Raw genomic sequence first — 120,723 nt, 5'->3', positions numbered from 1 at the left:
GGAGTCTGAAAGGAGAGAAAACAGAGATAGGGGTCAGAGGGAAGGTGGGGGAAGGTAAAATGCTTTAGGGTTGGCTCTGACAGGTGCGACCAGGCCCAAGTGAATGTCAGTGTGACCATGGGGGGTCCTTACAAGCATGTCACAACCAACCAGGGCACTAGATTAGGGGTTTGTGGGGTGCAGGGATTGTTTGTGTCTCTCACAGTGAACCTGTTATTGCCACTGATCAGAGCTGGGATTGACTGGGAAGAAGGGACAAACACAGGTGGCTGTAACAGTTTAAAACGACAGCCGCGATAAAGTGTGAATGTGTATCTGTGTATGGAAGACAAGCAGATGTGTTGATATCGAAATGGCTTTTCATATGAGATTCGGTAAGAGAGAAAGTTTGTGGCATTTGCAGCAAGTTTGTGTCATGTTGGTAGTGTAAAGAAATAACATCTTAATTTAAAAATAATATTATGAACAAACGAGTAGTAGGAAAATGCAATGAACCCTTCACGCATCTGACAATATTGTAACATTTTCTTTGGTAAATACTTTTTTCACAAGAAGTACATATAGGTATAGTACAAGTGTTTTCTGGTAGGCCTACTAACTGACCAGGAAGACTATTTCTTGACCAACAGGATTTGTGGTATATTATTTTGAGCTAGCCAACCCTTTCTAACAGATGTTATGTCAAAGATAAACGTGCTCATGTGAGCGAAGGTAGGGTCACCAGGGTCACACACACACTTTGCCTTTGTGTAGAAGGAACATGCTTCCTCTGTGGAGGGCCTCTTCAGGTTTTTACCACAGAGGGGAAAAAGAAGAGAAGCGAAACCATCTAAATCCTTTAGCTGACAGCGAAACTCAACTTCAGCTGTGTTACAAATCTCCCTTCCATCCCCTCGTTCATCCACCAGCTAAAACTGCTCTGTCAAGCCTACAAAAATGGCTGATAGGGTCACAAGTGCCTAGGGAAATCCTCTTATACAAGCCTAAAGTTTTATTTGATTAATCTCTGAATTAATTTAAATAAATTGTACATTAACCTTCACAATAGCAGTGCAAAGAGAGCCCAAAGGCTTGGAGTTGGCTTCACAGGAAGGGTGGAGGGTATGCTATGTGAGGAGTTGGAGAGCATTGGACATGAGCCAACACCTGTCTCTCTCTAGTCTACTGGGTAGGGGTTCAGACGGGTCAGAAGCAGGAAAACGTATTGTGACTGACACCGTTTTTAAGATCATAAGCATTTGTAGCTTTGTAGCCTAGAGAGGAACTTGATGCACACCTCAAAGACCTCCAAGGCGCTGATCCTCAATTAACATGGGAACCGCACTGGTCCCAAATACATTTGAATTGAGTAGAAAGTACAGCCTGCACAAGTGAACATGCATGCACTCACACACGCAGTACTCACGTAGTTGACTTCACTCAGATGTTAGATGTGTTTAACAGCGCCATCTACCGTCTTGCATTCTCCCTCGCTGAATTCAAAAAACTAGGTTATTCCCCTCATGGTGAAATATAATCACAGTCATTTAGAGTATTGTGATACCCATAGTTATAGATAGATAATAGATTACATATATAGTACAGGTGACAGAAAATATAATAATTTTTACCAAATATATTTATTATCTATCTTTAAAAAAAAATGCTATTCTATAACCTTTTATATCACACATTTGTCAGATGAAATGGGAAAGACGATTGTAAATGTATCATTGGCTGGCTATTGTATTTCTGGAGAATCTCTATGCTGGTGTGGGGGTGTTAATGACTGAGTGTTTGCTCCATGGGTATAAATAGAATGAGATAATTATTTGTGTTTGTGGGGGTTTTATGAGTTTGAAAAGTGTAGCTCTTTCAATTCAACAGCCTATAAGGCAGGTCTACTGCAGCAGTGCTGTTACCATGACACCTGTAGCTTACTCTGTTCTCTCCTCTCCACTAAGTGCGTCCTGAGTATTATTTCCATGTGGTTTCCATGTGGTTTCCAACTGTAGCTTCCTCTGTAGTCTATAGAGCAAGCCCCCTTCTCTGTGTTATCAACCTCTCTCTGGGAGCGCTGTTAGAGTTGAGTAAACAGACCCAGTGTTAAACAGCCTGTAAGACCCTCTGATCAGCTAATAAAAAGCTCGAATGGGGTGGGGGTTGAGAAATAACTGGCCTTTAATATATGTGCTATAGCTCTTTGTCTTGGTCTTTGTCACACACACACACACACACACACACACACACACACACACACACGCGCACACACACACACACACACACACACATTTGTCAGACCATGCTCAAAGGATTTCAATATTTAATTAGGTACTAAAACATGAAAAGAAATATGCAAGCATATTCATATTTGTCTATATCTCTTTCTGTCTCATTCTCCCTTTTCTCTATCTCTCCCTCCCATACCCCTCTTCCCATGATTAACCAGGCCTATCGGACTCTATGGTGTGTCGTTTCGTGTTCCTTAGTTACCAGTTGCCATGATTTTCCTGGGCCATTTGTGTTTCCATGGTGATTGTGCCCATTCTGTCGTCTCCCGGCTGCCTCTTGGTTTTGCTGTCCCGATGGCCCCCAGCCACCCAGCCCCCGACCCCCCCCGACCCACCCCTCTATGCTTCCCTGCCTCACAGACCCAGAAGGCTGTCAGTGTGTGTTCATGTCGCAACTCAGCGCTCCCCACCATCCCAGATCAGTAATCTAACTTCTGGTGGTCCATGATACCATGCCTGAATAATCATAGAGGAACAGTGCTAAACATGTGTTGAAGCACCCAGGCTCTCTCTCTGTCTCTCTCTATTTCAACAACAGCTTCTACATATGCATGGATACATCCATATTAGCAGTATGAAATTACATCATCTTGCTATATAAAAGTGTTTCTTTGTTCCAAATGTCTTTGTTCCTTAGTTCCACATTTTTTATCAAAATACATTTAGATAAAAAAAAAAATATATATATATATATATATATATATATATATATATATATATATATATATATATATATATATATATATATATATATATATAATAGAAATGTAAAACCATTATTTGATGAACAGAGATGTTTTGTTTTGATACATGGAACTGTGGATGGAATACACAGGACAGGTAACACAACCTCACACGCCAAGCTGAAAGCTGGAGTTCTAAGGAATGTTCTCCAGGTGGCAGCAGTCAACCGATCGTTTCTGAGAGTATTACATGGAGAGCGGGTCAGTGCGGTGGAGGGTTAACTTGGCATCCTGACTGAGACTGATTCAGTATCACTCCCACTCATTACGCCTGCCTCTTATTCTCTCATTCAGTCTCACACTCTCTCTGTCTCTGTCCATCTCAGTGATGCTCTCTCATCTCTCCTCTCTCTCTCTCTCTCTCTCTCTCTCTCTCTCTTTCTCTCTCTCCCTCTCTCTCTCTCTCTCTCTCTCTCTCCCTCTTTCTCTCTCACTACCTCAGACACCGTAAACTAGAGCTTTTGCACTGCCAAGTACTTGCCCAAAGTTGGTGTTTGTGTTAGTGCTGGTCTGGAGTAAAAGCCTACACAGAGAGAGAGAGAGAGAGAGTTTGTGTGTGTGTGTGTGTGTGTGTGTGTGTGTGTGTGTGTGTGTGTGTGTGTGTGTGTGTGTGTGTGTGTGTGTGTGTGTGTGTGTGTGTGTGTGTGTGTGTCTGTGTGTCTGTGTGTGTGTGTGTGTGTGTGCTGTGTATGCATACCCATGTCAGTGCTCAGTGATGGTGTGCCTATGTGTTTCAGCAAAGAGTCAGCAAACAAGAAAAACTGTGAAACGGAAAACAGCCTAACATTCCTACTCAAATCATGTCCCCAGCAGATGCCGGGACTTATGTAGCCTTGAGCCGGACCTTTCAGTTGGCTAGCTAATCCACTCACCCATCACTAATGCAAGCCAGTCCTGCCAGAGAGATATCTATCAAATACCACATGATGAAACTAAAATAAATAGCCTTGTCTGTTTGGGGCTGGGTAATTCACACACACAAACACATTTTTGCTTGGCCTGGGAACTATCGATTCAGCTGAAGCTGGTCATTATTCAGTGGGAGGATGAGGAAGTGAGAGCAGAGGGGTGGGACTATTGTCCAGAATTCCATTGTGAGTCAGAGAGGGAGGATGGAGAGATGAGGATGGGGCATCCCACTCACCCTCCACTCTGCTCTGCACAGCTGGAGCCTCTGCTGTGCTGCTGTCATGGCAACAGCAGCAGTCACCACCAGCAGCAGTCCCAGCATGGTCCTACACAGAGGCCAGGAGAACTCACACACATATGGGTACAGAGAACACACAGGGGAACATTATAGGACACTAGACAGGCATGCTAAAATGTAGACCTACACAGAGCACAGTGACACAAAAAAAATATGCCAGAGAGCCTAAAGGGCATTTTAACTCAGATCTGAGTATATTGAACGCCTTGGATTTTCTTTGTGTCAATGTGGGTGGAATAGCACACAGAAAGACAGAGTTGATTGGGGGGGGGGGGGGGGGGCAGATGCACATGTGATATAATATTTAAAGGCCTACAATTGAGTATTATGTCCAGACCTGGCCTGATGTCAGTTTCTTTTTGCTAGTGGAAATGCTGTTTTTTCATGACCACCAAACGCACAGGGTGTAATATGTCTTATTCATATTTGAGGAAAATCCACATTGGAGCACGGGCGTCGTTTGTGTAGGCCATCGGACATTTTCTCTCTACGATTAGGCTACTGCTTTGTAATCTACCATTCCCTTTCAGAAAACGCATTTAAATTATCCTAAAATGCTTGGTTTTCGAGGTTGTCTTTATAGCCTATTGCTTCTTTGAGAATATATATTTCAACGGAACGTCCGAAGCGGTTCAGGCTGGTGCACGCGCAGGTCCCATTCAAACAGGTGGGAAGCAGAGAAACAATCCTGGTTGCGCAAGGTTGCGGTGCGCGTGATTGATGATCAGATTGCCTACGTGGCTCTATTCCGATTAGGCCTAAATGTTTGAGAATTGTCACGGTTTTCACTTGATTCTGCATCAGCTCTGACCAACAATTGTGTCGAATGTCTAAAAGTAAGTCAATAGACAACCACAGTTCAACGTATTTTTCCATCTATGCCTCCCCTGTGTTCTTTGTTGTTTGGTGAGCAGCACTGTGTTTTTCCTCTCCATATCTCAGCCTCCAGTCAAGAGACCGTTTGCGCACAGGTGGGAGATACCCGCTCTATAGGACAGCCCCCCTCCCTCAGTTCCTCAGTGGATGATGTGAGCAAGTGACATTTTGCCGTTGCGGTTCGGGACAGCAGGTGAATAGTCTCTGCAAACAGGTGCGAGGCGGCCCGAATCAGTTTCCTACGCCTTCATTCCAGCTGACAAGGAAGAGGAGAAAGCCATCGTAGTTGCGGAACCATCCTCCTCGACGCGGGACGGGAGAGGAGGGGGAAACCTGCATAATAGCTATTTTATTATTTGAAGAGCCAAACGGGTTATAAGATCGAACGCTATGGCAACAAAAAAATCATCATGCACGGATGTAACGAAAAGAAGCCGGAGTCCCGTCGTTTTAGGAGCGGAGATGTTCAGTGAATTTCAGGACTGGTGCCTCCGGACATATGGGGACTCGGGTAAAACAAAGACCGTCACCCGGCGAAAATACAACAAAATCATGCAGACACTGTTGCAAAACGAAGAGTCGGACGGCATGTATGTCGACAATAGCCACATCAATGCCAAATTCAAATTTTGGGTGAAGTCGAAAGGGTTTCAGGTCGGGAGCAACATTCTGGGAGAGCACAAGAAAGGAGGGTCAGGGAAGCCCGTCCTATATGTCCCAGTCAAGTCAACGGTAAAGTGTGTGTGTGTCTGTGCCAAGTCAATGGTAAAGTGTGTGTGTGTTTGCGCGCGCGCGCATGAGACGTCCTGTTATCGTCAATGAAACCTATTAGATTTCACCACAACCACATGCACCTGTCATAACCTATTTGATTACAACTTTTCAGCGTTTGGCTTTCCCCCTTGATCCCAACCTATTCACAGAAAGCTCGGTTTGACCGATTCTCTCATCCTTTCAACAGAGCAGTCACACTCCCATCCCCAGCTGCCATAGCAACGCCGGTGCCTATAGAAGCAACATCGCCAGTGTGGGGTATCATTCTGTGGTCGTCTGGCAAATGACTCGTTTAATGTCCTGTCAACGGAACGCTATGCTACTAAGCACTATTTATGAGTTAATAGCCCATTCACAACATAAAAAGTATGTATTGTCCAGACTCCTGACATGTAGGACAATTGAGTGTGCGCGCATACATTGGGTGCCAGCGAGCGGTGTGCCCAAATTGTGGAGATGCCGGGGTGCTTGGCGTATCCCTTAGAGGAGGACATTGTATGGAAGGGGGAGGTGAGGGTTTATAGATTAACAAAATAATGTATCATGTTCCACTTTACCTCGTATAATAGCCCTATAGCATAAATCCACTAAATCCATCCGGCTTTCCAAGGGGATGGGTAAATGCGCAGCACCACGCATTATTTTTTCGTTCTAATGTCTTGTACTAAATGACAAACAGTAATTTATATTGACAAGAATACAATAATTTACGTGCACATGCTATGAAAGCAAAACTATCCACGGTGTCAATCCGCGTAGTTATGTGTGCACCCCGCAACTTTACATTGCCCAGTGCAGGATAGATGCGGATCGTTCCACAGGCACTCGTTGCTCTGGTAACCAATCATACCTGCATAGTTCCTACACTTGCATGTATTTTCATGACTTAGTACATTTATCCATATTCATAAAACGTTCGATTTTGATGTATGCTTATAAATAAATAAAAGTGATATATTGCATTTGTACTATGTTGGACGTAAAACCACCGTGCGTAGTTGATCCCCGTGAGGGTCTCCGGTGGGAACAAAAGGGAAGACTATCCAGCAGATGCATATAGCGGCATCCTGCCTCTATCAAAGTTAAAACCACTGCTGCTTAGAATTGACATTTGAATGATTTCACCATATGATAATCTCGTGCAATATAGCTTAAATGTATTACAATTTTTGTTAACCATGTGTTCATCTGAGGTGAAATTGTAAATTATTTATTTAGGTAGGCTATAGGCTACTTGGGGTTGGAAATGTAGATGGATGAACATCCTATCTGATACATTAATTATCTAGGCTGATTGACCAAAGTTTAAGAAAACACTCTTTATAGGCACAGGATAGAGGTTATGTGTGTGTTTGTTCAGTGCCAGTTGAGACGGACACCATTTTATATGATGCCTTCGGGGAATCACACCCACCCCCACCATGGTGTTGGGACAAGCTCTCCAAGGACCCTCAAGATTAGTGTGAACAATAGACTCAAATTACAAGAACAGTTTTGAATATCAGATCCGCTGCGGCGTGGTTTATTGGATTGAGGCGTGGATTATTTGATCGATCCTTCCTCAGGTGTTTTACCTGTGTTAATGTGTAGCCTTTATTTTTTCGGCTGAACTACCTAACTGCACCTGGTCCTAAAGGCTAGATAGTTTCTCATGATTAAGAGTCTTGGCAGGTGCATCTAGAGTTGGAGATTTAGTTGAGTTTTTCTTTCTCTTTTGTATCTTGGATGATGGAGCGCTAAATAACTTTTTGTGTTTACCACAACATTTATTACGCACAGGTATTAATCTACACTTTACTTTTCATTATGTCATATTATAGTGCTGAGATGTCTCAGTTTTCAACACTTTATCCATTCTATATTGCTTGTGGGCAAAAGCCTTTTGTTTTGACACGGTTTTATGTACAAACCCAGAAATAGCTGATGCCACTCTGTGAGGGCCAAGTTTGTAAATGTCCTTGTTCTACAGTGATGAATGGTTAGCGCCTGGGCGGGACACTGTTTTCTCTTTCTAACATTCATGTCTGAGGATAGTATGCCAATCATGTTAAAGATGTCATTTCTAGTTCTACTGTATGGAAGGAAAGTCTTCCTGAATAGTATGTACCTCTAGTTATTGAAGGGACACAGCAGGGGACTCCCCCATGTCCTACCCCCACTTGTGCAAAACTAGACAACAAATAGAACAACAAAGCAAACACAAGGCAGTCATTTCATCAGTAATGAAAGTGGGAAGTGGAAAGTCAAATAGTGAAGTAGAGGTGCAATTAGATGCAAGAATGGTCAATGTGTATCAGTGTGAGCGTGGAGGTGATTTGAGTGTGTGTTCTCTTGTCTGTCAGCCGGTAGTATGCCGTCTTTGACTGTTCCCTTGCTGAGTGGTAGATAGTGTATCAGTCGATTTAATGGTCATGTGCTATCAGTCCTCAGATCTCTCTCTCTCTCTTCTTCATTCTCTCACTGTCCGCTTGAAGCCTATACCACTGTGCCACCCAAATATAAATGTGTACAAGATACAGAGATTGGGTACACTGTAAAGGGGTTGCCATGAATTTGACAGTCATTTACAGGCAGCTCGGTGGCAAGTCAAATTCTGTATTTCATATTACAGTACATCTACTGTAATATAAATATGGTTTCAAAGCAAGTACTGCGTAATGATTGATTGTTTTATACTGTAAAAAAGTACACACACATGCACACACACACACATGCACGCACACACACACACACACACACACACACACACACACACACACACACACACACACACACACACACACACACACACACACACACACACACACACACACACACACACACACACACACACGCATACACACACACAGAGAGAGTACAAAACCACAACGCTCAACACCCTCAGTGCCCCTCCTGTGTGGTGGTGGGGGGGGGCGTGTTTTCAGAGTGTGGCGTTGGGAGGCCCCTCTGCAGCTGCTCCTGGGGTGTGCCAAGTTTCACTGAGGGCGCAGGCAGGGGGGCTAAATGAGGGGGAGGTTGGTTGGGGATGGGGGCAAGGGTTGCATGGCTAGTGGTTGATGGGCAGGCAGGAACCTTTTTTCAGTTGGTGTAAACACAGAGGGAGTTATACAGGTTAGTCCAGTAGTGGAAGGAAAGAGACAGACACTGACTAAAGGGAATGGGTTTTTTAAAGAGTTTTGTAGCACGAGCCTAGTGCAAACTAAATTTCAGACAGCTGATGGGATTGTTTGGAATTTCTCTCTCTCTTTCCCTTTCACACACTCTCTCTCTCTCTCTGTCTATATCACGAGTCCTTTCTCTCGCTCTCCGTCTGTATGTCTGAGAGCCTGAGCAGTGCTTAGACAATATCAGCAGGCCTCAGTGTGGGGATGCAACCTGCTTTTGCTCTCATTATGTCTTGATTAGAGCCCAGTCAGTGAGGAGGAGAATATAACAATTGATAGACCACGGCACGGTGAGATGTTCTGCAGTCATACACTACTGCAGACATGCCCACTGTAGTGGTACATTCACACGTTACCATTACTAGATTTATTGATTCATATCGGCCTGTCGTTTTTTTGTTTTACATTATTAATAGCAGAGATGTATTGTACACCGACAGATACTCTGCCACCATATATAATACAGTCTAACACCAATCTGGTTTGCACACATAGTCATTTATTGAGCTATAGGTGTGCCCTCCATTTCTAAGCGGAATGTTGTGTTCATTTCTCTCTTGTTGCTCTAAATATGGCTCCGGAAAATATTAACGGATGAGAGCGGTTGCTTTTTAGTTGCCATGCCAACGGGAAACCTTTACATATCTCTATCCCTCATTCACAATCTGGATTTGGTAGGACTTTCTCACCACACACACACACAGCACAGCCTCAGGTATGGGACTCCACGTGTAAGATGCTGCGGGAAGTGCTGTCATCAAAGGGCATAAAGGGTTCATTGACGTCGACAATGCTCTATGAACCTTTCTCCCTGGGAGAGCTGTAAACCCATTGAATAGAGTATTGTAACTTGATGAAAAACAATAGGAAGGAACAGGTGAGGTGTGGGAGTGGTTGAGGATGTCCCGTCTGAGACAGACAGGGAACGTTTGTGTTCTGCCATCAAAATGGAGCAAGAGCGCCATCATTATTATCTGATTAATTATTCCACATCTCCTGAGAGCTCCCCTCTGTTAGGAGGGCACGGAGTCAAAAGAATAGTGCTCCTTTCATTCAACACCATTTGCATTAATGCTAACAGTTTTGCATGGCACAACTCCAGCATAATCTAGCCTTTCTTTCTGTCCCTTCTATTCAGTCTCTGCGTGTTTGTTATGACTGTACCTAGGTTATCAGGCCTACAAATGCTAAATACCTTATCCAAAGCCACACGTTTGCTCTTTACTCTCAACCTGGCAAGATTAGAGAGAATTTACCTTAATACAAAAAGCACAATGGGATATAATGTACTGTTTTAATGTTGGTTTTTCATCAACAAGGCCTCTCTTAAACCAAGTCTCCAATTCACCTACTTTTGCGTGCTGTGTTCATTTCAGTGCTTTGGCCATATGGAAGTGTCTCCATTGCCTCCTCAACTTCATCCCTATACAGTTTATTTTACAGAGAATGAAAGATATTTCATTTGGCCCTCAGCGCCCCTTCAAATAAATTATGTGCAAGGCTCCTCTGCTTTGGATGTAGATGACACACATAGACACATTACATACAGAGAGAGATGATGCAACCACTTATTTTTGTGAATGAGGCCTCTTCTAGGACAAGAGGATTCGGTAGACCTACATATTTGAAGCCAATGTGTTCCTAGCCTTTTGGTAATATATTTGTAATGAATCTCTAATAAGCTGTGCACAGAGTTTGATATTGGAGTGTGTCCTTATGCGAGTGTGTGTTTTTGTGTGAGAGAGTGAAAATGTGTATGTTACTGTGTGTGTGTGTGCCTGTACAAAGAGGGGGTCGTTGATCGTGCTGCTCTGTTTTTCCTCCCCTCAGCACCCTCTCTGTTGCCATGGAGAGACAGTTCTTTGCTCCCATAGGAGGATAAATTAACACCATTTTTAACTGGCCTGGGGGCGCCCCCTGTGTGGGAGAGTCTGAGCTCTGCTCTAGATCTCAGCACACACACACACACACACACACACACACACACACACACACACACACACACACACACACACACACACACACACACACACACACACACACACACACACACACACACACACACACACACACTCACACAGCCTTACGCCTCGGTGTTAAATCTTACTACTACACTCGACTACTATCATTTTTTTTATGCTGTAGCTGGACAAATATTTAACAACCCGAACATTGTAACAGAAATAGAAAATATGTAGTAATTAAGTAGCAATAACACAAAGATGATGAAAGGCCCAGATTGCAGAACCCATGTGTAGTACATCAGGATGTTCTGTTTGGGGTGGTGACTGGAACATCAACAGAGGGATGGGGTCTGTCAGGGCCTGGATGAGTTATTGGGACTGTCACACACTCTATCATTTAATGATCATCATGGGAGTGCGAAAGACAGAGAAAGAGAGAGAAAGAAAAGGAAGGGGGGGGGGGCAGGGAACGGGACATAGGGGGAGAGCATGGCAGACCTAATGTGGATTTAATGAAGGGGTTTTATGAACTGAGGGAGAGTGAGCAAAGGAACGGGGAGAAGAAAAGAGAAAGGGGGTAATAAACGAAGGAGGCCGGCAGAAAGAGGAGAGGTTTTAATAAGGGGGGCAAGGAGATTATGTTTTATACATATGTAGGAGCTTAATTTGAGCCAGTTTGCTACATCAGGAAAATAATCCTACAGCAACAGGAAATGTGAATTATTATGTGGATTATAATTAATGGACCTTTTGTTGAGGTAGATTTTTTACAAGGGAAAAAGTCTGAAATGTCAAAGTGGGAATTGCAAACTTCAAAAGCCTCTTTAAACTGCATTGCAGGACACATCTGTATGTCCTCACTGCTGCTCCCCCCTCCTACCCCCTCCCTAATGAGGACACCAGGGCTTTCCCATTTATGCATCCATTATCTTGCTGATGGATTTACAAGGGGAGATGGGACTTTAAAAGGTGACCTGTTGTTACATTTGCAATGAGATAATCTGAGTAATTAGTGCTGTTGACAAAGCCATCCGTTACCCCCAATGTCCCTCTTTCGTTCTCCCGCTGTCCCTCTTTCGTTCTCCCGCTGTCCCTCTTTCTTTCTCCCACCGTCCCTCTTTTGTTGGGGCTCCGTCTATCTGCCACCACCACCCATAACCAACTGCGTATGATTACAGCTCTCTTCTTGTGTAGTGTTGTCTATCATACACAATATGTGTTCTATTTTATTTACACAGAGCTATACTGTATCTGCGGTATTGCTACCGGCAGTATTTGTGAAAACATACAATTGTAAACCCTGTATATATTTTAATGGCTGTGGAGCTTTACAGTGTTTGCTCTCCCTCCTCCATTGAGGATAAATTGCCCTTTCCATTTGAGATGTTTGCTGTGGTTTTCTCCCTTCCTCTGTCCACTGGCCTGTCTGTGTGACCCAGCTGCCTCCAGCCCCCCCGAACCGTCTGTGTGCAGGACCGCTCCTCTCCTCCGCTCTCTCCTTTCCCCTCAGCGACTCTCTCTCTGCTAGTGTGTGTGACTGCCAGGGGGGGTGGGGGTGGCCGGGCCGAATCAACCCCTCCAGTCTCCTAGCAACAGAGCTGTTTGGAGCGGGACAGGGAGAGAGAGAGAGAGAGAGAGAGAGAGAGAGAGAGAGGGGGATGGGGGTATGCTGTGGCTCGGGAGAGCAGTCCTATGGGATTAGAAAGATGGAGAAAAGGAGAAAGGGGAAGATGTAGAGAGAGAGGAAACAGGAAGAGAGACAGTTGGAGTGTTGATAGGTTTATGTGGTGATGGTGATTAGGGTTGCTGACATGTCTCCCTCCTGTAAAACACTGTGATGCTGATGAGACCACATATTTACCATTCAACAGCTGGTCTTCTCCAGCTACGCAACATACACCTTGTGGACTATGCTGAAAAAACAGATCGAACATTTAAACACATAAACTTGAGTGTGCCGCACACACACGCACACACACACACACACACACACACACACACACACACACACACACACACACACACACACACACACACACACACACACACACACACACACACACACACCACACACACTGTGTGAATTAATGGTCAAACTACCCTTTGAGCGCATATGTTGCAAGTGAAGAGTTCTTCTGTTTATCTTCACTGGCAATCTGCAACCCTTCTAAGGCAGTGTTTCCCAATCTCGGTCATGCCCCCCCCCCCATGGGTGCACGTTTTGTTTTTTGCCCTAGTACTACACAGCTGATTCAAATGACCAACTCAGCATAAGGCTGTGTAATGCTAGGGCAAAAACCAAAACCTCGGGCCCAGGACCGCATCTAAGGGATGCTAAATCTTTTGGACAAATGAATGGCTGGATTGAGTCTGGGTTGATTCCTGCCAAGGGTGATGGAGTCTTGTCTGCTGCACCACAGTTCACTGAAAAACAAAGAGGACATAGGAGGCAATAATAGCAATAGAAATCTTGGTTAGTGAGATATACAGTATGTTGTAGTGTCAGAGAGGACAATGGCAGATCTAACACTGGTAGATGTCTGGATATGTGCAGTACAAGAGTGTCCCGGGTTGGATCCTATTTGGAGTATGCTGAAAATAATGGACCTGTTCACTATTTTTGTCCTGAATAATGATGATGTCATCAGGAAAATGATACCTAACAGGAGTGATGATGATTAGGATTGTTAGTATTATTATTTCATTATCATTAGCCTATTACATTAAGAACATGCTGACAGGGAGGGAGAGTGGCTACAGAGAGAGAGGAGACGGGCCGGATTAAAACAAACCCGCTCGGTGAGCTGGTTTTAGTTGCCATGGCAACGATCATTACCTTGCACTTGGGAGAGCAGGAGCAGGGAGAATGGGGAAGAAAGAACGAACGGGACATAGGTAGAGAGAGAGGAGGAGCTAAATAAATGTCAGACAGCAGGAGCAGGATTCGAAATATCAGAGGAGAGAAAAATGATATACAGTATAATAAAAAGAGTGAGATTCCTCATTGATGCCGGACATAACTTTCTGAAATGTGTTTCCTCCTCGAGAAACACTGAGTCCCACCTAGAACACATCCCCTGACATCTCACAACTTTTGGCATCTACATTTGTACTGTGTACCAGGGACTTAACTAGATGTATATAATATTCCGTTCTTTTGTTTCATTGACCTCAGCTTCTATTCAGGGCTGTACATCATGTACATCAACCTCAGTTCACATATTTATTTGCATAAAAGTCATTTCTTGAGGAAGTGATACACCAGATGAAATGAACACCACCACAAGAGAGAAAAACAACGTAATACTGAATAGAGACAAATGTAACAAGGAAAAGAAAGAACTTGAGGGAGAAAGAGAGAGAAGGCCCAGTGTTGCTCTGGTGGAAGAAAGAAAGCCCATGTGGTAAGTGGGCTATTAAGCAACAAGGCCGTTGTCGTAGCGATATGAGTTCCAACTGAGTGTCACATGACCCTCTGCCCTGCACACCTGCCCAAGAGAGAGATTGTGGCCGTTCCTATGGTGACGGGGTCAGCGGCACTGGAAGCAGGGTGGATGTTGGAGGTTGGCTGTAGGAGGAGCTGTCGGCATTGTACAGTACAGGACGGGGTGTTATTTTTAAACACTGACTGCAGGGATGAGGTGGTGCTGGTGGGGACATTGAATGAAGCCGCAGCTATCTCTCCCTCTCTCTCTCTCTCTCTCTTTCTCTGCAGTGGAGCAATCTCAGAGTCTGTGTAACAGAGAGAGAGACTGACTCTGCAGGGATGAAGAAGCTCTGCTGAGGGGAAGCTAATCTGGCAGCTAATTCTCTGAACACAAGATGGATCGAGGCCCACTGCAGTACACTAGCCCCAGCCCCAGCAGTGATCTGGCCAGTGGGTGTGTGATGATACCCAGAGCCAGAAGCAGCCGCCTGAGCCAGTGACATCTGTCAGGAAACACTCTGTTAGGCTAGCCCGAGACGCAGCCAGTCTGTAGAGCAGGGAGCTACTTAGACACAGACAGGCAGCTAGCCTGTAGAGCAGGGAGCTACTTAGACAGAGACAGGCAACTAGCCTGTAGAGCAGGGAGCTACTTAGACACAGACAGGCAACTAGCCTGTAGAGCAGGGAGCTACTTAGACACAGACAGGCAGCTAGCCTGTAGAGCAGGGAGCTACTTAGACACAGACAGGCAGCCAGCCTGTAGAGCAGGGAGCTACTTAGACACAGACAGGCAACTAGCCTGTAGAGCAGGGAGCTACTTAGACACAGACAGGCAGCTAGCCTGTCGAGCAGGGAGCTACTTAGACACAGACAGGCAGCTAGCCTGTAGAGCAGGGAGCTACTTAGACACAGACAGGCAGCTAGCCTGTAGAGCAGGGAGCTACTTAGACACAGACAGGCAGCTAGCCTGTAGAGCAGGGAGCTACTTAGACACAGACAGGCAGCTAGCCTGTAGAGGAGTGAGCTACTTAGACACAGACAGGCAACTAGCCTGTAGAGCAGGGAGCTACTTAGACACAGACAGGCAGCCAGCTTGTAGAGCAGGGAGCTACTTAGACACAGACAGGCAACTAGCCTGTAGAGCAGGGAGCTACTTAGACACAGACAGGCAGCCAGCCTGTAGAGCAGGGAGCTACTTAGACACAGACAGGCAGCCAGCCTGTAGAGCAGGGAGCTACTTAGACACAGACAGGCAGCTAGCCTGTAGAGCAGGGAGCTACTTAGACAGAGACAGCAGCACTGGACATCTCAGTAGAGCTGAACCTGTGGTGATTTGTCCTGGACCCTGCCTGAGCTGCTCCATATTTGTCCCTCCTGTGTGCTGATCCATATTGCTCTGCTGAATCATCATCACTGTTCTCAAAGCTGGGATAAGAAAACCATCTTGTTAACATTCACACTACGAGCCCTGTAGCCTCAGGGGTTCAGATATTTTCAGATTTTCATGACCGTTATGTTTCGGAGATCTTTTTCCATAGAGAACTGAAACACACACACACACACACACACACACATGCATGCATGCACAACACACCCACACGTGTACACCCCCCCCCCCCACACACACAGTGTCTTCTCAGGCAGGGTATTGAATGTTTCCCTCTCTGTCTTCCAGTGTGCAGATGCAGGCTCGGCCCAGGACAGCTCGTCCCTGAAGAGGGTGGCAGTGGTGGAGGACTTCTTCGACATCATCTATGCCATGCATGTGGAGATGGGTGCCGACCCTGGTAGAGCACCTAAACACGCTGGCCAGAAGAAGACCTATAAAGCAGTAAGACTGGCACTGAGCCAACATAAACAATCAGTTCACCAATAGGCATCCTATATAGACTGTACTAAAGCATCTTTCTATTCTCTTAGAAACTGCCACATAAAATATGCCTTTTATAGACTGGCTATTTCTTATTCATAGCATCAGTAGTTACTAAGACAACCATGCATCCTCAACAGGAGACAAAAGTATAAATGACTACCGACCTGTAGCACTCACGTCTGTAGCCATGAAGTTCTTTGAAAGGCTGGTTATGGCTCACATCAACACCATTATTCCAGAAACCCTAGACCCACTCCAATTTGCATACTGCCCCAACAGATCCACAGATGATGCAATCTCTATTGTGCTCCACACTGCCCTTTCACACCTGGACAAAAGGAACACCTATGTGAGAATGCTATTCATTGACTACAGCTCAGCGTTCAACACCATAGTGCCCTCAAAGCTCATCACTAAGGATCCTGGGACTAAACACCTCCCTCTGCAACTGGATCCTAGACTTCCTGATGGGCCGCCCCCAGGTGCTAAAGGTAGGTAACAACACATCTGCCGCGCTGATCCTTAACACGGGGGCCCCTCAAGGGTGCGTGCTCAGTCCCCTCCTGTTCTCCCTGTTCACTCATGACTGCACAGCCAGGCACGACTCCAACACCATCGTTAAGTTTGCCGATGACACAACAGTTGTAGGCCTGTTCACCAACAACGATTAGACAGCCTATGGGAAGGAGGTCAGAGACCTAGCTGTGTGGTGCCAGGACAACAACCTCTCCCTCAACGTGATCAAGACAAAGGAGATCATTGTGGACTACAGGAAAAAGAGGAATGAGCACGCTCCTATTCTCATTGACGGGGCTGCAGTGGAGCAGGTTGAAAGCTTCAAGTTCCTTGATGTCCACATCACCAACCAACTAACATGGTCCAAGCACACCAAAACAGTTGTGAAGAGCGCATGACAAAACCTATTCCCCTCGGCAGACTGAAAAGATTTGGCATGGTTCCTCAGATCCTCAAAAGGTTCTACAACTGCACCACTGGTTGCATCTACGCCTGGTATGGCGACTGCTCGGCATCTGACCGTAAGGCACTACAGAGGGTAGTGCAAACGGCCCAGTACATAACTGGGGCCAAGCTTCCTGTCATCCAGGACCTCTATACAAGGTGGTGTCAGGGGAAGGCCCTAAAAATTGTCAAAGACTCCAGCCACCCTAGTCATAGACTGTTCTCTCTGCTACCACAGGGCTAGTGGTACCGGAGTGCCAGTCTAGGTCCAAGAGGCTTCTAAACAGCTTCTACCCCCAAGCCATAATACAACTGATCATCTAATCAAATGGGTACCCAGACTAATTGCATTGTCCCCCCCCTCTTTTACGCTACTTTCTGTTATTATCTATGCATAAGTCACTTTAATAACTCTACCCACATGTATATATTACCTCAATTACCTCAAATAACCGGTGCCGCCACACATTGTACCGGTACCCCCTGTATATAGCCTTGCTATTGTTATTTCACTGCTGCTCTTTAATTATTTGTTACTTTATTTCTTATTTTTTAGGTATTTTTGGTAAAACTGCTTTGTTGGTTAAGGGATTGTAAGTAAGCATTTCACTGTAAGATCTACACCTGTGTGTATTGCATTCCTAGATTCTATGTTGCAACTGTATTCACCCAGTGTATTTAGGATCTAGTGAGGTCTGAAGAGCCAAGTCTGTGTCTGCAGCTGGGGGGTCTTTGTCTGTGTTGTGAGACAGTTTTGTAGGGAGCATGGCAGTTAAACCCCCTGGGGACCAGGGCCATTTCCCTCTCTTGCCTCTCGCCCCTGCCCTGTAGAGAGGTCCTGTCACATCTCATAGCACGTACCCTTTTGAGAAGCACTGAGCGCCATTGGGGCAGGGGCATAATATGGAGCTGTCACCTTGGCCTTCTGGGAAGTGCAGATTCCTCTGGTCGGCCTTTCCCTCTATGCTGCCCTGGGGGAGGGGGAGAGGGGGGTGAGCTGGGCATCCCTGCTGCCTTGCCATGGTCACATGAAGGTCGCCTTGTTTAGCAGGGAAACGCCAGTGGGGGCAGAGAGGCAGAGATAAACAGAGAAGGGAGATAGAGAGGGAGAGAGAGGGGAATATACATGAGTCAGCTGCAGCTGAGAGAGATAGAGCAGGTGAAGAAAAGGCCCCAGCTCCAGCATGGGATATCAAAGCAGAAATAGGTAGATGGTCAATTCAAACAGTCAGGATATCAGCAGCAGATGTGTGTGTGAGAGAGAGAAAGGTTTTTGGAGCATCCAGGAAGGATTCCTTCCAACCCCAGATAACACAGCATTAACATACTCACTGATCCCAGGCTTTAATAACAGTTTATACCTCCTCTACTTCTGCCCTGACCTGTGCCTTCTGACCTTTCCCCTGGCACAGATAGCGGAGACGTACGCCTTCCTGCCCAGGGAGGCAGTGACACGCTTCCTAATGAACTGTGGAGAGTGTCAGAAGAGGATGCACATCAATCCCAGCACTGCAGAGTTCAAAGGTTACTAACTCCCAAGTCAGTTTACTGGCTCCTGTTTATTAATTGACTGTATATATTTATTCAGTTATTAAAGTCTTGTTTGATAATAAAGACTCCTTTTAATTTGACATCTATCTGAATAGCAACAATTCCTTCTAAAGCTTTATAGGGGGTTATTGTTATAATGCATATCACCTTCCTACTACCTTTGTCAAAATGATGAATTGCAATGCTACTATACATATTGACCCATTGAATTGACTGCTAGTACATTTATAGCCCCATATTCATTGGGCTTCCCACACTCAACGCAGTGTCCAATCTGTCGTTTAAATATATAGTCGTGAGTCTCTGTGAATGTTTCGTAAGACATTTTTAGGGGCAATTAAAGGTGGAGGCCATCATTAAGCCAAGTGATTGAACAAAGACCCAAGAGGTCCTAAATAATGAATACAATGTTCCAATAGAAGGAGCATGGGGTCCCTCTAGTGGTCATGGCTGGGAACACAGAGGGCTTCCCACTGTTTAGGTTGCAGCATTAAAACAGCAGTTCATGACTCCAGATCTCAAGGGCCACCATGGTTGTCATTATTGCCTTTTAATCAGAGATTGACTCTGATTAAGATCAGAGGAACCAGATCAGATGAATGGACATTCCGGTCAAAGAAAACCAAAGTGTAGGGGTGTTGCGGAGCTCAAATGGCACGTGGGAGTACTCAAAAAGCTCTTAATGCGTAGTTTGCTTTACCTGATTGTTTGTTTTGGAAATGATCTTACTGTATGAGTGTTACTGTATTCTCTGTACAGAAAATGATCGACCAACCTCCTTGGTTCCGGACCTCATTGACTACAACATGCCACTGACTGCCACCTACCTGAAACAGATGAAACTACAGTGCATGACTGCCAATGAGCGGGTAAGGCATACAGTGTGTGTGTGTGTGTGATGGGGGTGGGGGTGGGGGTGGGGGGGGTGATCGAGGGGGAACATTTGCAACGTTTCCATATGCGAGTAGGGTGGACACCGATAGGTTTACATCCTCTGGAACTCGAGGACCCACTCAACTGCAATGGATTGCAACAACAACAAAATGAAGCCCAGATTGACTCTTCTCTTTATCTTCTTTGTCTAGAACTTTGCATTCAGCACAGGGACTAGCAGGATCTACTAGAAATATAATATCAAGTGCCATGAAAAAAAGATGGAGGGGTGAGGACAATGTTATGGTCAACCAACTATCTAAACACAGCAAGGGAGGCAGCAGATTCACCAATTAGAATCTAAAGACACTGACAGGATTTGATTATATGCCACACTGTAGGCTGCTGTAGACTGCTGTAGGCTGCTGTAGGTTACTGTAGGCTGCTGTAGGCTACTGTAGGCTGCTGTAGGCCACTGTAGTTTACTGTATCGTGAGAGTGACACCAGAGACAACACTCTGCCTCATTCTACTCCAACACTGGACTTCGTACGCACACCCGCGTGGTAGGATTGTATGGAAATCACCGTTGTTGATCCTAGACGTTTACACTTCACAATAACAGCACATACAGTTGACCGGGGCAGCTCCAGCAGGGTAGAAATTTGACGAACTGAGTTGTTGGAAAGGTGGCATCCTATGACAGTGCCATGCTGTAAGTCACTGAGCTCTTCATTAAGGCCATTCTACTGACAATGTTTGTCTATGGAGATTGCATGGTGGTGTGCTTGATTTTACACACCTGTCAGCAACGGTTGCGGCTGAAATAGCCAAATCCACTCATTTGAAAGGGTGTTCACATACCTTTGTATATATGGTGTATTTTGAAGATATTGCCGTGATACAGCTCAGTCAGTTACGTTTGGAATGAATCTCACCTTTGCCTGCCCAGTTGACATTGTGGCTGCAGGACATGGTAGCCTATGTCATAAATGATGTCACTTTTCACAGATTGTGCACGTTGTTTATTCATGCATAAATGCCTAAATTAATTAGACATGCATGTGCGTGTGTAAGAGAGAGAGGAGCAACAGAGCGAGAGAATAAAAAACAGCAACAGAAAGAGTGGTGGAGAGTTCTTGCAGAGGGCCCTTCTAATGTGCTGGTCATTGTGTTCCAAACACTATTGGAAGTTTGGGAGGGTGGTTAACATAGAACAGAATAGGGTATTCTATTTATTTACATCCCATGTTTCTGCATGCCGCTTCAGGTCTCCCTCATCCTTTATCACTCTCCATCTCACCCCTTTCTAGCTGTCTCTGCCTCTCTCCTCTTCTCTTTCCCCCTCTCTCACCCTCTATCTCTATATCTCCCTACCCTCTCTATCTTTCCTCCCCTCTCTATCTCTACTCCCCTCTCTATCTCTCTCCCCTCTCTATTTTTCCTCCCCTCTCTATCTCTCCTCCCCTCTCCCTCCTCCCCTCTCTCTCTCTCTCTCTCTCCTCCTCTCTCTCTCTCTTTATTACACCATGCATCACTTGGTACCTAATAGAGCCTTCAGTAAGTGCCTCAGCCCTCTACAGAAACCTCAGAGGAGTGTGTCGTGTTTCCTCCGGAGGGTATCAGTTCTTGGCTCTTACTGTACTGTACTATACTGTACTGTTCTGTTCTGTATGTGGGGCCAACTGTGTTCTCATACGTTCATGATAGATGCAAGGTATTAGCCAGTGTTTTCATAATAAGCTAACCCCATCTGCAACACCCCTGGCCTGGCAAGAGCAGTAGATGTTATTTTGTCATGCACACTGTAAAACCGGATTATTTCTGGCTACTCAAACATTTTGAGAAAACCGATTGCCTAAAAAAAATTAAAGAAAATAAACTTAAATAGCTGAAGTGAGCAGTACTACCTTCAAATGCATACAAATGCAGTTTTCTTGAGTAAGGTATGCTTACATTTAAGGCCCCCAGTAAGCCATGTCTCTAATCATTTCCCAGTGTGCCTTGCATTTTCAATTGAATTGTAGAGTTCCCACCCATGACCATTTGTTAGTGACAGGGACATGGTTGTTGAATTCTTTCATGTCCAGTCCTGTGGCCTTCACGAGGTGAGTTCCTAGGCAAATATTAAAATTATAATTGGGCCATGACATATATAATACGGCCTTATACAGTGGCCTGAAACTCACATCAGGCCTGCAAGTAGGGTTGCAAAATACTATAACATTCCCCCTCAAAATTTCAGTAATCTTCCATCCAGGATTTATGGAAAACATTGGAAATTTACCAGAATTTTACAACCCTAACTGTAAATCAACTTATCCTGGCTTGCGAAGTGATTTGTAATTCCTATTGGAATCTAGCCAGCTTTAGGCTATCCAACACTTGAAATTTGTATTCACCCACAACCTGCATTCATAATGACTGCCAGGGTTAAGAACAGTGGGAGGAAAATACCTAAGCCATTTAAACTGGAACAACCATTTCAGTAGCGGGTGCAAATTATTAACAAAATATGTTCTTTGTGTAGCCTAACATTTAATCAAACAATCACTCAATCTACATGCAAAAACACAGATATTAAAAACAATTCCAAAACATCTACCTGCAGTAGAGAATGCTGGGAAAAAAGTTCATTTGTTATCATATCTTAAAACAATTTAGTTGGTGTGACTTGTCAGTTAGTTTTGAGTCAGTACCACATAAACATTTTAAGTTATAATGATTTTTCATTAACTTTGAGTACAACTTACTAGAAGTATTGAGTTAAAAAATGCCTTGGCGTTTACAGTGCATATAGACCAGGCCTCTTTTGTAAGTAGATTATTTACCAAAGTCAGGGCAGAACAGCAGACTTTTCCACCTTGCCTGCTAGGAGAATCAAACCAGCAAACTTTCGGTTATTGGCCCAAACCTCTTAATTAACTGCTAGGCTACTCCTGAACACTCCTGGCTGTGTTCCTTTAGAGTGAACAAGTTTGGGGTTTCTACTTTCCACAGTTATAAATAACAAAGCTTCAAGACACATTATTTAATAAGGAGATTTTCTCAGGAGAAAATGGCATTGCCTAAACTTGGACTGAGTGTGGACTGTGCTTTCCATTTCCATTTTTGATAATGTACTCTTATTAAGCGTGTTTAACACATGTCCTGACTGCTAGCTCAAATGAAAAGTGGCAAAGGGGAAGCTTTTTGGTCTAGCCTTCGTTTTCCTGAGTGAGAGTGATTTACCTCGTGCAGTCTACTGCTCTCTTCAGCAGCCTATTCAGTTTTCCTAGACTTCTCCTCAGGGACGAAATCGTAGCTTGATAAGTGTCTCAATCTTCCTATTTCTCTGTCTCTCGCTCTCCTCAGGATGACAGTTCGGTGAGCAGTGAGGACATGGATATGACTGAGCCCACGTGGGTCTCTGCTGAGCGCCCTCCTGTCCCTGAGCTCAGTCCCCCCAATGGAGAGAATATACAAAGCCCACAGACTACACTCAAAGAGGAGGACGGTAAACTGCTGGCCTTTTTGTGCTTGTGTGTTTGTGTGCAGTATGTTCCTGCTTACACGCAATGGATGAGTTGGAGTTGGTGTGTACATTAATAGGTGTGTGTGTGTGTGTGTGGGAGGGGGGGGGGCATATACTCACAGTATTGGCAGCAACATGTGCTGTTATTAATGTACTAATCAAACCAACTCCCCCTTCATGTAGAGTGTTTCAGTACCCCAACCCAACCTTAATCCCTAATGCCTAAGGGCCTCCACCCACCCCCACCTCCATCCATGACTACCTCATGAAGGGAAAGTGGACATCCACTATAGATAACCGGTTATCAGTTTGTACTGAATAGTGTATTCCAAGAAAATGTCACAGATTTTGTACTGGCTGGATTCTTAGTAGTCAACACAATGGAAAAAAGACATACGAGGCCTCACAGACTCAGCACAACAATGGAAATCCCTGTGAGTGGGCCCTTTTAGATTTGAGTGTAGGAAAGGGAGACTTTGATGGTCCCCCCTGCCTTAGGGAAAAGGCGATGGTTAGAGTGGTAGAAATCAGCTGTCTTTGTGGTTTAACAGCATACCCCCAACAGTGTTATTGTCACACATCAATACAGTTCCCTCATACTTCATATGCCAGCCTTGTGAGGGTCTGTTTCCGCCCCTTCACCTCTTCCCCATCACGTCCTCCCCCACAATCCCATCATGTTCTCCCCCTCCTCCCTTCCTCCCTCCCTCCCCATCTCCATCCTTCCCCCGTTTGAAACCTCCATCATAACTCAAGCCTCCACTGCAAAAGCACCCCCTATTAGTTTGACAGCTGACCCCAATACCCCCCTCTTCTTATACAAACACTCTGACAGCTGACCCCAATACCCCCTCTTCCTATACAAACACTCTGACAGCACAACATATAGCATGTCGACCCCTCCCCCAACTAAGGAGAGAAATGATTGAGCAAACAAAAATATGTACACATTTACTCCATCAAAAACAACAGCCACACAGCGCATCGTCTCAACACACCAACCTAGCTTGGACCATTAGCAAAAACTCTATTGGCAGGATTTGTCTGTTTGCATTTTCATTCAAAATGGTGTAATGGTGAGATTTTTTTAAATGAATGGTAAACTCTGGATTTGTTGAGACTCAATTGAGTTAAACATAAATCTGTAAATCATTATACTACCTTGCGTTGCTGGGAATAGGTACAGTGGTGTTTCCATCAGTGGTGTTTCCATCAGTGGATTTTTACATCAGTGGTGTTTCCATCAGTGGTGATTCCATCAGTGGATTTTACATCAGTGGTGTTTCCATCAGTGGATTTTACATCAGTGGTGTTTCCATCAGTGGTGATTCCATCAGTGGATTTTTACATCAGTGGTGTTTCCATCAGTGGGGATTCCATCAGTGGTGTTTCCATCAGTGGTGTTTCCATCAGTGGATTTTACATCAGTGGTGTTTCCATCAGTCTTGTGTCCATCAGTGGATTTTCCATCAGTGGTGTTACCATCAGTGGTGTTTCCATCAGTGGATTTTACACCAGTGGATTTTTACATCAGTGGTGTTTCCATCAGTGGATTTTACATCAGTGGTGTTTCCATCAGTGGTGTTTCCATTAGTGGATTGTATATCAGTGGATTTTACATCAGTGGTGTTTCCATCAGTGGTGTTTCCATCAGTGGTATTTCCATCAGTGGATTTTCCATCAGTGGTGTTTCCATCAGTGGTGTTTCCATCAGTGGATTTTCTATCAGTGGATTTTACATCAGTGGTGTTTCCATCAGTGGTGTTTACATCAGTGGATTTTACATCAGTGGTGTTTCCATCAGTGGATTTTACATCAGTGGTGTTTCCATCAGTGGATTTTCCATCAGTGGTGTTTCCATCAGTGGATTTTCCATCAGTGGTGTCTTCATCAGTGGATTTTATATCAGTGGATTTTACATCAGTGGTGTTTCCATCAGTGGATTTTCCATCAGTGGTGTTTCCATCAGTGGATTTTACATCAGTGGTGTTTCCATCAGTGGATTTTTACATCAGTGGTGTTTCCATCAGTGGTGTTTCCATCAGTGGATTTTACATCAGTGGTGTTTCCATCAGTCTTGTGTCCATCAGTGGTTTTTCCATCAGTGGTGTTTCCATCAGTGGTGTTTCCATCAGTGGATTTTCCATCAGTGGTGTTTCCATCAGTGGTGTTTCCATCAGTCTTGTTTCCATCAGTGGTGTTTCCATCAGTGGTGTTTCCATCAGTCTTGTTTCCATCAGTGGTGTTTCCATCAGTGGATTTTACATCAGTGGTGTTTCCATCAGTGGTGTTTCCATCAGTGGATTTTACATCAGTGGTGTTTACATCAGTGGATTTTACATCAGTGGTGTTTCCATCAGTGGTGTTTCCATCAGTGGTGTTTCCATCAGTGGATTTTATATCAGTGGTGTTTCCAGTAGTGGATTTTACATCAGTGGTGTTTCCATCAGTGGATTTTCCATCAGTGGTGTTTCCATCAGTGGATTTTCCATCAGTGGATTTTATATCAGTGGATTTTACATCAGTGGTGTTTCCATCAGTGGATTTTACATCAGTGGTGTTTCCATCAGTGGATTTTACATCAGTGGTGTTTCCATCAGTGGATTTTACATCAGTGGTGTTTCCATCAGTGGTGTTTTCATCAGTGGATTTTATATCAGTGGATTTTACATCAGTGGATTTTCCATCAGTGGATTTTCCATCAGTGGTGTTTCCATCAGTGGTGTTTCCATCAGTCTTGTTTCCATCAGTGGTGTTTCCATCAGTGGTGTTTCCATCAGTCTTGTTTCCATCAGTGGTGTTTCCATCAGTGGATTTTACATCAGTGGTGTTTCCATCAGTGGATTTTACATCAGTGGTGTTTCCATCAGTGGTGTTTCCATCAGTGGATTTTATATCAGTGGATTTTACATCAGTGGTGTTTCCATCAGTGGATTTTCCATCAGTGGTGTTTCCATCAGTGGATTTTCCATCAGTGGTGTTTCCATCAGTGGATTTTACATCAGTTGTGTTTCCATCAGTGGATTTTACATCAGTGGTGTTTCCATCAGTGGTGTTTTCATCAGTGGATTTTATATCAGTGGATTTTACATCAGTGGTGTTTCCATCAGTGGATTTTACATCAGTGGTGTTTCCATCAGTGGATTTTCCATCAGTGGTGTTTACATCAGTGGATTTTCCATCAGTGGTGTTTCCATCAGTGGATTTTACATCAGTGGTGTGTTTCCATCAGTGGATTTTTCCATCAGTGGTGTTTCCATCAGTCTTGTGTCCATCAGTGGATTTTCCATCAGTGGTGTTTCCATCAGTGGTGTTTTCATCAGTGGATTTTATATCAGTGGATTTTACATCAGTGGTGTTTCCATCAGTGGATTTTCCATCAGTGGTGTTTCCATCAGTGGATTTTCCATCAGTGGTGTTTCCATCAGTGGATTTTACATCAGTTGTGTTTCCATCAGTGGATTTTACATCAGTGGTGTTTCCATCAGTGGTGTTTTCATCAGTGGATTTTATATCAGTGGATTTTACATCAGTGGTGTTTCCATCAGTGGATTTTACATCAGTGGTGTTTCCATCAGTGGATTTTCCATCAGTGGTGTTTACATCAGTAGATTTTCCATCAGTGGTGTTTCCATCAGTGGATTTTACATCAGTGGTGTGTTTCCATCAGTGGATTTTTCCATCAGTGGTGTTTCCATCAGTCTTGTGTCCATCAGTGGATTTTCCATCAGTGGTGTTTCCATCAGTGGTGTTTTCATCAGTGGATTTTATATCAGTGGATTTTACATCAGTGGTGTTTCCATCAGTGGATTTTCCATCAGTGGTGTTTCCATCAGTGGTGTTTCCATCAGTCTTGTTTCCATCAGTGGTGTTTCCATCAGTGGATTTTCCATCAGTGGTGTTTCCATCAGTGGTGTTTCCATCAGTGGATTTTATATCAGTGGATTTTACATCAGTGGTGTTTCCATCAGTGGTGTTTCCATCAGTGGATTTTACATCAGTGGTGTTTCCATCAGCGGATTTTACATCAGTGGTGTTTCCATCAGTGGATTTTCCATCAGTGGTGTTTCCATCAGTGGATTTTACGTCAGTGGATTTTACATCAGTGGTGTTTCCATCAGTGGTGTTTCCATCAGTGGATTTTCCATCAGTGGTGTTTCCATCAGTGGATTTTCCATCAGTGGTGTTTCCATCAGTGGATTTTACATCAGTGGATTTTCCATCAGTGGATTTTTACATCAGTGGTGTTTCCATCAGTGGTGTGTCCATCAGTGGTGTTTCCATCAGTGGATTTTACATCAGTGGTGTTTCCATCAGTCTTGTGTCCATCAGTGGATTTTCAATCAGTGGTGTTTCCATCAGTGGTGTTTTCATCAGTGGATTTTATATCAGTGGATTTTACATCAGTGGTGTTTCCATCAGTGGATTTTCCATCAGTGGTGTTTCCATCAGTGGTGTTTCCATCAGTCTTGTTTCCATCAGTGGTGTTTCCATCAGTGGTGTTTCCATCAGTCTTGTTTCCATCAGTGGTGTTTCCATCACTGGATTTTCCATCAGTGGTGTTTCCATCAGTGGTGTTTCCATCAGTGGATTTTATATCAGTGGATTTCACATCAGTGGTGTTTCCATCAGTGGTGTTTCCATCAGTGGATTTTCCATCAGTGGTGTTTCCATCAGCGGTGTTTCCATCAGTGGTGTTTCCATCAGTGGATTTTATATCAGTGGATTTTACATCAGTGGTGTTTCCATCAGTGGATTTTCCATCAGTGGATTTTACATCAGTGGTGTTTCCATCAGTGGATTTTTACATCAGTGGATTTTCCATCAGTCTTGTTTCCATCAGTGGATTTTACATCAGTTGTGTTTCCATCAGTGGATTTTACATCAGTGGTGTTTCCATCAGTGGTGTTTCCATCAGTGGATTTTACATCAGTGGTGTTTCCATCAGTGGATTTTCCATCAGTGGTGTTTCCATCAGTCTTGTTTCCATCAGTGGTGTTTCCATCAGTGGATTTTACATCAGTGATGTTTCCATCAGTGGATTTTTACATCAGTGGTGTTTCCATCAGTGGTGTTTCCATCAGTGGATTTTACATCAGTGATGTTTCCATCAGTGGATTTTTACATCAGTGGTGTTTCCATCAGTGGTGTTTCCATCAGTGGTGTTTCCATCAGTGGATTTTACATCAGTGGTGTTTCCATCAGTCTTGTGTCCATCAGTGGATTTTCCATCAGTGGTGTTTCCATCAGTGGTGTTTCCATCAGTGGTGTTTCCATCAGTGGATTTTACATCAGTGTTTCCATCTCTTTACTGTTTTTCTCTCTCCTGCTCTCTCTGACAGATGATGACTCCTCTGAGAGTGGCAGCGGCCATGGTCTGCCAGCCCTGACCCCTCCGGAGGCGATGGTTGTGGGCGCTGTCCCTCCAGATGGATTGACTCCGTACAGGGAGGTGACTGAGAATGGGGTGAGTGCTCCCCTGGACTTCAGCACCACCACCTCCTCCTCTTCCTCCTCAGAGGACCAGCAACCAGTCAATCTGACCGACAGATTGCTGCCTGTGGGGAGCCCTGTTGGTACGCCCTACCCAACTGACTCCACCAGGAAGTGCCCCGGGAATCCAGACTACGGCAACAAGGTAAGGATAGCGAAGGTTTTTGAATATGGTCTTTTGATAGGGAACTTGAACATTGCTTTGTGTCCTCAACTGTTTCCTTAATAGCGATATGTGTGTGTGTGTCTATGTGTGTATGTGTATGTGTTTGTCTTTGTGTGTGTGTGTTTGCGTTTAGTCTCCTCAGTACAGCTCCGGAAGCTATGACTCGGTGAAGACTGAACTGAGCATGAGCGCTGAGGACTTGACCTCTGGGCGTGCTCAGATCATTGATGATGATGATGACGATCACGACGACCATGACGACAGTGACAAGATCACTGATGCAGAGGGAATGGACCCAGAGAGGCTGAAAGCCTTCAATGTAAGAGTCCCATCACAACTGTCACTTGTAAATATAGACTTCAATGGTTGTATTACTTAGCAATTGGCCTTTATGCAATGCAATTGTCCTTTATGCAATGCATTTGGTCTTTATGCAACCCAAATATCAACAAAGAAGTCATGTTTGATCTTTTTCTAAAGAATATGAATGTCAGAGTTAAAATGTGAAATGACATGCTTCAAATCTTTGGTATTCAGTATATCTTCTTTCTTCTCTCCCCCCTCTTTATCCCTTCTCCTTTTCTTTCCACCCTATTTCATGCTCCACCGCCCTGGCTGCTCCCCCTTTCTGCTTTGACTCTTTTTCCCCCGTTTACACCTCCCTCTCCTGCTTCCCCCTACTCTACACCCACTTCTCCTCTCTCGTCCCATTTACACCCCCATCCTCTCTCTACCCTTTACACCCCCCATCCTCCCATCTCCCTTATAAACTCCCTCTTCTCCCTCTCCTCCCCTCTACACCCCCATCCTCTCTTGTCTCCCTTATAAACTCTCTCTTCCCGTCTCCTCCCCTCTACACCCCAACCTCCCCTCTCTCCTCCCTTCCCCCTCCATCTCTGCCTTCTCAGATGTTTGTTCGTCTGTTTGTGGATGAGAACCTGGACCGCATGGTGCCCATCTCCAAGCAGCCCAAGGAGAAGATCCAGGCCATCATCGAGTCATGCAGCCGACAGTTCCCTGAGTTCCAGGAGCGCTCCCGCAAGCGCATCCGCACCTACCTCAAGTCCTGCCGCCGTTTGAAGAAGGTTGGTTTTGAGGTAGGCACTGTTCCCCTCCACATTCTGATTGTTTTTCGAGACTTGGACGGCCAGGATTTGTAGAAAGCTATGCTTTTTTTATCTGCCAATGTACACGTTTCATGAACATGCATAAATGTTCACTAAATTCACTCGCACAGTAATGTTCTAATGCACACCCTTAACACTGTCTCTGTTTTGTCTGTGCTGTCAGACACGGCCCACACCTCCCCACCTCACCTCTGCCATGGCAGAGAACATTCTTGCTGCTGCTTGTGAAAGTGAGACACGCAATGCTGCCAAGAGGATGCGACTAGATGTCTATCAAGGCCCTGTGAGTGTGTGTTCACAGCAAGTGTGTATTCGTTCATTAATGTGATTTTCGAGTGTATTGATTTGTGTGTTTGTTTATCCATGACAGTAGATAAAGAGTGTGTTATTCTGGAATATTTACAGAAAAGTTTTTATTTTAATTAAAAAAAAAAGATTTTACATTTATTTAACCAGGTAGGCCAGTTGAGAACAAGATCTCATTTACAACTGCGACATGGCCAAGTAAAAGCAAAGCAGTGTGACACAAACAACACAGAGTTACACATGGGATAAACAAACGTACAGTCAAAAACACAATTGAAAAATCTATATACAGTGTGCGCAAATGTAGTAAGATTAGGGAGGTAAGGCAATAAATAGGCCATAGGGGCCAAATAATTGCAATTTACAGAAAAGTTGGTAACATCACTACCAGTATGTGCAATACAGATGTTCTATCTTAACTTCACCAGTTTCTCACAGCAGGAATATAATCCTGCTGCAACAGGAAATGTGAATTATTATTTGGATTATAATTTAATGGACATTTTTGTAGGGGTTGATCATTTTTTGTTGTTAGAATACATAAAGTCTGACATTTTAAAGTGGACATTACAAACGTTAGAAGCCTTTTTAAACCACGAGTACACTACAATTTGCACATTCTCTGCGACAACAGAGTGAACAAATGAAGATAGTACATCTGTAAGTAGCTACAGTATATTCATTTACTGTGTATCTTGCTTATACTTTACATGTTCAAATTTCTATGTTCATCTTCCTGTAAGTACAGTGTAATAACTACTGTAACTACTCCCCTAGGAGGAACTTGCTACTGTTGATAAGAACGGCTCCAGGGACCCAGCCTCAGGGGCCCCCTCAGGCTTCTCCCTGGCTGCCTCAGCCTACTCCCAGTCCCAAACCCAGGACCCAGTCTACACCAACGGTACCAACGGAGGCCTCAACTACAGCTTCCACAGTTACGGGGCAATCGGCAACAACCTGCCGACCACCGGTGCCACCACACAGACCAATGGTAATTAGCTTTAACCCAATTCCTATATTCCTAGACCTAGAGTCAATGGTAATGTGTTTGTCCATGTGTGTTTGTATGTGCCTGTATCTATATTAGTGTGATTAATTATTGCCTATAATGTATATCAATAATGTTACATTTTCTATAGACCCTGTGTATATCAATAATCTTGTGCTTTCTTTACTGTATGGGGTAATCAAATGTACAGTAAACCATCATTTCTCTCTCCAGGTCCCACTGATCTCAGTATGAAGTCTGTGGCTCCCACCTCCTCCTCTTCCTCCAGTTCTAACAGTCACGGTGGTCAGGGTGGAGGCGGGGGAGGAGCCTCGGCTCAGCTCAGCCCCCCTGAGGTCACAGCGGTGCGGCAGCTCATCGCCGGGTATCGAGAGTCTGCCGCCTTCCTGCTCCGCTCCGCAGATGAGCTGGAAAACCTAATCCTGCAGCATAACTGAAACAGAACCAGGCCCGACCGGGCCGAACCGTGCCGTCTCCACCAGACTCTCCGTCTGCACTATCACCCTCAGCCACACACAGTCAGACATCTATACACTCAACTGAATAAAGAGTCAAAGTAAAGAATAAGAGTAAAACTGCATTGCACAATTGGGCCATATACAGCAGATGGTAGATATATGGTACACATTCACAGTTTATATATCACAGGAGCAGAAACAGTTAAAAGAAGAATACAATCCATCATTTCACACTGATCTTAGTGCCCAGTAAACTTCTGCCATTCCCATAACAAACCTACATCCTACCCACTTCATCCATTCCCCAGAAACACCTCGAAGTCACCTCCTTCAGTGGATGCTCTTTTCTAAGCTCCGAGGAGGTAATTGTCAAACATGTTTTGCTGCTTCAGATTTGACCTTCTGTAACTGATCTGTTCATCTCAGCAGTAGTTTTTAAAGTTTGAAGATTTAGGTATGCAAACAGGGATGCTAAACCTGTAGGGTAAAGCACTGTAATGTTTCCAAGCCTATAGGCTTTGGTTCGTAGGCGAAAGGTTACTGCTTCTGGGAAAAGTGTGGAACAAGGTGCAATATGGAAGATAATCAGTAAATGTGCATGCGTGGATATACCATTTTGGCAAGTCAAGCCAATATCCACATAGTCATGATGGCTTTTTGTGAGACTTTGTGCAAAAGGAGGTCTTCTCGTGGTACCTCTACCTCCTCTCCATGCTTTCAGTCTCAGTGTGATGAGCTAAGCTGAAAAACAAAATATCCCATACTTTGTGAGGCTCCACTGGGAGCAGCAACGTTAGTTGTCAATCAGGAATGCTGTATAAATGGAAGGGGGAATGAAAGAAATAATATCCCATGGCAGCACTGTAGCTTCATTGTTCTTTGTTTTGAACGTTGCTCTTCTTTGTCTCTAATATAACTGAAGCCTTTCATTGAATGGCACCAATCAGACAAATGTGAATAGGACACAGAATGATCTGAAACATGAGAATATTTCCTAGTCCAATTGTAAGAGTTTTGTAAGAGTTTGTGTTGTTTTAAGGTCAGTGAGATATGAACAGCACGTGGTTGCGTACCAACTTTGTCTCGTGAACGTCACGTGGTCGTGACATGGAATTGTATGAGGAATGCATTGCGCTCCTTGTAACAGCTGTTGGCCTGCTATAGAAAAAGATATCCCTCCAAATCCCACCATATCCTCTCTGCCTCAACTCCTCTTTCCTACCCGTCTTTGCATTTCTCATCAACAGACGTTGCGCTATCAAACACAACACTGTTTTTAAAAAAAAGTAGCAAAAGACAATCTTGAAAATGTGTGATCGTGTCACAGTTTACCCTCACAATCTCTTGCTATGGTGTGTGCGCTGTACGTGGGGGGGCAGCACAGAGTACCGTAGCCATAAGCAGAGCACATCCTTTCTCTAAACAGATACACAGACAGGCCAGTCAGTGGAGCACTCAGCACTAAGAAATGTGTTGTAAGAATTCTATTTATCTACTTTGGTTATTGTTGTTGAACGTTAGCATTACTGTGTGTTGTTTTTTGATTTCTGTTTTGTTGTGTGAAGTGATGTGGAGTGGCCCGTTTCAACGCTCTTTTGTACAAGACATTGTAAACCAGTTTGCTCTGTAAACGTAACATTCGAAAGCAAAGAAAACAGTTATTTCACGCAATCAACCTGGTCAGCACCTTATGGATTTGTCAGATCATTCATACCAGAGAGGAATATATTTCAGTGTCATTTATCATAAACGATTGAAGTCAGCAGCACATATATTAACTCAACTGCTGGGATGATCAATCCAAGAACCGGTCAGTCTATGTTTAAAATGACATGCACAGAATAATCTGTAACTTATTCATGGTCACCATCCATGACATAATTGGTCTGCTTTATTATATTTTAAATGTATAATCTATTGCAAGTTTGGAAGCACTTTACAGCTCAGGATGAAATAACATGGTACATATTTGTAACCAGACGTTGTTACAGAACATCATACTTGATTCATAAATTCAACTGACACATTTAAGCGAAACGTGCTTGACAATGGGATGGTGATGGTGGTACATGATGAGAGCTGATATGAGTGTGTGTTTTGCTTTTCATTTTGGTTGTCTGTATCGTTTTAAATGTAGATATTTTTGTCCACTCAACTGATAATTGTATGCAGGGGTGCAACTTTCACTGGGGATGGGGGGTGGGGACACGTTCTGAAATGGCATTTTTGCCCCCCTCACAGTTTTATCATTGGAATGTGACACAAAATGAGGCAACGGTGTGCTTTAGGACCATGAGGATGCCTCTCAGCGTTCGGGTAGACTGTTTGGAGTGTTTATCCAACTGGATAAAAAAGATATATAAAAAAAGATATGTCCACCCACTTCTAAAACCAAAGTTGCGCCCCTGATCGTATGGATAATTTGATGTGGAACACATAAGCACTCTTAAAATGCACAATACTGGGTTATAAAGTTTATGGCAAGGCTCAAGCCAGACTCATCCAATCTCATTGTCTTAAAAACTAAATTACTTCAATCTGAATTTTTACTAGCAACACAAGTAAAGTACTGCTTTAAAAGCTCATTATATTTTGCACACATCAGACTTCCGAAATTGTATTTTAGCCAAACTATTCAGGCTTTACAAACTGTTATTTTGAAAAATCAAGGAAGGCTCAGGCGTCCACACATTTGAACTCGGGTTAATTTGGATAGACTCCTTTGGATAGACTTTATCAATCAACTTGATCGCTACCTGGGGCTCTGTCCCAATACTCTTAAATGTCTTCCGTGTCTCCTCCACCTCCATTTGCCCCTTGTCTACTTTTGGCCAGCCATCATTTCCAACAGCCATCAGGAAACGACTATCTACACTTCATTATTTTACTGATGCCGGGTTGATCTTAATTCTATTCATATCCACGTTTAACTAATGCATCACTTTGCTTTGTGTGTTCAAAAAAAGGAAGAGATAACTTTCTCTTCTTAATTTGTCTTAAGACTACGAGCTACATTTGATGTGTGCTGCAGCTACTGTGACCAATGAAAACACAACCATTTGTAGACACATTTTAGTGGCCAGTGGGATTTCTCTTTGCATAGGCAGGACAATGTAATGTATAGATGTTTGATTTAAAAAAAAAAACTGAGCGTAAAAGCCCTAGTAGCTTGTGCATTGCTGATGTGGTCAGATGTTTGTATAACTGTTCAAAGGGCTGTAAAAGAAACATTTGAAATCTACATCGTTTTTCTGTGGGGTACAGCACTGTTCCAGAAAAATCTACGCCGTTTCAACCCTTGCCTGTTTTAACTTATCAGTTTGTGGTGCTTTGTAAAAACGTATATTGTTCTTGATATTACTTTCTTTGTTACTTCTCCTGCATTGGCCAGAGACTGCAGTTCTGTGCGGGGGTGTAATTTCCTGTATACCAATGTGACGCTTTGTATTTTTTCCTTCTGGTTTTTTGGACTCAGTGAAAGTGTGATGTTTACATGTACAGATTTTTCAAAAGACTTTTACTTTTCGTCCATGTTACTTTCTCACCCTACCCCGCCTGTTTATATTTACTCAGACATGTCTTTAGTGCATTGCATCAAATGCAGACAGGTGTGACTGCTTTGAATGGTGGTCAGGTCAGATGACATTCACATGGCCAAAGTGAGGATAGACTAAGACAACCAGGATGGGGTTGATATCTGATGATGGCTGATAGCCCTATAGGGATTCTGGAGTGAGAGGGAGTGTCACGCCAGTTCAAAGTGCACCATGAATAGCCTACCTCTGTCTGAGATTTATCAGTAGCATAATGATACACGGATCCCCCACTGAAGGATTGCAGATAACCTATCAGTTTTCCCCCTCTGCTGAATAGCCCTCTTTAACATGCTGATAGCAGCTCATAGCACCTGGTGCGCAATTGATTCATTAGCATTTAACTCAATTACTGAGAAACACAAAACACTGAATAATAGAACATGTGTGCAGTAGTTGGAACATAGTGGCAGGCAATCATTTTAGGATGATTCTATTGTGATCACATTTCCTGGCTGTTATAAGGTACACTTTGACCTTTCGTAACAGCTCCTCTGTGATGTGATGTAAAAGCCATTCCCCCTCTCCTGGTCCTCAAGGGGGAACACAGGAACCTCAGGAAACGCTGAATCTCTGAGTTGATTTTTTATCCATTATGATCTTTGCTGATGACAGCAGAGATTCTCTACCTATTACCATGACATTTATATGAAACGTGTATCATTGTTTTGTACATTAATCATTGTGATCTAAAAGTGGAGCCTTTTCCAGTACCTGTGACTGAATATTTAGATTTTTTTGAAAAGTGTTTATAGGTATAAATATTTATTGATATATGTGAAGCGACTAAAAAGACAAAAGAAAAGGCAGAAAAATTGTCGTTTGTTTCATGCAAAGCCGCCCAGACAAGATATTCTCTGCCTCTGACATATCACTATTGATGAGGGACTTGTGTTTGTTTTGAAATAGCGCTTTTTTTCAGTGTAACGTCAACGCTACGGTAAAAAATGTTGGTTACCAACAGCAGCATTGCAAGGCTCTCTTCTGAGATGTCAGTAACTGAATAAAACAGTGTGATGCGCTATCAAACCCGAAACTTGGCTACTTGAATTGCTTTCTTTGATTGGGGGTGGAGAGCAGAGAATGTATGGGAGAGATGGAGTAGCCTTGTGGATAGACATGCTCCACAAGCTCTTCTCTGTTGCCATGGTGCCTCTTCAGTCTCTTTGTGTCAATATATATTCACAGAATGACCAGGATACGGATGCAGTAGTACATAATCATGTTCAATGTCACTATCTGAGCTGCTGCACCTCTTAAATGTGTCTATATCCACAGCGTCCAACACAGTTATAAAGATATGTCCATACTCTGTCACATTTTTACCTTTGCATTGCCAATCACTTTTTTTTTAAATGAGCTAGTGTATGCTACACAAAGACTCCTCCCAAGTCCTCAAATATGTCTAGAGTGTGCAGTACTCAACCTATCGTGCTGATGACACAGAGAGAAGAATGCATTTTCAGTTCATCAGGCTCAAGTAGCTAGTAGAATGATGATGTCATAAGATGCAAGCCCATCGAACAACACTTGAAAACGAGGGAACAGAGTAAATGTCTCTTTTCTTAGGGGGTCTTCGGACAGTGTACCGCTATGTAAAAGACTGCAGTGACAGCCTAAGTCCACAAGAGATCAGCAATGAGCCAGAAAGCAACAGCATGGAGATTGCAAGCAGCCATCCATTTAAACTTCAGCGATCAACCAATAACATTCACATGGGAGCAGCATAGGACCACGGTTCGCTGACAGTAACAGAGCTGACTGCAAAACTGTGGGATTTTCTATGGGCTTAATGTATGTTAAAGGTGATGTTTATGCCCATACTTAGCTGCTAATAGCATGTGTGTTGAGAGAATGACCTCAGTCCTAACATGGAAGATATTGGACAATATCTGTGACTAAGTGAGTGTGTGAGTGTAAAGTTATTATAGTGCACTCATTCCAAAGAACTGAGAGTGTTCTGCATCATGTGAAGAAATAATACCAATGCGATTTTCCTTCAATTGCAGTCCATTTCAATCTGACAATCTCCCTTGTGGCCTCTTCGGTTTGAATGCAGGCCTTAGCAATGGCTTCATTGAAGAAGGATTGGTTGCAGGTTTACATGCTTCTGGCTGGGAACAAAAGGCAAAAGCTATTTCACAATCTGGGCACATTTATGGAAATGTATAAGCATCCAGTTGGAGGGAGAGCTATGTCCTACCTTGACAGGCCAAGAGAGTACCGTGCCAGGAGCACAAGCTGGGTTTCCCTCTCTCTTGCTTCACATGCGGCAATTTATCACACCTCTAAAGCTCAGTGGGGTTGCATTATAACTGTACTATAACAGTAACTAACTTATTATTTCTAACTTATTAACTTATACTAACTTATTATGTATTATTTGTATTATAACACTATCTTATTCTCCAGAGTTTATGCCTTTGATCTTTCTGCTTCAGTGTTGACCAGAAACGTGTGGCGGTCACCTGAGCGATACTTTACTGCCAGGAGACTGTTGTTGTTGACACATAACAGTGCTGAGCATTACTGAACACTTCAGGGAACACTGTGTTAACATGGAAGTTCCTATTGGAACATGTGCTATTGGAACTATTGGAACAGCGCACAGTCTGCAAACATGATCCCAGTGTGTACACGTTCTCCCTGCATGCTGCTGATCAGAAATAGACTAACACGTTAACCCTGGCCTACTGAACATGGTGGCTCTGGCCACAAACACTGTGTTCCTCCCCACTCTTAATACTTGTTTAATATTAAAGGGGGGGATATTCTGACCTTGTCTTTAGCCTCAACCCTAAATCTAACCCTCGTTTTATGTCCACATCCCAGTTCAACCCTAACCCTCAACTTCATGTTCAGAGAGCATGCTGGATGAGAGATTCTCATGTCTGTAGAGAGTGGAACATGTTTAGTTCCCCAATTTCGTGGTATCCAATTGGTAGTTACAGTCTTGTCGCTGCAACTACCGTATGACTCAGGAGAGGCAGAGGTTGAGAGCAGTGAGTTCTCTGAAACACAACCCAACCGCACCAGTGTGTCAGAGGATACACAGTACACCTGGCGATCGTGTCAGCATGCACTGCGCCCAGCCCACCACAGAAGTCACTAATGCACGACGCGACAAGGATATCCCTGTTGGCCAAACCTTCCCCTAACCCAGACAGGCACTGGAGTCGCTAGTGAGCGATGGGACAAGGATATCCCTGCCGGCCAAACCCTCTCCTAACCAAGACAATACTGCGACAGAGCCTGGACTCGAACCCAGAATCTCTAGTGGCACAGCTAGCAATGCAATGCAGTGCCTTAGACCACTGCGCCACTCAGAATGTGGAAAAGATCAGGACAAAAGATTCATGTTAGAACCAGGTATAAATGAGGCTTATGTCTACAGGTCTCTTTTGTGAAAGACATTAGTATTCACATTTGTTCCATGCTATAATTAACAATCCTGAAAGTGTATTTTATTGTGTCCTTGTTGATATTTTCATGTGCTGACTCCACCAATGTGTTGAGATCATAGAAAGTCTGTATAATTATACAGTGTACATTCCCTTTTATGCCCTAAGAGACTGAAAAACAATGTGAATGACTCTGCAGCAACACAGAATGTTCCACGGGTGGTTGACCTATATTTCAGAACAGGTGTACTGTATTATATAAGCGTAAGCCATCGTCTTTACCAATTAGCTGTTACTAATCATATTGCAGCCTAATCAGCTTAATTGCATTAACAGTGGCTGGCAGCATGTTATAAAACAGACACTACACTCATCAGTATTGTCATGAACAAAACTGACAATGGAGTTTTGGGGATTATTATCATTACTGTTATCTGGTTACATAGTGTGGACACCAGAACGGTTCATTCTCAAATCTGTCTGTCCTCCATCATAGCCATGGACACTTTTCAAGTTCAGTATAGTGGCTGAGTTAATATTTACTCGTTATAAAAGTTATGACACTTTCATCACGAACTTAATTACTACTCAATAACTTCTACCCTTATCTTGATATGATTGCATTTTAAAGTGTGTATAAACTATATATACACACGTAGTTATGATATAAACAGTATCAGCCAAGTTTGGACACCTACTCCAGGGTTTCTTTATTTTACTATTTCTACATTGTAGAATAGTGAAAACATCAAAACCATGAAATGAAAGTAATTCTAAATAAATCACCGACAAGTTCACTAGCACAGCACACGTGATCATCCATTCACCTACTCTGCATCTCACAAAGACATGGCAGTTGGAACCAAAAATCTAAAATTTGGACTCAGACCAAAGAACAGATTTCCAGTCTAATGTCCATTGATCGTGTTTCTTGGCCCAAGCAAGTTTATTGGTTTCTTTGCAGCAATTTGACCATGAAGACCTGATTCGCGCAGGCTCATCTGAACAGTTTTTGCGACTGCACTTAACTTTCAAAGTTCTTGAAATTTTTGGAGAATGAACTGGTGCTGTTTGAGTTCTTCCGGCTTTCCCCCAAGTGGGCTCTCGTCTGCATACCACCCTTACCTTGTCAACACAACTGATTGGCTCAAATGCATTGAGGAAAGAAATTCCACAACTTAAAGGCATGAAGCTGGTTAAGAATGCCAAGAGTGTGAAAAGCTGTCAAGGCAAAGGGTGGCCTCTTTGAAAAATCTCAAATATAATTCAACAAATTCAACACTTATGTGGTTTAGTCTTTCCATGTGTTATTTCAAAACCCTGGATTAAAAAAAAATATTGAACCAATTCTTATTTACAATAACAGCCTACCCAGGGCAAATTGTGCACTGCCCTATGGGACTCCCAATCACAGCCAGATGTGATACAGCCTGGATTCGAACCAAGGACTGTAGTGACACCTCTTGCACTGAGTAGGTGTCCAAACTTGACTGGTACAGTGTCTATAGTTATAGACAAACAAATATTTAGGGACTTAGTCACTTGATTAGGGAATACAATTAAGAAAGTATTCATTGCAAGATTTGATTTATTCAACAGCAAAAAGCATGATAGAGAAATCCTTTTGTCTTTAATAAAAAAATATAAACACAGAGGGAGGAAAAGCAGCCTCAATCACTAAAATGTTGTAAAATCTGTTGCCTCAATCTCCAACTAAACTCAAGGTGTGGGGTGTTGGAGAAGAGATGGAATTAGGAGGGTGGTGGGCTCCCTTGTTCCACCTTCCCAGAGTTACTGCTTTCACTGAGTTGCCTACTGAGTTGCTTCTTCAACACCATCTCCCTGGCGATACACTCCACCTGCCCGTTGGTCACTGTGTACGTTCCACTCCTGCAATAAGAAATATTGGTTAGCTAAAGAGGTACAGAAAAACAATTAACCGGTTACTTAAGGTGAGACATCTTACAAAGGACAAATGAAACATTTAAACTACGCATGGTTTTCATCCATTTGTGTGACTCTTGGATTAAGGAACTCACTTCTGTTCAGAGCCAATCATGCTGCCAGGCTGGTTCTGTTTGTTTGGGAAGAAGAAAGAAGACCACCAGTGACCAGAGTCCTGTCTCTGCAGACCTGAGGAAGAGAAAACAAAAGGAAACTTTAGAGACCGAATGCGAGATAATGTTCTTATGAAGAACTCTTCAGAGTGCGAGAAACTGGTCTGTACCTGGGGGGTGTGGAATGACTTCGCCAGCGTACTCAGAACTGCCACAGGAGCTGTTGCTAGAAGTGGAGCCTATGCGCCTTCTATAGTAATCATGGGTGGCGATGAGAGAGCCAGTGGACGGAATAGATGCCATTCTCTTTAACTCCGCTCAGAGATGGAAAACCTAGGGAAGAGAGAAGGGGATATTAGGAGTGTGGAGACAGGAACCATGCAAGCAGAGGCAAGTGATACTGGGATGAGCCAAATAATATTGCTATGGATGCTGCTAGATGTCATTACATGTGCCATAATGCAACAGCCTCAACATAGGCTTTTGTACAGATTTGTCTTTGTGGAAAGACCCATTTCAAAAATCAGCCTGCAACCCATTCACAGCATTTTGCAACACCACAGAGAACAGGTCTATATTCAACTTCATCCAAAGTGAGTTAGAAACATGCCTGAGTGACAAATTCTGGTTTGTCATCCAGTCACAGAAGCCCGTCATTAGCCTATTATAGGCAAACGTGCATTTTCACTTCCCATGCTCCTGACCCCTTGAGCCTCTCTGATATCACTGTTGGCTTCGCCCTCAGTCTGAGGGGTGTGATAGAGACCAACAGCTGTGCAAAGTGATTTCCACACCATGATCTGCAAATAAGTGGGCTGTCTGGGACCTGGGTCTGCAGGTATAATGTTCCAACTTCCAGGCACCTAGCCAGGAAAGTGCACAGGCTAGGTGAGTCACAGGGATCAAAACTTTGTGTGAGGAGCTACAGTACCTCTTTAAAAAAAAGTACTGACTAAGACACTCAGAAAGCAGGACTATACAGGATGCACAACTCTTCTCAAAACTGCAGTGGAATGAAACATGCTAAACATATGGTTTTACTCCCCAAACAAACTACATTGCCATTAGCTAAATCAGATTTGTCAGGTCCAGTCAGGGCAGAAGTTCAGTCCAGATGGTTACTGGCTAGGGATTGTCAGGGTAATGTATGTCTGTGCTAGATAGGCAGTCACAAAATATCAAGGATAAACCAATCCCCTTTACACAGTGGGGAAAAAAATACTTACTGCCATCAGGCACTATTGGATATGTGAATGTGCATTGCCAATCACACCTTATGTGCAGAAAAATAAGAGACCAACACTGGCAAGTGTATGATAAAACAGACCATTGAGACAAAATGTAGATGCAAAGAGACTATACAATATCAGCAGTCAAGGCAACAATTATTCAACAAATTAGAGAATTCTTTGATGTTCCTCTTTGTTGATCAGAATCAGATAGGATACAAAGCTGGTAGGAAGAGAATCCCACCCATTCTGATTTCACTATTTTAAGGCTATTAGCCTTCATTGTTAAAGGCAATGTGGAATCTTTTTTTAAATAATTTGTGCCAGGACAATAAATCAAATATATTTAGTGTAGGTAAACATATGCTTGGACACACATTGTCCATTGTTATCTGGGCAAGTAGCCAAGCATATTCAATTGCCATTCAAGCTGGGCGAATATTTTTTGCCTTTTCTAAAAGCAATCAAATCAATCTTACCTTTTTATTTGGCGTTGAATAATGTTGAAAAACACCAAAGGCGGTGGGTCTTTTGGCAATACTAAACGACTACTCTTGCCCATTTGTGGTATGTTCTCGAATAGAAAACTTCAAATTATTTCTGGTGTGCTCAGTGTAGAATAATGACTAGGGACAAGCAGGTAACTTTATACAGTGGGCGCTGTGACGCATCCTGGACGAGCTGCTCATGGGTGGGGTTAGGGCACGTTTAGGCCTACGTTTCCAAGGAAACCAACCTGGACTCAGGAGTAGACGTAACATAGTAAACGTAAATCTGTTCTGAAATTAGAACAATTACTTTTCGAATTGTGTGTACTAATTTGTGGATATCCATCATCCATTTCGTATGATATGTTACATATTACAATTCTTATGATATGTTACGAATTACTATGTGTACAATATGTTACGAATTTGCTAAATGTATAACAAGTTATGAGTACCAGTATGTTGTGGCTAACTTTACCTATATGGATAATGTAAACTAGGATAGAGGTTACGGTAATGATTAGGGCTAAAGTCAGGGTTAAGGGGATATTAAGGTTAGGGGTTAGGAGGCTAAAGGGTTTAGGGGTAGGGTTAGCTAACATGCTAAGTAGTTGTTGTTTTTTTAAAGCTAAAAGTTGTAAGAAGTTGCTCATTAGCGAGAATTGTCCTTGATGAAAGTCAAACACAACCTTTGGGTTGTTAGACTTCGCGTTATATGCACGCACGCCTTCCGTCCATCCCGACCAACCTATGTAATCATACCGAATACATTTTTCGTATGTACGTTTAACATGTTACGTCTCGTCTAGGCTGGGCAAGCACAAAACATGATTTGCAATCAATTGCAATGCTCTTGACAGACACGTCATACAGAATCTGCAGCTGTCCCAAACACGAATAACCGAACTTTAACCCAGTAGCCTACTGAATTTCCTTGATGAAAGTCAAACACATGTTAGACTTCGCGTTATATGCACGCACGCCTTCCGTCCATCCCGACCAACCTATGTAATCATACCGAATACATTTTTCGTATGTACGTTTAACATGTTCGGTCTCGTCTAGGCTGGGCAAGCACAAAACATGATTTGCAATCAATTGCAATGCTCTTGACAGACACGTCATACAGAATCTGCAGCTGTCCCAAACACGAATAACCGAACTTTAACCCAGTAGCCTACTGATTGATTCACTGTTTTAATTTGGTCTTCCACAGCGTGGGTGGAATTTCGTATTTTGGAATGAATCCTAACTGTGAAAGCAGAACATAATGTCAACATGTTATTATCTGACTTTTTCTTTTCAATGTTTATAAGATGATTGGAATCACAGACTATTGTAACAAATCCTATAAATTATCAAATGTCATTCCCTCAATAATGTCATCATGAAGAAGAAAGACACAATAATAGTTATTTAAAAGTTACCAATTTTCTTGGTGGTCTAGTGGTTAGGATTCGGCGTTTTCACCGCAGCGGCCCGGGTTGGATTCCCGGGGCCTGTTGCACAAAACTAGGATAAGGGATTAAGCCAGGATATCTTGGTGATCCTGGCTCAATTGATCCGTAATCCGGTTGCACTAAAAATGGATAGGGGGCAGGAGGATATGTTATGGTATAAATTACCATGGAGATTTATTCTGTGGAGCTAGCCTGCTCCAGACCAGGCTAAATTCCAGGATCTATTTAATCTCATCCCTAATGTCAGTCAGCAGTCACCACAAATAGAAACCAATAGTTATTTCACTGCTCACTATACATTGTTATCACATATAACTAGACCCACTGTTATTATTTAAACGTTTGTGATCATTAATTTCAATGATTTTGGATAAAAAAAATGATTTTTAGATGATGTGGCTATCATTAGATAATTTACAGTTTCCCATAGACTATAAGGCTATATATAAAATGATAGAATATTAGGGCCACAGAGGGGAAAAAAACACAAGTCATAATATTGTAACCAGTTGTTTTAAAGGAGGACAGTTGTTAAAATGACAGATGTGGGGCATTTCGTGAAATTGTACTTCAGTATGGTTTCATAAACAAAGACATGCTGATGTGCCAGAATATTAAGTATCACATTGTCATAAGTATCAAAACTGTAAAAACAATATGTAGCTTTTCTGCAGAAAGAACCAGCCTCATAAATGTATGACTTTATCCTTTTTCTTCAGTGTGGCCCTAGTACTCTGTCATATAAACAAATACACATTCCATATGAATATAAAAACACAATGTGTAACATTATGTTCCTTTATTGAATAAGGACAAAACAAAGCAGGTAAACCATCAGCTCCTTTCGAAACTGAAGTCACAGTGACTCTACAAGATGGAAAGCACAGAATCCAAGCATATTATACAAAATGATACATACACATTCAAAGGTCTGTATATAACACACCCTGCATGTCTGCACACTAAAATAAATGCAGGACAAATCCATACACATCAACTGAACAGACAAATGAATGGATGCAGTAGCCTCCCTGCAGCCTTGTATTACACACAGTATACCGCACAAACATCATAAGAGGCCAAATTCGTCAAAAAACGAACCCAAAAAAACCCAAATTCCTCTGCCACCGCAGGACATATTTAACCAAAATTGAAAGCACACATACTAACTAAAATAATTCAACACATATTTGTCCCTCAGCAGCCGACCACTGTCGTCATCAGGGAAGATTGCCGGATTGTCCCAGTCCATGGCTGGTGGCACTCTGGGGGCCCTCTCCTTCCTCAGGCAGGCCACATTGTGGAGGACAGCACAAGCCACAGTAATATCACATGCCCTAACAGGGCTGACCCATAATTTGTGAAGGCAGTGAAAGCGTGCCTTCAGGAGGCCAAAGGTCATTTCAACTCTGGCCCTGGTCCTGGCATGGGCATGGTTGTAGGCCTGCTGTGCTTCCTGGGGGTCTGTGAAAGGTGTCAGGAGAAAAGGCTGGCAGCCATACCCCCTGTCTCCCAGCAACACACCAGAGAATTCACCTGTCAACACAAAATCTCATCATTACTACCTCATAAACACAGTGATATTCTTGACAAAGCCATGATGGTTATAAATAGGGGTTGTGTGGCTTACCTTGTGATAGGCACTGATAGATTTCAGAGGCCCGAAAGATTCTGGAGTCATGGACTGAGCCAGGCCATTTTGCCACAACATTGCTGATCACACAGTCAGCATTGCAGACCATCTGAAATCATAAGATGAGGAATATTACACCAATCAATGCACATCACTGGCAATGCAGTGTTCGTCAATGGACAATATCAAAAAGTTATGTTCACCTGAACATTAATGCTGTGAAAGGATTTCCTATTCACAAAATCGGCCTCATGGGCACCTGAGGGGGCTTTTATCCTTATGTGTGTGCAGTCCACTGCACCAATGACATTGGGGAAACCTGTCACACAAAGTAATGAGTATCCTACTATGTGTTAACAGTTGTCCTGTAATTTGTAGATCCCCTTACCTGCAATCCTATAGAACTCCTCTTTGATGTCACAGAGTCTTCTGTGGCCAGGGAAGGAGATGAAGACATCTGCTAATGCTTTGATAGCCAGACACACACTCCTTATTGTGCGGCAAATTGTGGCCTTGTTCAGCTGTTCTGCATCCCCCACTGAGTACAGGAAGGCTCCACTAGCAAAAAAGCGCAAGGCCACACAAACCATTTGCTCCACGCTCAGTGCATGGCTCCGTGCAGTGCGGTGCTTAATCCTGGGACCCAGTAGTCTGCATAGATACCTGATGCCATCTGCAGAAAACCTGTATCTTTCATATAGATGGTCATCAGGGGAGGCCAGTGGGTCCAACCGGTCCCTGAAGACCCTTTCTCGCCTGAAGGCTCTCCTCAGCACAAGTGCTTCTTCATCCACCACATCTCGCACGAATGGGCATGCCATTGTCAGAGCAGAAAGGAACACACAATTTTGGGCCTTCATATAGGCTAGTGGCCACACCTGGTGCTGGGGGGGTGGGCAAAAGAGGGCGATGCCTTATAACGATGACTTGGTTGTACTGATTGCTGGGAAAATAAAAACAAACCTTAGAAAGATGCCACCGTCCTGTGTGCTCACAATAAGAGCTCATATGTCATGGCTCACTTGACTTTACGAGAATATACCTAATTTTTATTTTGAGCTGTGTCATCTTCTTGGAGCTGGGGGAGGAAAGAAAATAATGATTAATACATTTGTGTTACAGTTAGCATACAGTGTACATTGAAGGCATATCTCACCTCCCTCTCAAGTTTTTTTATTTCAAGGTCCAGTTTCCTAATTGTCCTCTTTTTTATTTCGGACTCCAGTGCAAGATTTTCCATCTTTTTCTTCTTGTACTGAATGTCTATGTCTGCCAGTTCTATTTGGCGCCGGAGGTGGTTGCCATACAACTTTCTGATAGCTTGTGAGCTCTGTGAACACAATGCAATTAGCGCAGCTGGAATTTGGCAGGATGTGGTGTCCTTTTATTAATACGCACTATGTTGCCAGGCTGGTTTTCCCACTGTATAGCATCTGGGTCCTGTAAAATAAATTAGATTTTTTGATTTTGATGAGGACTCCTCACCATTGTAGAGTAAATAGTACTTTCACAGTCTTAACATGATACCTCATGCCTTCTGGAATCCAGAGAGATGGTCTCCTCCTCATCATCGTCTCCATCATGTGCTGTTGCTGCTGCACTGGGGCCTTCACCCTATCACATTTAATCGGATTCATATTGAAGCTAGTAGACAAGACATGCCAGGCCTACAGTATGCCTTTGATGGAGTACTCACTGGATCAGCATCGTCTGGTGCTTGTGCTGGTGGCTCTAACAGGAACACAGTGCTGCCAGACACTGCAAGGCAATAGGTAAACCAAAGTCAGACAGTCCAAATTGATTCAATATGAATGTGGTTGTATCCCATGTAGAGATGGAAGGACATACCTTGAATGAAGCGGGTGGCATCTTGGGAGGAACCTATGCTCGTCTCTTTCCCCCAGGGATCCCCTCTAAGACGGGCCTGCCTTTATTTAGCTCCAAGGCCATGTCCTCTGCTGGGGTAAGGTCAGCCTTTGGTGACCCACCACCCGTGCCTTGTCTGTGGGTATTCTTTTTCACTGCTAAAACAGTACAGACAATGTGTGAGCAGGCACCTTCTGGGTACAATATATGCTTGTGCTTTGTTAAATATTAGTCAGGGACCATACCATTCTGCAGAATGTTCTTGTATTTGATTTTGACCTGCTGCCATGTCCGTTTTGGCCCGTTCATGTTTAATCTACACACACACACACACACACACACACATTTAATGGAGTCACACTGCAAAAAAATACTTGGTATTTTTGTCTTGTTTTCAGTAAAAATATCAAAAAAATTATCATAGCTTTATACAGTGTGATGGAGTTACTTTACACAATTTCACTCATATCTGCAGTGCATTTCAATTGAAAATTTAACCGTTTCATAATTACAGTACAACTGCATTTTTGGAGATGTGAATTAAATATTTGAATTGTAATTGTGATGTTTCAGCGGAGCGGTGAGTGTGTAATTGTGCACTACTTACGCATTCAGGCGGTCTGCAATACTTTGCCACGCTTTTTCTCTTTGCTTTATCACTGTGGCGGTGTTGCCTTTCTTCTTAATTATATATTTTACCTCCTCGTATGCCTCCATGAGGATTTGTGCTTCCGACGGGGAAAAGTACGCGGCTCTAGTTGCCATGGTAAATCAGTTAATCTGTGATCTGTGGCGGGGTCTATTTGAGTGAGCCGTGAGCGCGCACCTATCCAGGATTGGTTTCACCTGGCTTAATGAATCCGTGTCTGCTCATCCTGGCTTGGTCTTTGTGCAACCAATTAAGCCTGGACGCACATGTTTTGGCTTCATTGAGCTCAGCTGAGTCATTTATCCCGGATGTCTTAATTCTACTTTTGTGCAACAGGCCCCTGGTGAGAGAATATATGTGTTTGTTTGTTTTACAACCTGACAGCGACTGTACTACCGAAGTCCTTTATACCAACTTAACCATATAATTTTCTGAACAGTTCAGATTTCCCTGGTGGTCTAGTGGTTAGGATTCGGCGCTCTCACCGCCGCGGCCCGGGTTCGATTCCCGGTCAGGGAACATAGTTTTATGTGTTGTTTTTTTTAAACAACTGTACGACCGAAGTCCGCTATTCCAAGTTAACAATATAATTTTTTGAACAGTATTATCATTTTCTGAAAAATTATGCATTTCGTGGTGGTTTAGGGGTGAGGCTCTCACTCTCACTTCTGCGGCTGGTGTTCGATTCCCAGTAAGGGAACATAAGTTTTATATTTTTTAAACAACATGACAATCACCGTTTTACCAGTCTATTATACTACCATATCATGGTTATAGCTGTGAACTGTAACAACAATACTCACTTTTATTTCTCTCTTTATTTTTCCAGAAAGGTATAGTATCCAAAATCAGAACAGACCACTTTTGTTTTAATTGTAAACTCTCAAAGTACAAAAATACATTACTGTACATTTGTGATTGTTATGTTCTGAGAATGCAATAGTAGAATATGACAATGACATTTTCCTTCAAACAATTGGACAATATACTTAACTACATATTGGAAATACTACTTCATATTTAGAATGAATGAAAGTTTGGAACCAACACCGTCAAAGCCATACCCAAGTTATCAACCTCCTGCATAATGTTTACTCTTTGAAGGGGTAGTGTGGACCATGACATCAGGTTAAAGTAGGTTAAAGTAATGAAGGGAATAGTGAGATTACAGATGGTTGAGAGAAAAATAGATTATGTTGGAAGGAACCACTGTTCTGAGATGGGCTTCTTTCAGACCCAGAGTTATCTCCGTCAATCCCTAGAATCCTGGACACCTTGTTCTGTGTGGGAGAGACAGAAGCCAGTAGAGACATGAGGAATTAGTTGTAATATAAAAGATGAGAAAATACAGTATTTTCTGTTCTTTATGTTTGTGATTGTTCTCACAGACACTTACCTTCACGCTTCACACCATGTCTTCAAAAGGACTTGAATGTATTGGAATGTCTACAAGGAGGCAGAAAGACACATCTCGTAAACAATGGAAATCACTTTGAGGTATCACTTCAGGTTAAAGTAAGTTTTTCAGCTTTAAATGTAACTTTATTTACTTGCAGCATTCATGTCATTCTAATGTCGTTCACCAGACTCTTCCTCCCCAAGCACTGTTCGCAATTAGCCTGGGGACGAAGTTAATATCATTCAAACATCATTCACTGCCTATGGAGGTACTGCAGAAAGTAGTAGTATTGCAGTAGTGTGCCCAGTGTTTTACCTCATTGACATAGCAGGGACACTGATGGAGTGGCCCAAGGAGGGGCTGGTGCGTCCGAGAGCAGAAACAGAGACAACGAGAGCTTAGTAAGAGCATCATGTAGTTTAGCAGTACATCATGTAGTACATCATGTAGTATAGCAGTACATCATGTAGTATAAAGGACTAGTATAGTAGTACATCATGTAGTATAGCATGTAATATAGCAATACATCATGTAGTATAGCATGTAATATAGTAGTAGATCATGTAGTATAGCAGTACAACATGTAGTATAGTAGTACAGCATGTAGTATAAAGTAGTAGTATAGTAGGTCATCATTTAGTATACAGTAGTAGTGCATCATGTATTAAAGGAGTGCATCATGTAGTATACAGTAGTAGTATAGTATGTAGTATAAGAGTGCATCATGTAGTATAGGAGTGCATCATGTAGTATACAGTAGTAGTACAGTATGTAGTAGAAGAGTACATCATGTAGTATAGAAGTGCATCATGTAGTATAGCAGTACAACATGTAGTATAGCAGTACAACATGTAGAATACAGTAGTAGTACAGTATGTAGTATAGTAGTACATCATGTAGTATAGTAGTATACAGCACCTGAGCAAGAAAAACAGATAAGATCAGTAGCAGCTTAATATATCACATCGAATATATCATATCAAAATCAAGGTTTTTCACTATCACAAGGCCAGGGAACTCCTACTATCCTTACCGAGGTGGGCTTGGCAAAGGCAGTGCCCTGTCCGGTTAATGGGCAGCGTTCCAGGAGAGAGATGGGGAAAGAGAGATGGTCAGATAAAGTAATCAAGAGGCCACATGGAGGTGTAAATATTGACAGTGCGCTGTATGAGTGAGAAGAGTGTGTGTGTGTGTGTATATATAAAAAAATACTTAAACAATTAATGACAAGCAAAAATGCATCACAGCGACAGCTATCCTTTACGCAGGCTCAATTTAAAGGCTATGAAGGAACAGTAAAGTAGATAAAGGGATAATGTTGCCAATTAAGACCGACTGGTCTGATTCGATTAAGGCTGTTGAATTTCTCCCTGTGATTGCGTAAACAAATGCACAAGAAGAAACCTGTGTCCTGTGAAGGGCAGTGGTGTAAAGTACTTAAGTAAACATACTGGAATGTACTACTTAAGAATTTTTGGGGGTATCTGTAATTAACTATTTATTTTTTGACAACTTTACTTCACTACATTCCTAAAGAAAATTATAACCTTTTTACTGCATGCATACATTTGCCCTGACACACAAAAGTACTTGTTACATTTTGAATGTCAGTTATATTGCTTCTTTAAATCAGAACAACAATTTTCAGCTGTGCTAACAACATTTCAAAAGGGGTTTCTAAAGATCAATTAAACTTGAAAGAGAAACTTGGATTAGCTAATACAACGTGCCATTGGAACATAGGAGTGATGGTAGCGGATAATTTGCCTCTGTAAGCCTACGTAGATATTCCATTTTTAAAAATCAGCCTTTCAGCTACAATAGTCATTTACCACATTAACAATGTCTACACTGTATTTCTAATCAATTTGATGTTATTTTAACAGACCATAATTTTTTTGCTTTTTGAAAGAAAAGTGATACCCAAGTTTAAGTTACAATCGACCGACACGGCCATGGCACGATGGCCAAGAACATTTTGTTTTTTATTCCAGGGTTGTTGCTCTAGCACCTCGGCTGTTTTACACCTAGGCCTATGTCATTACGATCAAGAATATAAAAAGGTAGCATAAATAGCTTATATAGAAATATAAAATATACCTCTCTCTCGCTTAGAGAAGTGTTTTACCGTTAACTTTAATCAGTTTATCTCCGTGTGAACCAGCCCGCCACACTAATAGAGACAACAACCCTGTTGACAAAACCTAATCCATTTGCTGGTGTGTAACGGAACAATAATCATCCTTTACATTTTTTATAATGAGATTTCTTTTTTAAATGTAAAAGGCAAATGACACCAATTATTTTAGGATCATATAGGCCTATTCCAATAGAGAACCTAGGCAGGTTTTTAATGAAATTGTCCTTTATCATTGCCCTATAATAAATCTATTCATATTTATTATGTTTTATCTTGACAGCTATTCATTCCAATTCACATCAGCGAACAATAACATATTTTAAGTCATAATATACAATTAGGCCATATCATATCAAGTAAAAAAAAAAAACCTTGGTATTTCTAATGTACAATCTTCAAATTAAATAAGTAAATAAATCATAAAGGAAAAAGGTCAGCCTTAACCATCTTTGCCTTGCCCTAAATCTAAACCTGATATTAAGTCCATATAGAAAAGGGATAAGTTCATCATACCCATTCTGCATTACCATAAGTCCAACCTTATTTTAAGTCCACGGTTCCATACTGCATGAATAAAAAAAGTTGTTCATGCAAAAAAAAAAAAGTTATGTGTACTGTTTAACGCGGTGCAAATATCTATCGGGGACTACTTCAACAGGAGGTAGCTATCACTCACAGCCACATTGTAATCTTAGAGTCCTTGAACATTTGGTTGTTTACATATCATTTATTGACCACTAGACGAACATTCTGCTTCACTTCTCGGAGCCTTTTGAAAGTGGAGTACAGGGCACATCGTCTCTCCACTATTTTATGGGGAAATTGTTCATCAATAGAGAATGAGGTGTTCTTCAATTCTCTAACCTGTTGTAACACAGCAATTTTCCTTTTGAGGTGGGTCAGCATAGCTACGATCGGGCGGGGCCTTCCCTCTGCTCTGCCACCGAAAAACGGCGAGCCCTCTGAAAATCAATTGTTTCCACCTGTTCGTCCGTCATATTGAGATTACTTTTCCCGAACACCTTGATTTTTCATCCGTTGACAAATAGTTTGTGTTCATCCTCCTTTATTCCCATTATAACAATATTATTTTTCATACTTCTGCACTTTAGACCAAGTAATTCGGCTTTCATTGTTTTATTATCATACTGTAGCCTCTCTGTAGTGTCTTCTAGGGAGTCCACGGCAGTTTTCAATATCTTATTTTCCACTCGTATTTCATTTTATTACTGTAATCCATTCCTATTTTTAAGGCCTCAAACTCCCCCAGTAACCCAGGCAATATATAATTTTTTTTAACTGCTCGCTCATGTTTGTAAGCAATGCTCTATCTTCTGGAGACAGTTATAAAATCGTCCCCCTCCCAATGTGACATTTTGAATTTTTGGCGGCGGCTTCCCATCAGTTTTGCTTGTAGAACTTGAGGAAAGGTATTCTCTTGTTCACTTCGATGTATGCGTTTCTTTTTCGAGCATATCAAAATGCGGATCAATAAATAGTTCCAGATTCTCAATATTATCCAGAATGTTTGTTTCGTAGTTATCAGTTAAGTCAATTGTTGTGATTAAGTCATGCAACAAACTATGCCTACCACGCTGCCACATCAGACTTGGTCTTTTACCAAATACCACCCATACTTTGTCACAACATTTTTGGGGTTAATAGATGATTCCATTTGTGCTATTTCAAAGTTATTCACGACTATTCTACAATGTAGAAAATAGTAAAAATGGAGGAAAAACCCTGTAATGAGTAGGCGTGTCCAAACTTTTGACTGGTTCTGTATATATATACTGTTGAGCGTGAAAAACCCAACAGCGTTGCAGTTCTTGACACACTCAAACCGGTGTGCCTGGCACCTACTACCATACCCTGTTCAAAGGCACTTAAATCTTTTGTCTTGCTCATACAGAATCCATGTCTCGATTGTCTCATCTACACAGATTGAAGTGGAATTAACAGGTGACATCAATAAGGGATCATATCATAAGGGATCATATATTTCACCTTGAATCACCTGGTCAGTCTGTCATGGAAAGAGCAGGTGTTCCTAATGTTTTGTCATTCCGTGTGTGTGTGCGTGTGTGTGTGTGTGTGCGCGTGTGTGTGTGTGTGTGTGTGTGTGTGTGTGTGTGTGTGTGTGTGTGTGTGTGTGTGTGTGTGTGTGTGTGTGTGTGTGTGTGTGTGTGTGTGTGTGTGTGTGTGTGTGTATGTATGTATGTATGTATGTATATATATATATATATATATATATATATATATATATATATATCACTGGATTAAAAAGATTATTGATTTAGTGGATTAAGACAAAGTGACGATATGAAGGGTGGATGAGTAATAGAGGTGGTGAAGGCAGCTGGAAAGAACAGAATGGTGTACAGGAGGATGAGTTGAGGGTACCTCATGTCTCCAAGTCTCCTTGTAATGGCCACACCCACTGTGGACAGGGCAGCACTGGTCATCTGTCCTGCATTAGAGATACTCTCCTGGGTCCTCTTATACCTAGTCACAGAAAGCAAGAGAGAGAGTCGGAGATCTAGAAAAGACAGGAAGTTTATATTTTGACTACCAATCAGTCGGCATGACTACTATAGTATATCAAGGGGGAAAGGCCAAAACTTAACTTATGTCACCGAGGTTTGTTCAAAGTACACCCTACGCAAGGACTTAATTTGCATATTGGCCCATCCACTTTCTTGGATCCTCCTTTTCACAGTGACGAGCTTGCTGTGTGCCACCACAGCATCAGCAGGAGGACACATGCTATGAGCACGGATGGACTGGTTGAAGCACGATGGGTGAAACCCCAAAACATGAGCCATCAGCACATTTGTGGTCACCCTGTCCTAGTGCAGATAGCCAGATTCCCCCCACCCCCTCTGTTTTCACCAAGTAAAGTGCTCCCTCCCCGGCCAGGCCAGGCCAGCCACAGCCTGTTGTTAATGCTGCTGCCAATGTTAAGAAAGGCTATTGGACAGGCTATTAACAGGCCACTGATCCAGCTGACCTTAAAATCCCATCAGCTTTGCTAACACTTTTAGCAAAGCCCGTCTTGGTTAAATTCACATATATAATGGATAGTGACCACTCACACGTTAGATTGGCTGATGTCTTCCAGAGTAGCTGAGGCTGTCAGATATCTGTAAATACAGAGGTACATTATCATCAGAGCTCCATCTTAGAGAAAGCATTAAGTACTGAAGATGAGCATGCATTTTAGGATTATGTACTGTAGGTATTATGCCAGGCAAAAACAGGGTGCTGACATTGTATGCTTTTCTACAATGTTCTGCCAGAAATAATAATAGATGCAATAGCTGCTTTGGCAGGCTTGGTTCACCTTTGCCCAACCTTTACTCACATTAAGTCAGAGTCAAATCTGCCCTGGTTCATTTGCAAAGGCACTCCATTAGTTTGAAGTCTATCCACAGTTTTTGAATGCCTTCAAATCTGATAGTGTCTCAGGGGGAGTTGGGATAAAACACATTTCCAATTCACAAATGCATATAATACACAATTATACACAAGTACATGTGTGAAATGACAAATATACTGAACAGAAAAATAAATGCAACATGTGAAGTGTTGGTCCAATGTTTCATGAGCTGAAATAAAAGATCCCAGAAATGTTCCATACGCACAAAAAGCTTATTTCTCATCAATGTTGAATGTTCATTTCTCTACCATAAGCCATCTTAGGGAAGCTGATCTGGGTGCTCGTTATCCTCACCAGGATCTTGACCTGACTGCAGGTTCGACTTCAGTGGGCAAATTCTCACCTTCGATGGCCACTGGCACGCTGGAGAAGTGTGCTCTTCACGGATGAATCCCGGTTTTAACTGTACCGGGCAGATGGCAGACAGAGTGTATGGCGTCGTGTGGGCGAACGGTTTCCCGATGCCAACATTGTGAACAGAGTGCCCCATGGTGGCGGTGTGGTTATGGTATGAGCAAGCATAAGCTATGGACAACTAACACAACTGCATTTTATCAATGGCAATTTGAATGAGCAAAGATACCGTGACGAGATCCAGAGGCACATTGTCATGCCACCTCATGTTTCAGCACGATAATGCACAGCCCCATGTCGCAAGGATCTGTACACAATTCCTGAGAGCTGAAAATGTCCCAGTTCTTCCATGGCCTGCACACTCACCAGACATGTCACCCATTGAGCCTGTTTGGGATGCTCTGGATCGACATGAACGACAGTGTGTTCCAGTTCCCACCAATATCCAGCAACTTCGCACAGCCATTGAAGAGGAGTGGGACAACATTTCACAGTCCACAATCAACAGACTTATCAACTCTGTTGCACTCCATCAGGCAAATGGTGGTCCCACCAAATACTGACTGTTTTTCTGATCCACGGCTCTAATTTGTTTAAAAGGTATCTGTGACCAACAGATGCATATCTGTATTTCCAGGCATATGAAATCTATAGATTAGGGCCTAATGAATGTATTTAAATTGACAGATTTTTTGTTGTTGTTGCAGTGTACAGTATATGTATATGGTATTTGATTAGGATCCCCATTAGCTGTTGCAAAAGCAGCAACTACTCTTCCTGAGGTCCACACAAAACATGAAACATAATACAGAATGACATAATACAGAACATCAATAGACAAGAACCCACATTAAAGGCCCACATAGCCTACATATCAATGCATACACATAAACTATCTAGGTCAAATATGGGGAGAGGCGTTGTGCCGCGAGGTGTTGCTTTATCTGTTTTTTTTAAACCAGGTTTGCCGTTTATTTGAGCAATATGAGATTTTTAAAAATACATAATTATTTTACTAGGCAAGTCAGTTAAGAACAAATTCTTATTTTCAATGACAGCCTAGGAACAGTGGGTTAACTGCATGTTCAGGGGCAGAATGACAGATTTGTACCTTGTCAGCTCAGGGATTTGAACTTGCAACCTTCCGGTTACTAGTCCAACACTCTAACCACTAGGCTACCCTGCCGTGCAATAAGTGCTCTATATAATACGGTACTCTTTCTTGAATTTGTTCTGGATTTCGGGACTGTGAAAAGACCCCTGGTGGCATGTCTGGTGGGATAAGTGTGTGTTTGTTAGAGCTGTGTGTTAGTTGACTATGCAAACAATTTGGGATTTTCAACACATTAATGTTTCTTATAAAAGAAGAAGTGATGCAGTCAGTCTCTCCTCAACTCTTAGCCAAGAGAGACTGGCATGCATAGTGTTTATATCAGCCCTCTGATTACAATCAATAGCAAAGCGTGCCGCTCTGTTCTGGGCCAGCTGCAGCTTAACTAGGTATTTCCTTGCAGCACTGGACCATACGACTAAACAATAATCAAGATTAAACAAAACTAGAGCCTGCAGAACTTGCTTTTTGGAGTGTGGTGTCAAAAAAGCAGAGCATCTCTTTATTACGGACAGACCTCTCCCATCTTTACAACCATTGAATCTATATGTATTGACCGTGACAGTTTACAATCTAAGGTAATTTAGTCTCCTCAACTTGTTCAACAGCCACAAGGAATGATTTGTACCAAATACAATGCTCTTAGTAGTGATTCCACAGACTTCAACTCTTTTTTAAGAGTTTCAGTGACTTCATTAGCTGTGATGCTTATATGGTTGAATCATAAGCATACATGGACACACATGCTTTGTTTAATGCCAGTGGCAGGTCATTGGTAAAAATATAAAAGAGTAGAGGGCCTAGAGAGCTTCCCTGCGGTACACCACACTTTACATGTTTGACATTAGAGAAGCTTCCATTGAAGAAAACCCTCTGAGTTCTATTAGATAGATTGCCATATTGTGGATTCAGAGCTTAGGTTAAAAAACCATAACACATGTTTTTTTCAACAACAGGTTAGGGTCAATAATATCAAAGGTTGCACTGACATCTAACAGTACAGCTCCCACAATCTTATTATTATCAATTTATTTCAACCAATCATCAGTCATTTGTGTCAGTGCAGTACATGTTGAGTGCCCTTCTCTATAAGCGTGGTGAAAGTCTGTTGTTAATTTGTTTACAGAGAAATAGCATTGTATTTGGTCAAACACCATTGTTTCCAACTGTTTGCTAAGAGCTGACAGCAAGCTCATAGGTCTGCTGTTAGAACCAGTAAAGGCACTTTACCACTCTTGGGTAGCGGAATTACTTTGGCTTCCCTCCAGGCCTGAGGACAAATACTTTCCTCTAGGCTCAGATTAAAGATATGACAGATAGGAGTGGCTATAGAGTCAGCTACCATCCTCAGTAGCTTTCCATCTAAGTTGTCAATGCCAGGAGGTTTGTCATTATTGATCGATAGCAATAATTTTTCCACCTCTCCCACACTAACTTTACAAAATTAAAACGTGCAATGCTTTTCTTTCAATAATTGTTTTTTTATGCATGAATACAATTTCTCACTTGTTCGATGTTGGCATTTCCTGCCTAAGTTTGCCCACTTCGCCAATGAAATAATCATTAAAATAATTGGCAACATTAAATGGTTTTGTGATGAATAAGCCATCTGATTCAATGAAAGATGGAGCTGAAATTGTCTTTCTGCCCATAATTTAATTTAAAGTACTCCAAAGATTTTCCCCCCACATTTTTTATATCATTGATCATGGCTTCATAATAGTTTCTTCTTCTTTTTATTGAGTTTAGTCACATAATTTCTCAATTTGCAGTAAGTAAGCCCGTCAGATGTGCAGCCAGATGTCACGCCCTGACCATAGAGAGCCCTTAGTTCTTTATGGTGTAGTAGGTCAGGGCGTGACTAGTTGGTGCAAATATGGTTCCCAATCAGAGGCAGCTGTTTATCGTTGCCTCTGGATCATATTCAGGTAGCTATTTCCCCACCTGTGTTTTATGGGATATTGATTGTTGGTTAGCGTGTTTGGGCACCACGTCCTCACAGTCTTTGTAAGTTTATTTGTTTTGTTAGCTTCACTTAAATAAATATGTGGAACTATAGTCATGCTGCGCCTTGGTCTGCTCATTTCCAAGATCGTGACAGAATATCCCACCACAACAGGACCAAGCAGCGTACCCAGGAGGAGAAGATATCCGGGACTTGGGAGGAGATCTTGGATGGGAAGGGATCCTGGACTTGGGAGGAAATCATGGCAGGAGAGGATAGCCTAGCATGGAAGGACAGTGACGACACCGGGGACCACGGGGGGGGGGGTCGAGCTGGCGGTCGAGCAGCGGAGAGTGCCAGAGCCTGTTTGAGAGTCGGGTGAGGAATCTGATGAAAGATTCAGGAGAGAGGTGGTAGTGATGAGAATGCTGCCATACAGGCGTGCTGAAGAGCGTGACACCAGTCCTGTGCAGATTCACACATCTGGCCTCCAGTGCACCTTCCCAGTCCGATACGTCCTGTGCCTCCACCTCGCACTCGCCCTGAAGTGCGTGTCACCAGTCCGGTGCCACCTGTGCCGGATCCACGCATCAGGCCTCCAGTGCACCTTCCCAGTCCGGTACGTCCTGTGCCTCCTCCTCGCACTCGCCCTGAAGTGCGTGTCACCAGTCCGGTGCAACCTGTACAGGCCCCACGCATCAGGCCTCCAGTGCGCCTTCCCAGTCCGGTACGTCCTGTGTCAGCTTCCCGCACTCGCCCTGAAGTGCGGGTCACCAGTCCGGTGCAACCTGTACCGGCCCCACGCATCAGGCCTCCGGTACGTCCTGCGTCAGCTTCCCACACTCGCCCTGAAGTGAGTGTCACCAGTCCGGTGTCACATGTGCCGGATCCACGCATCAGGCCTCCAGTGCGCCTTCCCAGTCCGGTACGTCCTGTACCTCCACCTCGCACTCGCCCTGAAGTGCGTGTCACCAGTCCGGTGCAACCTGTACCGGCCCCACGCATCAGGCCTCCAGTGCGCCTTCCCAGTCCGGTACATCCGGTGTCTCCTCCTGGCACTCGCCCTGAAGTGCGTGTCACCAGTCCAGTACCACCTGTGCCGGCCCCACGCAACAGGCCTCCTCCGGAACCTCCTGCAATGGTCCACGGTCCGAAATCTCCTGCGATGGTCCACGGTCCAGAACCTCCTGGGACCATCCACGGTCCGGAACCTCCAGCGACGGTCGACGGTACTGAACCTCCAGAGAGGGTGAACGGTCCGGAGCTTCCGGGCACAGTGTCCAGCTTCGCTCCAGGACAGGAGCCTTCCTCTGTGCCGATGCCCAGTCCAGGCACAGCGTCCAGTCCAGTACCAGGGCAGGAGCCTTCCTCTGCGCCGGTGCCCAGTCCAGGCACAGCGTCCAGTCCAGCTCCAGGGCAGGAGCCTTCCTCTGCGCCGGTGCCCAGTCCAGGCACGGCGTCCAGTCCAGTACCAGGGCAGGAGCCTTCTTCTGCGCCGGTGCCCAGTCCAGGCACGGTGTCCAGTCCTGCTCCATGGCTGGAGCATTCCTCTTCTCCGGTGCCCAGTCCAGGCACAGCGTCCAGTCCAGCTCCAAGGCCAGAGCCTTCCTCTGCACCGATGCCCAGTCCAGGCACAGTGTCCAGTCCTGCTCCATGGCCGGAGCCTTCTGCTCCGGTGCCCAGTCCAGGCATGGCGTCCAGTCCAGCTCCAGGGCAGGAGCCTTCTTCTGCTCCGGTGCCCAGTCCAGGCACGGAGTCCAGTCCCGCTCCAAGGCCAGAGACTTCCACTGCACCGATGCACAGTCCAGGCACGGTGGCCAACCCAGCTACATGGTCGGAGCCTTCCTTTGCGCCGGTGCCCAGTCCAGGCACGGCGGTCAGTCCCGCTCCAAGGCCGGAGCATTCCTCTGCGATGGCCAGACCCAGGGTCTGGGTGGGGGCTACGACCTGCACTAGAGCCGCCACCAACACTAATCCCCCCCCCCCACCCTCTCCATTTGGATTCAGGTTTTGCGGCCGGAGTCCGCACCTTTGGGAGGGTACTGCCACACCCTGACCATAGAGAGCCCTTAGATCAGGGCGTGACTAGGGGGGGATCTAGTATATATATTTCTATGTTGGTGCTAATATGGTACCCAATTAGAGGCAGCTGTTAATCGTTGCCTCTGATTGGGGATCATATTTAGGTAGCTATTTGTTTTGTGGGATATTGATTGTTGGTTAGTGTGTTTGGGCTCTTACACACTATTTTAGGCCCAGCTTTTGGAACCTTAGTTCTCCTAGATATACCCACTATTGTGTGATCACTGCATCCAATGGGCACCGATACAGCTTTAGAACAAAGTTCTGAAGTATTAGTAAAAATGTGATCGATACATGTGGATGATCATATTCCTGTAGTGTTTGTAAACACCCTGGTAGGTTGATTAATAACCTGAACCAGATTACAGACACTGGTCACAGTAAGAAGCTTCCTCTTGAGCGGACAACTTGATGAAAGCCAGTCAATATTCAGGTGCCCAAGAAATTAGACCTCTCTGTTTATATCACATACAGTATCAAGCATTTCACACATTATTTAGATACTGACTGTTAGCACTTGGTAGCCTATAGCAACACCCCAAAAGAAAAGGCTTTCGATGTGCCAAGTGAACCTGCAACAAAAACACTTCAATAACACTTGACATAAGATATTCTCTAAGCATTACAGGGATATGGCTCTGAATATATACAGCAACACCTCCCCCATAAGCATTTCTGTCTCTTCTATACATGTTATATCCTTGTATTGCTACTGATGTATCATCAAATGAATTATCTAAGTGAGTCTCAGAAATGGCTAATATATGAATGTTATCTGATGTTAGCAAGTTATGGATTTCATGAACCTTATTTCTGAGGCTACATATATTATTATGAGCTATTTTCATCCCTTTCCTGGGTAGCTTATCAGAGATAGACATAATACTGAAAAGAGCAAACAAAGCAAGAGAACAAAATATACATTCAGCAGTCCATTAATCAATTGGTGTGTGTGTGTTGTGGGGTTGAAGCTACGAACCCATAGGCTTGACTCTCTCATCCCTTCCAGGCTTCTGGGAGGGAGGGAGGGAGGGAGGGAGGGAGGGAGGGAGGGAGGGAGGGAGGGAGGGAGGGTGGACAATGAGCCTGTCATAGCGGATGTAAGCAATGTTCCCACGCGCTCTGGCAGCTTTCATGGCTGGGATCAGTTATCTCAGTTACCTATTTCGTAAGATATACGTTCCTCTCAAGGTCTTCGCTCTTTCCAGAACAGCTACCCTGTCCTTGAACCTCAGGAACTTGACCACTAGGCCTATCACCTGGGCTGGGTTTTCCAGTCCCGTGGGCGCGCTCCACCTTAATCTTCCTGTTGTCCATCTTCAATTTCTCAGAGATCATTTCCCTCACTTTGTCCTCAGTCTCCGTCCAGGTCTCATGTGGAGATTCTGCAATTCCGTCCACAACCATGTTATTTTGCCTTGAACTGATGTCCTCTCTCAATTACTTACAGATTGCTGTCATCAATCCATAGAGCTGACCATGGGAGAACTGCAAAATGTTCTTCAGGTCCTGGACCTCTCTGGTCAGGTCGTCCATTATTTTATTAGTGGAATCCACGAGTATTTGGACAAAACACTTGAAGCTATTTTCTTGTTGTTGTAACAACTGCTTGTAGGTCTCTATTTGTTTGTTTAAAAGATCATTCACGTGTGATAGAGAGACACTGATGTCCTCAATGGAACTCCTGCCAGCTTTGGTCTTTGCCAGTACCCACCAAATTATTATTATTATTATTATTACTACTATTCTGATACTAATTATGATGTATTATTGTCAAGCTTGTTTTGTAATTCAGTGACAGTCACTCAATCAGCCATGTCAGCTAACTTTGTTTAGATGGATAATTTAGTCTTTATAATGCCTCGGGTTACTTTAATACATTTCTGATGTTGAATAGGCGGTTGAAGAAGCAGGAGTGTTGTGTGACATCATGAGGGCATCTCACAGGTGGAAGTACTTACGCATTGGAGGTCTGGACTTCCTGCCAGCCTTTGGACAGGTTTTGTTTAATCTCACTGAAAGGGCCAGTACCCAGCTGCCTCCTGATGTCCATTGCATATTTCTCTTTGGCCAAGAGTACCTGCCGCAAAGTCTGTATTTCATCCTCCGTCTGAGCAGAAAAAAAATGACAGAAAAGTTTACAACGTTCAGACAAAAAATAATACATTGTGGATTTTCTATGACTTGTCTTTTTCCATTAATTTGGGTGCAAATCAAAATCTGAACAAACTATTATGCTAAGAGACAGATTCAACATAAATGAATATGACAATGTTTGACAACATGAAGAATGGGATAAAAGGGCAAAGTTGGACAGACACAGAGAGAATAATACCTTTGCCAGCTCCATCTTTAAATCAAACTCATCCTCCTCTGATAGACCGTTAGTCGGACTTCCAATTCCTGATATTCCAATGGAAATGTTCCTTGGTGAAACATTTTCCCCGCTGTAACCTTTGAAAGGATAGATGTTACTGTCTACAATGCATACCCATGTCAATGCTCGAACTGTGACTTCATAAATGTTCAGTTGTTGACATAAATTACTGCTCTACTGGCAGTTCATCTTCATTTAGTCAACTAGTCTCAACTAAAGAGATGCTTTGCTTTTTTGACACCACAATCCAAAAGCAAGTTCTGCAGGCTCTAGTTTTGTCTAATCTTGATTATTGTCCGGTCGTGTGTTCCAGTGCTGAAAGAAAGACTTTGTTCTGGGCCAGCTACAGCTTAACTGAGTGGCACATTTTGCTCTTGATTGTAATCAAAGGGCAGTAATAACTAGTATGCATACCAGTTCTTCTATTTATAAGAAACAATGTGTTGAAAATACCAAATTGTTTGCATAGTCAACTTACACACAGCTCTGACACACACACACTTATCCCACCAGACATGCCACTAGGGGTCTTTTCACAGTCCCGAAATCCAGAACAAATTCAAGAAAGCGTACCGTATTACATAGAGCCCTTATTGCATGGAACTTCCTTCCATCTCATATTGCTCAAATAAACAGCAAACCTGGTTTAACAAAAACAGTTAAAGCAACACCTCACGGCACAACACCTCTCCCCTATTTGACCTAGATAGTTTGTGTGTATGCATTGATTATGTGGTTCTGTCCTTGTCTATTGATGTTCTGTATTATGTCATTCTGCAATATGTGTTTTGATTTGTGTACTTTTGCATTAGCTAATGGGGACCCTAATAAAATACCTAAAATACCAATACCAACTTACTGCTGAGAGTTAGAATAGTAAAATGCACAAGGTGCAATTACGAAATTTGTTTGTGCATCAGCAGTCTTTCTCTTGTAATATCAGTCACTCAATTAGCCCATGTCAGCTCAGTTTTTTTTAGATGGGTAAGATAGTCTAGCGGCCAGCAATCTAAACTTGTAGTATTCACGGGTCTAGACCGGAGGGCACCCATTGATTTTGTAAGTCACACTCAGTCAGATATCATATTAGACCCTATGGCAAAATCTGTAGAATTGCAGGAAATTAGCTCTAGAACTGCTAATGTTTCTCTCCGCACCATGGCAAATTGTTTAGAACTGCAGCAAACATGTTTTAAAACAGCAAGATTTTCTCTACAACCCATGGCAAAATGTGTAGAATTGAACTCTAAACGTATATATATATATATATATATATATATATATATATATATATATATATATATATATATATATATACACGTTTAGAGTTCAATTCTACACATTTATATATATATATATTTTATCTCCGCTGTCAAGAGGACTCCCATTCGGTGTTCTCAATTTCGCTCAGTGCGCAGTCCATGGTGCTGAATTCCATGCCTACCTGTAGCGCTAGCAATAGCATTGCGTGTGGCTAATCACGCATAGCATGAAAGGCTATCTAGGCAAGTATTCTTTATCTCACCGTGTGATACAGAGTAGGATGTCATTCATTCATTCATTCATTGAACAATTCAACAATCTAGCCATAGTAACTTACCTTGCCTATTCATGATCAGCAGAGGCATGAACAACTCCGTTTCACCCAGCACTTCTTTTCCGTGTTCGTGCTATCGTTAGCTTTTGCTAAATGGTGTCCAATCCCTACTGTTCAATAATGGATGTCTCAAACGCTTCTCTATACTCACATTCAGTATCACGCTATGGTTTACATGCCAAAGCTATATACAGGAAATCAAGAACATAATGTAGTCTTATTGGAATATTAACGTTATGTTGCGTTGTTTATTCAACACCTAAGTGTTTAAAGAATGGGAGTTAATCCCGCACGTGAGTGTGTGAGATGATGGCGGCGTACACCTGTCGAGTAAACAAATTCGATGTATTTTTATACAGATTGTACATATTGTTCATCGATGTTATTTTGTTAAGTATAGGCTATCCTAATTCATTCAGAACGAACTTTGCTGCTGCTGCTGCGGGAAACAGAAATAGCCACCTGTGCAGGCTGTGCTGGATCTTTCAGCGTTGGTAAAATATCCATCAAGTGGTAAAATGAGTGAGGGCTGAAGAGAAGATTCCACAGCACGGGCTCTGTCTCCATCTACCTCATATTCTAGAGTAGGCCTACAGTATTTCATAGGCCTATTTAATGTAGAATATTATGTTTTCAGTCTACTGTAATAGCACGACACTTAATGATACTTGAATATCGTAATTGCAGCATAGCATGAGAATTGAAATGATAAACAAAACCACGGTAAATGTTCAAGAACATTTATTTTACCAACAGCAAATCAGATCAATGACCCACTTTGTTTTCTTTCAGACACACAAGTATTACCATGCTACAACATAAAGGTCAAGATTTATACTACATATTTAAGTGTATGTACAAGAGACCTTAACCATTAAACCATGCGTTGCAAAATTTAATGGCCACATCAAAACAACATACCATTTATAACTATAGCCGCTCATCATCAAAACCATGATAAAATAAGATACCTTAAATAAAATTGCATCAAATTACTATATCACTATCATTACAATATATGTCCTCTGTATCAAGAAAATGTTAAGTCACCATTTCCTGATCATTGATCCAGTAGTCTTTAGTTTTTTTAACACATTGCATTCAACTCATTTAACAATTAGCATTTTCCAACATGTCAATGAAGAAGCGATAATAGGTAGGTATATCTATGGAATTTTTTTCTCAGGAGGGCACAGCAAACATTGTAAAAGGATCACACAGGTCAAATAACCATACCATCAAAAGCAGAGGGCAGGCAAGAGGAGCTCAGAAACCCATCATTGTAAACCATTGAAACACGTAATTGGCATTAATGAAAGAAACAAAACAATGAAGACAATGGCTGTTTATGGCAAGTTATGTATTAGTTACACTGGACGTATATTCCGCTCTATATATTTCTATTAAAAACATGAGTATATTCTGGTTCTAGGATAAGAGCTGCCTGTAGTAGTGCTCGCCAGCTCATGAAATGACTTAGAAAGTATCAATATCGACACTCACAATTCAATGATGGTAAACACAAATTAACAGCATTGGACAATTACAAAACTCTTTAGAATTCCCTTCAACACAACTATAAAAACACGATGATGATAATATTCTTCAAATGCTCACAATATTTTCCTAAACATGATCTTTTTCGTCACATCGAAACATAGATGAATAGTGCTCGGAATAAAATGGACATCACACTCTAAATATGGATCAGGTCAAGGTTCTTGGCTTAGACCGTGTGGGGTACCACTTGGAACCACAAGAACAGAAAGCACTGGTAAAACGTATTAAATAACTGGATATCGAGAACATCCGTTCAAATGTGAAGAGAAGAAGTGTTGCTCAGAGATGCGTCCAAGCAAACCAACGGGACTGTGGGTGGCACAGTGGCAAGTAAGCTACACAAAATATACACGTGTGTAAACAAACGTATATATATATATCATATTTATCTTCTGCTGTTAGTCAGTTCTTCAATGCAGGGAAGTTAGAGGCAAGATTACAAGCATTCAATTCAGGTTTCAGGGGCTGGACAAAACAATACTTCCTACACAAAACAAGAGACCAAAGTAAGCCAAGTCAGATAACGGGAAAAGCCCAGATCCACCAAATGTTAAGAAAACAGTGACGTCATCATCCGCATTTCATGATATTGCCATCGTAAATCCCCACCCCCCTTCTACATGCACAGGTCTCAGGGCAACATAACCACAATGCACTTGGAAGGGCACAAACACAGGTAAACAGGAGTCCAAGGGTTTAAAAGGAGATGAAGGAAAGGAGCTGTATGTTTATAACTGGCATCAGCTGATGGCAATTCCAAACTGAGCATTGTGTAGCTCAAACCTTGGATGTGTAATGATTACTCCAGCATGAAGCAAAGACAATGAACAGCAAAACACCTCACAATCCAGAACTCCCTGAGCCGAGCCTCTCTTATCAGTGAGCAAAAAACATCAAGTAAACTGTACCCCAAAGGAATCACACTCACAAATACAGTACTAGTCAAAAGTCTGGACACACCTATTCATTCAAGGGTTTTTCTTTATTTTTACTATTTTCTACAGTGTAGAATAATAGTGAAGACATCAAAACTATGAAATAACACATATGGAATCATGTAGTAACCAGAAAAGTGTTAAACAAATCCAAATATGCTATATTTGAGATTCTTCAAAGTAGCCACCCTTTGCCTTGATGACAACTTTGCACACTCTTGGCATTCTCTCAACCAGCTTCCTGATTAATGCTTATCCAACCGTCTTGAAGGAGTTCCCACATATGCCGAGCACTTGTTGGCTGCTTTTCCTTCACTCTATGGTACATCTCATCCCAGACCATCTCAACTGGGTTGAGGTCGGGTGATTGTGGAGGCCAGGTCATCTGATGCAGCACTCCATCACTCTCCTTCTTCGTCAAATATCTCTTACACAGCCAGGAAATGTGTTGGGTCATTGTCCTGTTGAAAAACAAATGATCGTCCCGCTAAGCGCGAACCAAATGGGATGGCATATTGCTGCCAAATGCTGTGGTAGCCATGCTGGTTAAGTATGTCTTGAATTCTAAATAAATCAGTGTTACCAGAAAAGCACCATCAAACCTCCTCCTCCATGCTTCACGGTGGGAACCACACATGCAGAGATCATCCGTTCACCTACCCTGCATCTCAAAAAGACACGGTGGTTGGAACAAAAAATCTAAAATTTGGACTGGTCTACTGGTCTAATGTCCATTGCTCATGTATCTTGGCCCAAGCAAGTCTCTTCTTCTTATTGGTGTCCTTTAGTAGTGGTTTCTTTGTAGCAATTCGACCATGAAAGCCTGATTCACGCAGTCTCCTCTCAACAGTTGATGTTAAGATGTGTCTGTTACTTGAACTCTGTGAAGCATTTATTTTAGCTGCAATCTGAGGTGCAGTTATTCTAATGAACATATCCTCTGCAGCAGAGGGAACTCTGGGTCTTCCTTTCCTGTGACAGTTGAGAGAATGCCAAGAGTGTGCAAAGCTGTCATAAAGGCATAGGGTGGCTACTTTGAAGATTTTCAAATATAAAATAGATTTTGATTTGTTTAACACTTTTTTGGTTACTACATGATTCCATATGTGTTATTTCAGTTTTAATGTCTTCACAATTATTCTACAATATAGAGAATAGTCAAAATAAAGGAAAGCCCTTGAATAAGTAGGTGTGTCCAAACCTTTGACTGGTCTGTACGTATTGCACATACCTATGCACCAACAGAATTCGGAAAACACAACAAATGTCACATTCAACAAATGAAAACAAAGATTTTTTTTCTCAGTGCATGCTACACCATCACACTGAATATGGAAAGGGGACTGTGGGGATGGAGGACTGTGAGGTCAAAGGCCAAAAGAATACAAAAGAACAAAAGGGCAGGAAGCAAACCATTTCTTTCTTTTTCTTCCTATATAAGAGGCGAGAGTGGACCATTCTGGAGAGGGTGGAAATGGGGGGGGGGGTCTTCAAGAGTTTTGTATGTAGGCCAAGCTCGCTCCTCCATCTCCTCTCCAGGACATGGCGCTCTTAGTGAAGTTAAAACAGATTGCCCCTATCATCCTTTTAAGGTGGGGCAGGGTAGCAGGACAGGGATGGGGTTTAGTTGAAGCCCATGTCGGTTTGGTAGGAGGAATGGTGACCATCTGACGTCAGCTGGGTGGTCTCTGTCGCTGATGGCTGCACCAAGATGGCTTCGCCACCACCCTCTGTCAGAGAGAGAGCGTTACACGCGCACAGGGTAAGATATAATAGGTCAGTGATGATGGCACTCCATAGTAAATTACAATGCAATTGAGCCAAGTCAAGTGTTATTGATAGAGTCGCAAACTTCTGGTAAAGTTATGTGATTTGTGTTCATGCAGAAACATGTTTCTTACACAATAAGCAGTCGATCTCACCTCTCTCGTCAGACTGCATTTGGGCCTCCAGGTCCTCAGGGGACACATAGAAGTCGGGCTCCTGGCCCTCTGGGGGCCGCGGTTTACACTTCCCACAGCAGCAGTTACAGCAACAACACAGACAACAGCAGAAGTAGCAGCCAGTGGCAAGGCCACAGAACACAAACAACGCCTGCAGAGGGAAAACAAGGCGGTGTGTGTGAGAGAGACAGAGATATCAAGAAGAAGAAAAAACAATAGCCAACAGTGTTAGAGAGGCTTTCTTTTTATAGGGGTTGTGTTATAAAATATAGTGTTATATTTGACCCTAAGTCCACTCTACATGTCGACCCTTCACGTCCCTACCTCCCCATGGCCCCTCACAGTCTCACCTTAGCCCACCAGCTGGACAGAACAAAGTAGGTGTTCACGTTCTCCTCGCCAAACTGCTCAGCCACGTACAGTCCCAGGGAGCCGTATTTGTCATAGATGTTCCGCTTTGTGGGGTCGTTCAGAATGGCATGGGCATTGTTGATCTCCTTAAACTTGTCAGAAGCTTCTGGGTTATCTGGGTTCTTATCAGGGTGGAATTTCAACGCAAGTTTTCTAAGAACACAAAATAGTGAGAATTAAAACCTACCAATAAAGACAACATACATTGCATTTGGAAAGTATTCAGACCCTTGACTTTTTCCAAACTTTGCTACGTCAAAGCCCTTTCTAAAATGTTTAAAATAAAACTCATCTACACACAATACCCCATAATGACAAAGCAAAAACGTGTTTTTATAAATTTTTGCAAAACAAAAACATATTTACATAAGTATCCAGACCCTTTGTTACGAGACTCGAAATTGAGCACAAGTGCATCCTGTTTCCATTGATCATCGTTTCTACAACTTGATTGGAGTCCAACTGTGGTAAAATCAATTGATTGGACATGATTTGGAAAGGCACACACCTGTCTAGATAAGGTCCCACAGTTGACCGTGCATGTCAGAGCAAAAACCAACCCATGAGGTTGAAGGAATTGTCCATAGAACTCTGAGACAGGATTGTGTCGAGGCACAGATCTAGGGAAGGGTACCAAAACATGTATGCAGCATTGAAGGTCCCCAAGAACACAGCGCCTCCATCATTCTTAAATGGAAGAAGCTTGGAACCACCAAGACTCGTCCGAGAGCAGACCACCCGGCCAAACTGAGCAATCAATGGAAAAGGTCTTGGTCAGGGAGGTGACCAAGAACCCAATGGTCACTCTGACAGAGCTCCAGAGTTCATCTGTGTAAATGGGGAAACATTCCAGAAGGGGAATCATCTCTGCAGCACTCCACCAATCAGGCCTTTCTGGTAGAGTGGCCAGACGGAAGCCACTCCTCGGTAAAAGGCACAACAGCCCGCTTGGAGTTTGCCAAGAGGCACCTAAAGGACTCTGACCATGAGAAACAAGATTCAAAGTACAGAGAGATCCTTGATGAAAACCTACTCCAGAGCGCTCAGGACCTTAGACTGGGGTGAAGGTTCACCTTCCAACAGGTCAACGACCCTAAACACACAGCCAAGACAATGCAGGAGTGGCTTTAAGACAAGTCTCTGAATGTCCTTGAGTGGCCCAGCCAGAGCCCAGACTTGAACCTGATCGAACATCTCTGGAGAGACCTGAAAATAGCTGTGCAGCGATGCTCCCCATCCAACCTGACAGAGCTTGAGAGGATCTGCAGAGAAGAACGGTAGAAACTCCCCAAATACAGGTGTGCCAACCTTGTAGCATCATACCCAAGAAGACTCAAGGCTGTAATCGCTGCCAAAGGTGCTTCAACAATGTACAAAGTAAAGGGTCTGAATACTTATGTAAATTTTATTTTTCATTCTTTTATTTTTTTTAAATAAATTTGCATACATTTCTAAAAAAAACTGCTTTTGCTCTGTCATTATGCGGTACTGGGTGTAGATTGATGAGGGGGGGGGGCAATTTAATCAATTTTAGAACAAGGCTGTAATGTAAGAACATTTGTAAAAAGTCAAGGGGTCTGAATACTTTCCCGGATGCACTGTAAGGCTATATTTATACGTGGAACAACTCCAAATTGAATGTCTTTTTTTGTTACTTATGAGTATTAGTATGACTACTACAGTAAGTGTCTGTGCCTCTCTGACTGACCTGTAGGATTTCTTGATATCGTCGGGAGTGGCTAGCTTGTCAATGCCAAGCACAATGTAGAGTGATTCACCAGAGGTGGAGAGTGAGCGCTGCCTCGCCTGTTCGTGAGCTGCCATGATGCCTCACGTCCTTCACAATCTGAACACAGAGAAAAGGAAGCAATGCACCTGTTTATTTATAAATGAGTCATGGCTATTCTATTATTCAGCCTATAGCACCCTGCTAAAGTAGTGTTTTTTTTTCATTCTCACAAATACAGTGCATGTGCAATTCTGCTCCAAATTCACTAAATACTCCCACACTCCAGGAATCTATTGGACACCTTATCCCTACCGCCACTCCAAATTGGTGCACTGTCAGCAGGGGTTCCCTGACTCCAGTAGGACTACCCTGTAAAAGGAGAGCAGAATAAATCATCTGCCTGTAACCATAGATGCCCTCTCCCTCCAACAACAGATTAGACAATTTAGTCACATACTGTTAAATTATCTTGGGTTTGTGTTTAGAATAGGTCTACAAATGCCAGAATCCTGTAGCTAAGTCAATAACAAATTCCCTTGTTGTCATTTTCAGTCACTCTGTTGTCAAATTTGGAGCTGAGGTCTCAAGCAAATCACTATCTTTAATTGCAATGTGTACTCTAGTGGTATTTTTTCAAACTAGCTACTGTCATTGTCAATTGTTGCAATAGGAAATCAGTAAGAAGTTAACAAATCTCCTTGCTGATGTTTCAAACACGAAGATACTAATAGCTTCAGACAGCACAAGGGCCTATAGCATTAAGAAACCATCACTGCAGAAGGCCCTTGAGGTTAGGGCCAAAATGCTTCATCTTGAGCATTTTCCATCATAGGCCTACCCCTGAATAAAAAATGAAGACAGTTCAAATAATGTACTCAAGCGGATGCTCAATTTAAAGTCATATCGGAAATGTTGAGACTTAATGTAGGTGGTCCTGGGGAGTGAGAATCATTATTTACATCCAAAGAAGCTACCGGCCACATACACTAGATTTATTGAGGAAGCAGCCACGACATACACTAGATTTATTGAGGAAGCAGCTGCCACATAGACTAGGTTTATTGAGGAAGCAGCTGCTACATAGACTAGGTTTATTGAGGAAGCAGCCGCCACATAGACTAGGTTTATTGAGGAAGCAGCCGCCACATAGACTAGATTTATTGAAGAAGCAGCCACCATATATACTAGGTTTATTGAGGAAGCAGTCGGAAACATAGACTAGATTTGTTGAGGAAGCAGCCGTCCACATAGACTAGATTGTTGAGGAAGCAGCCGCCACATAGACTAGATTTATTGAGGAAGAAGCTGGCAACATAGACTAGATTTATTGAGATGGCGGACTAGTCGTAAAATAATCTTCAACCCCCAACCGAAATAAACGACTGTATCTTCAACCTCCAGCCGAACAAGCTAGTACCATTCATAGGCCATGTCACAACGACTGATCAAATGACTCATTTTCACAAAAATCGACGTTTGCAAAATGTAAAAACCCGTACGCTTTGACGCTGGTTAAATGAATTGAATACATGACCATCATTCATGGAATGAGCGTTTGCCATAAGGACAAAGAAAGAATATAATACATATTTAGGATTATTTTGAATCAGTAAATGCGATGCTTGGTGCAGTTAATCTCTGTAGCTGCATCACCAGCAGGACTGCGCAGCATCCATGTTGGTTTGCTTGCTGGCCTTCTCTAGATATAAAATAGAACTCGCTCAAATCAGCAGTAATTTTCAAGGGCAAATGGAAAATGGGTACAAAAAAAATAAACAATCCACATCCATGAGAATGCTTACCTCTTGTAGTTGGTTTTGATGCACTGTATAGGGAAATGATCCAGAGAGATATAATAACGGTATGTGATGATGGTCGCATCCCAGAGAACCGTGCACACCCACCAAACCCAACCATGGACAGCTGCAGTATATTGTCCCCGCCCCCCGACCAAACCCCCAATCGACGTGCGCACACTCATTGATGGGGACTGAAGTGTCTTTTTACATTTTTTATTATTTAACCTTTATTTAACTAGCCAAGTCAGTTAAGAACAAATTATTATTTACAATGACGGCCTAGGAACAGTGGGTTAACTGCCTTGTTCAGGTTGCAGAACGACATATTTGGGTGCCTCCCGTCCTTCTGTTCAGTAATAGGAAATAAACATAACTAACTACAACGTGATAAAGTAATTGGATCTTGAAGTTATTTTGAAGAAAAACTAAAATATAAATGGAACATGTAAAGTGTTGGTCCCATGTTTCATGAGCTGATATAAAAGATACCAGAAATGTTCCAGAAACACAAAAAACGTATTTCTCTACATTTTTGCACACATTTGTTTACATCCCTGTTAGTGAGCAGTTCTTATTTGCCAAGATAATCTATCCACCTGTCAGGTGTGGCATATCAAGAATCTGATTAAACAGCATGATCATTACACAGGTGCGTCTTGTACTGGGGACAATAAAAGGCATTTCCAAAATGTGCAGTTTTGTCACACAACACAATGCCACAGATTTCTTACGTTTTGAGGGAGCGGGCAATTGGCATGCAGACTGCAAGAATGTCCACCAGAGCTGTTGACAGAGAATTTAATGTTAATTTCTCAACCATAAGTCACCTCCAAAATCATTTTAAAGAATTTGGCAGTATGTCCAACCGGCCTCACAACTGCAGACCACGTGTAACCAAGACAGCCCAGGACCTCCACATCTGGCTTCTTCACCTGCGGGATCCTCTGAGATCAGCCACCCAGACAGCTGATGAAAGTGTAGGTTTGCACAACCGAAGAATTTCTGCACAAATGGTCAGAAACGGTCTCAGAGAAGCTCATCTGCGTGCTCGTCGTTCCCACCAGTGTCTTGACCTGACTACATTTTGGCGGTGTAACTGACTTCAGTGGGCAAATGCTCACCTTCGATGGCCACTGGCACACTGGAGAACTGTGCTCTTCACGGATTAATCCCAGTTTCAACTGTACAGACAGTGTGTATGGCGTCATGTGGGTGAGAGATTTGCTGATTTCAACATTGTGGACAAAGCTCCCCATGGTGGCGATGGGGTTATGGTATGTGCAGGCATAAACTACGGACAATGAACCCAATTGCATTTGATCAATGGCAATTTGAATACACAGAGATACTGTGACGAGATCCTGAGGCGCATTGTCGTGCCATTCATCCACCGCCATCACCTTATGTTTCAGCATGATAATGCACTGCCCCATGTCGCAAGGATCTGTACACAATTTCTGGAAGATGAAAATGCCCCAGTTCTTCCATGGCCTGCATACTCACCAGACATGTCACCCATCGAGCTTGTTGGGATGCTCTGGATCGACATGTAGGACAGTGTGTTCCAGTGGCGACCTATCATTTAGGGCAGGTGGCAACTGCATTTTTTTGCCTGTTTTGGATAATATTTTGGCACGTGTCACATCAGTTTGCAAACAATGTAAAACATATATATATATATATAATTGAGTTAATAAAGCCACATACAAACATGGTCTTTTTTTTGTTTCTTGAGTAAGATAGCTCCAAAATTCAGGTGTTTCAGCCTAGCTCAGTGCTTTCTGTGGTGAGGCAAGCCAGCAGAAAATACGGAGCATTGCACCGTGATTGGCTCAGTGTTCTGTCACTCATGGGGACACTACATCACCGCCAAGTCTAAAGGGTAGAGCTAGAAAATTCTAGCCTCTTGGGTACTGCCATAGAGTTACATTAGAAGTGCCCATCCAAGAAGGCTCAAGGTTATTGGCCACAGATAAAATGATGTCAAATCGCATATGTACAGTAACTTTGATTGGACTGATCAAGTCAACATCTTCTTTCAAAATCTTAACTTGCAGTCATCATCATGAATCAAGTCAACAATCTACTGGCAAATCCTTTTTAACCCTTGTCATATGAATATAAATAAGGAAGAGAAATTATTGATAAAATGTATCGGTGCTCATTGGCCATTGGACATAAACATTACACAACAAGTTGGAAGAAATTAGTGACAGTGGCTAACTGCAAGCATAGCAAAACAATCACTAGCCTGCTATTCAGTGGAGTGGCTGTGTGGTCTCAAATCTGGGATTAAGTGGCTCTTTTCCAAGTTTAAAATGATAAACATTCAACATTGGCCATGCTGTCAATCAAGCACGATTTGTGCCGCTCGGAACTGCGAAAACTAGACTTCAGTGAGCTCAAGACAACTGGGAAGTCGGGAATAAACAAGCTCCGACTGGGAAAATACTTTTTGAACGGTCATCCAACTTGGAATTGTAAATCTGGCCTCTTTCTAGAGCTACAACCTGAAGATCAATGACGCCATCATGATTCAACCTTATTTTTTTTCAGAGTTCCCAGGTGTTTTGAAAGCATCATAAATCCAGAGAATGATAGACTTTGATGACAGAATTTGCCCACGAAGGACCACCACTCCACCTTCCTGTTCAAGTGAGCACAGCACAACACGGTGAGTCTAAAGATGTATTGTATGCTGCATAAATTATGTAATATGCCAGGGAGATATGCATATTGTAGCTAAGAAAGTAATACTAAGTGTATGTTTTGTAGTAAGATGTTAGTAGCCCATGTGTCTCACCCTAATCATTTTGTCTATTTACCCCTCTTAATTTTGCATACTGTTCTGACTTGGTGGTGCAATCATTGAATATTGTAAGAGCTTTCATTGTCTGCTTATATGCCCCCTTTATTTATCCTACGGTTATGACTTGGCGTACAAGGAGAACACTGTAAGAACGGCCCAAGTTCTGAATTCTGTCACTGTACATTTATAAAGTGCTGAATAAGTAGTTACATTGACTAGATCTGTCCTAGCTCACTTATTAATGTCTTAATTGAAATGTTGGATTACCTCTTATCCGCTTGTCGTCCCCCTATGCCATAGTTTGTACATCTCAATTGTCATTAGAAACCACATTTGCTTAAGCAAGTCAGCCATATCAGCAATGCTTTTTTAAAGGCAGTAAATGAGGCTGAATTAACTGTTTCGCTGCCAGACAAGGCTCTGCTGATAGCCAGGTGTAGCAGTGGTAAGGTGTCAGGACTGCTGTTGGGACAGCTTTTTGTAGGCCCTAACGGTTTTTGGGAACCGTTTGCCACTGTTATAGTGCAATTCATGTATTGTTTAGTGTTGGGACGTGTAGTGGCTTTGCTGGCATGCATCCCACTTTTGTTATTTTTTTCCCCACCAAGATTTACATGCTAAAATCGCCACTGGTGTGTTCCAGTTCCCGCAAATGTCCAGCAATTTTGCACAGCCATTGAAGAGGAGTGTGACAACATTCCACAGGCCACAATCTACAGCCCAATTAACTCTAAGTGAAGGATATGTGTTGCGCTGCATGAGCCAAATGGTGGTCACACCAGATACTGGCTGGTTTTCTGATCCACGCCCCTACAGGTGTCTGTAACCAACAGATTCATATCTGTATTCCCAGTCATGTGGAATCCATAGATTAGGGCCTAATGAATGTATTTCAATTGACTGATTTCCTTATATGAACTGTAACTCATTAAAATCTTAAAAATTGTTACATGTTGTATTTATATTTTTGTTAAGTGTAGTAAGCAATACAGCCTATGTGATTCTCAACCAGAGACATCCTCAGTGAGTTTTCCTCTAGAGGGTCACTGGAAAAGGAGGGATAAAACTATCAAATTGAAAATAACATCAGCAAAGACAACATACATTTTTAACACCGGCATTAAAATGTGTAATTTTATATTTTGACCGTTGACAATGAATATTGAGCTATGAGCACATATTTTACATTCAAAAGTGTGATCTATGTCCCTTACAGCAAGTCTCTAATAACTTTACACACCCACCAATTATTAACTTCACCATGTTCTTTTTATATATGTAATTTTGAAAACGTGTCACATTTCATTAGGCACAATAAATCTAGACTGAAGAAGAAAAAAATCATTTACACTTTTGTAATTTCAGTTTCACTTTGCATTTTCAAAAAGGCATGTTCATTTCTACATTACTCAAAGAGGGGTAAACCCTAAAACCCAATACATTACTTTATGCAATTTTCACTTTGCCTTAATCCACTGAATAGACTTTCGAGTTACACTTAAATGATAATGCCAGAGAAGCTGGTGTTTGGAAGATTTATTGTCAGGGGTCTTCATCTCTAGCAACCACAGATATGTTTAGGGACTATATCTTGTGAAAGGATGAAAAAAGTAATAATGCCCTCGAAGCCGGTGTTTGAAGGATATATTGGCACGGTTTGCCAACGGGTGGGTCTAATCCTGAATGAACAACACCCGTGCCAATATATCCTCCAAACACCGGCTTCGAGGGCATTATCACTTAAATATTCAATGAGGTGAAACTTTTAGAACCTTGCAGCCCAATTCTACAAGACGGAACATCTGTCCTACAAAATGCATTTCTATCTGACCATTTTGTAACGTTGAACCCTTCTGAACAGACCTCACCATTGCTACTGTTCCTGGTAACCCACTGAGGTATAAAGATACGATGCCATCATTCCGCTGACCAATCCCAGTTCTTGTTCCCACAAATCAGGTTCGGCTGTCGCGAGAGAGCGTGAGGCAAATACACGGCTGTTGCCGAAGTCAAAAGATTGTTACAGGTAGCTAGCTGATTGTCATTTTACAATACAGCTGTCTATTATATTTCATATACATAATGGTTGTTATTCTTTATTGTATTGTACTTTTCGTTCATGTGTCAAATTGAGCTTTCGGATGTTAAAATTACATGTTGGTGGGTGATGCACCAACAAGCAGTTTGCTAGCTTAACGTTAGCTAACAACACAACAAGTCATTTCAGGTAGGTGTTTTGCTGGCGTATTTCCATACACAATCGCTGCTTTCAATTCTATTGGGTTGCACAAAACCGCTATGGGAAGCCAGAAGTTAAGTTGAAATGGAATTGTATTTAACGTTACTGTGCTGTGAGTGGGGTGGAGGGTTGGTCCTTATGACGGGGGAATTTGAGACAACATCTAAAGGATTGTATTATTAAGGCCAGGCACTACAGCTAAAAGGACATTTTTGCATCTACCTATATATTTTTGGGGTATTTTGGTCCATTTAATGAGTATTTTCAAAAAGTAAGCAATTTTTAAATAACTTGATAAATATATTTTCGTTAGTTTGTCATATTAGCTCATTAAAATATTAAAGTTTCTATATATGTTAACCACTTTTAAAATGGTCATCAATAATTTCCAAGCTTATTAGCTACATTGAATTACACAATTTCAATGCCCATTTCGTAGAGTGTTACTAACAGGACTACATTTAATAATTTACTTTGAAGAGATGGTGATTGGGTCTAAACAGGCGTTTGGTACTCTTATTTCAGTTTACTTGTCTTTAACTACCTGCTCCCGGAAGTCACTCTTCCCACACCAACACAGTTTTCTTAGCTTCAGAAACATCTGCATTCACCAACATTTGTGTGGTTCTATTTAGATATATTCTCCAGACTTGCCCAGGAGTAATTGTTGATATGCTGTACATTTTCTATTGCAGATAACATTTTATTTGCCAAAAAATGCATTTTTATGTACATGTCTTCAGTGTTATACAGATAGAAAGATGAAAAAAATATTTATCTGCAATGGACAAGTCTGGACAAGTCTGTGTGGCTCAGTCGGTAGAGCATGGCGCTTGCAACGCCAAGCGTCGTGGGTTCGATTCCCGCTGGGACCACCCATATGTAAAAGTAGTGGCCCCAGCCGACTTGTAAGTCGCTTTGGACAAAAGCGTCTGCTAAATGGGATATATAAAATAAATAAAAAAATCTCACAAAATGCAACAAAAATTTTTAGGCTAACTTCATCCAGTGTCCAGAAAAAAAAAATTGTGTGGTATGTAGACATGCACAGATTTAATGAGACATCACCTCATTTGCATATTTCTATATATAAAATATTTCAGAAATCATACAAATTTGTATTTTATTTGTCTACATTCTACTGGTAGAAGTTGATTGTGATATGATTAAGAGAAAATGGTGTGGTGCCTTGCCTTAACCAGACTTACCAAAGGTGGGTCTGTTGTAGATCCACTCCCCTTCTGTCAATGTAAAAGTCCCCCCATAAATTATTACTTTTTTTTTTCATGTATGGTGCATGTACAGAACTTATATTTTGACATGAGGTAAGAAGAGAAAGTGGGTCTACAACAGACCCATGTTTGCAAAGTCTGTTTAATTGACTACAGCTCCGCTATCAACACCATAGTGCCCTCAAAGCTCATCACTAAGCTAAGGACCCTGGGACTTAACACCTCCTGCAACTGGATCCTGGACATCCTGTTGGGCTGCCCCCAGGTGGTAAGGGTAGGTAACAACACATTTGCCACGCTGATCCTCAACACGGGGGGGCCCTCCTGTACTCCCTGTTCACCCATGACTGCATGGCCAGGCACGACTCCAACACCCACCATTTAGTTTGCTGACGACACAAGTGGTAGGCCTGATCACTGACAACGATGAGACAGCCTCAAGGGAGGTGGTCAGAGACCTGGCTGTGTGGTGCCAGGACAACAACCTCTCCCTCAACGTGATTAAAACAAAGGAGATGATTGTGGACTACAGGAACAGGAGGACCAAGCACACCCCCATTCTCATTGACGGGGCTGTAGTGGAGCAGGTTGTGGACGTCAAGGAACTTGAAATGCTCATCACTAACAAACTATCATGGTCCAAACTAGGGTTTGCAAAGGGTCAGAAACTTTCCTGAAAAATTTAATGGGAAGTTAAGCCTGGGAATTTTGCTTAAATTCATCAAAGAAGTTGGCTTATAACAGTGAATCTTTTTTGTGGGATACACATATGGCAATTCTAGGTCTTGTAGCATATTTTGGTTAAACTATCCCCAATTCAATGGAATTGCAACCATCTGCATGCACATTGCATTTCATCACATGTACAGCTGATTCTCAAGATCTTCCACACTAATGAGATGCTATTGAGCCCACACTACTACACTGTCTGATCCAAGGATTACATGCTTTCTGGTATGTTGTGAGTACAATATTTGGAAGGGTGAATATATTTTGACAATTTCTTTTGTAAACTAGTAAATAGTAGTCTACAGTGATGTGTGTTTAAATAATTTCTAATTTAACCATTTCTGCTGGGTAGTTTTTGCTACCATGTGGGTTTTAGCTTGCTTGACTGAGCGTTAATTCACCTGTTTCCACATTTCATTTTAAAACATTTCTTACAAAGGGGTTATTTAATGTAACTGCTTAATCATTTATCTGTCCATGGAATTGTATTTAAAAAATGTTTAACAAATTTTTTTTCTAATGTTTTCAGGAAAATGCCACGGGCACGATCTGATGTGTGGAGACCTTTCACTGCAGCTAATGTAAAAGGAAAAGATGTGTACATTTGCAAATACTGTGTCCAAATCATATGTGAATAATGCAACAAAGATGCCAAAAGTCCCTCTTCTACTCGAGGTGAAAATTATGAATCCGACACCTTATCCATAGCAACAGCTCATAGTCTTCCTGGAATCAGAAGTTTCCTTTGACTCAATGGAGGAATGTACTCAGAAATGCTGTTGAATGTCTTGCTTGAGCTGTGTATGCAACTGGATCACCTCTGCTCACAGGCAATGTGTATTGGAAGATATTTCTGAATGTTCTTTGCCCAGCATACACCGCTCTAACCGGACATGCTTTATCTACTCATTTGCTGAATGCAGAGTTCAATAGAGTTCAAGTGAAGGTCAAGCAAAGCAGACTATTGCAATCATCTCTGATGGGTGGTCGAATGTTCGTGGGCAAGGAATAATTTAAAGACTTCATCTCCACCCCTCAACCTGTATAACACAAGGGACAACAGACACTGGTTTCTACATTGCAGATGACTTGAATGCAGTCATCAATGACCTTGGACCACAGAAAGTATTTGCACTGGTGACAGACAATGCTGTGAACACGAAGGCTGCTTGGTCTAAAGTGGAGGAGTCCTACCCACACAGCACACCCATTGACTGGGCTGCTCATGCATTGAATATGCTCCTCAAGGACATCGTGGCACTGAAAACCAATGGATACACTCTACAAGAAAGCCAAGGAAATGGTTCGTTATGTGAAGGGTCAAGTTATAGCAGCAATCTACCTCCCCTAGTAAAGTGAGAAGAATAAGAGCACCCCATTGAAGCTGCCTAGCAACACCCATTGGGGTGGTGTCATTATGTTTGACAGTCTCCTGGAGGGGAAGGAGTCTCCAAGAAATGGACAGCCCCATCAAGAGGATCCTCCTGGATGATTTATTTTGGGAGAGAGTAGTAAGCAGCCTGACACTCCTGAAACCTATAGCAGTAGCCATTGCACGGATTGAGGGAGACAATGTCATCCTGTCTGATGTTTAGCCTCCGCTTACAGATGTAAGAGAAATCCGTACTGTCCTGCCCACTTCACTGTTGCTTCAAGCAGAGGAAACTGCAGTTCTGAAATGCATCAAAAAGCACAAAGACTTCTGCCTGAAGCCCATACATGCCTCAGCATACAAGTTGGACCGCAATTATGCTGGTAATCCTGCCTTTAGCGAAGTATACTTTCAAGCAAGGGCTTTGGGCTGGAGATGCAATATGGCAGTTGTGCCAACATATCTCATCAGCCACCTGGTGTAAGGGACTTTGTGGGTCCCGAGGCTCTTTCCCCTGTTGCCTCAATCATCCTCCAAATCGCACCAACATCAGCCGCCTCAGAGAGCAACTAGTCCTTGTTTGGGAACACAAAGCATGCAACCGGCTGACCAATACAAGGGTTGAAGAATTGGTGGCCATCTGAGTAAATCTGAGGCTTTTTGAGCCTGACAACGAGCAATCCTCAATAAGGTTGGAAAATGACAGTGAAGATGGGGCCCCAGAGTCTGATGTTCAAGAGGTGGACATTGAGCAGGTCCAGGGAGGAGACATGGAAGCCTGAGAGGAAGACTACCAAAGCTTTAGTTTCTAGACTATCATTTTACAGATGTATGTTAAATTTTTTGGGAGATGCAACGGATCATTCAATATTCCCTTTTGTTGATCAGTGAAATCATCCCATGTGAAGAGTCGAGTAGTTTAATTAAAGTGTAACAACAAAAGAAATCTATTGGGATTTAATCATTTGCAATTATTCCTACTTATAGTAAGGTAAAAGGTTTATGTTTCTGTCTCCATATGATATGGTAAATTTATCCAATGCAAAAAACAATCTACATTTTAAATGGTATTTAATATTAATTTTCATATTCCCACAAAGTTTCCACCTCTGAATATTCCCCAAAATGTGCAACCCTAGTCCAATCACACCAAGACAGTTGTAAAGAGGGCACGACAAATCCTATTTCCCCCTCAGGAGACACAAAATATTTGGCATGGGTCCTCCGATCCTCAAGGTTCTACAGCTGCACCATCGAAAGCAGCCTGACTGGTTGCATCACTGCCTGGTATGGTAACTGCTCGGCTGCAATGCACTACAGAGGGTAGTGCGTACGGCCCAGTACAACACCGGGGCCAAGCTTCCTGCCATCCAGGACCTCGACCACCGTCTGGTATAATCTATAGTCACATGTACATATTACCTTGACTAATCTGTGCCCCCGCACATCGACTCTGCCCGTAACCGCTGTGTATAGATAGCCCTGCTACTGTTATTTTACTGCTGCTCTTTTAACTATGTTACTTGAATTTTTTACCTAACTTATTTTTCTTAACTGAATTTAACTTAACTGAATTTCATTGTAAGGTCTACACCTTTTTATATTTGGCACATGTGACAAATAATATTTGCTTTAATACAATCCTTTTTAGATAGTCTCATGCCCCCTGTCATAATGGCCAAACATCCTGCCCACCGGCACAGTAATTTGAAATTTAGTTGTATTTCACGTCTGTCTTTCCAGACTGTTTTAGCATTGCTTTAAATTGTATTGAGTTGCTATCTAGCTAACGTTGTTTTGGTTTTTCAAACACTACTTCAGTCACTCTCGACATAAACGGCAGGTCGGTGCAATAACTAGCTACCTGCTACATAATTTATTTTTTCATATTCAAATTTTGCAGGATCCAATGATGAGTTACATGGAAAAGCCTGAAGACATTACGAAAGACGCATGGATGGACAAACTGAACAATGTACAAATACAGAGGGCTGACATGAACCGGCTCATTATGAATTACCTGGTGACAGGTATACCATCATTCACACTGTCATTTGCTGCTAAAACAACCTCCAATCTGAGCCGCGCTCAATCCCAGTTTACTGTTCTGTTCCAAACGTCTTTGGCTTTTCAGCTCATCTACTTGCAGACTCGCTCACCTTTTTCCTTGATCTTTCCTATATCCGGTTGATTGTTCTTGTGATTTTGATTGTCTCACTCTTGTCTGTGTTTGTGCAGAGGGGTTTAAAGAGGCAGCTGAGAAGTTCCGCATGGAGTCTGGGATCGAGCCCAGTGTGGACCTGGACTCGCTGGATGAGAGGATAAAGATCAGAGAGATGATCCTAAAGGGGCAAATACAGGAGGCCATCGCACTCATCAACCACTTACACCCAGAACTGCTTGACACCAAGCGCTACCTGTACTTTCACCTGCAAGTAAGGATGCCCTCAGTGGACTGTTTTGGGACCAGCTCCTGTCCAAATCATAAGCATCTTGATGTGGATGTCCATTGCCTACACCAAAACACTTGAACTTCTGTCATCCCTCTCCATTTCCTTCCTCTTTGCAGCAACAGCACTTGATTGAGTTAATCAGGCTGCGGGAGACGGAGTCTGCTTTGGAGTTTGCCCAGACACAGCTGGCAGAGCAGGGTGAGGAGAGCAGAGAGTGCTTGACAGAGATGGAGAGGACGCTGGCTCTTCTTGCCTTCGATACCCCAGAGGAGTCGCCCTTTGGAGACCTGCTTAACATGATGCAGCGACAGAAGGTGTGTGTGGGTGGTCTATAATCTGCATCATTGTATTATTAGAGCCTCTTTACACTACACTAGTTTGACAACACATACTAGTTCCATTACATATTTTTGTAGTGTAAAAAGACTTAACTTACCTTGGCCCAGCGTCGTCCGGGTTTAGCCTGTCTAGGTCGTCATCGTAAATAAGTATTTGTTCTTAACTGAATTGCTTAGTTAAATAAATAATACCAGTATACAGCATTTGCTGTTGGCCAAATTGAAAATGACAGGTTTTCAAAATGTCCACACGCTTTGTAACTCTTTGCGTTGATCATGTGTGCAACATGGTTTGGATGAGATGGGGAGGCAGCGTAGCCTAGTGGTTAGAGCGTTGGACTAGTAACAGGAAGGTTGCAAGTTCAAACCCCCAAGCTGACAAGATACAAATCTGTTGTTCTGCCCCTGAACAGGCAGTTAACCCACTGTTCCTAGGCCGTCATTGAAAATAAGAATTTGTTCTTAACTGACTTGCCTAGTTAAATAAATAAAGATAAAATAAAAGTTGCTCCTGTATAGTTATCCTTATTTTGTTTGCTATTTGCTGCACACACATGAATCAGGAATGTGCCTTTGGCCACACCACATCCAAGGCTAATGTAAGGAAACTGTAAAGATAAAATTTGCACATCTGAAGTTGAAGAGCTCTTACTTCACATATTTTACTCATAGCCTTAATGTGCATTTGTAAAGGGGTCTCCTTTTTATAGGTGTTCTGTCTGACTGTATTCCTGTAATTGACACACCATTCTTTCCCTTCTGAATGCTCTTCAGGTGTGGAGTGAGGTGAACCAGGCTGTGTTGGACTACGAGAACAGGGAGTCAACGCCCAAGCTGGCCAAGCTACTCAAGCTGCTGTTGTGGGCTCAGAACGAGCTGGACCAGAAGAAAGTGAAATACCCCAAAATGACGGACCTCAGCAAAGGCATTATTGAGGATCCCAAGTGAAATGACGAGCAGTGACATGGACTACCATACTTCCTTTCTCCTATTTATAATCCGTGAAAGACTGGATGATAACGGAAAAATAACATGTGTATATAAATGCTTTTTTTCATGTTGCATAAATGAGAGGACTTAATTGAGTGTGCAAATGCTATATGGCTGTAAAAAAAAGAGTGTAAACCACGATTTAAACATTTCAACAGAGTACCCACATTTATATACACTTTGAGAGACCACACATTTAAATGGCTGGTTTATATTTGATTACCTGAGAAATTGGTATTAATCAATTTTACTTGAGTGTCATGGTCAGTTCTGAATTTGAATGAGTTATTTTAAGCCACTGAGTCACCACGTTGAGTGTTGGGATTTTATACAAACCATACAGTTAAAGGTCCAATGGAGCTGTTATTTTCATTCTCTATAAAATAATTTCTGGGTAACAATTAAGTATGTTACTGTTCAATTAAAGTCGTCTACAGGAAACAAATAGCTTCTTGGTGAAGAGCAATTCCTCAAGCAAGAATTTTGCTAGGATTGTCTGGGAGTGATCTGAGTGGGGAGGGTAAAACAGAACTATCTATTGACAGAGCTCTTTCTTATTGGTGACGTTACCAGACAGGCCAAAACTCTGAGGCAGTCTTTTAAAACAGCTCTTACACTACCACCTTTTTCAAAATGTCAGTATTTCAACCTCTGTGTGGAAATATGTATATTAAACACAGGAAATATATTTGTTTGTAATGCACAGCCTTTTAAGCCTAAATTAGGCTTCTATGTAAAGGACAGAGGGAAATATAGGCTAAATGCTGTTTTAATTTTTTTATAAGGGGTTTGGGTCATGTGGAAAAGGTCAGGTAACAGTTATCTACAGTAATTTGATTGGTTAAAATGGCTAGTCTCTATCTTCTGGACATCTGGTCTTAACCTGTCTACTGATGGATGAAATTATTACACACATGGAAATATGGGTTTCTTTTAAATGGTTGACTGAGTTTACATTCCCTTCTGTGTTTAAAAGATACCTGAAGCTCTGCCTTGTAGGTTATATTGAGGCATGAAAACTTGTAGCTGGAGGGTGAAAACCTTGACCTTTCACAGTATAAAGCCTCTCGTAGAGAAGTTGGTATAAGGTACACATGACCAGATTGCTATTAAGAGTTAGTAACCAGTCAATTTGTACATTTACTGCACAGTGGCATGTGGTGTAAATATTGTTCAATGGGTTAAGGTCACTGTAGAAATGCTCATTTCTTTATGTTGTGACATTTGTTTAGTTTTTTACCTGCTGCTAAATGTCAATTTCATTGTATGATCAGACAATGTGATTATGCACAGACTACAGAGAACTCTCCTCCCTTGTATTATTGGGATTTTTTTAGGTCAAATGTGCAGATATTGAAATAAACTTGTTTTCCTTGTGTTTATTTAAATTGGTCAATCCAACATGACAATCCATTGAGGGGACTGTTTCCTGCATTGTGTAGCCTTACTGCCGAGGTTTATAATTTATTCTTTGCAGATTTTGGCGTAGGTAAATTGGGCTCCCGAGTGGCGCAGTGGTCGAAGGCGCTGCATCTCAGTGCTAGAGGTGTCACTAGCGTGGTCGCCGGGGTAGGCCGCCATTGTAAAAAAAAAAATTGTTCTTAACTGACTTGCTGAGTTAAAGGTTAAATATAACTTTTACCATATGCTCCCCAGTCAAAAGTTTGCGCATATGTTGTGACATTTCTTTTTGGTCTTTGGCATGTTTTTTTTTCTGGCTTGAGGTGAGTCGAAGTTAGGGGAGAAGGGTGCAATTGCCACCTGCAATACGGGCATTACTGCATCTGCAGAAACCACTGTACTTATATTGCTACAGTTATTTGTTAGGACAGGCTGGAAGCGAGGCTGCTTCATTACAATAGGTGGTGTTGATGCACAATAACATTGGATGCTAGCTGCCGATAAACCCCCACAGAAGAAGGGGTGGTAGCGACAACTGTATCTAGCTAGCCATACACCGGTTGAGTGTGTTCTTTGTTCCTGCAGTGCCGTTAATGACGGCGAGGGCATGTGTTTGGTAAGCGGGAACAAAGGATACTGCTAGCTGAGCCAGCTCGTCTGGTACACAAGAGGTGGGGGCGACACCGTGTGCTATCTAGTTAACGAACATGTTAGCTAGCACACAGTGTCTCTAATTAGCAATCTAGCTGGTTAGCTAACACTGTCGCCCCATCTGCTGTAATAGGGGTAGCGGGGGGCGAACAGTAGTCCTTCGCCCACCATTTTCCCACAGATCTGTTAACAATGGTGAGGGCAGGTGTTCAGGGGAGGGGTGGTGGACCTTCACATCTGGCTTCTTCACCTGCAGGATTGCCTGAGACCAGCCACCCTGAACCGAAGAATTTATGCACAAACTGTCAGAAACCGTCTCGGGGAAGCTCATCTTGTTCTCGCTATTGTCTTGACTTAACTGCAGTTTTGTGTCGTAACTGACGATGGACACTGGCTTGCTGGAGAAGTGTGGTCTTCAACAATGAATCTCGGTTTCAACTGTACCGACCAGATGTGTTTTGATGATGTCCACGTTGTGAACAGAGTGCCTCATGGTGGAAGTGAGGTTTATGGTATGTGCCATTCATCCGCCGCCATCACCTCATGTTTCAGCATGGTAATGCATGGCCCCATGTCGCAACGATCTGTACAGAATTTCTGGAAGCTGAAAATATCTCAGTTCTTCCATGGCCTGTGTACTCACCCCCTAGCACTCCCATTGAGCATGTTTAGGATGCTCTGGATCTACGTGTATGGCAGCATGTTCCAGTTCCCGCCAATGTCCAGCAACTTCGCACAGCCATTGAAGTGGAGTGGGACAACATTCGACAGGACACAATCAACAGCATGACCAACTCTATGCGAAGGAGATGTGTCACGCTGCATGAGGCAAATGGTGGTCACACCAGATACTGACTGGTCTTCTGATCCACACCCCTACCCTTTTTGTAAGTTATCTGTGACCAACAGATGCATATCTGTATTCCCCGTCATGTGAAATCCATAGATTGAATTTATTTCAATTTACTGATTTCCTTATATGAACTGTAACTCAGTAAAATCTTAAAAATGGTTGTATGTTGCATTTATATTTTTGTTCAGTGTACATCTCCGGGACTCACCCTCGAATACAAAGGAATATAGTTTGTTTTATATGCCGTGACTTAGTAATCTTTTCACCAACAGAACAGGGGCTAAAAAAAGCCTGTCCTTACTAGTGTAAGGGAAATGTTTATGTTTATGCTATTCTTATAACAAATTTCTGTGTTGTATTCATGTGCTGTTCTATAACTTCCAGCAACATCTGATCTACCATCCAGGGACAGACCAGGACCAACTATGCTTAACTGCAGAGGCAAGCCAGTAGTGGAATGCAGGGTGGTAATGCTTCTGTAATACTAGTTACACATTAATGTCATGGCTACCAACCTTCTTCAAACATACATTTCCGCACGCTTTAATTTCTTAATTTCTTTGCCTCATCATGTCTTACCTAAACTGCCTTCTTCACCCAAAATAAATGGTCTAACCATTGCAATTTCGTGTAATCTGACAATTCACTATATCATAATTCATACCTCTAATATAGGTTGTTCCAGGGATGGGTGAGTAAGGTAATCCCATCTGTGCTCTTTGGAGAATAACATTTCATATCACCTCATTCAGCAAGGTATAAGAATGACACAGTTTACAGGACATGGTAATAACAGACTGTTCTCTGTTCTAGGTTTGGGAACAGCATCTGTTAGGAAGATGATGCAGGTAAGCCTATTTGGTTTAAGATCGCTAACTTACGTTCTTGTGTAACTGAACATATAATATTCAGTGTTATGTGGGCAGAGAGAAAGTATGCGTAAGAGATTTGTTCAGACAGGTGGGATCTCCACAATTTCATGCCAGACAAGGCAATGAGACATATCCATTGGAATATATCTGAATTATTTTCCATGACTGACATTCCTGAATTAGCTATCTCTTGAAATGGGGAATTTAAAGTTAAATAACTTGACTCTGGATGTTACATACTCTGTCTGGTCCATGGGTGTGTTTATCCACTCTCCATTTCCCTTCAGCTGTGGCCTTTGTCTCTGCTGCTAAGGGCCACCTTCAACATCAGGCCTGGCCACCTTCAACATCTGTTTGTGTGTTCATGTCTCATTATACAATACACATTATAGAAGTACACCTGGACATACTACAAACATCTGTAGGGTAACTTCTCATCCAGGTATTAGTATACTAACTCATTGCCATTGTCCCCATGCCCTAGTCGTGTGTCTGTGAATGTACTGGACCTCACCCCATCGTGAGCTGGAACCTGGTTTGGTCAGTTTGTCCTACTCACTAGGTCCATACTTCCGAACATTAGAAAATGTTAAACTTAAGCTTGGGTTTAAGTTTAAACTTGAACCTTTTCTCCATCTCAAAATCTGTATCAGCCAATTAAAATCATAGACGTAGTTTCACATGATAGAATGCCACATGTTAGCTATTCCCATTGGATACCTTAGCACACTTAGCTCTATGCTAATAACAAATCCAATAGCAAATCCATTTTTGTCATCTTTGTCATATGAAGAGAAATAATTAAGAGATAAATATAGATCGAACGTATCCATGCTCATCAGCCATTGGACATAAACATTACACAACAAGTTGGAAATCGCAAATTCAACAATGAGTGGTTTGGTTGGAATCAGTGGCTAACTGCAAGCATTGCAAAGAAATCATTAGCATAACAAATCCAATAGCAAATCCATTTTTGTCATCTTTGTCATATGAAGAGAAATAATTAAGAGATAAATATAGATCGAACGTATCCATGCTCATCAGCCATTGGACATAAACATTACACAACAAGTTGGAAATCGCAAATTCAACAATGAGTGGTTTGGTTGGAATCAGTGGCTAACTGCAAGCATTGCAAAGAAATCATTAGCCTGCTATTCAGTGGAGTGGCTGTGTGGTCCCAAGTTTAAGATTACGGATCTCTTTTCCTAGTTTAAAATGATAAACATTCAACTTTGGCCATGCTGTCAATGAAGCAGGATTTGTGCTTCGCACAAAACAACTGTTAACTCGGAACTGCAAAATCTGACTTAAGTGAGTTCAAGACAACTGGGAACTCGGGAAAAACAAGCTATGACTGGGAAAATAAGTTTTGAACTTTCATCCAACTCAGAATTGTAAAATCGGAACTCGTGCCTCTTTCTAGAGCTACGACCTGAAGATCACTGACGTCATCATGATTCTACATTTTTTTTCAGAGTTCCCAGTTGACTTGAAAGCACCATAAATCCAGAAAATGCCAGACTTCGAGGACAAAGTTTGATGACATAATTTGCCCACGAAGGACCGCTGTGCCACCTTCCTGTTCAAGTGAGCACAGCACAACAACATGAGTCCAAAAATGTCTTGTATGCTTCTGCATAAATAATGTAATATACCAGGGAGATGTGTATACTGTAGCTAAGAAAGTAATACTAACTGTATGTGGTGTAGTAAGCTGTTAGTAGTGTCACGCCTGCTCCCGCTACCTCTCCCTGGCACTCTAAGGTGCCAGGCTCCCCAGCATTACGCACTCCTGCCACCATCAGTATGCACACCTGCCTTCCCCCGTCACATGCATCAGCGATTATTGGACTCACCTGGACTCAATCACCTATGTCATTACCTCCCCTATATCTGTCTGTTCCCAAGGTCTGTTCCCTGCTTCAGGATTAATGTTAGTTCGTCTTTGGATACCCATTTCTGATGCTGTCTCTGTCCTGTTTGGTGTTCCATATTAAATGGTCTACTCCCCATACCTGCTTCTTTTCTCCATCGTCGGTCCTTACAAGTAGCCCATGTGCCTCGCCCTAATCATTTTGTCTATCTTCACCTCTTAATTTCGCCTACTGTTCTGACTTGGTGGTGCAGATGTAGCCGATAACCTGTTTTTGAGAAATGTAATCATTGAATATTGTAAGAACTTTCATTGTCTGCTTATATGCCCCCTTTATTTAGCCAACGGTTCTGACTTGGTGTACAGGGAGAACACTGTAAGAACGGCCCGTGTTCTGAATTCTGTCTGTGTTCATTTCGAAGTGCTGAACAAATAGTTATATTAACTACCTCCGTCCTAGCGCGCTCATTAATGTCTTAATCGAAATGATGGATTTCCTCTTATTCGCTTGTCGTCCCCTTATGCCATAGTTTGTTCATCTCAATTGTCAGTAAAAAAAAATTTGTTTAAGCAAGTTAGCCGTATCAGCAGTAAATGAGGCCGAATGTACTGTTTCGTTGCCAGATAAGTCTCTGCTTGGAGAACTACACAAAAGCTACTGCTATACACATAATCGTCGCTACAATATAGACTATAGTGTATATGAAAGCCCGAGGCAATTGTAATTTTTAAAAATGTTGACTATCTCGTTTGAACGACTTTGAAAGAGATAGTAACGACTTATCTCTTTAACTACTTAGCAAAAAAAAGTTGTTGAAAAGAGATACTAAGTCCTTCAAACTAGATAATTGTTCTTCTGTCTAATTAGGCCTCATTTGTTATGCAGCTTGTCAGACCAAGTAATGGTTGCTGCAATCGTTCATTCCCTGATTCTATCCATTGATTTGAATGACAGTTCTTTGATAGCCTAAAGAATGTCTGCTTTTGAATGCCATGTAATAGGGCAGAGTGTAATAGAGCAGAGTGTAATAGAGTAAATTGTTGCCAGCCTTCTCTCCGGCTCCAATTTCGCTCTAGTGCTGCTCAGCCACAAGCCTTGGGCATGCTCTGCCTAGAATATTTTCTTTCCTTTATCATTATATACAGAAAATATATACATATATACCAAATAAAGCACATATGAGCAAATCAACCTGAATATCAGGGATAACAACTGGAGTGCGTTTCGACTGCTAATTCATTCACACATTGCATCTGAAACAACTATTTACAGATTGTAACCCTTCTGTCCCCACTAAAAGTGTTTTTAGGGCTCCACACTCTGCACAAATTAGGGGTTCAACAAGGGTTCTTCTAAGATCCTCAAAGTTCTTCAAAGAACCTTTGGGTTCTTGGCACTGAAAATGGCTCCCAAAAGATTCTTCCAAGAACCCCATAGGTGGTGGGGTTCATCGAGGAACCTCCTTAGTTGGAGGGGGTTCTTGCAGGAACCTAACTGCCCAACTGAAACGTTCTGATTTTAATTTGAAAGGTCAGCAGCTGCAGGCACTTAACTGTAAAAATGTAAAGATATCCTCAATTTAAGGTCAGGTTTGTCCCTTGTATGATCTATATTCATATTGTTTTATGACGATAATGTCTATCTTTTCACATTTGTGCAAATATTTCTAAAACAGAAAATGGACACAATTCAATGGGTATCAATCCAAGAGGTAAGAATATGTAGGCTATAAGAATATGTTGAAGGTTAACTTTATTGGGTGCAGATGACTGAACAGACAAGGAGGCATACATATGTAAATTGGTATGTTATGCAGATCACATTTACCATCCTCCTTCCTTACCTCGTCAATGAATGTCCCATAGGCCTCTACATCATGGACAAGGTATGTGTATGAAAACCATTATCAAAATTTTTTTCTCTCCCCCATTTACAACCAAAACCAAGGTATGAATACTGTCGTGTCAATGTTTGGTTAATCATCTGTATAATTACAATTTTGGGGGGATTCACAGACTTCACCCTCCCTACACCTCTGATGAATATAACAGGAAATCTGTTCGATCACCATGCACTGCAATATCCTTCTGGCTATGGATACAGAGAACATCAACACATTAACATCAACACGCCAGAGGAAATACCCATTGGACATGGGATTCTGCTGGGAGTTTACCTCATATTTAGATTTGTTTTTATTCTGCTTTGCCACTAAAATCATAATAAACACAGAACTATAAAATATTGTGTTATTGTTGTTATTGTTACAGTATGCATATTATTAATATTAATAATAATTACAAGGGAGGGAGGGTAGTTAAAAAAATTTACCCCAAAAGTTTCTTCAAAAGGTATATCGAGGATCCCTTTTAAAGGGTTCTTCGAATAACTTATAGTGGTTCCCCCACATTTTCAATTTGAATAATCCCTAAAGGATACTCCAGGAACCTTTTCTTTTTAGAGTGCATCTACCGTCATTCCACCTGGAGCGTAAAGACATATCCAAGCTGGAGGCAATAGGAAATGTCAGGAATAACTTTACCGGCTCTGAGAAACAAGCCCTTAAATCTCCTGAATAACACATCTCTAGTCATCCTCCCAGTGGACAAGGGAGGCGCTGTTACTGTACACGTCTACATAGTCTATAAGACTGAAGTACTCAGATTGATCAGACATTCCAGAAGAGACAAACCCCACAACACAGCTTTTGGCTGTAGTCGAACAGACTGTCACATGCACAATAGTGATATCACCAAAAGAGAACACAGTGATATCAGACAAGGTTTGGCAGAAGGCATGAAGATCTCTGCTCTGCTTCAAATTTCCTGAATGATAAATATGCATTTCTGAGTTGTATAATTAAAAACAGTATCTTGTAGGATTCAATAATTGGAAGTGTAAGAGTTGTTGCCTTGTCCCTTTCTCTGCAATTGTCATTCTAATGGAATCCAGAAAGAAACATTTACTGTACATCGAAAAGTGCAAAGTTATGGGCAAAGACACAAAAACATCCACATCAAATTGAATATATTTCTTGATCAAATAACATGGAGAACAACTACATTTTGTGCAGTATTCATTTAACATCCTTACAAACCACCATTACTCTATTGCACATAGGCTGGCTCAATTTACCTGTAGATTTTCCATCACCATGAAGGAAAACAATGCACAATACAGTAATTGAGTACATTGAGGCTGTCACGGCTGTTAAAAGGAGAGGACCAAGGCTGCATTACAGTGCTTGAGGCATCACTATAGACCTGGGTTTGATCTCAGGCTGTATCACAGCTGTCTGTGACTGGGAGACCCATGAGGCAGTATACAATTGGCCCAGCGTCGTCCAGGTTAGGAGAGGGTTTGCCAGGCCGAGATTTCCTTGTCCGATGGCGCTGTAGAGACTCCTGTGGCATAGGGATAAGTGTGCCAGGTTACCTAATGGGAACAGCTAACATTTAGCTTTCTATCACGTGCAACTATGTCAACGATTTTAATTGACTGATGCCGATTTTGAGACTGAGAAAAAGTTTAAGTTGAAACTTTTTCGAATGTTATATAAGTATGGACCCATTATCTTTCGCTATCATTGTGTCTGTCATCCGTTCCATTTGTTCCATTTAGATTGGCAAGCAAATATGTTGGTCCCAAAAATGGCTCATTATTATTTTTGAATATATGTGGGGATTTCACAGGTAGGTATCAGATATCAAGACGCTATGTTTATTGTACATCAGAATTATATGATGTTCACGGTTAAGTGTATTATAGGCCTATATACTTTATTTGACTGTAAATGAGACCAGTTTGTGTATCCTACAGGGCTGGTTCTGTTGTACGTCTCTGCTTACCTGATTAAGGTCACAACTTCCTGGGTTACCGCGTTCTCCCTCATCACAATGGTGAATACCATGGGCCTGGCAGCGTTCCTCATGTTTGGAGATGGCCAATAACTTTGCGTGCACACACTCCCCTACATATTTATTTGGACAGTGAAGCTAAACCTTTACATTTGTCTCTGTACTCCAGCATTTTGTATTTGAGATCAAATGTTTCATATGAGGTGATAGATCAGAATGTCTCATTCTATTTGAAATTCCCCTATATGTATATTAAAGTAGCCAAAGGTTTAGTATGAGCAACCAATGACTACATCAAGCTTGTGACTACAAATTTGTTGGATGTATTTGCAGTTTGTTTTGGTTTTATTTTAGATTATGTTGTGCCCTATATAAATTGAATGGTAACTAAATGCATTGTGTCATTTTGGAGTCACTTTTATTGTAAATAAGAAAATAATGTTTCCAATCACTTCTACATTAATGTGGATGCTGCCATGATTACAAATCATCATAAATGGTTAGTTACAGAGGCTCAAAGATCATACCCCCAAGACATGCTAACCTCTCACCATTACAAATAACAGGGGAGGTTAGCATTTTTTGAGGAGTATGATTTTGTAACAATGTACACAATTGTATTTGGTTTTGTTTTATATGTTTGTGTAGGACAAATGTCTGTCTTACAAAATAATTTGTAAAAAGGATTGTAAATACAGTAGGCCTATGAAAATGTGACTTGTTTCTGTCACGTTTTATATTATGCCCTCTAGCACCAGGTCTGAGAATAAGATCATGTTGGGATACAATGGAACTAAGTGTCATTACAAAATAGATTTAGCTATTAAACCCACTTTAAAACATCCCCAATCATGTTTGTTGTTTCATAAAATAAGGGTTTAAAACATGTATAGTTAAATGTTGTTTAACTTGGTAGAACTTTGAAAACATTATATTGTCAAAAATGCATGTTCGTTCTCTGATATTGAATAGAGAAATAAAGACCTAGTAGAAAGCCACAGAGAATTAGTGCAGTTTCAGCACCATAGCCAGTGGACAGCGGTGGTGCTGGTGCAGCCTGGTCTCATAGTTTATAGAAGTGCAGCGGACGCCTGATGCCTGGACCATTGTTTTAGGCTTAGCCTATTCTATGTATTCAATAGTGGAATACGGACCACATTCCATATGCCTAGTAGGCTACTACATCAATCATTCTCCGGATCCAAAGTTGTACAACAAGGGTGTAGTTGACATCGACAGTGAGTTTACGTTTGCTAAAATCCCTTGCACATATACTGTAGGAGTCAGTGGTGCATCAGATATGTAAATGAATTGATGCTTCTGTTGAATAATGCTTCTATAATTATATTGGTATGGACATTGGACACTGACTGGTGTTTGTTCTAACACTCCGGATTCAGGAAATAGGCTATAGGAGGCTATATCAAATGAATTGTAATAGCCTGCGAAGAATGCTCCTTCTCCACTATTGCGGGCTATCCATTGTTTATGTGTAGTAATATGCCCTTGTGATCTAAGCTACACTAAAACTACACTTAAGAAAAATCTATTTTACTTAAATAAAGTTACGTTGATAAGGTACATCCAAACTACTTAGTGAAATTATCAGTATGTAAATCTGAAATGTCATAGTCTACAAATTGCAAAATTAAGGGTTTAAAACATGTACAGATAAATAGTTGAACTTGGTAGAACTTTGAAAACATTATATTGCCAAAATGCTAGTTCACTTTTCGTCATACAGTATGTTAACAGAATGTGTAATTTAGACAATTAAACACAATAACTATGTTTCAAGTGAGAATTAAGCATGCCTGATGCCAAAAAAGAAAGGAAATGATTCCCTACTTCACCCATATTTTATTTTATTTAGCTAAAAGACTTAACTACTGTAGTTCCAGTAGTTAGCCAGGTCTCATAGACTAGGAGTAACATAGTAAATCAGGGACTCTCAAATTAGTATATGTTAAGTTTGGTATGTTTACATAAGACAGACTACTTAAGGCAATAATGCAAAAGTTTAGCAACCCAAATATTGCGAGATCGAATCTCATCACGGACAACTTTAGCATTTTAGCTCATTTGCAACATTTCAACTACTTACTACTTTTTAGCTACTTTGCAACTACTTAGCTTCTTAGCTGACACTTCCCCTAACCGTATCGCCTTTAGCTAATCCTAACCCCTAACCCTAATCCTTTAGCCTAACTCCTAAACTTAATCCTTATCTTAACTCCTAACCCCTAGTTTAGCTAACGTTAGCCAGCTAATTAATGTTAGCCACCTAGCTAGAATATATATGTTTTGCAAATTTGTAACATATTGTACATTTGCAAATTCATAAGGTATTGTACATTTTGCTAATTTGTAACAGATAATGTGAATTTTAATTTGTAACACATCATATGAAATGGGTGATGCACATCCACAAATGAATACATACCATACTAAACATAACATATACAAAATGGGGTGACTCGGATTTACCTACAGAATAACACAAAATGCTCTGAGACCAGGTTGGTTGGGGAGGTGTTATCGTCGATGCACTATTTGCCCCACAAGGTGTCTATCTATCATTCAGATAGGTTTAAGAAAGTCATAAAATTACATAATAATCGGATATTATGGTTATTATGCACACTGGAAATGAACCGTAAACTGTTCTGCAAAATGTCAACCGCTCATCTCAAGAACATTTCGCGGATGGTTTATGGTGGGGGGAGTTAGACCCGTTCTTGATGTCAGTTGCTTCTAATCTTCAAGCATTGCATTCAATTCGGCGGAAGAGGACGAGTGTCTGGGATGAGAAGAGACGCAAATCCTTCTAGACTGGGTCAGAGATGATGAAAACAAAACAAGTGGACTACGCAACTACTGTTTCGGACAATCAAGGTTAATATATAGGGCAAATGTATTTGAAGCGATGTCCTCTCTCCGGCTATGCGTTATCATGGCTGGAGTGGTGCTGGGGCTGCGGATGCCTGGACCATTGTTATAGGCTTAGCTTATTCTATGTATTCGATAGCCGACTATGGACCATATTCCATAGGCCTAGTAGGCTACGATACTACATCATTCTCCGGATAGAAGGTTGTACAACAAGGGTGCTGTTAACATCGACAGTGAGGTCTCGCTTGTTAAAATCACTCGCGCATATTGGAGTCCGTGGTGAATCAGAGATGTAAACACAGTTATGGTCCGGGGTAATAATGTTTCTATAATTATAGTGGCACCCTGATGTAGCTGGACCAATGTGGTATGGACATTGGACACTGACTGGTGTTTTGTCTGACGCTGCGGATTCACGAGATATAGGATGCTAGGCTACATCAAATTAATTGTAATAGCCTGCGCCAAATGCTCATTCTCCAGTATTGCTGGCTGGCACTGTCCATTGTTTGTGTGTAGTACTATGCCCCTTGTAATCTAAAAACAGGTGTGAGGTAATGGTGATTTGGAAACGGTCAGTGTAGGGGAAGGTCCTCAAAAAATAGTTTACCAATTACATCAGACTGGAAGAAGTTAAACTACACTAAAGAAAAATGGATCTTCTTTAACTAAAGTTACTTTGATAAAGCATTATTCAGTACATCCAAACTACTTCGTGAAAAATTAGCTATATGTAAATCTGAAATGTCATTGACTACAAATTGCAAGAATATATCACCCTGGGGTCATATGTTAACAGAAAGTGTAAGTTGGCCTGTTAAACATAAAAACGATGTTTCAAGTGAGAATTAGGCAGGTCTAATGCCGAAAAAGAAAGGAAATTGCCTACTTCACCCATATGTTATTTGCAAAAAGACTAACTAGGCCTACTGTAGTTCGAGCCGTTCAGCCTGGTCTCATTAACGTAGAAGTAACATAGTACATGTAAATCAGGGACATTCAAATGATTATATGTTACCTTTGGCATGGAATGCTACCAAAAATAATTAGCAGAAACCCGTTACTAAAGACAGAGTCATCCATGATTCTTCAAATTATATTTTAAAAGAGGAAGCTAAATATTTGAAGCATATATTTTATTTTCTGTCTCATCCTAACCCTCAGAATGATGATTACTGTAAGGAATTATTTCCAAATAATAACAAAAATGTAAAATTAACAAAGACAAAAAGATCAGTGCAAAGTCCAAATTACAGAGGAATAACCTTTTGAGGCTATTAAATCCTTTCAGTCTGGAAAAATCCCAGGGCTTGATGGCAAGCCTTTTTTATATACTCCTAGCTCCATTATTAGCTTGTTTGAACTACTCCTTTAGAAATGGTAGTCTGTCAGCTACTCAGCAGGAAAGTCGAAATTTGCCTATTATTAAAACAAGACCCAGATGGCAAATATAAAAATTGGAGGCCTCTTACACTTCAATGTGTGATGCAAAAATACTTTTGAAATGCATCGTTTAACCTTCATAGCGGATTTAAAAAATGCCTTTGATAGAGTAAAACTGGATTATATATATATATACATCGATTATTTTCATTTTGGTGAGTCTCTTATTCAATGGGTAAAAGTAATGTTTTGCAACCCCAGGTGTAAAATAGTAAATTGCGGCTACTTCTCAGAGTTTTTAACTATCAAGAGGAGTTCAACAAGGCTGTCCCCCAGTCACCATAACTATTTGTTATGGCCATCGAAATGCTAGCTATTAAAATAATATTAGAGGATTAGAAATCCAAGGTTTAAAAACAAATGTGTCCATGTATGACGATGACTCAAGTTTTATATTCAGTCTGCAAGCTAGATCCTTGCAATTTCTAACTGAAGATCGAGATAACTTTTCTGGCCTAATTATAATAAGTGTACCATATTACGTATTTGATCTTTAAAAAACACAACTTTACCCCGCAGTTTACCTATAAAATGGGCTGACGGTAAAGTAGACGTACTTGGTATTCATATCTCAAAAGATATGAGCACAACTTTTTATAGAAATAGAAAACTAGTAAAAATAGATCCTGCAAACATGGAGGAGTAAATACCTGTCTATTTATGGAAAAATGAACTCCTTAGTCATATCTCAGGTTACTCACTTACTTACGGTGCTGCCTACACCTGATGATTCGTTTTTCAAATCATTGGAGTAAAGAATATTTCACTTTATCTGGGATGCTAAACCAGACAAGATGAAGTATCTATATAATGAATATGATCTGGGTGGTTTGAGATTATAAAAGCACTACACCTCTCTCTAAAAGCTTCACTTATACAAAAAATGATTCTCAAGTAGATTACTGAGAAAACATGTCCACTGTTTAAAAATGTCCTTTTTGCCTTTGTGCAGATTGCCATGTCTCATTTTCGATGAATTGAAAATGAAACATTGTTGAAAGTGTCTCTCTTTTTTCGAACAAGCATTGCAGGGCTGGTTACAATGTCATCCCCTCGAAAAGATAAAACAAATATTTGTTCTATGTTTGAAAAGGGTATTTTTGTTTTTAAATTATATTGTAAATTGGAATGTTACAGTTATGTCTTTCATGGAGCTATCAAAATTGTATGGGAAGTTCTGCTTAATCCAAGATTACAACCAATTGATTACATTACCCCAAAAATGGAGGGGACGGGTGGCAACGGGAGGAGGTAGGGAACTGGTCTGTCTGCCCAATATAAAGGATCAAAACTGGCGAAGGTAACAAAAATAGCATAAATATGAAAGTATACCAGTTTCATTTAAGGACCAGGATGTTGACATCTGTGCCATACAGATTCCAAAATAGCTGGGAAGAGATTTTTGATATACCGATTCCATGGCAAAGGGTGTGTGAGTTTATATATAAACCAACGCAAGATTACTTGAAGACTTTGTGCTTTTCAGCTAAAATTATTGTACAGAATTCTTGGCACCAACAAAATGTTGAATATTTGGGGCATACAAACGTCACAGCTCTGCAGATTTTGTTGTAAGAATACAGAATCAATAGACCATTTGTTCTGGTCTCAGGTTGAGGAATGTCTGAAAAAGCCATTCATCTAAAATTGACCCTAGAAATAGCATTGTTAGGAGATCTGGTCAGTCAATTACTAATATACTAATACTATTAGTAAGAGTATTTACCTTCAATTTGCAAACTGTGGATTCTATTTGATTAGATAGATTCAAATTGTATGTTAAACATCACAGCATAGTTGAAAGCTATATGACACATAGAAATCCGAAGAGGGTGGTCAGCAGAGATGGATGGAATGGGCTGAGGGAAGCTGGGGGTTGAGATGTGGAACTGAAGACAAGTGGGAGTGGAGTTGCTGGGTGGGGGATAGGATGACGGTCAAAGATAAAAGTAAAAAATAAAGTCTAAATAAACAACAACAAAAAGTATGTTTCAATGACACTGAGGGGCAACACTGTTACATCCAATACCTGTTTGCCTGAGGCTGATGCCGTGCAGGTGCTTGTACGCGCGTAACCTCGCATTCAAACGGACACATGTACATGTACGCATCTTCACGTGTGCACGCACGCACACACACGCACGCACACACACACACACGCACGCACGCACACACACATGCACGCACTCACACACACACACATGCGCACGCATGCACACAAACACACGCACACACAAATAGTGCCACACATGCACTCAAACGCCTTGCTGTTTGGATTTTTGTTGTCCTTGTCTTTTTTTATTTTTTTATTGTTGTTTTCCTTTGTTTTTTTCTTTTTTCCATATTGCTGGTGCATTGGGGACGGTGGCTTGGGGTGGGCGTTTGGGGGTTCCCGGATGGTTGAGGGGCAGCTCTCAAGGAATTGTGACGGGGGGGGTTCTTGGATGGTTGGTGGCCTAACGGTTGGGAGATTGGGCCGGTGGCCGATATGTTGCTGGATCGGGTCCCCGATTTGACTTGGTGGGAGATCTCTTGACGTGCCCTTGGGCTGGACGCTTGACCCTGGTTGCTCCTGTGGGTCGCTCTGGATGGGAGTCTGCTAGATGACTGAATGCAACGTACATTTTGAACGGCTTCACTGCAGGTAGATTGTATGTTTTAATATGTAAAAATAAATAAACAGTTTAGCATGGTACATAAGACAAGTTACTTAAGGCAATAATGCAGACATCTAGCAACCCAAAGGTTGAGTGTTAGAATCTCATTACAAGCACCTGCATGGCATCAGCCTCAGGCAAACAGGTATTGGATGTAACAGTGTTGCCCCCAACTTTAGCATTTGAGCAACTTTTCAACTACTTTATATTGTTTTGCTACTTTGCATGTTAGCTAACCCTTCCCTTAACCCTTTTAGCTAAACCTTCCATTAACCCTTTTAGCTAACCCTTCCCTTAACCCTTTTAGCTAACCCTTTCCTTAACCCTTTCAGCTAACCCTTCCCTTAACCCTTTCAGCTAAACCTTCCCTTAACCCTTTTAGCTAACACTTTTAGCTAACCCTTCCCTTAACCTTTTTAGCTAACCCTTCCCTTAACCCTTTTAGCTAACCCTTCCCTTAACCCTTTTAGCTAACTCTTTCAGCTAACCCTTCCCTTAACCCTTTCAGCTAAACCTTCCCTTAACCCTTTTAGCTAACCCTTCCCTTAACCCTTTTAGCTAACCCTTCCCTTATCCTTTTTAGCTAACCCTTCCCTTAACCCTTTTAGCTAACCCTTCCCTTAACCTTTTTAGCTAACCCTTCCCTTAACCCTTTTAGCTAACCCTTCCCTTAACCCTTTTAGCTAACCCTTCCCTTAACCAGGGATGCAAACTGGTGAGGGCCCAAAAAGGTGACACTTTTTTTTGTTGCACTGAAACATGCAAAAAATCCCTGCTAGGGGGAAATGCATGTTTTAGCTAATTAAACAACAAAGAATATGATCTACATGGTCAGTCTGTGTGTAAAATAAAAAGTGGTCAATGTGAACCTAACTCACAGCTAAAAAATATTAAGAAAGCAATCCAATGTTATTTTTTTTGCCTAGACTTTACTGCAAATTACACTCAAGTTTTGAGAAAAACAATACACTAATATTGCAGTTAGCCATGAAAGCCTTTATAATAGAACACTTGTGACCACACACACACATCTAAGTATTGCACTTGGGGAAAAAAACATCTTAATCTAGAAATAGAATGAAACAACAGGCATTCTATTTTTGCTCTATTAAAATGGCCACTGTAGTAGACATTGATCAAGTGCACAAGACTACATGTGTGCAAAAATAATGTTCACTGAGTAAAAAATGTTACTGTCAAGTTCAACACAACATAAGCAAAATCTTTGGGCTACACTGAACATTATTACAATTGTACACTTTCTGCCTCTGCATGCAGAGCATGATACCTTTTGTTGGCATAATTGATCTCTTTCAGGCAGAGAGTACACCTGGCATACCCCTTTTTATCCACTGTATTGAACGAGTGTGTGGTGTTCCTTTCACCTCTATAGTGGCATCCAGTTTAAGCCAGGCCCAGCAACACATGATCGCTGAATGCACTTGTCTAACAAGCAACGCATCATTTCCCCCTAATTCTCTCATTCTGAAAATTAACTACATACTGTAGAAAGAAAACATTAGTTCACAGATAGTAGTTACGTTCGTTAGCTAGTTAACATTTCACAGATTGCCAGGGTCCAGTAAGCAACAAACGCATTATAACTTGAATGACAAGGAGTCGTATACCAGTTAATATTATAGCGAATTGGTTATGTTAAATGTGACTAGTTTGCATCCCTGCCTAACCCTTTAACCTAATTCCTAACCTTAACCCCGAGCCTCAGTAATGTTTGCCACCGAGCTAACATTAGCCATAACAAATTGGAATTCGTAACATATCATACGTTTTGCAAAATCTATCATACAAACTGGATTAGGGACATCCACAAATTAATACATATGAAAAACGTACTTTATCATACTATATGGAAAGTCTCGGATTTACGGACAAAATACAAAATTCTCGAGACCAGGTTGCAGCAGTTAGCTATACCACTAAATGTCAAGAAAGTAATTAACTACTCTAAACACTACCTCAATTTGAATTTAGTTCACAACTCCTGAACACTGGAGTAGTAGTTATTGGCATTAATCTAATGAAGCAATCCATCTGCAATCTAGGACAATTTAAAGGTAAACTGAGCGAGTGTTTTGGGGGTAGGATTACCACTTTTCGTGTTCACGCCGGACCTTGATTTAATAGCAATACAATTAAGGCACGCGGTGAATGCCAAGAGAGGAATCACGTTAACGTCGATCCAAATAATTGAAGTGATTGTATTTTAGGCAATCGAACAAAACATATCAACATAGTTACTTCAGTGGTAAGAAACAGAGTTGTAGGCTATAAACTCTGGTGATCAAACACGGGAAAAGTACATGGACACATTTTACGTAATCCATTAGCCTTGGTTTGATGTGCTGTAAATGATGTAGGCCTACAGTTCAGTTTGTTTTTATGGATCATGGATTCAAAACTGAATAAAAGGTATTTTGGGTTTGGGACTTTTGAGACTATACCATTGGTTTTATCAGAGAGAGTACAAGTATCTTATGTGTTTTTGACCCAGGTCTGAAATGGCAACGTCCATACCCCAGGCACCACTCTCTCATCTAACAAACGTGGGTCGTCGTCATCGTCACCCCCCCCCCCCAAAAAAAGGGAAACAGGCTGCTGTAGATGCAGACATAGCTACTTTCCACTCACAATAGAACAAACCAAAAACACTTACAATAGATAGTATACCTTTAATAATGACCATGATCAAATCTAAGAATGTGATAGTGACCTTTGATACAACGCATATTAAATTCAGGGGTGACTTAAACATTTTTCTTAAATTTTTATATATTCTCATGAATGAATAATTTCCAATACCATTACATAAATCTGATTCCCTCAATAAATCACACTCCCCTCTGTCTTTCGCATACAGACATACACAGTACAGCAAGCAGGTCCCGGAAAAAAATAAATCACACACAGATACCATATATACTATTCTCTGGGTTTTCATACACTTGACATTAAATCAGTCAAATTAATTTTAAGATTACATATTTGAGGCGTTCTCAGTTAGCATTGCCAGTACATTAAAGCTTAACATTTCTGAGGATGAAGTGGAAGGGTTATATCAATGCTTTAATTCTGTTAAGAAAAGGACAAGGATAAGAAACAGAGTGACAGGGCTATCTTGATTTTAAAAGCAGTACATGCTACATTTGTCCCCAAAATGAGTTAGTTTCATTGACCCCGTTGTTGGAATGATGGGGAACAGAGAAAAGTAACAACTATGATTTAAAATAAGGAAGAAGACAACAATAGTATTGTCCGGCTAAGAACTTGAACTCAAGACAGTTTACATTTCCACCCCATCAAGAAAAAAAGAAAGGGACCTCCTTTGAGAGCGGATGTTCTAGACATCTTTCCCCTGAATCTTTTTGCTGACACACTTGAGTTACAGTACAGCAAATAGAGTTTCATTGACACTGTTGTCAAAAAAAGTGTTAAGGCTCCACTGAAAAAAAAAAATTAAAACATTGTATCTCTTCTTCAACAAATTGTTGTCACAACAGTGTTAAGCCAAGTGATACCTAATTTCAAAAATATTTCTTTTTAATTTTTTTTTAACATTAACATTTTCTAATGTCACAGCCTTTCACATTATCCATTATATGCATCATTTGCAGAAGCTTTTCACATCTTCTACCAAGCCACAAGACCACCCTCACATGGACAAGAAGGGCATAACAGAACAGTTTATTTTGATTATGCAAAATAAAACTGGCCAAGTACAGTTATCAAACATTTGTCAAGATTCAGTTAATTGTCGCATTCACTCTTCCTAAATCAGAACAACCAATACAAGCACTTAACGTTTCTCCAACACTCACACCACCACAAGTTGAACAGTCACTGAATATCAGCAGCATGTTAGATTTTGTTAAAGAAGTGCAGATATTTGTTACTCAGTTAAGGATGTGAGTGTGGGAGTATAGCAAATAAAGACCTGCCAGGCTAAAAATACAGAAAGAAAGAAAACAAATAAGGATGAAGCAATTTGATTAATGGAAACTGACTTCATCCCTGCGCACGACTTAGAGACTGGGAACCGGACCAGAAGCAGTGTGGCTCAAAGTTTGATGTGGGCCAAAATAAATAGGAGTTGACAATTTCTTTATGTCCTCTTTTTTCATGATCTAAATTCCATTATGTCCATCCAAGTATAACCATTGATCAAGCTATAAGGAGCATTCCTCTATTGTGGTTTACTTCGGTTTTGGCGTTCCTTGGGTGGGGAGGGGAAGAAATAACAAAAGTGTTACCATTAGAAGAGCTTCACCGAATAAAATCTTCCACCCTGCTACAATGGTTTATTATTTCCTTAGAGACATAGGAAACAATGTCTTGATGGGCAGAAGCCAAATAAAAGGTGAAACACTCAGAAAAGGTTATTTACCTGATCAAGTCGAGACCCTCTCTGTATTGGAGCTGGCTCATAGGTCTGTTGAAAGAAGAGGCATTTAGGGATGGTTACACCTCCTCCACAAAACAATAAAAACAGCAAACAAATACAAAACGGTAGACATTTGGTCTGTGATGGGACAAAACAAGTAATACAAAACTCAGGTTGTCTTAATATTTAAAAAAAATCATCCCTATGTAGAAAGGAGATATACAGTGCACTTGGAAAGTATTCAGACCCCTTCCCTTTTTCCACATTTTGTTACGTTACAACCTTATTCTAAAATTAAATAAACCGTTTTCCTCAATCAACATTTTTTAAAATTTATTTTACCTTTATATAACCAGGCAAGTCAGTTAAGAACAAATTGTTATTTTCAATGACAGCCTAGGAACAGTGGGTTAACTGCCTGTTCAGGGGCAGAACAACAGATTTGTACCTTGTCAGCTCGGGGGTTTGAACTTGCAACCTTCCGGTTAATAGTCCAACGCTCTAACCACTAGGCTACCCTGCCGCCCCAACATTGAATATCCCATAATGACAAAGCAAAGTTATTTTTAAAAGTCGAATATACACTACCATTCAAAAGTTGAGTGTCAAGTTTGAGAAACAGATGCCTCAGAAATAGATGCCTCACAAGCCTTCAACTGGCAGCTTCATGAAATAGTACCTGCAAAACACCAGCCTCAATGTCAACAATGAAGAGGCAACTCCGGGATGCTGGCCTTCTAGGCAGATTTCCCCTGTCCAGTGAGTGTTCTTTTACCCATCTTAATCTTTTCTTTTTATTGGCCAGTCTGCCTAGAAGGCCAGCATCCCAGTCTCCTCTTCACTGTTGACGTTGAGACTGGTGTTTGCAGGTACTATTTAATGAAGATGCCAGTTGAGAACTTCCGTTTCTCAAACTAGACACTAATGTACTTGTCCTCTTGTTCAGTTGTGCACCGGGGCCCCCCACTCCTCTTTCTATTCTGGTTAGAGACAGTTTGCGCTATTCTGTGAAGGGAGTATTACACAGCGTTTTACGAGATCTTCAGTTTCTTGGCAATATCTCACATGGAATAGCGTTAATTTCTCAGAACAAGAATAGACTGACGAGCTTCAGAAGCTCTTTGTTTCTGGCCATTTTGAGCCTGTAATCGAACCCACAAATGCTGACGCTCCAGATACTCTTGCTTCATTAAATCAGATCAACAGTTTTCTGCTGTGCTAACATAATTGCAAAAGGGTTTTCCAATGATCAATTAGCCTTTTAAAATGATAAACTTGGATTAGCTAACATAACGTTCCTTTGGAATAAAAAAATAAAAAATCTGCTGTTTCCAGCTACAATAGACATTTACAACATTAACCATGTCTACACTGTATTTCTGATCAATTTGATGTTATTTATTTATTATTATTTTTAAATTTTACCCCCGTTTTCTCCCCAATTTCGTGGTATCCAATTGTTTAGTAGCTACTATCTTGTGTCGTTGCTACAAGGATATCCCTACCAGCCAACCCCTCCCTAACCCGGACGACGCTAGGCCAATTGTGCGTCGCCCCACGGACCTCCCAGTCACGGCCAGTTACGACAGAGCCTGGGCGCGAACCCATAGTCTCTGGTGGCACGGTGGCCCTTAACCACCACGCCACCCGGGAGGCCCATTTGGTGTTATTTTAATGCCCATTTTTTTGTTGCTTTTCTTTCAATAAAAATGACATTAAGTGACCCCAAACTTTTGAACGGTAGTGTATATATATTTTTATACATACCTTACTTACAAAAGTATTCAGACCCTTTGCTATGAGACTTGAAATTGAGCTCAGGTGCATCCTGTTTCCATTGATCATCCTTGAGATGTTTCTACAACTTGATTGGAGTCCACCTGTGGTAAATTAAATTGATTGGACATGATTTGGCAAGGCACACACCTGTCTATATAAAAAAGGTCCCACAGTTGTCAGTGCATGTCAGAGCAAAAACCAAGCCAAGAGGTCAAAGGAATTGTCCGTAGAGGTCCGAGACAGGATTGTGTGGAGGCACATCTGGGGATGGTACCAAAACATTTCTGCAACATTGAAGGTCCCCAAGAACACAGTGGCTTTCATCCATCTTAAATGGTAAAAGTTTGCAACCACCAAGACTCGTCCTTGAACTGGGCGCCGGACCAAACTGAGCAATCGGGGTAGAAGGGCTTTGGCCAGGGAGGTGACCAATAACCCGATGGTCACTCTGACAGAGCTCCAGAGTTCCTCTGTGGAGATGGGAGAACCTTCCAGAAGAACAACCATCTCTGCAGCACTCCACCAATCAGGCCTTGATAGTAGAGTGGCCAGACGGAAGCCACTTCTGAGTAAAATGCACATGACAGCCACTTGGAGATTGCCAAAAGGCACCTAAGACAATGAGAAACAAGATTGAACTCTTCACCCTAATTGCCAAGCACCACATCTGAAGGAAACCTGGCACCATCCCTTCAGTGAAGCATGGTGGTGGCAGCATCATGTTGTGGGGATGTTTTTCAGCAGTTGGGAAGTACAGAGAGATCCTTGATGAAAACCTGCTCCAGGGAGCTCAGGACCTCAGACTGGGGCAAAGGTTCACCTTCCAACAGTACAACAACCCTAAGCACACAGCCAAGACACTGCAGGAGTGGCTTTGAGACAAGTCACTGAATGTCCTTGAGTGGCCCAGCCAGAGCCCGGACTTGAACCCAATCCCTGGAGAGCCCTGAAAATAGCTGTGCAGCGATGCTCCCCACCCAACCTGACAGAGCTTGAGAGGATCTGTTGCGAACAATAGGAGAAACTCCCCAAATACAGACGTGCCAAGCTTGTAGCATCATACCCAAGACTTGAGACTGTAATCACTACCAAAAGGTGCTTCAACAAAGTATTGAGTAAAGGGTGTGAATACTTTTGTAAATGTGATATTTCATTTTTTTGTTCTTTTTATACATTTGCTAAAATTAAACGTTTTGCTTTGTCATTATGAGGTAGTGTGTAGATTGATGAGTAAAAAAAAGTATCAATTTTAGAATAAGGCTGTACTGTAACAAAATGTGGAAAAAGTTCATGGTTCTGAATACATTTTTTTTGGGGGGGGGGGGTCTTTACAAAAATGGATGAAGCCTATCTGTGATCAGTTAGTTTAGGATCTTTGTGATCAACAAGAGACGGTAATTATGATTACCTTTCTGACAACCTCCTCTTCTTCCTGTCTCTTCTCATAGTGGGAGAAGTCATCAAAGATGGAGGTGGTGTGTTTGTAAGTTGCGATGATCTTGAGCACCTGCTTAGCCTTCTCCAGAGGGACCTCTTGAGTGTCCCTAGAGTTGGTCACCGGCTTGTTGTCGTTGTTTTCCAGCCTGATGTGCCTCAACTGGCTATTAGGCACGTCTTTCACAAACAGCCAGTCCACATCAAACTTGCCTTTCCACTTGTCCTGCGCCCAAACGCCAGCACTGGTGCCGTAGTCCACGGGCGAGAGCATCTCTGCCACGCCACAGAAGTGGCCGCTACCATTGACGCTGAACAGCAAATAGACAGGGCCTTTGGCATTGATGGCACGGAAGGCTGAGTCCAGACGCTTGTTACCATGCTCTGTGCTGCACCAGATGGAGTACTTGATGGAACGGTGGATGTCGTCCTCAGAGTAGCTCTTGATGATGAACACGCGGCCGTTCTTCAGGTTCCAGTCAAACTCCTTAGGGTTGTAGCTGTGGGCAGCCCGCAGATTCTCCAGAACAGGGTGGTTCTCTAGACCTGGGCCAGAACCTGGAGGCACACCTCCACCCCCACCACTAGAGGAACCGCTGCTGTCCATGCTGCCACCACCGTAGCCCGGGTTACGGTTGCGTGGAGCAACCCAGCGGGTCTGAGGAGGTGGGGCTGAGTTGTGGTTCTGGTATGACTGCGGGGGGGGCGGGCCCATGGTCATCTGCTGCACAAGGGACTGGGCAGATTGAACAGACTGCTGAGGGGGAGGGGGGAGCCCGTGGGGGAGGTGGGCATGGCCATGAGAGTGGAGCTGCTGCTGGTGGTGGTGGGACAGTGGAGGGGCAACTTTGCTTATAGACCCCTTGTTATCCCATGTCCCAATGTCCATATTGTGTTTGATGGGTGGCGGTGGCAGGGCTCCCCATGGGCATGCCTGGCTTAGCCTTCAGCTGCTGTGGCTTGGCTGGTTTGCTGGCGATAGCAGCCCAGGACGTGGGCTTAGGAGGGGGCATGCCAATTGGTGTTCCACCATTGCCTGTAGAAACAGCCTGAGCCACAGCACCACCGCCGATCACAGAGCCCACACTCTTCACGCCTGAGCCATTGCCCGACACATCCCCACCTATCTTCAGCCCCAGCATCCCCTGCTCCAGGCTGTTCATGCCTGGTGCCTTGCTCAGAGTGTCACTGTGGAACCCTGTCTGACCATCAGGGACTAGTGTGCCCCCCAGGGAGCTGGGAGGGTAGCTGTAGCTGCCCCCATAGGCTGAACTCTGAGTCTGCTGGCCTTGAGACCCACTGGTACCCCAGGTGGAGAAGGCTGGGTTCTCAGGGAAAAAGTTAAATCTATGTGGGTAGATGCTGCTGCCAAGTCCCCCAGGCTGGCCAAAAACGGTGTCATGCATGAAGTGGTGGTCTCCATTGCTAAGGGGCGCATAGGGGGTCAGGTAAGGGATCGGGGGGTCGCCACCGGTGGACCAAGGTGCCTCGCTCAGGGGGTAGGGGAATCCAATGGAGGGGGCATAGTAGCTGGACAGGTAAGGGTCAGTCATGGATTGGTAGCTGTTGTTCTAGAGAAAAAAAGGAGTGTAAATACAATTTTGAAATCCTGATACATCAAACTAAATATCAACATGACCTACCATCACAAACTCCAATGACCGTCAGCTTGTACCCCAAGAATTCTGATTTTAGGACCAAAGGGCCATGCGTGCAGTACTTAAGGCATCATCTTTAATTATGCAAATGTATAACAATATCAGCTAACAATGTAGCCAAGCAAACCTCCTATCCTCCTGTGAGACAATATTGAGTTGTGGTCCTCCCTGCAGCCAAGTCACTTTTTTATTTTCTAATTCAGACACAGATACACACATTTCAAAAGTCACTCACCTGATTGGATTGGCCAGTGAGATAGGGCTCAAAGTCATTATCATGGACAGTTTCCTTCTGGTGGAGTGAGCCATTTTGCACTGAAACCGGAAAGACTGATAGTAGGGTTATTTATCAATGTGTGTCAAATAAACAGACACACACACATGTACATGTCAGTACTGATTAACACTTGGGTGTGTAAAAGCAGCAAGACATCAAATGCATAACAAGACATGCATCACTGACATAACAAGACAGCACTGTATTTACATCGCAGCTGCATTGTTTGTAACTCAGTCCGTGCATGGTCAGTGCTTGCGACCAGCAACCAGCTGAGCAATCGCAGTCTACCTAACGAGTCGGAAATGATCTAGCTAACATTAACTACAGTGATCTTACCTTTAGCGTCTTGTCCTTTTGAATTCTTCATTCCCGTGTAATTGGTTAACATGTAAAAGAGAGAAATCTGTTTTAGCTGTCTAATTAACATCCAACCCACACTCGCTGAAAATTAGAAGCTCGCTTACATTAACGTTAGTTACTTAACTTTACTATCTAGCCAACAACCAGTTTCCTAGCTAACTAAACACATTGCGTTAGCACCGAACCACAATTTACTAGAGCTGGTAAACCACTGCAACAGCTGAAACTGAGCCTGACAATATTAATAAGGATAAGACATGTGAAATACATAATGTTGGTTTTTTAGCAAACCACATAGCTAGCTAACGTTAACTAGCTATGCGCTAGGAACAAAACGTGGCGATTGCTTCAAATTAGGTCAGATTTATTACGTGTTAGCTAACGGCTAAGTTGCTAACTAAATTGGAGTTAACGTTAGCTAGCTAGATTGAATCACATCTCAGCAATGGGTGGATTGGGCGCACAACCAACCACCTTTCCTCAATGCAAGGCCTTGAGTCGACGCTGAGTGGATTTTTTCCGGGAAATACAGTCTGCCTACCTGAGGGTCAATACTTGTAGCAGACATAATTCATGAAGCAAGCCACTGGATTTGTGTAGAGCGTTTCAATTAGACGCGTTCCCTCAAAACCTGCGTTTTATTCGTATCCCAGTACAGTAGCTAGCAAGCTAATCAGCAAGATGTTTTCCTTCGTTACAGTCAGCAGCAAGCTCAGCAAACTCAAACTACTGTTCCAATGCTAAATTCTGCCAGTCCCCCAATGTTTACGTAAATCCAATTTGGAGATAGTCCTGGTGGTTTCAAAGGGTCCACTGTTAGGATTAATCCAATGTATTTTTTATTTTCCCCCCTTATCCACCAAATTGCAGTTATTGTGCTGATGGCCCTGTTCACTTCCCCCACTATAGCAGTTTCATCCGGGGTCTAAATGAAGGGATTGACGTCAGCGGCACACCAGGCTCAACGACAAAACGTCGGAAGTCATGCATCTTCAATAGGAGGACTGCGGTAATCGCGTTTCAGAAATATCACTTGTGATCTTTAATGCTCTGCCGCGATGACGAGCCAACGCGCTAACCAATCCCACGGAAGAGTGATGGGGACATTCTGAAAAGGGACGATTTATTTGGGGCACAATCTACTAGAATTAAGGTAAGGCTTTGATAATAACATGTATAACCTTCTCAATAGAGAAAATACTCTCAATAGCAATTTAGATATCATGTATATTATATTGACGACTGTTACTACAAATATTCTGTATAAAACATTGCACTGAAGCCATTTAGTGAGCTTTTTTCCCCTTCCACTCACACTTTTTATAGACTCTGTTGTGTTTCTCACAAACATTAAGTTATATCTTGGTTATAAGTGTTTCATATAGAGAATGTAAAGCTGTGTGTATTTATTATAGGCTCCAAGTAGACCTAAAGCCCTGCAATCATTTTATAATATTCAGATTTGATGGACTGGACTCTTGAGTCAGGACTTGAATAATAGCCAGTGATACTCAATGGTTAACATGCAATTTAAAAAAATCAATAGTAAGGCAAGTAAATGAGGAATGTGAGTCAAAAACATATCTGCACACATTGGTTAACAGAAAAGCACAGTTTATTCAAACAAATTTTACTTAAAGATACAGCCAGGGTCTTTTTTCCATCAATGGCACGCAAATTCAAACAAAATTCAGAGGTAGGCCTAAAAACTTAGAAGATGCTTTTTTACATGACAACCACTGACTTTAGCTAATTTATATCACAATATTGAAGATTGTTAATACAATGTCTTTATTTTCCTCTGCTATCTGGAATTTAATGTATGAACTGAACACACACGCACACACACAGGCACACTCATACCTTCACATAGGTCCAAATCCTAACTATAAATCTGCATACATAACTTTGATAATTTGCACATGACTGAAATTTTCATGCAAATTTTCCATTAACATTAATGTAGGACACACAATTATAGGGTTTGGTCCATTTTCAACAGTATGTGTAAATGCATATTTTTACAAAGTGACACTACTATATGTCATCAAACATATAGATTCAATGGTTGTAAAGATGGGGAGAGGTCTGGTCATAATAAAGAGATGCTCTGCTTTTCTGACACCAGACTCCAAAAAGCAAGTTCTGCAGGCTCTAGTTTTGTCTAATCTTGATTATTGTTCAGTCGTGTTGTCCAGTGCTGCAAGGAAAGACATAGTTAACCTGCAGCTGGCTCAAAACAGAGCAGCACATTTTGCTCTTAATTGTAATCAGAGGGCTAATATAAATAAACTCAGCAAAAAAATAAACAGCTCTTTTTCAGGACCCTGTCTTTCAAAGATAATTCCAAATAAATCCAAATAACTTCACAGATATTCATTGTAAAGGGTTTAAACACTGTTTCCCATGCTTGTTCAATGAACAATAAACAATTAATGAACATGCACCTGTGGAACGGTCGTTAAATCACTAACAGCTTACAGACGGTAGGCAAATAAGGTCCCAGTTATGATAAATTAGGACACTAAAGAGGCCTTTCTACTGACTCTGAAAAACACCAAAAGAAAGATGCGGAACGCACATTCGCTCCATCAGTGATTAGACTGTCCGAAATAGGCTGAGAGAGGCTGGACTGAGGGCTTGTAGGCCTATTGTAAGGCAGGTCCTCACCAGACATCACTGGCAACAACGTCGCTTATGGGCACAAACCCACCATCCTGGACCGGACAGGACTGGCAAAATGTGCTCTTCACTGACGAGTCACGGTTTTGTCTCACCAGGGGTGATGGTCGGATTTGCGTTTATCGTCAAAGGAATGAGCATTACACGAGGCCTGTACTCTGCAGTGGGATCGATTTGGAGGTGGAGGGTCCGCCATGGTCTGGGGTGGTGTGTCACAGCATCATCGGACTGAGCTTGTTGTCATTGCAGGCAATTTCAACGCTGAGTGTTACAGGGAAGACATCCTCCTCCCTCATGTGGTACCCTTCCTGCAGTCTCATCCTGACATGACCCTCCAGCATGACAATGCCACCAGCTATACTGCTCATTCTGTGTGTGATTTCCTGCAAGACAGGAATGTCAGTGTTCTGCCATGGCCAGCAAAGAGCCCTGATCTCAATCCCATTGAGCAAGTCTGGGACCTGTTGGATCGGAGGGTGAGGGCTAGGACCATTCCCCTCAGAAATGTCCAGGAACTTGCAGGTGCCTTGGTGGAAGAGTGGGGTAACATCTCACAGAAAGAACTGGCAAATTGGGTGCAGTCCACGAGGAGGAGATGCACTGCAGTACTTAGTGCAGTTGGTGGTCACACCAGATACGGTCTGTTACTTTTGATTTTGACCCCTCATTTGTTCAGGGACACATTATTCCATTTATGTTAGTCACATGTCTGTGGAACTTGTTCAGTTTATGTCTCAGTTGTTGAATCTTGTTATGTTCATACAAATATTTACACATGTTAAGTTTGCAGAAAATAAACGCAGTTGACAGTGAGAGGACGTTTCGTTTTTAGCTGAGTTTACTATGCATGCCAGTCTCTCTTGGCTACGAGTTGAGGAGAGACTGACTGCATAACTTCTTCTTTTTATTAGAAACAATGTGTTGAAAATCCCAAATTGTTACACATAGCTCTGACACACACACTTATCCCACCAGACATGCCACCAGGGGTCTTTTCACAGTCCCCAAATCCAGAACAAATTCAAGAAAGTGTACAGTATTATACAGACTCCTAATTGCATGGAACTTCCTTCAGCTGTGCTTTTGCCTACTCCATTGCCTGATTAGGGCATAGTAATTCCCCTACTCTGATGCTCTGCTAGGTGTGGCGCTAAGGACGCTCGACACTGCACTAGCGTAACACGCCAGTAGTTTTTGGTGCTGGTGGAAGGGACAATGCATAAATGTTTAGTAGCCTATATGTGCACAGGACCAAGAACATTTTTGGGGTCATTGATATTTTCTCAAAAACAAATATTTGTTCATTCTATCCACCCAAATTGTTCACTTTCAAGCAACCCTCACCTGGGGTCATACACAAACATTGCATAGGCCCACAGGACCTAAAATAACTGGTTCCTATATTGTGGACCATGGAAGTACTAAAAAGACAAGTCCAACTCATATTGAAGTCTATAACCAAACAGGAAAACACGGGCACAGAAAAACCCGTGCACGCCATTGTGCACGTGTTTGGGTGGAGCTGAAGGACAGCACAAGTCAATAGGCCATGTTGGAATCGTGGTGATGATTTGTCAGCACTTTTGTCAAATGGCAGTTCTATGACCGTGACACAGTAAAATACATCATAATAGTTATTTGTTTTCATCCAGTGATGTGGTAACACAGCCTGATCAACGAAATTATGACCAATCCCTGGTGATTACAAAGCATCAGGCTACCACTCATATTGCTAAAATAAACAGAAAACCTGGTTTCAAAAAACAGATAAAGCAAAACCTCGTGGAGCAACGCCTCTCCCCTATTTGACCTAGATCGTTGGTGTGTATGCATTGATATGTAGGTTACGTGCGCATTTAAAAAAAATTGATGTAGTTCTGTCTTTGAGCTCTTCTTGTCTATTGATGTTCTGTATTATGTCATTCTGTATTATGTTTCATGTTTTGTCTGGACCCCAGGAAGAGTAGCTGCTGCTTTTGCAACAGCTAATGGGGATCCTAATAAAATTCCAAATACCAAAAATACAACACTTACCATTCCCTGTACACTGATACATGTTATGTCAGAAGTATCAGTAGTTTTCTGATTGTACCTGTACTGACCTACTGTATAGCCCGCAGGGTGCCACTCTGTTATTTTCTCCTCTCTTGCCAACTACTTATGGAATTGTCATGCCAAACAGCTTGACAACGAAAATGGAGTAGGCAAAAGCACAAACTGACCTGGGACCAGGCTAGTATTGACCATAACTGCACTGAACTGTTGGTGTAGGCTAGTATGCATTACGAGTGCCGGGAGGCTGAGGAATTATGTTTTTGTGCAGTGTGGGAATGTCTTCTGTTTCAGTGACTGGAGATGTGATTTCACTCTTCCAAAGTAGGGATTTCACTCACTCGTTCCTCTTCTGCCCTCCTTGCTTGTCAGTCATTTTCAACCCACTTGCAAGCCTTTACTCATAGTCTGTAAATCAAGACTTGATGGTAAAGTAACTGCACAGTCTCAGACAGAAACATACTGAATACATATTGCAATATAAAATAAGTGCACACACACACACACACACGGGCCGAATATGTAAGATTTTGTTCCCCCTGAGAAAGTAATGGTACTTACAGCCCAATTGTACACTATAAATACAGCGGCGATGTTTTAGATGGGTAATGGACCCCACCAATGAAATTAACTGAAAAAGAAAACACAATTATATGAATAAATATCAAATAATTCGATACTAATTTCATGCTCTTAAATAAAAGGGTCTAAATGATTAAAACAAGTGAAACATAAAAATAAAAAAGGAAAAAAGAGGCCTTGACAGTAGGGCAGTGATGATACCAGTTTTGCAAAAAAGAATTGTGGCAAAAATGAAAACATGAAGCAGACCTAACTCTTTAGTGCTTTAAAAACCTGCTGTATGTAAAATAGTGTGTGCTATAGCTTGGGAAATAAATTAATGTGACTCTGGATGACAACATCATTATGTTTGTTTCCAACATTATGGCGTTTTTTTCTAAAGAAGTTAATTCTGATCCGTGTTTTGTTTCCTTGCCACCATACTAACAAGTATCGCGATACTGGTATTGTCCCGGCCCTACTTGACAGCATTACATGTGGCTGTGACCTTATGCCTTTCTATATGTTCTAGTACGTGTTAAATTGTGTATGTGTTTTCTTTGTAAAGTGTGTTGTGACCATGTATAAAATGCACTTTAAATTCACATACAGCTGTCCTCCTCCTCAGTGAAGGTGCTGACCATATAGCAGGCATAGACGAATCCCAAGAGCTGTAGGCACAAACACAGACACCACCAGTTCAACATTCAAATCAAATCACATTTTATTTGTCACATGCGCCAAATACAACAGGTGTAGACTTTACTGTGAAATGCTTACTTACTAGCCCTATTTTGTGTGTGTGAGCATACGTAGTGTGTGTGTGTGTGTGTGTGTGTGTGTGTGTGTGTGTGTGTGTGTGTGTATTGGAGTGTCAGTGTAAGTATGTGTGAGTGTGTGTGTAACATGTAATATTACATTCCAATGAATACCACCACATGGGTACATTCTGAATTTATTTATTTGTGTGTTTGTGTGTGTGTGTGTGAGAGAGAGAGAGAGAGAGAGAGAGTACTCACAGAGATTAGGAGTTGTATGATGCAATGTAGGACCTCTATGTATTGGTATTCCAGCCAGCATCCCAGAGCATAGGTGAGTTCTGGGCTCTCCAGACTCTGCCACCTAGTGGCAGGAAGGTCCCTGTCATCACAGCCTGGCCCGTTGTCTTTCCACCATGAAAGGTGTGAGGATACACCCAGGGATAGCAGGTCGCTCTCCTGCAGTGACACAGCATATGGGTTGTTCATGTTCATACTAGCATGTTTATGTATTTATGGTATGTTATTGTTTGGGAATAGAAAGACTGTTTGATCCAGTGCCAAAATAATACACAATTGAAGACGAAGCAAATATATTAGTTGATAGCAGGTCTGAATATTAGTGACCAATACCTTGGAAAGGCCTCCCAGGTCCAAATAGAAACAGCACACAAAGACATTCCAGGCCACCCACAGTAATGTCCACAGCAGGTACTGAGGCATGAAACAAAATATTTGATTTGATTTTAGACACATAATGTCTATCTATTTGTATGGAGGCAAACCTCTATACATGGCAGAATTGTAACAATGGCCAATGCTTTTCCACAGTGGTTATAGAATTGACTTTGCCTTCAGCACGTACAGTTCCATTCTTCTATGAAGAATAGGCACATTTCATGCAATTATCCATGTTGATTACAAGGTGTAATTTGTAAGTAAATACAGTACACTGCATTTAAACTTGCCTATGTAATATAACCATTTAATTACACAACTTTCTCTATGCTTAATATAACAATATTTATATTTGCAGAACATAAACATTCTTACATCACAGGTGATCACTTACAGCTATTGTAGATTGGATTATGGTTCAACAGTAATATTTCAGTGGGGACTGAAGATTTATTTTCTTTATCGTAGACAAAAAACACAACATTATCCACTGTAGGATAGCCTGGGGCAGATTAACACAAAAGTAGTGTGGCCTAGATGTGACTTACTAGAACAACGTAGCGTGGCCTGTACTGAATGGTTCCAAAGAGGCTGAGGATAACCATGATTATTTGCAGGAAGTTGACCATGATGGGAGCCCACTGGTACCCAAGGAAGTCAAAAGCCTGCCTCTCCAATGCTGTCATCTGGGATGTGAAAGGGAGAGAGTAGGAGAGGCAGAAAGAGATGGTGGGTTAAGAATCTCTATGACGTGCATTATGCATGAGGAAGCATCTTATCAAGTCATCCACTCACTGCTTCCAGACTCTCCAGAAATTCTCATCTAAACAGTTGGTTCTGAATTGATGGATGGTGGTGTTAAACGGTCATCTCTCCTACAAAGCATTCACTAGACTCATTTTTTCCACATGCTGACTGCTCTCTCTGGGTTGTCAAGGTAACTGAGTCACTGGGACAATGCATGTTTCAGGGAGAGGGGCAGAGCAGGGATATGAATTCTGTCCTCTGAGTCGTCTTCTCAATCACTCAAAATGGGGGGTAGGGTTGGAAGAAAGAGCGGGACAAAGTGGGACTAAGGTTCAGGCAGAGTGAGGGTTGACTCCCTTTCCCCTTAGGCAACTCATGCAAGCAAGATAAACATGTATATTTTTGTATTCTAAAAGCACACAATCAATTATTTTATTTTCAGTGTTGACCCATAGCTTGTAGTTATGGTGAGCATGAATACAAAAATGTTAATTAAAAAAAAATATGTTAGAGAGAAATATTAATTTATGTTTGATTGACGTTGTATTTGATGTGAAATAGTTATATTATTATAATACACTTAAATTTGTTTTTCTCAGCACACAAATATATATAGCCTATTATTATATAGTTTTACTTCAAATATGTTTAATTCAATTTAGTTGGATATGGAAATGGAAAGACTGACTGGTGTGTCGTGGGAACTGTAATTTACACGTTTATCTCAAACGCGCAAAAATTGCCTACTTTGTTTTGTCTTTACAAAAACAATTTCAACAACATCAGCCAGCAGAAGAGGCAGTAATCACTGAAGGAAGTAAATCAAGGCTATGGTAGCAGGTGTGTTTTGAAAGTCTGTATCGAGATAGCATCATCGCAGAAGAATGATCTCACCACTTGGAGAGTGCAGAGGAAGATCAGCATACATCGTCCTGAACAGCAACCCATTCTCTCTCATCTGCATAAATGGCTTCCAAATAGGCGAATCGAAACAGCAAAGCAACTTTTTATAAATTCATAGGGGCAAGTTGAATAGTCCTTCCCATATCCAAACAAGCTCTCCGGTCCGGGAACGTGTCGTGGTTTGCAGCGGTAGAACAAAACGAACTGAGAAGGAAAAACACTTAAGGTTGTTACAACGAGGGGGAGGGTAGGGGGCATAGTAATTCCCCTACTCGGATGCTCTGCTAGGTGTGGCGCTAGGGACGCTCGACACTGCACTAGTGCACCAACTAGTGTAACACTCCAGTAGTTTTTGGTGCTGGTGGAAGGGACAATGCATAAACGTTTAGTAGCCTATCTGTGCACAGGACCAAGAACATTTTTGGTCTCAGTGATATTTTCTCAAAACAGATATTTGTCCATTCTTTCCACCCAAATTGTTCACTTTCAAGCAACTCTCACCTGGGGTCATACACAAACATAGCATAGGACCTAAAATAACTGGTTCCTATACTGTGGACCATGGAAGTACTAAAAAGACAAGACCAACCCACATTGAAGTCTATAACCCAAACAGGAAAACGCGGGCACAGAAAAACCAGCGCACGCCATTGTGCACGTGTTTAGGTGGAGCTGAAGGACAGCGCCAGTCAATAGGCCAGGTTGGAATCGTGGTGATGTTTTGTCAGCACTTTTGTCAAACGGCAGTTCTATGACTGTGACACAGTAAAACACATCATAATAATTATTTGTTTTCATCCAGTTATGTGGTAA

General features: G+C 42.0%; 8 protein-coding genes, 3 long non-coding RNA genes and 1 other non-coding gene across 17 annotated transcripts; 4 read left to right on the top strand and 8 right to left on the bottom strand.

Annotated features, from left to right (window-relative positions):
• The first annotated feature begins 5,302 nt into the window (after window positions 1-5,302).
• On the top strand, window positions 5,303-36,377 carry LOC135528289 (nucleolar protein 4-like). Its single transcript, XM_064957266.1, has 11 exons — window positions 5,303-5,828; window positions 16,101-16,256; window positions 18,671-18,782; window positions 19,569-19,678; window positions 23,036-23,177; window positions 28,538-28,833; window positions 28,988-29,173; window positions 29,763-29,951; window positions 30,145-30,264; window positions 31,065-31,278; window positions 31,510-36,377. Exons 1-11 carry the CDS (start codon window positions 5,487-5,489, stop codon window positions 31,731-31,733), a joined length of 2,091 nt encoding a protein of 696 aa, XP_064813338.1. The 5' UTR covers window positions 5,303-5,486; the 3' UTR covers window positions 31,734-36,377.
• Window positions 36,378-40,318: 3,941 nt separating this feature from the next.
• LOC135528291 (pancreatic progenitor cell differentiation and proliferation factor) lies at window positions 40,319-42,680 on the bottom strand. Its single transcript, XM_064957269.1, has 4 exons — window positions 42,514-42,680; window positions 40,976-41,138; window positions 40,788-40,881; window positions 40,319-40,638 (listed from the first exon to the last, which is right to left on the bottom strand). Exons 2-4 carry the CDS (start codon window positions 41,106-41,108, stop codon window positions 40,500-40,502), a joined length of 366 nt encoding a protein of 121 aa, XP_064813341.1. The 5' UTR covers window positions 41,109-41,138; window positions 42,514-42,680; the 3' UTR covers window positions 40,319-40,499.
• Window positions 42,681-44,766: 2,086 nt separating this feature from the next.
• On the bottom strand, window positions 44,767-46,907 carry LOC135528290 (putative nuclease HARBI1). 2 transcript variants are annotated; one of them, XM_064957268.1, is made up of 5 exons: window positions 46,772-46,907; window positions 46,658-46,693; window positions 46,004-46,558; window positions 45,613-45,724; window positions 44,767-45,518 (listed from the first exon to the last, which is right to left on the bottom strand). In XM_064957268.1, exons 3-5 carry the CDS (start codon window positions 46,070-46,072, stop codon window positions 45,148-45,150), a joined length of 552 nt encoding a protein of 183 aa, XP_064813340.1. In that variant the 5' UTR covers window positions 46,073-46,558; window positions 46,658-46,693; window positions 46,772-46,907; the 3' UTR covers window positions 44,767-45,147. The 2 variants fall into 2 exon arrangements, with proteins under 2 accessions (XP_064813340.1, XP_064813339.1); XM_064957267.1 differs by having other exon boundaries at window positions 46,004-46,693.
• A 222-nt stretch (window positions 46,908-47,129) lies between these two features.
• Window positions 47,130-47,516, bottom strand: LOC135527573 (uncharacterized). The gene is made up of 3 exons (XR_010453456.1): window positions 47,464-47,516; window positions 47,312-47,373; window positions 47,130-47,229 (listed from the first exon to the last, which is right to left on the bottom strand). It is a non-coding gene; the product is annotated as an uncharacterized LOC135527573 (long non-coding RNA).
• A 5-nt stretch (window positions 47,517-47,521) lies between these two features.
• LOC135527572 (uncharacterized) lies at window positions 47,522-48,469 on the bottom strand. The gene is made up of 3 exons (XR_010453455.1): window positions 48,089-48,469; window positions 47,727-47,797; window positions 47,522-47,639 (listed from the first exon to the last, which is right to left on the bottom strand). It is a non-coding gene; the product is annotated as an uncharacterized LOC135527572 (long non-coding RNA).
• Window positions 48,470-48,577: 108 nt separating this feature from the next.
• Window positions 48,578-48,649, top strand: trnae-cuc (transfer RNA glutamic acid (anticodon CUC)). The gene has a single exon. It is a non-coding gene; the product is annotated as a tRNA-Glu (tRNA).
• Window positions 48,650-48,938: 289 nt separating this feature from the next.
• LOC135528287 (tumor protein D54-like) lies at window positions 48,939-64,849 on the bottom strand. 2 transcript variants are annotated; one of them, XM_064957260.1, is made up of 10 exons: window positions 64,578-64,849; window positions 62,936-63,054; window positions 62,562-62,710; window positions 54,765-54,812; window positions 54,073-54,174; window positions 50,563-50,589; window positions 49,845-49,889; window positions 49,685-49,749; window positions 49,527-49,576; window positions 48,939-49,410 (listed from the first exon to the last, which is right to left on the bottom strand). In XM_064957260.1, the coding sequence occupies exons 1-8, from the start codon at window positions 64,603-64,605 to the stop codon at window positions 49,710-49,712; spliced, it is 558 nt and encodes a 185-aa protein (XP_064813332.1). In that variant the 5' UTR covers window positions 64,606-64,849; the 3' UTR covers window positions 48,939-49,410; window positions 49,527-49,576; window positions 49,685-49,709. The 2 variants fall into 2 exon arrangements, with proteins under 2 accessions (XP_064813332.1, XP_064813331.1); XM_064957259.1 differs by having other exon boundaries at window positions 49,681-49,749; window positions 64,578-64,710.
• A 451-nt stretch (window positions 64,850-65,300) lies between these two features.
• On the bottom strand, window positions 65,301-73,088 carry LOC135528285 (dnaJ homolog subfamily C member 5-like). Of its 3 annotated transcripts, none has more exons than XM_064957256.1 (6): window positions 72,955-73,088; window positions 71,454-71,521; window positions 71,132-71,269; window positions 69,363-69,576; window positions 68,992-69,163; window positions 65,301-68,799 (listed from the first exon to the last, which is right to left on the bottom strand). In XM_064957256.1, the coding sequence occupies exons 3-6, from the start codon at window positions 71,245-71,247 to the stop codon at window positions 68,693-68,695; spliced, it is 609 nt and encodes a 202-aa protein (XP_064813328.1). In that variant the 5' UTR covers window positions 71,248-71,269; window positions 71,454-71,521; window positions 72,955-73,088; the 3' UTR covers window positions 65,301-68,692. The 3 variants fall into 3 exon arrangements, with proteins under 3 accessions (XP_064813328.1, XP_064813329.1, XP_064813330.1); XM_064957257.1 differs by having other exon boundaries at window positions 71,465-71,521; XM_064957258.1 differs by lacking the exon at window positions 71,454-71,521.
• Window positions 73,089-79,301: 6,213 nt separating this feature from the next.
• On the top strand, window positions 79,302-86,491 carry LOC135528284 (glucose-induced degradation protein 8-B homolog). Its single transcript, XM_064957255.1, has 5 exons — window positions 79,302-82,724; window positions 83,236-83,362; window positions 83,571-83,767; window positions 83,902-84,099; window positions 84,898-86,491. Exons 2-5 carry the CDS (start codon window positions 83,242-83,244, stop codon window positions 85,069-85,071), a joined length of 690 nt encoding a protein of 229 aa, XP_064813327.1. The 5' UTR covers window positions 79,302-82,724; window positions 83,236-83,241; the 3' UTR covers window positions 85,072-86,491.
• A 1,481-nt stretch (window positions 86,492-87,972) lies between these two features.
• LOC135527571 (uncharacterized) lies at window positions 87,973-90,416 on the top strand. Its single transcript, XR_010453454.1, has 4 exons — window positions 87,973-88,052; window positions 88,403-88,485; window positions 88,832-88,866; window positions 90,372-90,416. It is a non-coding gene; the product is annotated as an uncharacterized LOC135527571 (long non-coding RNA).
• Window positions 90,417-104,289: 13,873 nt separating this feature from the next.
• Window positions 104,290-112,468, bottom strand: LOC135528283 (YTH domain-containing family protein 1-like). The gene is given in 7 exon segments (XM_064957254.1): window positions 104,290-105,850; window positions 106,022-106,066; window positions 109,206-110,154; window positions 110,156-110,802; window positions 111,125-111,219; window positions 111,506-111,530; window positions 112,071-112,468. Coding segments are annotated over 7 exon segments (1,818 nt in total). The 5' UTR covers window positions 112,098-112,468; the 3' UTR covers window positions 104,290-105,820.
• Window positions 112,469-113,132: 664 nt separating this feature from the next.
• LOC135528282 (sodium/potassium-transporting ATPase subunit beta-1-interacting protein 3-like) lies at window positions 113,133-120,144 on the bottom strand. 2 transcript variants are annotated; one of them, XR_010453535.1, is made up of 8 exons: window positions 119,902-120,144; window positions 118,809-118,946; window positions 118,216-118,296; window positions 117,844-118,041; window positions 117,435-117,495; window positions 116,825-116,894; window positions 116,605-116,671; window positions 113,133-113,729 (listed from the first exon to the last, which is right to left on the bottom strand). XR_010453535.1 is itself a non-coding variant. In XM_064957253.1 (6 exons), the coding sequence occupies exons 1-6, from the start codon at window positions 119,953-119,955 to the stop codon at window positions 116,839-116,841; spliced, it is 588 nt and encodes a 195-aa protein (XP_064813325.1). In that variant the 5' UTR covers window positions 119,956-120,144; the 3' UTR covers window positions 116,797-116,838. The 2 variants fall into 2 exon arrangements, 1 of the variants encoding a protein (XP_064813325.1); XM_064957253.1 differs by lacking the exons at window positions 113,133-113,729; window positions 116,605-116,671 and having other exon boundaries at window positions 116,797-116,894.
• Between the last annotated feature and the right edge of the window lie 579 nt (window positions 120,145-120,723).

The sequence above is a fragment of the Oncorhynchus masou genome, chromosome 33, assembly GCF_036934945.1.
Source record: "Oncorhynchus masou masou isolate Uvic2021 chromosome 33, UVic_Omas_1.1, whole genome shotgun sequence".
NCBI classification, from domain to species: Eukaryota; Metazoa; Chordata; class Actinopteri; order Salmoniformes; family Salmonidae; genus Oncorhynchus; species Oncorhynchus masou.
Note: the sequence above shows the minus strand (reverse complement) of the source record. Positions and strands in the feature narration are given on the sequence as shown.

Bases quoted from the DNA above. Each gene is read 5' to 3' on its own strand.
- LOC135528290 (XM_064957267.1), bottom strand. From the start codon at position 46,072: ATGTCTTCATCTCCTTCCCTGGCCACAGAAGACTCTGTGACATCAAAG. The intron at 45,725-46,003 runs GTAAGGGGATCT...TTATGATTTCAG, and splicing joins GGAGTTCTATAGGATTGCAG to ATGGTCTGCAATGCTGACTG. The intron at 45,519-45,612 runs GTAAGCCACACA...TTGTGTTGACAG, and splicing joins CTATCAGTGCCTATCACAAG to GTGAATTCTCTGGTGTGTTG.
- LOC135528289 (XM_064957266.1), top strand. From the start codon at position 5,487: ATGGCAACAAAAAAATCATCATGCACGGATGTAACGAAAAGAAGCCGG. The intron at 19,679-23,035 runs GTAAGGCATACA...CGCTCTCCTCAG, and splicing joins GCATGACTGCCAATGAGCGG to GATGACAGTTCGGTGAGCAG. The intron at 30,265-31,064 runs GTGAGTGTGTGT...CTACTCCCCTAG, and splicing joins TAGATGTCTATCAAGGCCCT to GAGGAACTTGCTACTGTTGA.
- LOC135528287 (XM_064957260.1), bottom strand. From the start codon at position 64,605: ATGCCTCTGCTGATCATGAATAGGCAAG. The intron at 62,711-62,935 runs GTATTATTCTCT...TTTTCTGCTCAG, and splicing joins TAAAGATGGAGCTGGCAAAG to ACGGAGGATGAAATACAGAC. The intron at 50,590-54,072 runs GTACCCTCAACT...TTAACCGGACAG, and splicing joins AGGAGACTTGGAGACATGAG to GGCACTGCCTTTGCCAAGCC.
- LOC135528285 (XM_064957256.1), bottom strand. From the start codon at position 71,247: ATGGCAGCTCACGAACAGGCGAGGCAGCGCTCACTCTCCACCTCTGGT. The intron at 69,577-71,131 runs GTCAGTCAGAGA...TTGTGTTCTTAG, and splicing joins GATATCAAGAAATCCTACAG to AAAACTTGCGTTGAAATTCC. The intron at 69,164-69,362 runs GTGAGACTGTGA...TTCCCTCTGCAG, and splicing joins TGTCCAGCTGGTGGGCTAAG to GCGTTGTTTGTGTTCTGTGG.
- LOC135528284 (XM_064957255.1), top strand. From the start codon at position 83,242: ATGATGAGTTACATGGAAAAGCCTGAAGACATTACGAAAGACGCATGG. The intron at 83,363-83,570 runs GTATACCATCAT...GTGTTTGTGCAG, and splicing joins TATGAATTACCTGGTGACAG to AGGGGTTTAAAGAGGCAGCT. The intron at 83,768-83,901 runs GTAAGGATGCCC...TCCTCTTTGCAG, and splicing joins ACCTGTACTTTCACCTGCAA to CAACAGCACTTGATTGAGTT.
- LOC135528282 (XM_064957253.1), bottom strand. From the start codon at position 119,955: ATGGGTTGCTGTTCAGGACGATGTATGCTGATCTTCCTCTGCACTCTC. The intron at 118,947-119,901 runs GTGAGATCATTC...TTCACATCCCAG, and splicing joins TCCTCTGCACTCTCCAAGTG to ATGACAGCATTGGAGAGGCA. The intron at 116,895-117,434 runs GTATGTGAATTT...TTTCTTTTTCAG, and splicing joins CACTGAGGAGGAGGACAGCT to TTAATTTCATTGGTGGGGTC.
- LOC135528291 (XM_064957269.1), bottom strand. From the start codon at position 41,108: ATGGCATCTATTCCGTCCACTGGCTCTCTCATCGCCACCCATGATTAC. The intron at 40,882-40,975 runs GTACAGACCAGT...TCTCTTCCTCAG, and splicing joins AGTCATTCCACACCCCCCAG to GTCTGCAGAGACAGGACTCT. The intron at 40,639-40,787 runs GTGAGTTCCTTA...TTCTTATTGCAG, and splicing joins ATGATTGGCTCTGAACAGAA to GAGTGGAACGTACACAGTGA.